At 37.8% G+C, this 144,179-nt stretch overlaps 5 protein-coding genes across 6 annotated transcripts; 4 read left to right on the top strand and 1 right to left on the bottom strand.

Annotated features, from left to right (window-relative positions):
• Positions 1–7,825: 7,825 nt before the first annotated feature.
• On the top strand, positions 7,826–11,704 carry zbtb8b (zinc finger and BTB domain containing 8B). Its single transcript, XM_084131068.1, has 4 exons — positions 7,826–7,934; positions 8,998–10,049; positions 10,130–10,287; positions 10,841–11,704. The coding sequence occupies exons 2-4, from the start codon at positions 9,026–9,028 to the stop codon at positions 11,144–11,146; spliced, it is 1,488 nt and encodes a 495-aa protein (XP_083987194.1). The 5' UTR covers positions 7,826–7,934; positions 8,998–9,025; the 3' UTR covers positions 11,147–11,704.
• Positions 11,705–11,992: 288 nt separating this feature from the next.
• LOC311093570 (tissue alpha-L-fucosidase-like) lies at positions 11,993–17,031 on the top strand. The gene is made up of 8 exons (XM_084131069.1): positions 11,993–12,574; positions 14,291–14,425; positions 14,587–14,724; positions 14,915–15,020; positions 15,111–15,311; positions 15,481–15,671; positions 16,080–16,182; positions 16,280–17,031. The coding sequence occupies exons 1-8, from the start codon at positions 12,216–12,218 to the stop codon at positions 16,409–16,411; spliced, it is 1,365 nt and encodes a 454-aa protein (XP_083987195.1). The 5' UTR covers positions 11,993–12,215; the 3' UTR covers positions 16,412–17,031.
• A 403-nt stretch (positions 17,032–17,434) lies between these two features.
• On the top strand, positions 17,435–21,702 carry LOC311094276 (tissue alpha-L-fucosidase-like). Its single transcript, XM_084132111.1, has 8 exons — positions 17,435–17,949; positions 18,029–18,163; positions 19,473–19,610; positions 19,789–19,894; positions 19,985–20,185; positions 20,355–20,545; positions 21,019–21,121; positions 21,220–21,702. The coding sequence occupies exons 1-8, from the start codon at positions 17,597–17,599 to the stop codon at positions 21,349–21,351; spliced, it is 1,359 nt and encodes a 452-aa protein (XP_083988237.1). The 5' UTR covers positions 17,435–17,596; the 3' UTR covers positions 21,352–21,702.
• A 1,688-nt stretch (positions 21,703–23,390) lies between these two features.
• gmpr (guanosine monophosphate reductase) lies at positions 23,391–36,812 on the top strand. Its single transcript, XM_084131536.1, has 9 exons — positions 23,391–23,814; positions 29,686–29,805; positions 30,040–30,123; positions 33,012–33,185; positions 33,294–33,375; positions 33,457–33,563; positions 34,833–34,875; positions 35,320–35,479; positions 35,639–36,812. The coding sequence occupies exons 1-9, from the start codon at positions 23,728–23,730 to the stop codon at positions 35,817–35,819; spliced, it is 1,038 nt and encodes a 345-aa protein (XP_083987662.1). The 5' UTR covers positions 23,391–23,727; the 3' UTR covers positions 35,820–36,812.
• A 7,209-nt stretch (positions 36,813–44,021) lies between these two features.
• On the bottom strand, positions 44,022–140,263 carry atxn1a (ataxin 1a). Of its 2 annotated transcripts, XM_084131534.1 has the most exons (5): positions 140,099–140,263; positions 110,933–111,126; positions 74,612–74,712; positions 48,227–50,322; positions 44,022–47,071 (listed from the first exon to the last, which is right to left on the bottom strand). In XM_084131534.1, the coding sequence occupies exons 4-5, from the start codon at positions 50,018–50,020 to the stop codon at positions 46,511–46,513; spliced, it is 2,355 nt and encodes a 784-aa protein (XP_083987660.1). In that variant the 5' UTR covers positions 50,021–50,322; positions 74,612–74,712; positions 110,933–111,126; positions 140,099–140,263; the 3' UTR covers positions 44,022–46,510. The 2 variants fall into 2 exon arrangements, with proteins under 2 accessions (XP_083987660.1, XP_083987661.1); XM_084131535.1 differs by lacking the exons at positions 74,612–74,712; positions 110,933–111,126; positions 140,099–140,263 and adding an exon at positions 57,436–57,675.
• Between the last annotated feature and the right edge of the window lie 3,916 nt (positions 140,264–144,179).

Here is a 144,179-nt window from a genome sequence, read left to right as displayed (position 1 = left end):
AGAGGAAGCAGAAAGGGCCCTTTGTGGCTAAGAGCGAGGTCCCTTTCAAGCTGTTTTCCCACAGCGCCGAGCCCCCGATAGCGGGCCTGACTGCGGTAACTCTCGCTGGTGCCGGTGCCCAGACGGGCCGGGTAGGCCTCACTAGGCCACAAGCAGCCATTGTCTGTCGCCACAGAAACCAGCGTCTTCATGTCAGACATGTTTTTCTGTTTGTTTTCTTTTTTTGTCTTTAATGTGGCCAGGGGAATGTTTCCTCCCCTTCTCCCCCCAACCCATCCACATTTCTTTCCCTTTTTTTCTTCTCCCTCCAAATGTTGTCCTCCTCCCTCTCGTTCTTGCTCCATCTCTCTTTATTCCTCCTAAAGATTGTCATTTGTAAAGCTCTTGAGCGGTAGGCAGGCCCTATCTTTGTCATGGTGTTGTGGCCTGCCTCTCTCATTTTTTTTATTTTTTTATCTTACTTTATGAGGTTTTGGCACAAGCTCATACTTTTTCTGACTTGAAAAAGGGGGGGAAAAACACTCAAAAACAACAAAACCTATCCCCAAAGAATTCAGTCGTTCCCACGCTAAGCCAATTTTCTCCTCTAGATTAAACAAGCTCCAACAACAGAAGGAAAAGGAGAAAGTGGAGAAAAGAGAGAAGATCTGGTTATGATTCGAGACTCTAAACTAAGAGAGGATGCCCCACAGACATCGAATGAGAAAAACAAATCTGTAAAAAAAGAGAAGTGTTTCTATTTTTAAGAGTCTAAAGAATGTCACTGTGTGCCATGACTCAAAGGATTTGCAGCTCCATGGTAATCAGTTCATTCTGACTGAGATCGTCAACCACATCACACGAACTACGCCATCTTTTATGAGCTGGGCAAGAGGAGGGGAAGAAACGAAAGTCAGAATAATTTATTTTGTGCTCGTAGCCAGTGCCACAGCATTGTTTTGGCAATGTTACTCTAAATGCTCTTCGGTATTCGCTTGCAACCACTGTTTATGTTAAAATGGATGTTTTATGTAGCTGAAATATCTTCTTGGTTTTGTGTTTAAATTTTCAAGTAATTTACAACTCGGAGGTGAATTCTCTAAACTTTTGCACACACAGTATTTCAGTGCAAAAACCTGCATCTTATTTACTTTACCTAACCCAAGGGTACATTTACATGACAATAATGTACTAAAAACATTTTTCACATACAGGCGACACCATTATAAAAATGATCCCGTTCACACTGATCCGTGAAAACTATTGAAAACGCTGTATTATGCATGGCCAGTAGTTGGAGATGTCACTTTGTAAAGAAACTACGCGGCTATAGACTGAACACGTAATAAGCATTCGCATGATGTCACCGGTTTCACAAATAAAATAAAATAAAAACTTGCACTTGAAACCCTTTTTCAAAAGTTTGCGTTTTAAGGTCCCCAAAACGTTGTTGTCGCGTAAATGAGAGGCCCAAACATATAAAAAGTACTAAGTTTTTAATTGAAAATGGTGTCGTGTAAACAGCCCCTTCTTTTACTCGCAATCTAGTTAAAACTATGCTAAATTAGCTGAAATTTGAAACGTTTTGGCGAATTGGGGCTTATTCTTATTATATCTCATTTGTACATTTTCTACAATCATGCTTACTTCTTCTTCTAAAAATGGTGTCAATTCAAATCACATTGAATAAATTCATATGAAATCCTCACTTCGTAAAATTGGCAGGACCAAGAGTATTAACATTAATTTACATTGCAAACTTTTCTATATAACAGACTCATTATTCACAAAAATATTTGTCTGCCGCAATGAACATTGTGCTATTAACGCCTATGGAAAGACCATGCTTAACCATTGCTTGGTCAACCAGCTTCATCAGAGAGACAGACTCACAAGTTAAATTTGCAGCTAGACCAACACTTACAATCATAAAACAGCCTGGAAGCTTGTATTTTTAACAGGATTAGGAGATCCTTTTAAATCATATTCTAAATCAAAATTTTAGCATTTTTTTATGTCAATAACAGTTGCATTTTTTATGACATTTATCAATTTAAATTTAATAAATAAATGTAATAACTATGAGGTATATTGGCCCATGTATAAATGATGTGTTAACAAAACTTGGAATTGGATAGATTTTATAATAAAGAATGTGAATGTATCATGCGTTTTGATTTTACCTTTTGAAGTTGCTTCTAAAGCTAAAAAAAATTACCAAAACACGTGGACATTTATCTGAGATGTATGGTCCTAATACTTTGCATTGGAAAACCTGTCATAGCATTCCAAAGAGAGCTAAGTTTAGCTTTCCAAGAAGAAGAGGATTATGTGTTCAGGACAGGAGGTGTTGTTGAAAGGATGGGCTAATGTTAAATTACGCCTGACATAATCAGCTAGAGATTCTAACTGAGAGCTAGCGCTAGTTGTTCAGTTTGGGACTGATGAACAGCCAATCACAAACCAAACCACAACAATATTTATCTGAGTATAGTTGATTACTGGAATGGCTTATTTGGTAGCTTATTCAATATGTGCATGTCGTGCATATCTGTTTACTTTATAAAGGGGTGGTTGATTATGATTTCACTTTACAGTGTGTAATGTTGCTGTTTGAGCATAAACAACATCTGCAAAGTTACAACGCTCAAAGTTCAAAGCAAAGGAAGATATTTGCTTTTAAAGAAATCGTTTTTTAAGGACTACAACAAACCTAACCCTAAAATTTACATAAAAGTTAGGCTACATACGCAGTCCATGTTGAGAAGAGGAAGAGTTATTGTAATCGAGCACATTTGTGAGTCTGCTAAAGTACAGTACATAACACACATGCAATAGCATGTCACTCTGTAGACATCTTACAACAGTTCCCACATGAGCGATTTTATAGATTATCATGAGAGAATATGCTAATTGAAGATAGTTAACTCCACATCAGCAACATAAATTCATCAACTAACCACTCAGAAACGTCCTGTTGCAGTCTACATGTTGCCACTTATCCAGTTTAAACATAAAATGCAGAAAAGTGCTTGTCTGTGTGAGGTAATCGGAGCTGCTAACATACACGAGCTCTTGAAGCTCCGCCCTCTGTGCGGGGAGCAGCAGCTCATTTGCATTTAAAGGGACACACAAAACAACACGTTTTTACTGACCCTCAAAAAGGGACAGTTTTAACATGCTGTAAAAAATTATCTTGAGCTAAAACTTCACATACACACTCTGGGGACAACAGATACTTATATTACATATTGTAAAAAGGGGCATTATACCACCCCTTTAATGTCAGAATAAACAGACCATTTCAAATCCACTGTCAACTGAGAAAAACAGACAGTTTCAAAAGTTAATGTATGCACAGTTATCAGAGTCTTGATGTAGCCTACATGTAAACTCAATTTAAATGGCTTTAGTCTGCCTTGTAGTTCAGGATTAGCTCAGCATGTAGTTTGGTCTTAGTTTCAGTGTTTGGTGAGTGTTGGAGAGCTGTCAGTCTGTGGTCAGCCTGGATGATATTGAGGGCTGCAGGCCTCCAGCTCTGTCCACCACGCTGCTATGTTTGAACTTAATTACAACCAGTCGGCCCTGTCATTACAGCCCGGAGCAGCCGAGCGACGGCCGGCCTGTAGGTAGTGGCGGCAGAATCCCAAACAACAGCGTGCAGTCACACACTCTCTTGGGCAGAGCATACACACATTGGGATGGACACAGACGTATCCAAACCACACAGACACAAACAGAAACACAGATGCAAGCGAAGACCATTGTCACGCACTCCACATCAACACAAACTAAATCCTTGCCTTTCAGCAGACAGATTATCATGCATTCATAAATCATAAAATAATCATTCTCTATCAAAGCTGTTTCAATGACAGAACTGTGGTGTAATTAACAGAATAGTTGAACCAGAAATTAAAATCATGTTATATATTTATATATTACAATTTGTTTTTAAATGTTTTTTGTTGGAACACAAAATAAGAATTTTTGATGATTTTTTGTACACACACACACACACACACACACACACACACACACACACACACACACACACACTTTTAGATTACTTTTGACCTAACTATGTGTTTGTAAGCTTCCAAAAAGCATGCATACTTAACTTTCTGAACGTATAAACATATAGGCTTAATGAAAAACATAAAAGATGGAAAAGATTAATTGGGGAAAATCAATAAATTATGAATAAATTATTACTGCCATCGTGTAAATAATGTAATCATGAAAAAGTTAATATAATCTGATTATGAGCAATTTACAACATAATCTAATCTAATTACAAGTACTAAATTTTTGGAATCTGATTACATATAATCAGTTACTACACACACACACCCACACACACACATAATATTATTATTACAGTTTTAAAATAACTGTTTATATATTATCTATTTTAAAATGTAATTTGTTCCTGTGAATAAATATTTAAAATAATAATTAATAATAGAATAAATATACATAATGAAAATTTAATTTGTTTTTGGCTGAACTATTCCTTAAATAAACAGAGGAATGAGAAGGAAGGCAATGAGTGCTGCAGATCTACAAAGCTCTGCTTGTGGCCGGAAGCGTGTGGTTGTAGCGACAGCAATTATTACTCTCCTTTGCCTCAAATAAAATGATAATAAAAAGGCTGACATGTTTAATTCTGGCAGTCGCCGGCCTGGGAGAGAAAGAGAAGACGCGCAGGGCACAATGAGACATCGTCTCTGAATGACACAAGGACATTAAATTGTAATTACAGAGAGACGAGATTTCCTTTCTGACCACAGAGGAGAGTGGTGTCTTCAGACTGCAGAGGGGCGCCGGTCCTATTAAGGCCCCCAAAATTGGTATCATTTCACCAAGACCCCCAACTACACCCCCCATCTGATGTCTAGATCCTCCAGACACTTTGTGGTGTATTATGACCGTTCCACCTCAAACAAACACACCCACCTACCCGCCCACAACACGCACGCACACAAAAGAGACAGTCAAGGCTCTGTGTCAGATCTTGTGATCAGTGTGCGAGGGGTCTGCGCTGGTGCCTCAAAACAAATTCCTCACATTCTGCGATAATTCAAACGTTTCACGGCGCAGTTTTTGCGTCCATGAGAGGCAGAGCTCGGGAATGGAAAATGCCACCATGTCATGGCAATCTCTCCCCATTGTCTCTCTCTTTAATCAGAGCTCTTCTGTGGCTCTAAATATCCCAGTGGTGTGCATCTACGCCTGGGAAAAAGCAGCTCTTTGCCCCGCTCAGTCCCAAAACACGCCATCGCACCCGCACTGTCTGTCTCCTCGCATATGATGACAGGAAAATTTTCACTTGCATTCTTCAATCTTAATGTGTAGGAGCACCTTAGGAGATCTGAGAATGGCAAAACACAAAGGTCCACCATATTTATGACACATCCAAAAGTGGTGAATCAAAGCACTTATTTTGGCTCTTTTATAGGGGGGGAGTGCTCCATCTTGAAGCAGGAGCATCAGCATTTGATTTAGGGGAGTTTTAAGTTTGCAGGATTCAGACAACACTCTGGTTTGTATATAGGAATTATAAGGATGAATAGAGTTTAAAGCCTTACAGCAGACACAGATTATACTGTACATGTCATAATATAATAAATGTGTTTCACTGACAGAACTGAGGCATGGTTAATGGAATAGTTTACCCTGAAAAGAAAATATCATTATTATATTTTATAGTATATTATTAGATTGTTCAAAACCCATATGCTATTATTTTTTAATAGACCCCAAAAGAAAATACATTTTAAGAATTTTTGTTGTCATATAACAGTAGTTCATTGCAGTCACTGGCCAGGAAATGTCATACTCCATATATATAGTAATGCAATATTATAAAAAGTTATACAAATTTAAAATAACAGTTTCTTCAATCTTAATGTAAGAGCACCCTATAGGATATCTGAAAACGTCAAAAACAAAAGTCCCCAGCCATATTTATGAAAATTTTTTGGTTCTTTTGGGGGGAACACTCCATTTTGAAAACAAGAGCATCAGCATTTGATTTCGGCGTATAGTTTCAAGTTTACAGGGTTCAGGGACAACTCTCTAGCTTGTATAGGAATTATAAGGATGAATAGAGTTTTATGAGGTGCTATAAATTTCATTTTCAAAAGAGGGTGTATGGCGGCTTATGTCCACTCGCCTACCCTGCGGTTTACAGGGGCCACCATGAAGCCTTTGTGTTCTGTGGGTTTACCATGGGAAAATTCTGCAAACAAATAACTCACCCGGTGACCCATCAGTGTTAAAAATCACTTTCGAGCGCTGTGGATTGTGATGCATGGGTGCGGTGCAGCCTGCAGGAACTGCATGTTTGTTTTATCTCGATCCAAATGTTAAAAAACAGCTATTTTCAGGCTAAAGAGAGCAAATAAACACACATTCCATTGCAGACAATGAGGGTAGGCACATGCTCTGACATGAGCTGGCAGTACGGGCATGTTAGGATTTGGGCATTGTGAAGACATCAGTCCTCACTCAGAGCAGGATCTATTTCAGAGCACATGTGAGTTTGTCATCTTGTCTCACAATGGTGGTCGACCACTATGCTGAAAAATAAACTACTTCTCATGAATGTGCTGTTCATCACCCTGTCAGCTGTGTAACAGTGCTGTAAATTAGCACTTGTTGAATCTTTTGACAATACCAACTGTTTCAGGGATTTTGCTCCCTCGTCTGGTGATAGTGGTAACTGCACTTTCTTCATTGCCCCTTTTTCATAGTAGCTATCCACCTTATTTTTAAAGGGATAGTTCACCTAAAAATGTATTTTATTTACTCACCTCTCATGTTGATCCAAACCTGTTTGAGTTTATATCTTCAGTTGATCACAAAAGAAGATATATTAAAGAATGTTGACTGCACCCATTGACTATTTTCCATATTTTCCATTGCGGTCAGGTTAGGCGACGAAGGTAATCACTTGAATGATGATTGACTGACTGATATCACAAACAACTCCAACCAGAAATTTTTAGCCCAGTAAATTGACACGCGTCAGGTCTGAGAGTGAAAGAGAAGGCAGGAAAATATAGCTAAGCTAAGTGATTACTAAATATTTTTACCCATGTTTCATCCACCAAATTATAAATTCTTCCTGTGAAATGATGAAGAAAGTAACCTTAAAGGAGAAGTTCACTTTTAAAATGAAAATTCTGTCATCATATACTCACCCTCCTGTTGTTTCAAAGCTGTATGAATTTCTTTCTTCTGCTGAACAGAAAGGAAGATATTTAGAAGAATGTCAGTAACCAGACAGTTTTTGGGTCCCATTGACTTCCATAGTAGGAAAAAAATATACTATGGAAGTCAATGGGACCCAAAAACTGTCTGGTTACTGATATTCTTCTAAATATCTTCCTTTCTGTTCAGCAGAAGAAAGAAATTCATACAGGTGTGAAACAACATGAGGGTGAGTATATGATGACAGAATTTTCATTTTAAAAGTGAACTTCTCCTTTAAGCTTAAGAGTTAGGCCTAATGCCCAAAAATTAATTTATCTATTTAATTTAATTTAAATTAATGATAAATTAACGGACTCTCTATTTCAATATATTTGAATGAAGTAATGAGTCATGACGACAAAAAATAAAAATAAATAAAGAAATACTATAATCAGCATGGCATATGGGAATGACTCCATAACGGAGCTACAAACTATCTCTCTTTCAGTTCGTCAGTCCTCTCTTCGGTTGTACAGTCTAAATCAGAGTGCTTTTAGAGTGTAAATAAGTGGCTGACACCCAAAGTAGTGCACTGCACTATATAGGGGATAGGGGGCGTTTTCGGGGTTACTCTGCCTTACTCCGCCCGCTACTATGGCAGCGACAGGAAGTATAACGTAGAAATCAGGAAGCAGCTCGTCAGGGAGACATTTTTAAAAGACCATCATGAACAAAAACAAAACATACACTTGAATGTAAGTATTAAAAAAAATCACTATTGTCTAAAATTCAGTTTTTAGCATCAAAGATATAATTTCTTTTTTACATACTTGTTGTTCCGTGTGCACGCACGGATTGCTTCCCATATTTCGGTTATTACTCCATTGCTGTAAAACACAACATATGGTAAAATAGCATTTTGTTATTCGTGAATTATAACCATTTATGTGTAGCACGAGCTCGATTTGGTCAATTTTTGATATTATTGTGACAGTGATTCGATTGTCTGTTTAAATATCCTACCTTAAATATCTCACCTTATGGTGAATTGTGCATTGATTTAACAGTGTGACCATGTTATGATAGTCAATATGCATTTCATTCTAGTTGATTAGTTTCGTTGTTCAGTGGTCAAAATATCAGTGAAATCTTACTAAAAATTATCTATGAATTTAAAACGGGGACAATCTGGTTTTTTTTGTTTGTTATTTATTTATTTTATAATAATAATAAAAAAAATCCATATACAATTATTATGATGTTTGCAGCTTAACCTAGCCTAACCTAACGTAACTGGTTGTACAAAAATCACACTATAAAAATTATTATAGTAACCATTACATATAGCAAGCAGTATACACACACACACACAAAGCATTAAGAAATATTAAGAAAATTACTTAAATGCGTAACAAAAATAAATATGATTATGTATTAATTTAACTGTGAATATACCTTTTTACCTTATAAGATGTTATTTTGTGCTTTGTGCTTTTTGGAAATAGGTCTTTAATTGGGCTTATCATTTTATATTTTAGGCTCAAAGCACTAATTATGTGCTTTTTGCAAATTTAATTGTTGCAAGTGTTAGTAGACTTTAGTTAATGATTATTATTTTATTTTTTTTATTATTATTAATATCATGATTTACTTCCACTCAACTAGTTTAGATGTGTGTCAAAAAACGGGGACGTCTCGTCATCCTATTTTATCTGTTAGTGAAGCTTATAAGAGTTTGAGAATATGCAATTATTTCATAGGATATCTTTCTCATGATCATTGATTCATTGATTTATTTTTTAACTTCCACCCTGCCAGAGAAACGAATGGCTGTCCTACGGTGAATATGGAGGTTCCTTCCTATCTGTCCAGGCTCTTGACTGAGCTGAACGAACAGCGTAAGAGGGACTTCTTCTGTGACTGCAGCATCATAGTAGAGGGACGTGTTTTCAAAGCACATCGTAATATTCTCTTCGCCAGCAGTGGTTATTTTCGGGCTTTGCTGGTGCATTACCTGAAAGACAATGGCCAGCGACACAGCACGGCCTCTCTGGACATCGTCACAGCCGAGGCGTTCTCCTTCATCCTGGACTTTTTGTATTCGGGTCACCTGGACCTGCGCAGCGAAAATGTCATTGAAATAATGTCAGCTGCGAGCTACCTGCAGATGACTGATGTGGTGAACTTTTGTAAGGGCTACATTAAATCATCCCTGGAGATCTGTAACAGGGAGAGGGAGAGACACAAGGACCGGGAGGGTTTGGATCATAGTGCAACCCCAGTTTCAGTCACCAGTGTCCCTGTGGCATCCACTTCCGAAGCCGACCAAAGGACCTGTCAGGTCACCGAAGCCCTCAGCCCTGATGATGCCCCAACGGCTGCTATCTGCACACCGGCAGCCACCAGTAGTAAAGACTCAGAAAGCGAAAACTCTCAAGGAGCATTTCTCAACCATCATCCCATGAATGCTCCACTGAAGGTCAGTCCAGGCCCGGATTTAGTCAACTCATCCACCCCAGGTCTGCTTCTGGGGTTGGTGCACCCCAAAATAGAGTATGACCCTGATGAAGAGGGCGAATCTTCACGGGAATCCAAAGAAACGACTCTTTATCAAGGCCCAAATCACGATGGAGAGAGAACAGGTAACACTAGCCCGGCTCCAAGCACTGAGCGCTCCTCCGTATCATTTGCTAACTGTCCTATGAAGCAGTTTCCAGACGTGCTGTACAGAGGGGGGATGAACCCTAACCGGGATGAACACTATTCCCAGAGTTTGGGGTACGTTGGGTTCGGCCGTGGTGATGATGTACTTGGTCCTGCGGTCCCCTGTGGGATGGAGATTCAGAATGACTGGTATGGGGATGATCCAGGTGAGGGATGCTGGATAAAACTGCTACAGTAACACAATCATTTTTGATTTGTGTCGTAATTTATATGTGTGTTTACACAGGGAGACTACACAAATGTCCGTTCTGCCCATACACAGCCAAACAGAAGGGCATTTTGAAAAGGCACATTCGCTGCCACACAGGAGAAAGGCCGTATCCTTGTGAGGTGTGCGGCAAACGCTTCACACGACAAGAACATCTTCGCACTCATGCAATTTCTGTAAGTCTTCATAAGTCCTGAGGAATATTTGAATGTGTAGCTATAGAGCTGCCAAAGATTGCTTAAAAGTATTGCACACAGTTAACCCATTTGTCGAATTTGCTATAAATCTGTTTCATTTTGTTCTAAAGACTGGCCAGAGTAAGAACATGAGCAGGTGTCAATATTAAATGCACACAGTAATCCTATTACTGAACTCTCGTTTATTTACTAAATTACAGGGTGACATTTTATACATACACTAGCATTCAACAGGTTTGAATCACTCAGAAAATGTCATGCTTCATGCTTTTAATAGAAATTGAAATTAAGTTAATTTTTCACAATACACATTGTTTCAAAGCAGCTTCAATCATGTTCATCATTTCTTTATATCTTCATGCCTATAGTTGCATTTAGCAGATTAGAGCTGAATGATAAAATGCGTTTATACAAATGCACTACATTAAAAACACATGCAAATTCAAGCCAGTTCAAATTGAGGTGGATTGTGATCAATTATTTTATCGATTTATGTATCAGTATATTTAAATCTATATTTTTTGTTTTGAAGGTCCATCGCTCCACATGGCCCATTGTTTGCAAAGGCTGTCGTCGAGTGTTCTCAGGCATTGTGTCCCAGGGAATGAAGCGTTTTGGACTTTGCGATGGCTGCACCTTTGTTACTACAACTAATGAGGATCCCTCCTCCATGAACCTCGGCATTCAGTCTGAAGCTATGGAGAGGGGTGCTAGAGACTCTGATTGGCCCATGTTTATAGTGGAAGGGGATGAAGCGGAGGCGAGTGCTAGACAGGATGATAAGCAGAATGTTGCAAAGCAGCTTGGGGAGAATGGCATGGTAGGTTCATTGCCATAGTTGCACTTGTTTACCAAAAAAAAAAAAAAAAAGGACTTTGTGAAGTACACACAGTAATAGGCTGAGGCAGGGTGTGACCAACATTCTACTGGTAACAAACTACCGGTTTAGTCGCTTTCTTTAATATATTTTTGTGGATTAGAAAAGACGGTTAATTATTTGGTGAAATTAAAAGATGAATTTGTATTCAAAACATTACACAGCTGGGAAGGCTTTGAAACATTATGTTTGGGTTTAGTACAAATCTACAGTAGCTAATTGTGGATTATGAACATATTTTGCTGTATGACAATGAGGGCACAACAGATTTGAATGTGTTGTGGCAGTTGTGTGAATAAATATTTTATGCTTTAAAGTGATCTGCTTTAAACACTTTTCAGGGACTGTTTCAGTGGTCTTGTCAATTCACTTGTTTTATTAGATAATTACTTTTGTTATTTGCCAAGAAGTTATGAAAGTCAAAATGGTTGTTTTTTTATTACATTTTGTTTTTGTGAAAGCAATTAAAATATCTTCTTTATAAAAAAAAAAAAAACATTTACAGTGTATTGATCAGTACTGATGGGAAGTTGGGAACCCTTTTCTTTTTACTAGTGTAGTCTGATTCCTGAGCAGATGACTCTTATTAGCCTGTTTATTTTAGTGAATCAAAAATATACAAAATCTTATAAAAACATAAGAATCGGGAACAGCTGTTAATTGTGCTCCCCATCCCCATAGATATAGAATAGTCAGGGATCTTTTCTTCAATCCACTTATGAGAGTTATGGCAAGTTGGCCGGACCAATATGGCGGCGCTGTTGACGTACGATCCAGCGGCCAATGAGGCGTGTATGTATTTTGCGTGTGCCCAAACTGCCCATTTTGCAGGCAAGTCATGGGTTTTGTCTCATGGCTTTTATCTCATGTGTAATGTCATATGATAAACCAGGAAATAGAAACTGGTTGTTCGGGTTTTTGGTTAAGGGACACACATAACCAATATGAAGTGTTAAGGGAAATCTTTCTAGTGCAGAAATTCACTTTTACTGATCTCAGTAAACGCGCGCGCTCACGTCTGTGATCAATCATGCAGGTGAGTGTGAGTCTGAGTCAGATATCGCTGGTTCTTTGTCTTCTATCATGCGCCTCATCAATCGGTGCTCGATATACACCAGACTGGGCCAGTCTGGACTCCAGACCTCTGCCTGAATGGTACGATGAGGTGAAGTTCGGGATCTTTGTTCATTGGGGGGTGTTTTCAGTACCCGCGTTCGGCAGCGAATGGTTCTGGTGGAACTGGCAAGGCGCTCACGAATCTAATTATGTCCAGTTCATGATTAAAAACTACCCCCCTGGATTCAGCTACACGGACTTCGCACCTGATTTCCACGCGCAGTTTTTTGATCCTGACGAGTGGGCTGATATCTTCGAAGCTTCAGGAGCAAAGTATGTAACTTACTTACGATATCAGGGTGTCCGCGCGGTAGTAAAAAGAATCTACCAAAATTAAGGCCCTTGAAAGGTAGTAAAAGGTAACAAACGCAATTTGACCTGGTAGTAAATTTTTCATCACCACCTCAATATGAGTTTCCATTTTTTTGCTTAATATTTGTGTCTCCATATTTTAACTTCATCTAGCATAATTTAAAAATATATATGGTGCTAACAACAGGACCTGACGGGCTCGACATTAACGCTTGTCCGCTTGTCTGGGACAAGTGGATTTTTTGAAGGGACAGTTAAGTAAAAGAGAATTTTCCTTGCCCGACCGGACAAGTAGCCTGATTAAAAGTCAATAACAAAAAAAATAACTAGGGAATCACTAAAATGAGAGAATTATTCTGATTGTATCATTATTGCAAGTTGAGATCGATAGTGGATAAGTATTAGGCTACTGACGGTAACAAGGTTGCACTGTTGAGGCTCGCGCAGCCTCTCGAGGAGAAGTCCAAACAAATTTAAACTCAGTTAACAACATACTGCCAGTGCCACAATTCAAAATGTGTTTTAATATTTTTAACATATGATACAGTTTAGCAACCTCACACGACGAGTGCACGGCGAGTGTTTTCCTGAATACCATCACGACTTAAAATGTGACATTGCTTTCATACAACAGTTCAAATTAAGTCAAATTACATTTTAGACACAATATTGACTGTTTTTGTTCTGTTTCAGCCGCGAAAATAGTTCCAAATAAAGATCACAGCAGAACCGTATCGCATCTCACAGCAACACTTAACCGTGTTTTCATTACTGAATGATTCAGCGTTTTGAACGAATTGGCTGAGTCAAAGATTCAATGTCCCATTCATAAACATGTCTCATTCTTGAATGAATCAGTTGTTTGAACGAATCGTTTGAATGAATGACTCAATGACTCGCTCATTAAGACGGTCGCCTGCCGCCTCCTACTGGCGGTTTACTTTCATGTTTACAAGTATCATTCTTTCCAACGTTTCTTATTTGTATATTCAAAAATATTTAAAACATCTCATATTCATAAAATTATATAATGCAGTTGTAAATTTCCAGTGTAAATTATTTAATTTGATCAGCCCTACCTAGGGTAACAACAGCCCTATATTATCTTATTAGGCTATTCCAATTTAATCTATTGATACAATTTAAAACTAATGATAAAGCATACATTTAATAAGATTTGGGGGGTGGGGGTGGCACCATATCTGATATGACAATATGCAGATTTAAATATATCAGAGCTGATTGAACACAGATGAGGATATTTCTTCAGAATAAATTATATTTACAGCACACACACACACCAAAAAAATTCCGGACAAGCAACTTTTTTACTCGGACAAGTGAATGACAGATTTACTTGTCCAAAGGACAAGCACATGAAAAGGCTTAATGTCGAGCCCTGAGTGAGTCGGAGTTGATAGCAATGACAAAGTGCCAAGGTTATTATTCACCTTATTAGGGCTAAGGGCTATGGTTAGAATAACTCAAGGGCTAGGGTTAAGATAAGGACAACTGAAACTCAACTCGACACTACAAAAAAAACATAATTGACAATGACAATACTTAATGATCACAATTAAACATTAGTGTACCTAATATGTATGATGGGTGTGACAGTGTCATACTTATACCTTATAGTAAGTAGTGCTTTGCTATTTTGTTTTTCATTATTTTCAGATATGTGGTGCTCACATCAAAACACCACGAAGGCTTCACAAATTGGGGGTCCCCATATTCCTGGAATTGGAATTCTGTTGATAATGGACCTCACAGGGATCTTGTTGGAGATTTGGGCAATGCAATAAGAAAGAGGTATTGTGTAGATAATTGCAACAAATGCTACAGCATATCTTTTTATATATACATATTTATTTATCCATACATTTTCAATGAACCGTTTCTTTTTTCCTTGGCAATAACTGTGCAAGTGTATTATCCCTAATTTAATAAAGTAACTTTTCCATTTTTATTAGATCTCTGCATTATGGACTCTACAGCTCTCTGTATGAATGGTTCAATCCCCTCTATCTGAGTGACAAGGAAGCTGGTTTCAAGACTCAGGATTTTGTTGCAAAAAAAGCTATGCCAGAACTCATCAATCTTGTCAACAGGTACATTTGCATCAGTCATGTGATGATACAGGCTGGAGAGGGAAGAACAATTGTTTATGACATAAGCCTGATTGTTATGTTGTATTTGTCTGTGTAAAGATAAACTTTTACAGCCTACATATTGTATATGATTTTACATTTATGAATCCGTTCATTGGTGATTTTTTTTTTTTTTTTTTTTACATCTCAGGTACAAGCCAGACTTGATTTGGTCAGATGGGGACTGGGAAGCACCTGACACTTATTGGAACTCTACAGAATTCCTCGCCTGGCTCTACAACGACAGTCCGGTCAAAGTGAGATCATCGCTTCATCCCATTCTTATTTTAGAACTGTCTCAAATTGTAATTCTGATCATAATGACTGCATTATTGTGCTCCTTACAGGATGTGGTGGTGACCAATGACAGATGGGGGAAAGGCTGTTACTGTAAACATGGAGGTTATTTCAACTGTGCTGACAAGTTCACTCCTGGACAGCTGCCCAATCACAAGTGGGAGAAATGTCAGTCAGTGGACACAATATCATGGGGGTATCGCCGAAATATGAAACTAACCGAACTGATGGATCTGCCATCCATCATAAAGGTGCGATGTGTTGCTATTGAGCAAGAGTGCGTCCCTCAGATGATATTACTAGATTCCTGCATTAAAAATAATGTATATGAATGAAACATGGACAGAAAATTGTATGAAAGTTCATGTGGTGTCTAATGAGTCAAGTAAGTTTTTAACCTTTCATATGTTGTGACCGCAGGACCTGGTCTACACCGTGGCCTTAGGGGGGAATTACCTGTTGAATGTGGGACCCACAGCAGACGGCGTGATCGCACCTGTCTTTGAGGAGCGTCTCAGAGGAATTGGAGCTTGGCTGAAGATCAACGGTGAAGCAATCTATGGAACTAAACCTTGGAGAGCTCAGGCTGAGAATGCCACTGTTCTTACCTGGTGAGTTGATGTTTTTAAACTTCCTCTTATCTTTATATTCCTCACAGTTCCCTTGAAAAACTTTCAGAAGCTCCAGCTGTGAACTTATTCTCACTTAATTAATATTCATGAGCTAAGCAGATATGGTTTATATTGTGTGGCCCTTGCTCCTCAGTTTTCATCATTCCAACGCTCCAGATGGAAGGCTGTAGATGTCAAATATTTTCAGGGCAAATGTTTGTGTTGACATGTCAGTAAACCGATCATATGATTGTCATAAAAGATTTGAATTCTTCTTGGTCTATATAAATAGCCTGGATTTTTTTGATTGAGTCAACTATAGTCTTTTCCTTCTCTCACTGTTTCTGGAATGTTGGTTTGGACTTAATTAGTCCACTCATTATTTTTCTAATTTTCCTTCAATTCCAGGTATACTTCAAAAAACACTAGCACTGTGTATGCGATCTTCACCTCCAATCCCATGCAAAACACCTTTCAGCTTTCTATGCCCAAAACCTCCGACAGCACAGTGGTAAATATTTATGAATTCATTAGAGTTTAGGAACAAAATTATTATTATTATTTTTTTTGTAAGACATCAATGAATTATCTGTTGCATCTCTGTTCAGGTGACTTTGTTGGGGAATCCTGAGCCTTTGAAATGGGCTCCTCTGAAATCAACAGGACTGATAATTCTCCTGCCTGATCTGCCTTTCTCACCCGCTGAAGCCTGGACACTCAAGCTGGACGGGGTGGCCTGAAGCCTTTAAACTTTTAAAAAAGATTTTAATGACATTTGTTTAAGGAAGTTTTGTATAAATTCGTTTTTTTTATTTTTTTATCATAGACTAATTGATATGATTGCTTAATAAAAAATGACCAACTGAATGACACGCCAAAACCAAATGTCATTTTTAATTTAACAATCTTATAGCATTGCATATTAGATACCTTGGAACCCAGGGCTAAAATGGAAACACAATTTCAACTGATGCTAGTGTCATTTTATTATTTGCCCTAAATAAACAGACTTCTAGTGAAGGGAAGAATCTTTGTAATAGACAAAGAGGGTGAGGCAGGGTGTGCCTAATGTTCTACTGGTAACTAACTACCAGTTTAATCACTTTTCCTTTAAATTATTTGTGCAATAGAAATGATTATTTGGAAATTAATTATTTGTTGGAATTAAAAGGTTAATTTTTATTGGAAATATTAGACAGCTGGGGAAGTTGTGTAATGTTATGTTTAGGGTTTTGTATACATTTGCAGTGGCTTATTATGGATTATGTTTGAATAAATGTTTGTATATTTTAAAGTACACTTTTTAGGGACCATGTCAATGGTCTTGTGTATTAAATTAATAAATTAACTGTTATGAGTATGTCTCGTCATGAACCTACATGCTGAGCTTAACTTTTTTAGGTTGCAAGAAAAGGTGGAACAGTTAGCCTATATTTATTTAGGCTATTGTAGACCTACATTATTTGTAGACTAGCCTATAAACATTAGTTTTGCTATTTATCAAGAAGTTGTTCAAGTCATATTTCTTATTTTTTTCATTTTGTCTTTTAAAAGGCAATTAAATATTTTGTTTTATAATATTAAAGGTGGTAAAACTGGCATTACCCTTTTACAAAAGGAACAGAGTGCCAGGGATCAGTTCAAACGGGAAGCGAAAGCTTTTTCTTTCACCAGAATATACCGATTCCCGTTCCCGAACAAACGTTAAACTCATTTGGTTCCCCATCCTTTGTTACGAGTCGTTAGAAGGGAAGTCATGTGTTGTAGTCACATGATGGCATAATGGTTAACCAGGAAGAAAATACAAGCTGGTTGTTTGGGTCTGCATTATGCTGAATCGTAAGTTAAGTCGGCAGAAATCTCTAATGCGGAAATGTGTGCATACTGACATTCATACATTAGTGTGTGTCTGTAAGTGATCAATCATGCAAGTGAGTCTGAGTCAGATATCGCTGGTTCTTTGTCTTCTATCATGCGCCTCATCAATCGGTGCTCGATATACACCAGACTGGGCCAGTCTGGACTCCAGACCTCTGCCTGAATGGTACGATGAGGTGAAGTTCGGGATCTTTGTTCATTGGGGGGTGTTTTCAGTGCCCGCGTTCGGCAGCGAGTGGTTCTGGTGGAACTGGAAAGGCGCACATGAGCCTGAATATATCCTGTTCATGATTAAAAACTACCCCCCTGGATTCAGCTACACGGAATTCGCACCTGATTTCCACGCGCAGTTTTTTGATCCTGACGAGTGGGCTGATATCTTCGAAGCTTCAGGAGCAAAGTAGGTACTTACTATATGCGTTAGCAGCATGCTTCATGTTTGTGGTTTACGTATTTATAATTTAGTTTTTCATCCTCAGATATGTGGTCCTCACATCGAAACACCACGAAGGCTTCACAAATTGGGGGTCCCCAAATTCCTGGAATTGGAATTCTATTGATAATGGACCTCACAGGGATCTTGTTGGAGATTTGGGCAATGCAATAAGAAAGAGGTAGCTATGTGTTCTTTTAGAGACTTGTAACAAATGCTACATGTCTTTCCAACGCGGAAATAAGCTGTGTTCTGCAAATATTTTCATCAGGGGGAACCATTACAAAACATATATCTATATGCATACTCTAGTAGATAGACCTCATCTTAGAACATTATATTTTTCAGCAACAGAGATGTCTTCTTTTACTGTTGTTCTTTGTAGAAATTAAAGAATCATAAAAATCACATTTAACTGAGTATGAATACAACAGAAAAATAAGTGAAATTGTTTTTGACTCCTCTTTACAGAAACAACATAGCTAAGGAAACCCTTCCTTGAACATATAATAAAGTCATAAATGTCGATTTATTATTTTAAACTGAGTTTCTTTTACTTTGTTTGGAATTACATATTTATTGACAAATACATTAAATATTCTTTTTTTAAATGCATTTCGCCCCAAAATATTAATTCACCATAGATCACCTGAATAGCTGAAAATGTCTGTAACAAAAATTTTACCTTTGTTAAACTAGTCCAGGGATGGGCAACTTCGGTCCTGGAGGGCCACTGTCTTACAGAGTTTAGCTTCAACCCTAATCAAACACACCTGAACAAGCTAATCAAGGTCCTCAGGATTACTAGAAAATTACAGGCAGGTGATTTTTTTCAGGGTTGGAGCTAAACTCTGTAGGACAGTAGCCCTCCAGGACTGAAGTTGCCCATCCCTGAACTAGTCTATCTTAAAAAATAGACAGATACATAGTTTGAGTGCATAAGGAAATTTAATATAATATAATTCGCAGTGCTTCATGGAACTGTGACGCTCTTGCAGAATCTTGGGTAATGTAGTTTTTCACCAATAATCTGTTAAATGTGATTATTTAAAAAAAAAAAATTGAAATAATGGAGGCAGGTGGCTTCAACAAAGGCATATAGCATCGCCTTGTAGTAGCTTGCAGTAGGTCTGTCTTTAAAGGTTACAAGTTATCAATAAAAATCTATTCCTCTATGGAGAAAATGAATGGGATGTTTATTTCCGGAACCCAGCAGTTGCACTCTAGATGAATTACTAGAATAATAACAAAGTGAAGTAAGCGGTAAAACAATGTGTTTATGACTACGATAATACATTAAAATAATATGATATCAAAAACGAGTTTACAACATCAAGTTGACTGCTTGTACAACTTCAGCTGACACATTCAAATTAAAAATGGTTGTGACTGCTCTTATGTTAAAAATGAGGTGGATATCTCAGTATGTTTTTTTTGAGAACATTTTCTTTTCTAAATTTTAACCAAAAATGTTCAATTTGTTGTATTAGATCTCTGCATTATGGACTCTACAGCTCTCTGTATGAATGGTTCAATCCCCTCTATCTGAGTGACAAGGAAGCTGGTTTCAAGACTCAGGATTTTGTTGCAAAAAAAGTTATGCCAGAACTCATCAATCTTGTCAACAGGTACATTTGCATCAGTCATGTGATGATACAGGCTGGAGAGGAAAGAACAATTGTTTATGACATAAGCCTGATTGTTATGTTGTATTTGTCTGTGTAAAGATAAACCTTTACAGCCTACATATTGTCTATGGTTTTACATTTTTGAATCCATTCATTGGTGATGTTTTTAACATCTCAGGTACAAGCCAGACTTGATTTGGTCAGATGGGGACTGGGAAGCACCTGACACTTATTGGAACTCTACAGAATTCCTCACCTGGCTCTACAACGACAGTCCGGTCAAAGTGAGATCATCACTTCATCCCATTCTTATTTTAGAAATGTCTCAAATTGTAATTCTGATCATAATGACTGCATTATTGTGCTCCTTACAGGATGTGGTGGTGACCAATGACAGATGGGGGAAAGGCTGTGACTGTAAACATGGAGGTTATTTCAACTGTGCTGACAAGTTCACTCCTGGACAGCTGCCCAATCACAAGTGGGAGAAATGTCAGTCAGTGGACACAAAATCATGGGGGTATCGCCGAAATATGAAACTAACCGAACTGATGGATCTGCCATCCATCATAAAGGTGCGATGTGTTGCTATTGAGCAAGAGTGCTTCCCTCAGATGATATTACTAGATTCCTGCATTAAAAATAATGTATATGAATGAAACATGGACAGAAAATTGTATGAAAGTTCATGTGGTGTCTAATGAGTCAAGTAAGTTTTTAACCTTTCATATGTTGTGACCGCAGGACCTGGTCTACACCGTGGCCTTAGGGGGGAATTACCTGTTGAATGTGGGACCCACAGCAGACGGCGTGATCGCACCTGTCTTTGAGGAGCGTCTCAGAGGAATTGGAGCTTGGCTGAAGATCAACGGTGAAGCAATCTATGGAACTAAACCTTGGAGAGCTCAGGCTGAGAATGCCACTGTTCTTACCTGGTGAGTTGATGTTTTTAAACTTCCTCTTATCTTTATATTCCTCACAGTTCCTTTGAAAAACTTTCAGAAGCTCCAGCTGTGAAAGCAGTGTCACCTAGAGACCTTTATCAGTATAACAGGAAGCATGTGAGAAAATTATAATTTAAGATTCGTAGGCCACTGCATAAAATTATTGCCAATTATAAGTGCCTCACCTAATTAAATTAATATTCATGAGCCAAGTTGATAGGGGTAGGTTGAAGTGAAATAGTTGAAATCTAGAGTGAACACAAACTTTTACCCTGAAATGTTGACATGTGACCGATCATTCTTGGTCTTTTTATAAGTAGCCTGGATTCCTCAACTCTAATTTTGCTTTCTTTTCTGCACGTTTCTGGAGTTTTAGTTGAATTATAGTTAGCCTGTGATATAGTTGCAATTAATAAAGCTTTCACAGCTTTAATATAATGTTTTATATTTTCCTTCAATTCCAGGTATACTTCAAAAAACACTAGCACTGTGTATGCGATCTTCACCTCCAATCCCATGCAAAACACCTTTCAGCTTTCTATGCCCAAAACCTCCGACAGCACAGTGGTAAATATTTATGAATTCATTAGAATTTAGAAATAAAATTGTTTTTTTTTGTTTCGTTGGCAAGACATCAATGAATTATCTGTTGCATCTCTGTTCAGGTGACTTTGTTGGGGAATCCTGAGCCTTTGAAATGGGCTCCTCTGAAATCAACAGGACTGATAATTCTCCTGCCTGATCTGCCTTTCTCACCCGCTGAAGCCTGGACACTCAAGCTGGACGGGGTGGCCTGAAGCCTTTAAAACAACTGTGGAGATTTTAATGAAATTGTCAGGGATGTGATTTTATATATATATTATACAGATTTCTGTATTTTCCTACTTGACAAGTATGAATCGTGTGAACCGCAAAATAGTCTTAATCATTAAACACTGCAAAATGCAGCGTTTTTTAAATACATTTATTACAGCCAGCACTAAATGAGAGTACAAATCGGCAATGGCAAGTATACAATATGAAACTGTTGTTGCGAATTATCAAATCTCACAGACTTAGATTCATTTATGTAAATATACAGTCGGATATTTCCTCCTTTTTTTGTCCACATGCCTGGTTTTTGTAATAAATTTGTTTTAAGAAAGTTTTTTATAAATCAAGTTTATTTTATTTATTGTAAAGATTGCTCAATTAAAATGACCAAGTGAAAGACGCATCAGAACCAAATGTCAGTTTCAAAGTTTTTTCATCATTGCATTTAATGGTTTATCATTGCATGTTACATACTGTACCTACATGTGGATAAAATTGAAACGCCATTTCAGTTGATGTTTGTGTTATTTTACAAAGCAAACTTAACTTACAAAAAATAGTCATATATACCATTTCAATTTTATACATTGTACATTTTATATGTTTTCTTTCAATTAGGACAGGTTTTGTATTTCTTTTTGGGACTGATTGATTATAGATCTTATTGATCTTAGCCTCATTGATCTGAGGATAAAGTTCATCTCTGTGTAAAGGAAAGCCTGTAATACTCAAAATTGTTTGTTTGTGCACATGAATGTGTGTGTGTGCGCGGTAGCGCAAGTGTGGATGTAACAACGCATGCACAGTTCTGAGGCCTTGATCTTTGCAAGCACTTATGTGATACATATGTAAACATGAACATACTCCCTGAACACTAATTCACTGTCAGCAGGCATATCACCTTATAGCCTAAGACTGGTTGCCCACTGAATTTAAGCATGGTTGAGCCTGGTTAGTTCCTGGATGGGAGACCTGGGTAATCTAGGTTGCTGCTGGAAGAGGTGTTAGTGAGGCCAGCAGGGGGTGCTCACCCTTTGGCCTGTGTGGGTCCTAACACCCCAGTATAGTGATGGGGACACTATACTGTAACAAGCACCATCCTTCGGATGAGACGTTAAACCGAGATCCTGACTCTCTGCGGTCATTAAAAAGCCCAGGATGTCCTTCCAAAAAAAGAGTAGGTAAGTGCTTTGAGTGCTAAGATAAGCACTATATAAATGTAACATTATTATTATTATTATTCATTTTCAATGGTGGGTCAGACTCATTTTTGACCAATATAAGCTCAGATCAATAAGACCTACAATCAGTCAGTTTAAAAAATAAATACAAAACCTGTCCTAATTGAAAGAAAACTTGACAAAGATATTTATTAGCTATTTTTTGTTGGCCGGTCATTTTTGACCTTGAACACCGCAAGTGTAAAAAGCGGGAAAGTAAGTTTTAGTCCAATGTGATAAAAAAAAAAAAAACATTTTTGGGGGTGAAAAAAAAAAAATCCATTCCAACATCCAGCATAAGGAATATAAAGCAGTGCTTGCAGTAACGAACAACATGCACTGAATAATGATATTATATACATACTAGAAATAATTAAATACAAAAAAAAAAAAAAAAAACAGTCAGGGATACACAATGAGCATACAATGTGCAATAATAAAGCTGTAGATATAGTGCATAGCAAGAAAATGATGTCAAAAACATTTAAATTAAAATTATTTTAATTATAGGCTATTTCATAAAGGAATTGCACATCTTAAATACAGTTACATGATTATATTTTTAGTGTACCATGTGTTTTATAGCAGCAATCTTTATTCTTTTTAAGTTCAAGGGTCACTTGCCCCTGATTTCTGTATTAGACAACATAAAAAAGTGAAGGACATGTAAAATGTATTTCATGTCCTTCCTCTACTACTACTCCATCTCCCCCCTCTCTCTCTTTCTCTCTCTCTCTTATTTCCCATGAGTCCAATCATTGATTCAGAGGAGCAATACCTCTGCTGGACAGCAGGAGCTCTGCACATACTGCAGTACTGAGCTGAGCTGCAGTGACTGCGCTTGTGTGTGTGTCAGACAGCCATAGGAAACACTTTTAGCACTGCTACTGCTTCTGCCACTCTAGACTGAATGCAGGCGGAGGGGGGAAATAGAGAGAGGAGAGAGAGGGAAGGAGAGAGCGTACAGGCCTTGCCAAATAAAGCCATGGGGGCCTGGGTAGTGACGGCCCTTTCTACACTATAAATACGCTGTTCTTCTGCCGGTTCGGGTTTGGTGCCTGGAGCTCTGGACCAGTGACTGCACCAGTGACTGCACCAGCCCGTCTCAGGAGATTCTCATCCGCTTTCAGGCCTGTCACTATGCCCCGGGTGGATGCTGACCTCAAACTGGACTTTAAAGATGTCCTTTTCAGACCAAAGAGGAGCAGTCTGAAGAGCAGGTCTGAGGTAAGAACATCTGCTTGCTGTCTCTTTTAAAAGAAATTTGTGCCACTGGCCTTGGTCTCGTTATACCTGAAAGACTCATTTAAACTGAGTACCAAGGGAGCTGCATGCTTGTTTGGGCAAAGAATGAAACTGAAAATTAGGATGACCTTGATGAAGTTCATCTGTTTTTCATGGGGCCCATGTTTAAGCTTCAGCCAGTGGCAGTTTATCAAGCTTGATCAGCAGACAGTGCTCCAGTATATGTTGGTTTCTCTTTATTTTGTGGTGTTGTGTCTTGAAACAAGTCCAGTGGTTTTCAGGGTCAACTGACCAGGCTAAGGAAAAGCAACCTGAGAGCTAGTGCTTTCAAAACATGTTGGCATGCTTCAGGACTATTTTTAAACATTAATAGAAGCAGATTCCACTGTGGTGTAACTCTTGGTCACACTATAGGTCCACCCAACGACACATAATGGGACCAAAACATATGATTATCTACATGGTTTGTATGCCTGTAATTCTTTCATATTTCTCCCAGACATTCTTTTTGTTCCAGTTAATGTGTAGCTTTCTTAGTTAAACAGCTGCTTTCAAAATCCACATGCTAATCTGTCAGGTTTACAACATTGATCATCTACTGTATATTCTGTTCATTTTTTCCTATTGGTGTCCTGGCTGATGAATTCAGAAGAGATTTTCACTGCAGGATGACGTAAAGTGCCGGTCAGATCTCTGCGGCTGGCTAATCTGATGGATGTCACTGTACGGGCAGGAACAGTGGTGTGATGATATACAGGCTCATTAAAATAGAAGAGCAGCTGAGGGTCTCTTTATAACCTGCAGTAATCTATCACTGACCTAGCCTTAAACATCAACAATAAACGAGAGGATCCCAATCTTATGCCTGGAATGTCCGTGAAATGTCTCTTCAAACAGGAGAATGGTGAATTTGTTCCCTACTGCACAAAAGCAGTTCAGTTAATAGCGGCAGGATGATTATTCATAGGGCAGTGTAGTGTGACTGATGTGACTGCAGCAGTTACTGGAACTAGAAATAACCAAGAACTGATTCAGAGAACCTGAGAACGTCTGTGCATGTGTGTGTGTGTGAGAGAGAGAGAACTTCTGTGCATATCAGTTTGCAATATATTTTTTCCGCAAGCAGACAAAACGTCTTAGTTACGTATGTAACCCTCGTTCCCTGAAGGAGGGAACGGAGACGTTACGTCAGTGGTTGACGAAATGGGGTTTCGCTAGAGAGCCCTATCACCTCCGAGTATTAGAAAACGAGCCAATGTTATGAAAATACCATGGGTCTGCGGAATTTGCATCACAAACTCCACCCCACTGCGTGGGTATAAAAGGAGCCGCGAGTGCAATCTCGCATTATGTTACCTGCTGAGGAGCCGAGACTGTGCGCCCTGGCCGTTTCAGCGGCACAGTGGTAGTGGCATGCGGACGTAACGTCTCTGTTCCCTCCTTCTGGGAACGAGGGTTACATACTTAACCGAGATGTTCCCTTTCAGTCAGTCACTATGAGTTACGTCAGTGACTGACGAAATGGGGGTCCCAATCTAATCTCATCACTGCAGCTGTCTTCCAGTGTCCTGCGCAAGCTACAGCTCCCTGTTGTGAGGCTAGCACGAGCGAAGGGCCAGGGTAACGCAAGAATACCAAGGTACACTGGATAGCATATCCCAGGTGGAATATGTAACACAGTACCTACCCGAGGGAAAGACACGTGCTCGGAGGAGACGTACCGTGGAAATACACACGTGGGGGTTGCCCAAGCGGGGAACCATGCACATGGAGGCACCTAGCCAGTCATGAGGGCTGACCAACCGGGCATGCACTCTGGTGACAGTATCAACAGTACAGGAGGAACTCAGGGTCTATGGAGAACTCATCTGAGTAAAATAGCGCTCGGATCCAGTCCGTGGAGTGGAATGGCGCAGCAAGCGATGTCACCGAGCAGGTCCTAGCTACTGGCCACTGTGAGCGAGTACACGAGAGGACACTGGCTCTACACGGAGATTGTAGAATCTTGCGAATGTGTTAGGTGTCGCCCAGCCTGCCGCTCTACAGATGTCTGTTAACAAGGCGCCATGCGCTAGCGCCCAGGAGGAAGCAACGCTCTGAGTGGAGTGTGCATTCACCCCTTGGGAGCATGACAGGCCGTGCACTTGGTAAGCCAAGACAATAGCGTCCACTATCCAGTGAGACAACCTCTGCTTGGAGAGAGCCTTTCCCTTCAGCTTCCCACCGAAACAGACAAAGAGCTGGTCTGAGGTTCTGAAACACCGCGTTCTGTCTACGTAAGCTCGAAGGGCGCGTATTGGACAGAGCAGTGCCAAGGCTGGGTCTGCCTCCTCCAAGGGCAGCGCTTGCAGGTTCACCACCTGATCCCTGAAGGGAGTGGTGGGAACCTTGGGCACATATCCAGGTCGGGGTCTCAAGATCACGTGAGAGTTAGCAGGCCCGAATTCCAGGCACGCTTCGTCAAAGGAAAATGCCTGCAAGTCCCCTACCGTCTTGACGGAGGCCAAAGCAACCAGGAGCGCCATCTTCAAAGAGAGGTACTTAAGCTCAACTGAGTGCAATGGCTCGAAGGGAGCTCTCTGCAGTGCAGACAGAACCACTGCAAGGTCCCAAGAGGGCATATGTGGGGAGCGGGGAGGATTTAACCTCCTTGCCCCTCTAAGGAACCTGAAGAGCAGGTCATGCTGTCCTACTGTCTTTGACTCCACAAGGTCGTGGTGCGCAGAGATCGCAGCCACATAAACCTTCAGGGTGGAAGGAGACAGCCTTAAGCACCTAAACACTGGGATGGCCATGTTCCCGCAATGAGAACTTGACTCATCCACGAGCGCTACCTGAGCGTGATTAAAGCCTAAACATGCGAGGCAGCGCTTGTGACCGTCAGCCGGATGGACCATGCGCCCAGAAACACACGGGCAAGACATCTTTAAAAAGACGTGCCCGTGCAGCTCTTTTAGAAAGAAAAAGCTCTTTTAGTAGTGCTGAAGCGCCCAGGGGAGAAACACGAGCCAAGTGCAAGCCACTGCACAGACCAGCAGCAGGATCGTGAATCCGCTGAAATGCGGCGTCACACCAACACCGACTGAAGAGCGCTCGCTGCTTTGAAGAAGGCGAAGGAGAAGCACATACACACTTCGGCTCCGAAGCAAAAACATAATGCGAGAGTGCACTCGTGGCTCCTTTTATACCCTCGCGGTGGGGCGGAGTTCGCGATGCAAATTCCGCAGACCCATGGTATTTTCATACCATTGGCTCGTTTTCTAATACTTGAAGGTGATAGGGCTCTCTAGCGAAAACCCATTTCGTCAGTCACTGACGTAACTCGTAGTGACTGACTGAAAGGGAATTATAAATGATTCAGCACAATTTCACTTAAGCCCACCACAGTCTCTCAGCTACATGAATGATATTAATCAGAATTTGGTCATATTCTGATTATATACTACCGTTAGCAAGTTTGGGGTTGGTAAGAATTTTTATGTTTTTTAAATAGGCTTCTTACACTCGCCAAGGCATATTGTGAAATATTATTACAATTTAAAGGAGACATATCATGCTTTTAAATTGTTCCTTTTTACATATAAATGATACATTTGTAGTCTATATAAAGCGGAACTGCAATGCTTGGGTCTGAATTCCTCATTATTATAGCTCCACAGGCCCCTTTTCTACCCCTTTTCTGATGTGCGTCTGAGAGCAACTCGTTTTGGTGCGGTCTCTTTAAATACAATTGAGACACTTCATACCCCGCCCCCTCTCCAGGTTGCAGAGGTTCAACTCCACCCCGTTCGGCCATTTTTGTAGTCTGATAGCAGAGATACGATTATCTAGCGGCACAGAAACTTTTTATTCACACGTTATTAACAAAATGTCAACAACGGAAGACTTGTCCAGCCAGCCTTACATGTTCGAGCCAGAGTCGGAGCAGGAGCGAGATGAAAATGAAGACAACGAACCTGTAGAACAACCTCTTCATATGGATGTATCGCAATGGTATGTTACTGTATTTACACATGAAACTTTGGTCTTCCGACCTTTTACCACCGTGTCGTTTTATTTTGATTAATATGTGCGAGGGAGAGAGAGCAAGACAGCGTCTAGTTTGGAGACGGTGAAGTCTTGTTTACACTTTCGCCTGGCTCTGAAGAGAGAGAGTGAGCGCGCGACCGGGTCTCTGCTCGTTCTTTCAGTTAAACATGCGCCACAAGCGCGGCAGTTCATCTACATTAGACGGTGTAATGAAGCGTGTGGGTTACTACATCCAACAACCGAACATTTTAACTTACCCTCTCGTAACTTCTGCATCCTTTAGCTTGGACTACAAAATTGCAGCGAGAAATAAAAATGGCGGATTGCTTGAAGTGTTGGGCCGGAAGTCAATGTCCTTATTTGGCAGTTCCGCTGCAAATACTGTGACGTAATAGTTCAAAAAACGTCATAGATAACAGAAAAATCGGAACAGGTTGAAAAATATGACCAAAACAGAATATAAAGATATCAACGAAGCACCTGAAGAGAATAATTTAATCTTTTCTGTACTTCTAAACACTCCAAATATACAACAAAATGCATTTAAGGGCTAAAAAAGGGGCTAAAAATTTAGCATGATATGTCCCCTTTAAATTAACTTTTTTCTATTTTAATATATTTTTTAATCTTTCGTATTTTCCAGAAAGTCGCACCGGGTCAAATTTGCATTGTTGAGATTGCAATTTTTATATGATAAAATTGGATATAAATTTTAATAATAATAATAATAATAAACAGATAAGTTGCATCGGTGTGTCACATTTTATTATTACATTCAGAAATAAAGTAAAATACCATAACATACAATAAAAACTTTTACAAACATTATAAACACCTAAACATTTAGTTCCCCTTGTTACATTGAATTCTGTGACCAATCAAGTTCTTTTTTTTTCATTGAAATTGCAAAAAAAAACTAATAACAACAACAACAGTGTTATATCTTGTCAATCAGTAGAGCAATCTCAAGCATTGGCATATACGCATATTAATGCACATGTAAATGTCAAGTAAACATATTTACCTAATTGACATGGTCAGAGGTCAATATTCCATTTTAATAATACAGCTTGAATATGACTAATCTAATAAAAATTAATCTGAATATTGGGTAATATAACACCTTATTCAGAATATCCTTTGAACATTAACATTTATCTGAACGTGCAAACAAAGGTAAATCTGGGTGTATTATATACAGACAATTGTATCAGGCTATTGAAGAAACACATTTTTGGATGTTTTTCAACAAAACAGCAGATATAATGGCAAACGCAGAATTAAAATAATAACAGCAAATCTTCTGCTTATTGGTTCTTCATACCAGTTATCAGATGCTTAAAAATACCACAAAAAATGTTTTTTGTTTAGGAAAAAAATACAGTAATATCCATTGAATGTGCATGTCTTTATTCTGAATGTGCTGACTACATGTGAATGAATAATTCAATGGCTGTGGAGCATGGATCTTAATCAGAAAAACTATGCAAAATATAGGCTATACTGTGTGCAATATGACTGCTTGCCTCACTCTTGTGTAATGTATCAATATGTTTTGTTTAAAATCTCAAACTAGAACAGACGGATACTCCTGTTTTTATTCAGAGAAAGCATTTGACATCCACCAGACAGGGAGAATGACTCCAGCTCAGTTGTTACAGTTAGATGGGTCTAAATATCTTTCAGTTGTAATATATATTGAGTTCATGCTTGAATGGGTTACAGGGACTGGAGAACAGGATATAGGAACACAGGATGTTCGGGTTGATTGATAAAATGAGGCTCTTCAGACGCCGGTCACATGTACTGTTTTTGTTCTTGAAGGTTGACCTGCAGAGGACCTTCACATTCCGGAACTCAAAGCAGACATACAATGGAATCCCGATCATCGCTGCTAACATGGACACCACCGGCACTTTTGAGATGGCACAGGTGCTCAGCAAGGTGAGTGCTTCTTTAAACAAAGCACACTAACGGAAGAAACACAGCACCTGCGTCTGAAATATAACCCAAGAAAAGCTTTGTTTTACTATGTTTTATCTCTGTGATTTATCACTGAAACATAATTAGCTGTGTCCTGTTTCCATGCACTGGGATCAAGAGGCTCTTATATTTCTGTCTGTCTCTGAGCCAGACACTTTGCTGGTCTCTCAGACATCTCTCTGCTCTGTCTTTCAGCACACTCTCTTCACAGCCATCCAGAAGCACTACTCCCTGGAGGAGTGGAAGACTTTTGCTGCCAGTCATCCAGAGTGCCTTGAGGTGAATGGACAAAAATGTTTTTCTTGCCTCGCTTAATCAAAAGCAGTTTAATTAAAAGGTATAGTCTATCAACTGCCTAACAATCACATTGATTTATATAGCTCGTTTTACAATACAGATTGTTTCAAAGCAGCGTTACAGTGATTAATGCAACAAAGATTGTTTTGGCTGTACAGCAGCTCTAGTCATTGTCTAGCTTAAAAATAAAAGTTTTTTATTGATTAATTTCCATTGAGGAAAATCATTAGTTGTTAACTTAGCAGACATGACACTGTTTTCAACTGAAAACAGAAAACTTTTAATGGTTTCAAAGTGCAAGTTTTTGAAAACGGGGTTTGAAAGTGATACCGTTATCATCTCCGTGTAAACGTCAAAAACTTGAATCTGTGAAAACGGCGATGGCATGCACATGCGTATTAAGTGTTTATTCTATAGGAATGCACATTTGAATGCGATTGTGCACAGGCGTGTAGTCTTTCTTCACAAAGCGACATTGCCAATTACTTGTCTGGCATGCATAATACAGCGTTTTTAGTTGTTTCCGCGGATCCGTGTGAACGGAAATCATTTTGATAACATTTTTATCTGTACAGAGGAAAAACGTTTTTCGTGAAAAAAAAACTTTTGTCATGTCGACAAAACACTAAGAACCAAGAACACCCTGGAAAGGCCTGGCATCCCCCAGGTATTATCCTCAGATCACCCTAGTAACGCAAAAGCAGCAATTAGCCAAAATACCCAAGCAACTAGCCACGACATTCGAGCAACAGAAGCAACCACCTAGCAACAGAGGTGTAAAGTCCAGGGGTCAGAAAGTCAAAGTCATGCCATATGTTTATTCCACCCATGAACTCAGCCAGCTGATTTCACTAATTAGTTCTATCTCCTGGCTGAAAAACCGTGCTAATTAGCAAATCCAGGTGAATCCAGGCCTAGCAGAAACAGAAAACAGTAGAAACCATAACAAGGCATATTCTTTCAGACTTCAAATCTGTCTATAATAACCTCAACAGACTAACACTATGGACGCTTCGCTTAATATAAACTCACTGTGAGAAAAAAAGTCAGAATTGGAGATATAAACTCGAAATTGCGAGGGGGTAAAAAGCAATTGGCAGTTTTAATGTCAGAATTGTGAAACTGTTAATTGTGAGTTTATATCTCACAATTCTGAGGGGGGAAAAGTCATCAAAAAAAGAGTGGCGGAAACAACCTTCCATATTAACACACATGTAACTTTTAGCACATTTAGCTTTCTAGATGGAAACTTTCTTTTTTCTCCACAAAGTTCCTGAAGTGAATCAATGAAGCCGGGTCATCGGATGCCCATTTTCCACAAGTTTTTTGATTTTATAGGGTCTTAATGTAAAGTTTGTTACATACTTTGATTAAAATTCCTCAATGGTTGTGTAAAACAACACCCTTTTTACCTCCTCAAAAACAGCTCTGTTCACAGCGACCCATTTCGGTGCATGTCTCTTTAAACGTACAGTATGGCATTTTTCGCCACTAGGGGTCGCTAACCTATTTACAATAACAAAGGCGTAGATTGATGACGCAACATTTGCTAAGAATTATGGATCTTGTTGTCAACGTCAAGCCGACCGATCTAATAATGTTTATGGATGACTGAATACATCGATGCTTTTATCATGACTGTGATATGAAGCAGTTCAGGATTGCTAAGAGACAGCTATCAGCTCCACACGCGACGCGAGTCCCGCGGATATAAAAGGAATATGGACATTTCATTCTACCGAACTACACGCGAGTGCAGAATTACTACTCACAGGTCAGTTTATTAGACAAATTAAACTTGTCAGGTAACGCAGCGCTGTTTCACTTGGTCTAACATTACACTAGCACACTAAACTGCATTTGAATGTGTTGAAATGTATGTGTTGTCTGTCTGTATGAGACTAGCAGTAAACTAGATCAACATTAGAATAACATACAGATCATATTCTGACATTTTATCATTGTTGAACTATAAAACATTGATTAGTTTTATGTAAATGTGCTCACCTGTTTAATAAAGTACATGTAGGAGCGGTCGAAGTCTCGGACGTGGAGCTCTCGTTTATATACTGTCTATGGGAGCTCTCGGCATCTCGAAAACACCGCGCTGATATTGATTCTCGTTTTAGTTCTCCTTTTTTTATCCAAAGTCTGCTTGCTATGGTCCATAATGTTTGAACGAAACAACAACAGCGTGCAGATAGACATTGCGAACTACAAAGTTGTCTGCGTCAGTCGCTTTGGTTACTATCAGACGGCTCTGGTTCATAGCTCTGGTTGCCATGGCAGCACGAGCGAAACCAGGGACAACGCGGATATGACGGCATTGGCGGCGACAAAATGGAAATAAAGAAATGGGACGTTTCTCGAATTAAATTACAAATTTCTCCTGGTTTGAAAGTTGTTGGAAACAGTCGGGATAATGTAAGTACACAACTAAAAAAAATATATAACATAGATATAGTGATTTTTGCTATTTTTAAAGCAAAAAAAGTTACATATTGTGCCTTTAAATGATAATGAGCAACTGCTCACCCCACCCCTCTCGTCCGTGGGGCATGTCAACACAAGACACGTAAAGTGCTGCCTTGGCAGACAGTATCCAAATGGCTGAGGGCGGAAATATGCTAATACGGGATAGTTTGTCAGTGGTCGTGGGCGGAGCATGAGCAATATGACATCATATTGCTCAGAAAATCCAAACGGCTTGATTATTGAGTGTTTAGGCTTTTTGAGAATAAAAAAAAAAAGGAGTGAATGGATTTTTTTTCATTGTATGGGGGTTGTGTCCACACACTGCAAAGACCATGTAAACACCATATAAAAGTGAATTTTGTATCCGCTGAGCATATCTACCGTCTCGTCCTCAGCATGTCGCGGCCAGCTCAGGCAGTGGAGTGGCGGATCTGGAAAAACTGTCCAGCATCCTGGAGGCCATTCCTCTCATCCAGTACATCTGCCTGGACGTGGCCAATGGCTACTCAGAACACTTTGTGGAGTTTGTCAAAAAAGTTCGGGAAAAGTTTCCAAAGCACACCATCATGGTGAGATTTTTGCCTAAACATAATTTAACAAGCATCATAAGTATAGGCTATCTATTTGTGTTTGTTGAACAACAAATGTCATATAACAAAAGGATCCTGGTCATTTAGGCAGGAAATGTGGTGACAGGAGAGATGGTGGAGGAACTCATTCTGTCTGGAGCTGATATAATTAAAGTGGGCATTGGGCCAGGTAATCGTCCTTCATATTAAACAGCATTCCTTGCAGTATCTGGAGCATCTTAATGATGTTTGACAACACTGTGATCTTTAGGTTCTGTGTGCACCACACGCATTAAGACCGGTGTGGGTTATCCTCAACTGAGTGCTGTTATTGAGTGTGCTGACTCGGCCCATGGACTGAAAGGACACATAATATCTGTGAGTCTCTTTAAATTAAATCTTTAGTTTTTAAATCTATTAATACCATCCTTTAATGCAAGGCATAGATTGGTAGTTGGGAACCCACATACAAGTGACATCACATTACCACAAGAGGGCAGCATCCTCAATTCTATTCCAGTGTTTCCCTACCATGTCAGTTTTATTAGCCCCATCAGAAAGGCTCAACGCGTCATGTGACCTTTTTTTTTCTTTTTTTTTTGGCCAACCTGGAAGTTGGCATCACCCTGGTTTCCTGGACAAAAACTCAAACAGCTAAAATTCCATTAGCTTTTGGATTATTGCATAAAATCAACAAAAGTTTATGATTCTTACACATTTTGCTCATCAAGATAAATTTCACAAATGAACACAACTTTTATGAATTTTGAAACCTAGATAAAATTACCATAAGTAAAAAGCTAAACGTATAGACTATGGTCGCATGACTTCAACATCACCATCTCTTTCAGTGTTTAAGGCTGTAAAAGCAGGGGTATTACTGATGTATTTTTATGTTGTAGAATAAATTGTGAAAGTATCTTGATATTGTGTTAACCACAGACATTATTTTAGACATTTAACCAAAAACTCATTTAAAAACGCATTGACTTTGATGATGGAACCTGAAATGTTAAAATGCTAACTCATTTGCGAGTTTTGGCATTGCAAAAATATGGCACCCCTGCAGCATGCTATTATAATTATTTTTATAAACACTTTTTAAGTAGTTTCTTTTCTTCCTTTAATGAGACACATAAGCTTGTTGAGACAGTTCTAGTTGAAACTAACAGTGAATTTATTTATAAATAAAATCCAGTTAAATAGCAATTTCTGTTTTATAGGTTTGACACAGTAAAATCAAAATTCATTCCAAGTAGCCCAAAGCAACTTTGGATTCAAATAAAATATTTGATCAACTCATGCATTTTTGGAAACTGAATAACTGGGAATAGACCTTTGCGTCGCTAGTGCCACACTTTACCATTTGAGCTAAAGACCTTAGTCAGGGTAGCGCCAAGATTCATTTTTGACAGGAATGAAAGCGACGCTCTTGAAAGTTGTGAGTTGGCAAAATTAAGTGATCTATGACCTTTGTACAGTGCATGCCATTGTAAAGACTTTAAGTCTATCCCTCAAAGCTTTCATCTGCTTTAAATTCAATATGGTGTCTAACCAGAATAAGGTCTATACGAATGCTTTTCAAATGTGCTGTAGCCTACTTTATATGACCATATAGGAGTTTGTAAAGCTTTCTTTTTTCTCTAGGATGGAGGCTGCAGTTGCCCCGGGGATGTTGCCAAAGCTTTTGGTGAGCAGTGATGAGTGGTTTCATGTTTCAAACACCAAACAATAAAAGCATAATTTTACTGTTTTTGTACTATTATAAAAGTTATTATATTCACACCCATTATATTCAGGCCCATTCACACCACGGACGATAATGATATAGTTTTAAAAATCATTCTAAAGAATAGCATAGTCCACACCACAACTATAACGATAACCACACAGAGGAACGATATTGTTGGAATCAATTTCACAATATTTTTTTCTTCCCAGCTATTTAATGATAAAACATTGATAGCCAATCAGACTCCATCTTGCTTTAGGGAGCTCAGGAATTTAAAGCAGGAGACGACATTATGTTATCGTGCGTTGTGTGGATGCTAATATTATTGTTATAGTTATCTTTATAGTTATTGTTCTTGGTGTGAACGGGCCTTTAATCTATCTAATAATACATTTTCATTAGGCGCTGGGGCAGATTTTGTCATGCTGGGAGGAATGTTAGCGGGACATGATCAATGTGCTGGTGAAGTCATTGAGAAAGACGGCAAGAAGTTCAAGATGTTCTATGGGATGAGCTCGGACACAGCCATGAAGAAGTACGTCGGAGGGGTAGCAGAGTACAGGTGAGGATGTTTTCATACATTATATAGGGCATATTTATGCCAATTCATTTTGGGGTTTAAGTGCATTTGTGGCATTAAGGATGTGTGGCACCAGAGCTACATAAATAACTGTGATACTGCAGGTCATCTTATGTGTACATCTGTTTATGTGATTTCAAGGGCATCAGAGGGCAGGACGGTCCAGGTGGCCTACAAAGGTGATGTGGAAAACACCATCAGGGACATCATGGGTGGTTTGCGGTCCACATGCACATATGTAGGAGCTGCCAAACTCAAAGAACTGAGCCGCAGGACGACCTTCATCAGAGTCACACAGCAGTCTAGCCAAATGTTCACCTAGTCCCACAGGTTAAAAAAACTTGCACTCACAAATACATTTTCACCATTACTAGGTAAGGAATAGTTCAGCTGCTAATGAAAATTCTGTCATCATTCTATCAATTTGAATTTTGGGTGAAATGAGCAGCATAATTCTACCATAAAGAGGAGAGGAAAGACATTCATGAACATATTTCCCTCTGTCTTCCAGTTTTCTGTGCTCCATAGATACTCAGGAACCTTGCTGTATAAAATCTTTTTGGAAAACCAATGTTGTAGCATGGCTCAGTTTTGTTCATTTACAACCTTTAAGTTCTTTAAAGTATGCAATGGGGTTGCATCTGTACGAGAGGGTGAATAATGAAAACATCTAATAAGTCTCTAGACAGGAAAATACTAGAGTGATATGATTCATTCTTTGTAACTATGCAACCCATTCTCTCCCTATAGTATAGCAACTGAAAGAAATGCATGCTAGTGAAGAATTTACACACCAGCAGATGATCTTCTCTGCCACTTTATGCTCGCTCCTGTGTGTTGTGCCCTAAGTTTGAGTCGATTTGTGCAGAGATTGGTGCATTGTGTACTGTTGTGAACTATTTCTGCTGGCCTGCTTCCTTTGTGATTGTACAATGGGTGTGGTGGGATGTCATATCAGACCAGAGGAATGTGAAAACTTCTGCACCTCATTTCTTCAACATGCCTTGTGCAGTTTAGATGAGGTAGAAAATACTGGATTAAGGAGGAATAACTGGAGGAATAAACATCTGAATGAAAACTGTGTCCTAAATACCTTTCCATTTTTGTTAAATTATGTGATCAAATATGTTATTGTGGAATATTGACTGGCTGACTGTACATACTTATATATTATCTTCATGCTTCCGTTAAGAAAAAAAAAGTCTATATAGAAAATTTGCCCATCATGGGATAATTTTATGTATTTAGTTTTAATTAATTTGAATTTGATTAAAGCTTATGAATTAAACAGCTCATAAACATACTTTATCACTAGAAAAAAAATAGAAATAACCAGTTTAAGGTACAGTAGGTAACCTTTGGACCTCTAGCGGTTAAAAAAACAAAACTGCATGCATTTTGCGGAAGAACATTGTTTTGGTTGTGCTTCGGCCCTGTGTGACTGTGTGGATGAATATGGTTCTTTGTCCTATTGCATAAAACACTCACTACTGGGCGTAAGAGAAATAACCAGTGTAGATGGAAAGGATTTCAGGCTGACTAGCTGAAGAGTTACTGTAGCTTTACCCATTAACAGACACGGTACTTCCTTGAAAATAAATTACAGCACACACAGCGCTACAACCATAATGAAATTACCCTTCACAATAGATAATGCTTCATAATTAACTCTGTTAGAGAGCTACTTATGGCAGTTTATTGGTTCAATAAAATACCTTACTCACCTGTTGAGTAATAAAAACACCATCTCCACGTCGCTTTTACAACATTTCAAATCCCGAGCTGCCATGATAGCAGAAGTATTTTCACCATTAATTTTCCCCATAGGCATTTTTAAAGTTTTTGTAAAGAGTCATAAGCCATGAACTAAATTAACCAGCAATGAGGTGATTCACAAAAATCACAACATTTGATTTTAAAGCAATAAAAAAGAAGGTTCAAGACTGTGTATTTGACGGCTTTAATAAGGGAAACTATACAATCCCATGACGCATTGTGAATGCCATGATCATGTTATGATTAAAAACAATGGATAAATATAAAACTATTGATTTAAAGATGCTCATTGTGTAGAAACAACATAATTTAAGTTTATTGCAAAATATGTGAATTTTGCACGCAAATCTTTTTCTTATGCACTATTCTATGACGTTTTGTATAAATAGTGCGAGTAGCGTGTTCACACTGAAAATTCCAAATAGAAAAAGTACACTTTAAATACCCGGATGATGCACTTAACCGAATTGTGGAACGTCGGACACTTCATGCAGCTTTGATTACGTAGTGGAGGGGGAGGGGCTATTAGACTCAGATGTTGAATGACAAAATAACCTTATAAAATTCATATACTACACTGAGTAGTATAAGTGCACAGTGTATAGAGTGTCATTTGGGACGCAACTTGACCATCACATCATTTGCAGTGCTTCATGTGAGTGATTGGTGAAGATTTCTCAGAAGAATCATGGGTAATTCCACTGATGAACATGATTATTTAAAAAATAAGTTGAAATAAAGCAGACTAATGGCTTCAGCAAAAGCATATATCATCGATTAACAACTTTGAGGCTCACAATAGCTGTCTTAAATGATTAATAAATTGTTAAAAATAGCCTATGGAGAAAAATAATGTGATTTGGAGCCTACTTCCAGAACCCGACTGTGGCACTCTATTAGGAACTCAAGCAAATCCCATTGGCTCAAAATGTGCATTCAATAATTAATAACAATTAACAATAATGAGATTTCAACGTCAGCACTCATGTCCTAGTAGAGCTCGTATTACAACTTGTAAGCTGGGAATTTTTTGAGAGCTCCTACTTGTACCTGACCACTGAAGATTCATTTAGGAGTTGATAGTGTTGCTATAGAAATGCATAATTCCCAGCCAGAGCTCAGAAAAGAACATCATGTGTTGTCATCTCGAAATTACGGTAATTACGACATGGCGTGAGCCCAGCTACAGACCCGATTTCTCACGATACTGGTTTCTGTTGATATACAGGTATTCATCTTTGCCATTGAAATAGCCTACCTGACCGCTTATTTCAGTGATCGACCAATCAGAATCGAGCATTCCAAAAAGACGCGAAATGATTTTTGATACATTCCTTACAGGGTTCTGTACCTGGGAGAGTCTTCATCACACACAGATGACATTTCATGTTTTTTTTCCATTAAATGTGTATATTCAGACTTTTATAATCAACTTACCTTCTTTTCAGACTACTGTACTGTGGCTGAAACTACATGGTAACACAAAGACAGACAAGCAGACAGAGCTGAATCAGTTTGGGCTCATTGTGCCAGCCATTGCGGTTTCCCACACAGTCAAGTGTGGGTTTGTCGTGTCTGATAAGATCTCAATGTCTTCCATCTAGACTTTTTCAAATGAATGATCCAGCGAATACTCATGGCCGCCACCTCCGCCAACACCCACACTCCATTGACTAGGTGCGCTGGAGTCAAAGAAGCCTGTGGAATACCTGCAATTGTTTGAGAGTGTGTGTTCATGTCTGTCGGCAAAATAAGCCCACTCTATCTGACAAAAGCACCTTTAAAACCCCGTTCTCACAAATCACAAACTCCAAAAAGGGTGCAGTTTGCAATTGGCACTGTAATTTTTATTAGTACGTGTATACTGCAACAATAAACTTGTACTGGTATACAGACAATTTCTTTTTTTTAAACAAATTTGTTCACAACCTGAATCAAATATTGTTTTGTTGTTCAGAATAATGAAATAAGTTCTAACTAGAAAACCGGCAAGCACCATCAAAGAAAGGGACCAAAAAAATCCAAGAAACAACGTGAGTGTATCCTACAAATAGACACACCACAATTAGAAAATAGAATTTCAATTCATTTTTTTTTTATATTAGTTTTCTTTCTTAAAAAAGCTAGTGCAAGTACAATATTTTACACAACTTACAGAGTATGCACGCATATGGAAATAAAATGAACCAAAAGAGCAAAAACAAATTAACTTTCACAATTATTTCCTACCTAGGGCTTTATATATAGATTTTTTTTTTTTTACATATATTTTCCTTTATAAGTAAGGTGCAAAACACAACTTCCTGTCCCAACAACCATCGCTTGCTACTGGCCAGAATCCTCAAATACAATTCCAAGAAAATAAAACCTCAGGATTGGATGTGACATTCAATTTTTCAACTTTAACAGTCTCGCTCAACATTTCTGCATGGTGTCTAACATACTATAGGTCCAGTAAATCCACAGCACTGAAACTATGGAGAAAACAACAACACTGACAATATGGCAACCTACTGTACCTCCACTGAGTCAATGTTTTTTGAACAGTAGGCAGAGGTCCAATCCGGAGGTTTTATGATCGTGGATCATTCTGCCCAATGGCAAGTGAAAAAAGAAACTAGAAAAAGCTTCCATTTCCCTTCCAATGGAAGACTTCAAATCTCTTTATGACATGACCCGCAACACCTTTAGTCCAGCAAACATGGGGTATTACTGCTATATCTGAACCCACTCCTTCCTGAGGAATGACCAATGGCTTCCTGTTTCACGAAACACATCTTAACATTTCAATCTCAAAAAGTGAAAACAAACAGAGGGAAAAAAAAATTAGAGGTGGCTGGACATGCGTGCACATTTAATGATAACCGAACTCTGTTCTTATTAAGCATTCATTGGCAAGAAATCCAGAATTACAAAATGACCTTTTTTCTTGAAGATATGTATAGTTGTACAAATTCTGAAGGATAAATACACGTTTACGAGGCTGTTGATTGCTATGCGTGAAGGTGACGTTGTGTATGTGAAAACAGCATCTGTACACGAGTCGGTTCCGGCCTGTGATGGTCAAAACGTCCCTGGCGTTTATTCTCAGTGGTTAACCATGGTTGAGAGTCCAGTTCAACCCAACAGTGACAAATACTCCTGAAGATTCAACATGAGTCTCATTCCTGCACTCTGGTCAGGCCTGGCCAGATGAGGGTAACAGAACACAGGATGTACCTCTCTCTGAGGAAGCGTTTGTCAGTTTACCGGCTCACCAAAACGACGTGAGAGACGAGGGCCGGGCATTCCTCCTTTTTTAAGGAGTGTGCACTGCTTTAGCATTGATATAGCTGAATGATCATATGTCAATTATAGCATTAACAATAAGACTAGTTACAATACCCATATCAAGCAGCCCATACATCAGGGTGAAACAAAACCATAACGTGGGCTTGTAGAAGATTCTCAGCCTGAGGTTATTAATCCAGCTGTTTGGACAATTGACAAGATGTCAAACAACAGTCAAGTTGAACAGAGAAATCCTGACTGATTTTACAACTAATTTCAAAGAAAAGCAAACTCAAAATAAAGTTGTTTTTCAATGAGAGCCACAATAAAAGAAAAACTTTTGATTTATTTTTCAAAACTGCTGAAACTCGCAATCCAACATTCATCTTTTTTGTCATTTGTGCCAGAGTAATGAAAGTAAAAACAAGGAAAAGTCAGCGGTGCTCCTCTTATGAGAGAGAGAGAGAAAGAGAGAGAGAGAGAGAGAGAGAGAGAGAGCCGTCACAGAGTCGCTCTTAAAAACATTCATTAAAACACTTTCTCTTGTCTCCTACCATGATAAAAGAGTGCTACAGAGGAGACCGAAGCAAAAGTACAAAGTCCAAAGTACATGAAGCAAGGTCAAATATAGAACCAACATAAAAATAAAACAAAACAGAACGATGGTGTTCGAGCACACATCAGTACAACAAAAAGTAAAGTCATCTCAGGTTCGTAGAGGACCATTCAAATGTTATTTCAACTCTCTGTCCTCGTCGTCTCAACCCGTTGGACCCAGGAACGGGCCGAGACGGAGGGAATTCGTATTGGAGGGGAGAAACTGCGATGACACCATAGTCTCACCCTATCTTCCTCAGGATTAGAAAGTGCTGAAACAGTATTATCAAGTCTATCTATTCTATAAATGACAAAAATGTGCATTTTGTTTTCGTTTGTTTCTATAAAAGTGGTCCCCACTTTGATGAGGTCGATGAATCATTTCTCAGTCTTTTTTTTTCAGTATCTTGCATGTGTGAGGATCTGGGCTTGTGACGTCAGAAGGACAACAGGCAGACGGACAGATAGCTTGTGATGCGGACAAACAGGACTGATACAGACGCTTTCACGGAGACGGACAGAGTGTTTTAGGAAGGCCTCATATGGTGTAGAGACATTGTGGGAAACCAAAGCACAGGGCCAATGAAATGACTTATTCTGGTTACAGCAGTTTAACACACACAAGAATATATATATGAATATATATATATATATATATATATATATATATATATATATATATATGCACATATGTGTATCTTTACATGTACAAAAACCTTTCAAAGGTCACACAACCTCCTCGACACACACATTCACACCTCTTTCCCATCCCTGAGTAAGCCCAAGGAAAGATTTTGACCTTTATCAGAAAAGCAAATGATGTTGTAATGTCAGACACAGCAAACTCACCCCTCTGCCAAAGTAAATGAAATGTGCAACATTTGCCGTATTTACTCACAAATAGCAAAATAAAATAATAAAACCCAAAGAAGGTTACAAAGAATACAATTTGTGGGAGAAGGTGTATGGGTTACACTTTATTTTACAGTACGTGTACTTACAGTGTACTTACCCAAAAAGTACATGGGTTAACGTTAGGTTTAGGGGTAGGTTCAGAGTTATAACCCAGTTGCTGTAATTGCTATAATAAGTACACAGTATGTACATGCGTAACAGGACTGTTAAATAAAGTGCTACTGGAGTACGAGTGGAAACCACAGAAACAGTGCTACATGCAGATGGCACAAACTGTTACGCGTGAAACATGTCAAGCTTAAACAGAAGAAGAGTTTAGAACATCACCAGTGGGGTTTGAGTTTCATGTGACATTGATGCTAAAAAAATAGGTGTCAAAACAGCAGCCACCACTTTTAATGTTCTCTTATTTCTCTTGTCTCTCAGTACTGGAGGTCATAAGAGACTATCATTATCAGCACAATAAACCACCAGCTGTACCATGTGCATCTTTTATTCTCTTTGTTTGTGATGACCATTAAATGTGATGGCACAGAACATCTGTGATGTTTCATTCATTCAGGACATCGCACGTCAAGCATATTTAATTCATTTGCAGTTGGACTTATTCCTCAATATCAGATAAACAAACAACATGGATGTTCAAATTAATGTTGAAAAGTCTTTAAGTTAGAAGTCCAAATGCAAACAAATAACATACTTGGAACTGAACACATACACTTGCTTGTCTCTTGGTCGATAACAACTGATACTTAAAAGTCAACATGAATCAAAATCGAACCTATTTACTTCCTCAATGCTCATTCCAGGTCTCATTGTGAGCAATTCATCTGTGCATGGTACTTCAAAGAATTACCACTTAATATCACTTAATGGATAATCTTAACCAATTAGCTATTTAGGTATTATTTTAGCAAACTAGTACTAAGTCTGACTGCATTCTGGTATGAAAAGCCAACTTTTCTTGATTTCTTATTTAACTCTGGAATACATCACATTATTGAAGCAAAATGGGTTGAAATGTCAATTCACATTGAATTCAATAGGTATCGTAGGTGAGTTACATTACAAGTAAATTACAGTCATAATTGACCCCCCCAAAAAAACTAATTTCGACAGGCTAGGCAATATGAAACTCCATCACAAATACTGTCAAGGTTCTATGGCTATGAATGAGAGAGAGACAGATTAAAAAGAAGAGAAAAGAAAAGAACGTTCTTCAACTATAGCGGGTGTGCCGGGTGAGAAAGAGGTCGCACGTACATGCCAGGCAACAGAAGGTAGCTAACGGTTGCGGTTGGGTAAACATACTCTGAGAGAGGCGTACTGGTTCTGTATGGGCACCTGAAGAGCATCTGGAGGTCACTATCGATTAGGGGTTAAGACGGCTAGGAGGGGACAGACTCTGTCACTGCATATTAATTTACATTTCTCCCTGAAGTTACTGAGGGCTGGCTGTGCAAACCGCAAATAAACCTAAAGAGGATAAAAGACAGATTGCTGAGGTCGAACAGAAGATCTGGCATTGATGTCCGGTTCTCAGTTTTTTTTTGGTTCAGCACTAGAGACTAGGGGTTATTGCTACGTGCTTTTGTTCGGAATGCTTCTCGTGTACGTGGAACCGCACTGTGCAACCAGAAGGAGGCAGACTGTAAAATGATCGAAGCAGTGAGCAACATCGAAACACTGATCATTACATGAAGAGAAGGACAACAGTGAAAGATAAGAAAACCCAAACAAATGCAAGACCGATTCGCCATTGACAGTCATGTTCTTGGAGTGGTTCAATGGACAAACAATATCACATCTTATTTCTAGCTTTTGGCCCAAAATAAACAATGAAAATATCAAGTTTGATTGGTTGAAGCAGATACATCCACACATACAATCTAAGTAAAACTAAAACACGCACATTACAAGGGGACAGAGATGCCATGTCAAAATGGAAAAAAGAAAAAATGCACGATTGTGGTGTTGATCTGAGAAACCCTGTTTTATTATAAAAAAATAAAGCATTTTCAAATTGTATATGGGGTGCACTCACCCACCCTCCACCATTCATTAAATCCATCCGTCCATCGATGCATCTTTTATTTTCTAACCCTTCTTCCTGCCAGATCTTCACCAACCCAAGCTAACTTGAGTCTGGCCGCTCGAATGACGAGGTTTGCAGGCTACAAGCTATGACATCATCCACCCCTACAGAGCGAACGCCTTGACAAAGCACCGTGCACAATCCTGCTTTCATGTGTTTGTGTGTAATTCAAACCCCCCTTAAAAGGGACTTCCTTGTTTTCCTAATGAAAATTAACCAAACAGACCTGCAAACCAAGCAAACATGTCAAGAAACTGCTACATTTTAGTAAAAATTGGGTTTTCGGCCCTGTCCTGTGCTGGCAGAAAACAAAATAAATCATGTTACTATCTCTCCAGATGTGCAAATTGCAATATTCTTTTAAGTAGAACTTAAATATCTATTTATAATATGTGTGGTATGTACACACACACACACACACACACACGCACACACAAACACTCACGCACACTCACACAAATATTCTACAGATCACTAAAATTACTACATGACTGTTTTCACATACGTTCGATGAGTCTTGGGGGACGGGACTAAAAACGTGCTCATGTAGTCTTACGCTCTCATACAGTAAGATAGATATAGCATTTGCAGCTCTATACATGTTAATGTACAAAAAAATACATGACATATTTCAACATGATTGAAAATTACCGTAACCGTGTACATGTGTATAAGCCCGTGTGCAGCTGCACACAAACTCGCATGCGTGCACGACCACATACATTGCTAACAAACAGGTATATGACACCCTTCGATCCTCCAAAGATTTCTGTAGCCAGAGTTTCTCACTTTCACGTCAACTCTCATATCTCTTGTGAATATATAAACAGTCTCTGTATTTATTTCCATCTGCATTCACACTTTCATATGACTCTTTTTGCTTTAAATGACTTAAATGGCAGTTGTTTAAAGGGCCACAGCCTCTTGTGCCCGTCTTTACTCAAGCCGTCAGCTTGCTTCAGATGGCTAAGCCAATCAGACGCAATGAAAAAAGTGCTACCTTTAAAGCAGTCCTCTAGGGGACAAAATCTCATCGTTTGCTCTTTCATCAACAGTTACATTCATCCTTTCACAGCGACCCTTGTGAGCAAATCACCTTCCCACAGAGTGCCACACAACATCAAATTCATGATACGGCATACAGTACGGTGTTCATGTTAAAAGATCAACAGAAAATAGTAGTAGCAGTAATAATAATAATAGTAATAATTAATATAATAATCATCATCATTTGACTCAGTTGACTATCAGCTAGTGAGCATGACAGGTGTTAACTAAGTGCTTCAGGACAACACTCATCTCATCCTCCTCAGACAACTTTCGCTCTCTTTCTTTCGAAATAATCTACTTTCTTTTGTTTGAACAAAAAACAGGTGAGACTGCACTAAAAACAAGGGACTACTCACCACTGTTTGTATGCATCGAGAAAGAACCCATCCTGTTTCTACGTAAAAAATTACCCCTGATTGCAAGGTTTACACATTCATCACAAAAAAAAAAAACAAGAAAAATCTACCCATCAAGGTATGATGGGAGGGTTTGAAAAGTGAGACAGAAAATTAAAACATGCAAAACTACAAAAATAGTTAAATAAAAGGTTAGACAGTTGGATATATAAAAATAGACTCGTCCATCTTCCCTGTTTAAAATTATAGTTTCGTCTTTCAATGGGGCAACTGTCCCCGCTCAATGACATCATCTCTCTTGGCCGGTACCATAGTATTTGGAAACCTCTTCTTGCATTTCAATAAATGTTAATATAATCTATGCTAGTCTAACTGCACTGATGCTGCTGCTCTATATTGTTAGGATTGATTTGGATAGTCTCTTTTAGTCACAGTTAAACAAGATGGCTGACATCATGTAAACTCCTGCAACCAGTGGAGGAGTGATTTCCGTTCTGCCACCATTAGCAATTTGTATTCACACCAGTTGTTCATCTTCCCTTACTAACATTTTCAGGTTAACTCAGCAGGTGAATGTTTAAATTGCCACTAGGTGTAGTTGAACCAAGTTTGTCTTAGGACATCATAGGTAAGAGACTAGAGAGACTTAGCCTTGTTAGCTGTGACTGATTGTATATACTGAAGCCTTCAGGATATCATGCAGTGCTCAGTTGTCTCATTACCTTCTCACCTTGTACTACATCTGCCCTGAATTTGACCAATCAAATAAATTGCACCAATTGTTTGTGTAATATTGAATACATCTATTACAATGTTAGAAGTGATCATGTACACACTCAGTCAATTTAGCCTTTAAGTATAGTAATCTGGATAGAAAATCAAATCAGAACTAAAAAAAAAAAAAACATTCTGAGGGCAAATTTTGCTTTTAAAATCTGACAGTCCAATATGTGTTCACTTGCCAATATTTGATCTGCCTTCGATACTGATTTTAACCTCTTGAGGGATGAAGGAAGGCTTGGGGAACGTTAAAGGGGGCTCTCCTTCAGGATTTTCTACTTTGCAGCCCTCAGGGGCTGACCACCTCCTTTTACGGCCTGTGGGTTTACCACCGGACTCTGATTCAGTGAGCGGTGGTGCTTTGCAGATGTCTCTTTCGCTAAACCTCAGTTCTCCATTCTCTCTATTGCCTTGACCGCCTCCACCTCCCTGATCTACACATTGCCCAAGTCCATTTTCCTGTTCTGAGTGCCGAACACCTCCACGTGTGCCGCTTGAGAGTGCTTTGGGTGGTTTAAGGGGTGGACCAAGGGTAGGCGCATCCAAGACTTGCCCCTGGCTCTTCTTAATGGAGCCGTTCCTCAGGTTTTTCAGGGTGAGGGAGATGCAGACGTCACCCACTGAAAGCTTGGTGCATGGCAACTCGAGCAGCTGGCTAGTCCGTTCTGGACAACAGGATGACCAGCCCTGGCCGAACACAAAGAAAGGATACTCTACTAGAACCTCCACGCTGACCTGCAAGAAAACAAAGGGAGGCAAAAAAGAGGAAATGGAATTCACACAGTAGAAGTCATGCACAAATGCCTGATGATATGAATGAATGCCTTTGCTAAATAGCATCTGTTAATCAGAGCCTCTCAAACTGACAGACTTTAGAACTGCTTTTGAGTGGGTGGCCCCATCTCAACTCCCAGACAAACGAAGCAGATTTTTCATACAGCCTACTCACAGCACAACAGAAGGAAGCAGAAATAAGGAATGACTCAATTCTGTCAGTGAATCCCACACAAACTAAACAAAGATGCCATGGGGACAGCCAGGGGAGGGATTATGGAACAGGGAGATGATTTCAGCTGCCAAATTACCCCACATCTAGTTACACTGATTGAGTGCAGGTGGAGTTCATATAGGAGGACATTCACACACTCAAAGCATATAAAAAATAAACTTAATGACTATCATATGGTTATTCAAACAGATGATAAAAATACATGAAAGATGTAATAAAGTAAAGAATCCAAGTAAAGAATCCCTGGGCATTTGTAAAAGGCGTAAAGATTTTTTCCCAGTGAGCACTGTTAAATATGAAATTAAATTAGCCATCTTTGGATATCATCTGCATATTATAAAAATCTCTTTAAGGGGCAAAATATATTGGCATATAGTTCCACTGAAACTCCCCCTCTTAAGACAGCAGGATTTAAATGACTGTGATTCACTTCTGATAACATTAAAAAATGCACTTTATATACCTAATAATAAACATTCCATAAAAATATACAGTATAAACATACTTGTGAGCATTTGAAAAATCATTGCAATAGTAATTTAGCAAAAAACAACCTGTGCTATCTGTTCATAGGGGTGGGCAACATAAGCAAAAATATATATTCTAGAAAACATTTATTTTGATTACAATATAATTACATAGGGGCTTAGCCAATAATCAATTTCATTACATTATTTTTTCTAATAAATTATTTTACTACCATGTGCCGGCGGTTCTGTACAATGATCTTATAAAAATGTATATAATTTGACAAATTTCTACTGTTATTTCTACTGATACAGTATATTGCCCACCCTTATCCTTGTATATATGGGAAATAGATGCTCAGGTTTGTCATCAAACATTTCTAGCAACTGTAAAGCAAAAATGTATTACCCCACCTGTGAGCGATGTTCTCCTACAGCAAACTGTATAATAGCGAAGTTAGTTGTATGACTGCTGTCGATACGCTCTACAGTGCTGGAGTCAATCTTCAGCTCATTGCTGATCTCAGCACTCTGAATGAAATCCTCCGTCTTCAGGTCCTCCACCCGCTTTAGTTCCCCATCTGCCAACTGGATGATGGAGCCCTTTGTGAAGTAAGGGGGCAGGGAAGGGGCTGAGGGTGGTGGTGGAGTCGTCAGCAGGCTGGCAGGGGCTGGAACCACAGGCAGATGCAGCTGGGCTTGAACCACAGCTGGGGCAGAGTGGGAATATAGGGCCGGAGGTTCAAAATTCTCCACTTTGGGGGCCGTTGAGGTGACGAAAGCATGGGGCAGTGCCGCAGACAAGTGCGTTGTGGTTGATGTAGCAGTATCGGTTCCACTTACTGGGATGATGACCGGCTGAGTTCCAGGGATGACCAGGTGCTGGGGTAGGCTGGTGTGGTAGCTGAGAGGTTGTTGGTGCCCTGTGCCGGCAATGTAACCAATGATGGGCTGCTGGGTGGAGTAGAAATTGGTGGAGGGGAGGCCCAGGGACAGTGACTCTGTGGTGTTATGCGTGGTCTGGATAACTGCATGGGGAGACAGTGTGGTAACTGCTCCCTTCAGATTGTCCACAGGTGGAGGGGGAGGAGGAAATGGAAGGGAGGCAGAGGAGGAAGAACTGCGGGACACAGGTTTGCCTGCACAAATCCCTCCTTTTTCAGTGTGGGATGCTGGGGGAGGCAGCTTGTCCAGTGAACCTCCGGGATCAGCAACACTGGAGCTATGACTGTTTGGAACCAGCACCAACGAGGTCCGCATGGCTGTACTGTCCTGCGCATATTCAGCAGGTAGCACCACATGCCGAGCCTCATAGTGACGTGGGCTCTGCTGCTGGTGAATGTGGTGCTGATGGGAGGAGGAACCCCCTTTGGCAGTGCTGCCCTGCTTCCCTGCACTGGACTCGGGAGATGGACCAAAGCGTCTGTCCTTTTCCAGCTCTCCGTTCAGCACCACCCTGGACCTTGTCTCCTCTCTCTTGGGTAAAAGTCCATCTGTGTACTGAACTAAGACCTGCGAGGGGCCACTGAGGGGGAGCGTGTGGTGAGGGTGTAAGTGTAGAGGCAAGTGAGCATGGGGTGATGGAGCAGTCCGAGGGGATACGCTTAGAGGAGAACCAGCAATGTGGACGTATTGGGTGGAGTGGGCTGAAGAGGTGTTGTCAGTTGTGACCAGGCCTGAACGGCCCAAATTATGGTGATGGTCAATTTTGGATGCTGGAGAAATGGAGGTGCTGGCATAAACCTCACGTTGTGTGGTAGTGGTGGCAGCCGAATGGGGAACTAGTGGAGAGATGTAGCCAGCATATGGTGCAGTATACGGAGAGCTGATGAAATGCAGATTATGAGGCAGGGGTGTGTACTGGATGGTGCCAGTAGGCTGAGAGAGGGGTGACGTGTACACTGCAGGTATTGTGGTCACTGTAGGTAGAGCTCTGGTTGAGTGCGTGGATGAGGAAGGAACGCTTTCAGCCATGGCTGACAATGGTTTGTATTGAGGCCCCTCAGGTTCTGCGGAGGTGCTGATGTGCTGCCGCCCTCTGTCATGTCCGCTTGCCAGACTGGCAAGCCAGGCCAGGTTCCCCCCACGCTGGCTATCACTTGCAGGCGCCATCACCATAGGCCTAACCTCTGAGGGCAGAGTGCTTGCTGGGATTTCACGCTTCTTTGGAGGCAGGCATTCATTGCTCCGCTCCTGGTTTGACTTCATGGTGTCTGAGAATCTTATACCACACTTCCCCCTGTCTTTTCTGGCTCTTTTCCGCTCCCTCTTGGTCTCAGCTTGTCTTGCTAACAGAGTGTGCCCTCTCACTGATTGGCTCGAAGCGAGGATGGGGATGGGGTAAAGAGGAGAGTGGTGGTGAGAGGGGAAATGTCCTGTGCCTAAGGTTGGATGGACACAGATTTCAGTCTTAAGCAATGGAAGTCACACCTGCTGTGGGAGAGCGGTCCATGCAATTCATGTGGAATCATTTCCCTCTGAGAGCGAGTCTCCAGGACAGCAGGAAGAACCTGAAAAATAACCAAGGCATTATTAAGGTTATTTCTGTTTTAAGACAGGCCTATTTAAACTCTGTCAAGACACTTTAAAGTAAAAAGCTAGTTAAGTGCATTCAACAGCTTTTAAAAATATCCCTATACATGTGAGTATGCATCAGTATCTTATGGAAAACACTCATAGTGTGTGTGTTTGGAGTATGTAAGTGTAGGGCAAGATGGAACACACAGTGCGAGCATCACTGATAATGAACCGGCACTGCACTCAGGGCCTATTTGAAACCAGCAACACATTCACCACCATGCAACACACAATCACAAATTAGACTGGAAGCTCATCTACTAGGCTATACTGTGAAAATGTGATATAAACGTCCTACAGTTTAAATGGAATAGCATTCGTAACCCATTTTACTTCCGTAATGAGTCATTTTTCTAAAAAAGGATATTCAAAGAGAAAAAAAGTGCAAGCAGGGACTATTTTATCTATCACGAATTTACTGAATTGTGAAAAGTGGGTGTTTATATGGCATTATGGAGATGGATTTGAATTGACAAATGACTTGCTTTCAGTATTAAATGACTACATTAACCAACAGCCCACATTTCTTAGGTGACATCAAACAAAAGAGACGAACATTTCAGAGACGAAGCAAGTCACATATTGATGCAAGATTACAAACAGAAATGTTTTTTCTTTGGAATAACATGCACTAATGAATTAATGAATGCATACATAAAAACTTTCTAATTGGATTGATTTGATGTTAACTTTAAGAGCTCTCCATCAAAGTAGGAAGCCAGTCCCCTTTTCGTCTCCCTCCCACTCCAGAGAGTATGGGGATACACGTGACGAAGCAGTGATGTTGTGCAGTGTTATGGCTTGTTTGACATTTCTCCCTGAGCTCTACTGATTGGACCCATTCAGCTGCGTCTGTTGTCCAGAACTGGTGGGAGGGTGGTTTTGCATGATAAACAGGCCCTGATGATTTAACAAGTGTCGCAGTGCTATAAAAGAGCAGGCGGATCTTCTGTGAGGGAAACCTACCATTTAAGCCGGTCTGTATAGTGGCTTCCTTTTTTGTGTGTATGCAACACTTACACAAAAGTAACTAAATGTCCCATAGTATTACTATGATGTTTTAGATATGTACAATGCTAGCATCATGTTTTTTGGACACACAAGTATCTATGGTTTACTGGACATGACACCACGCTAATACTGTACTATGGTAGCAGTATAGTATTCTTGGATGTATCTTGGAGTAACAGGTATCAGATGGTAGTATCATAGTATATGCAAGTACCATGGTAATACTATATGATGCACTGTACCATGGTGTTGCACAATACTATGTTTGTTTAGACATGGCAATGTATTCTATGAAGTATGTAGCATGAAGAACCAGATAAATGACGTGGTATATGAATATGGTGATCATTTAGAACCATGATGTATATCAAATTACCATGGTATTACCATCCGATACCATCACTATATCACTGAAGTGTGCCTGTCAAACTCCATTTCCTCAGACAATGTTTTAAAATTGGACAAAATAAGAAATATATATTTTTGTTCAAAGTTTATGTTTGGGTTCACAAAGTTCATGCCATCACTTAAAGCAGACACAACAGCCCTCAGCTGATTACAAACAGCAGGAGCATGTCCTCTCTGTTTGCTCTTAAGTCAAAGTAGTGTAGAAAGGTTACACAACAGCTGAACATCATTGATTGACGCTATTGACATTGAGGAGGGTGTTTATTCTCAGCACTCTCTCAATCAGTGTTTTCTACCTCTTTTTTCTACTTTTCACCCACATCCAGTTACACTCTCATTCCTTCCCTTTGGCACATATATCTTTTCATCTCTCTTTGCACCACCCCCAACCTCTCTTGTAAGTCTTTTTCCTTTACCATAATTTGCATCAGACAAGGGCAATCAAGCGTGTTAATAACCCAATTATCATAATCATTTTAATTAATGATTTAAGTAATCATGCATGGTAGATGACAATATTATCCAGATGGTATTATAACTTACTCTAAAGGCAATTCTAAAGGTTTAAACTGGTCTCTGCCAGGTCCTTGAACGCTTGTGGAGAACTAAAATCTTTATGATGAGATTATATTTGAAAACTGATTAAAATGGTAATCAGTGATTCATTGTTCCCAGTTTGATGTACGATACATCTCGGTTTAGTCTCTGTCTGAAAGAGCATATGATATGATATATGCTTCCCATGAATTAAAGCACAACCAAAGACACTCTTCTGCATTTGAATTTGTGTACTTATCAGCCACATATATAAAAAATAAAATCAATATGGTGTGAAAACCTTGGGGGAAAAATAAGTAGCAGAGAACTATGAGCTGGACGGCTCTTTTCATGTATAACTGCAATAGGTAACAAGAAAGTTCCCTATGGTTAAATTGTACTTGTTTGTTTATTTACTAGTTTAAACATCTCAGTACATTTTTGTGGTTGTTGTTAGCATGTCATAGGTCAAAGAACATGCAGGTAAATGGACAATGCCACCATGGCACGTGTGGAATGTACACTTCCAAGAATGTATTGATGACTAAGTACAAAGCATGACTGGAACTAAGACTATGTCCAAACTATGGAAGTCAATGGGGTCAGGTTACGGACATTCTTCAAAATATCTTATTTGTGTTCAGCAGAACAAAATAAACTCATACAGGTTTGGAACAACTTGAGGGTGAGTAAATGATGACAGCATTTTCTTTTTTAGGGGGGTGAACTATCCCTTCAATAAATATTTAGATATATTTATCAAAATGACACTAATAAAAATAGCAAACATGCGCAGCAAAATTACTAAAACTTTAACTAAAATTTAAATTAATACAGAGGTTGGAGCCATAGCCTTGTGAGTATCCTTAATATCAACCTGATTTTGAGTCCCAGCTCAACCTCAGGTCGATAATTTCTCATTCAAAAAACTGTAACAAAACAAAAATAATACAACAAAATACAAGCTCAAATATTGTAGAAATCACAGAGCTTTTCAAAGAAATCTCAGAAATTTTTATAACTATTAGCTGTTGTTTTTATCATCTCATATTAGCCTATATTATTGTGAAAATACATTGAGTATTCCTAATTCTAAAAATGTTTTTGTCACACTGCAAGACTATTTAAATGAACAGCAAAAAAGCAAAAAGGTGTTTAAAAAAATTCATTAAAAATACATTTACATAAATAATCTAACAATATTATGTATTTTTTATAAATAATTTTTAAAAAGAAATGTATGTATCATTATATAATATACAGAGTATATACATATAAAATATATATAACATAATAATAAATTAATATACATTTATAATTCATTAAATTTTAACCTAAGTCTGACAAAAAGTTAATGGAAAAGTTATTTGCCAAGTTCAAGTCCCAACTTGGTTAATTTCTGATCCTGTTTCGCTCTCTCCTCTCCTGTCACTATCCACTCGACTTCACCCATCCAATAAAGGCAAAACATATAACTCAAAACTTTGAATGAGAAAATAATTGACAGTATAAAAACAAAACAATCATAACTAAATATCAAATCAAATCATTTAAACTCTGTCCAGCACCAACCCCAGGGACTAGAAAAAAGTTTCAGATGGAACAAAAACATAATAAAACTCAGTCTGTCAAACTGACAGATAATATTATAGGTATCAACCTCTATGGACAACTGTGACTGTGGCTGCATGCTACATGCTCGTAGTATGTACTAAATAGGGATGTTTAGTACATACTACGAAAGCATGCAGCCACTATATTACAAAGAAAAGCAGAGCATAAGAGAAAGAAGGCAACAGTACGAGAGAGAGAGGGAGGGCGTAGTATATTCTCAACTCAAATGACTGCAGCTTACACATTTCTATAATGAATGTCTGATACTGTAGGGAGCCAGTTAGGATTAATGACACTGATGCAAATGGCTGGTATTTTGTGTACACACACACACACACACACACACACACACACACTCACTCACTCACAAACAAGCCTCAGTGTGTCGCTGTGGTATCCCGGGGAAAGCCAAGTCCTAATCTTTCACAGTTGGGTCCTCTCAGCCCTGCCTGCTTATCCCTCAGGATTAAACCCAACACACACACACACACACACACGCACACACACACACACGCACGCACACACACACACACACACACACACACACACACACACACACACACACACACACACACACACACACACACACACACACACACACACACACACACACACACACACACACAGAGTCAGTCAGTCATATTTATAGAGCACATTTAAAACCAACAGCTGTTGGCCAAAGTGCTGTACAAAGTGTAAACAGGTATCCTAATGAGTAAACATAAAATACAGAAATAAACAATACACTGCAATTTATACCACTAGGTCCACTTATGACCATACGCAACAGTAAATAAGTGGGTTTTAAGCAAAGATTTAAAATCAATGTATGTTGGTGCAGTCTTTATGTAAGATGGCAGATTGTTCCAAAGCTGTGGAGCGGCCACTGAAAAGGCATGATCTCCTTTCAATTTTAAACGTGTCCTTGGAACAGTCAGCTGTAGACTACTGGTTGACCTAAGTTTTCTAAAAGCATTATGATGGGATGAAAGGAGATCAGAGATGTATGGAGGAGCCAGTCCATGCAATCCCTTATAAGCAAACAATAGTGTTTTGAACTCAATACGAATGTTGAGTAATGTTGGAAGCCAATGGAGAGAGAACAACACTGGCACACACACACACACACACATACACACACACACACACACACACACACAAACACACACACACACACACACACAGCAGGGAGGGAGCAAGCAATCTACTGACCTACATTAGCGAGAACACTATGCTACACCTACACACACACACACACACACACACACTTGAAAAATAGCAAGCACATAGCAACAGGAGACCAGCACAGTGGCTCATTCAAAAACTCATTAACACACACACATGACGCACACACTCAGACACACACCTCCACTGCTTCCTAACTGTAAACTAAAGCGTAGTGAGAGTTGAGAGAGAGAGAGAGAGAGAGAGAGAGAAAGAAAGAGAGAAAGAAAGAGAGAAAGAGAGAGACTGCAGTATAAAAGCCTTGTCAGCTGGATCTTGCTGAGCGCACAAGGAACAGAACAGTATCAGATGACCTGAAACCTAAACTTATTGTCCTCCATCAGCCCTGGCAACACTATGAATCACGTCCCCGGGGCCTCAGAGCCACGGAGAACCGCGGGGACAAATCAGAGACATTAATCAAAGACATTCACTATGAATCTAACACAGACATGAATGAGAAGAAGCATGGGCTCTCCGAATGCATTTCTCTCCATAAAAACCCACTCGCACCGCAATAATGCAGCACAACATGTCATCCACTGAGATCTGTGGGCTCCATTAGTGGGTCAATGGGAGATGACCGTGAGGATGACCAGGTTTAAGTCAATATAACCTCAGCATTATTGACAAGAATGCAACTCTGTGCACACAGCCAAATGCATTGATTTAAAATGCAAAAACTTGGAAACAACTATCACAATAAAAATAAAACCATGGAAGGCAATATATAATGTATTACATTTATTTTTATACTGTGCGTGTCATGCTATACAGTAGTAACTAAAATTATTTCAAACATAATTTTTCAATATTCTTGTATAATTATTAACCATGATTTTTATCACGTCATATTAATTGAGACACTACATGAAATATTAGAGTATTTCTAAAAACTGATATATCTGCAGAAAAACAGAGTTTTACATTTTAGCGTAAAAACCAATTTTCTGAAAGGACCTTATCCGACATTACCTTTAAACACAACATATTAACACAGTATTCATTGGGGCCTATTCTTACAGACTTTTTATTTACAAACTTAAAATTATAAATATAATATATATGCTTACATATATATATATATTTTTTATATAATTTTAAAAATAAGTCATATAAAGACAGAATAAAAATATATAATATAGATATGTATACTTAAAAATGTATATCTACATACTTATAATATATAAGAACTTATTATATAGATATAAATATAAACGATATATACTTATAACAATAAATAATACAATTATGTAAATAAACATAAATTAATTTACATTTATAATTTAATACATTTTAGCCTAAAATCTGAAAAAATTTAAGTCTACTTCTTAAACCAAAAGTGACAGCAGTCTCAAAACCTCTAGTGAACTTATTACTTCATAGCTACTGATAAATAACAATAGCATAAAATAACAGTTTAGAATGCATCTAAGATGCTCAAACGTGCTGTCTAGGCAAGTGGCTCACTAGCATTTAAGACACAACCTTACTGTACTGTAGATCTTTCCACACTTTTCTGAGGCGCTTTCCCTTTAAAAGGTGGGCAGATACTCACAAACTGTCCCAGTGCCTGATCTCTACAATGAACAGCACAGAAATGCATAGAGCGAGTGAAACGGAGACAGGTTGTAAAGTAGAAACGACGTAAGGAAAGAAGAAACAGAACACTCTCAGGAGAGAGAGAGAGAGAGAGCTTTGTAGCTGCATGAAGAAGTGCAGCTGAATGACTTGCACTTTCATGTCCAGAGATACTCATAAAGAACATGAATCCTAAAGACAAGACAGAGAAAGAGAGAAACTGTACAAGAACTCACTAACGTTTCTGTGCCTTATGAACCTTCACAGTTCGATCACTAACGCTCAACCACTTCATCAATACAAAACCAGAGAACTTGAATTACAGTAGACTGCATATCTTTTGGCATTATCATCAATCGCGTAAAGAGTTTTGGAGTCTTAACTCTAGCAATATGCACATATTACACATAGTTTGTTTTGCTTTTTTGCTTTAAAAAGCAGCTTAATGCGCCAATGTGTTGACTACTAATTATTTGAATCCATTTTATAAGTTCAACAAAGCAAGGGTCTTTTTAAGTACCACCTGAAAGCTGCGGTAATACCCTTGGCTACAGTTGAGAAACACACTATAACTATAACAGAGAAGTGCTGGACACAAATAGACATGCACAATCTCTAACATACATGCATTTGAGTAAAACACATTGTAGTGGGAGTGTGTAAAAGCTTACCTTGTTGTTCAGAGAGGCCATTTGAGTCGCTCTCTCAGTCTCTCCCTTGTTCCCACAGGAGCCACACAGACACAAAGACACCCTGACACCTTACGGCGGTACAACGGTGTGGCCGGCGTGAACAATGGCCCTTCCTGCTCTAAGTCATGGCTGTGGACAGACACTGCCCCCTGCCCCTCCGGGCCCCGTGTGTCACACAGGAGCGCTGAGCTCTGAGCCCTGCCTGCAGCACTCAAACGTGCGTTATGCAAGGCCAAGCCAGGCCATCAGTTCTCCCCTCTCACTCGCTCGCTCACTCGCTCAGCTCCTCCCATTCCTCACCTCACTGCGCACCATCAACTTCATCAGGTATTCATTCAAAAAAGACACATGCCAGCTGGCAGCGTGCCCAGACTACACTGCTAAAGAAAGAGAGAGCGAAATAATGAAAGAGAGGCAGAATGAGGGAGGAGATCAGGGAGAGAGGGAGGGATGTACAGAAAGACGGAGGAGGGAGGCGAGGGAACGAGAGTACGAGGGAAATCGAGAGAGGGGGAGAGAGCGATTGAGATTAAACCAGAGAGAGATGAAGAGATACTAGGCGGTTTCTTCTGCACTTCTATGTCCCTGAGCAGTTGATTATTATTCAAACTAACAGATTTTCTTTTTGCTAAGCGAAGATCACATTAAATCTGGAAACTTTTCAAATGCCTTTTTTATGTTGCTATAGATTTAAATCAAATCAAATCAAATCAAGTATATTTGTATAGCGCTTTTCACAATACAGATTGTATCAAAGCAGCTTCACAGTATTAAATTAAAATAAAATAATACAACAAGGTTTGTTTCTAGTGGAATTTATTGATTGATAGAATAAAATTAAATATCCCCAAAATATCCCCAACTGATTTAATTGCTTTACTCTTTTTAATTCATCACAACATTTCACAAAATCTATTATGAAATGACCTAAAGAGTAAAACCAGCACTAAGCATTACTACTGTAAATGCTTTAGTTTAGGGTCGGTAATATTTTTTAAATGTTTTTGAAAGAAGTCTCTCATGTTCACCAAGGCAGCATTACTTTGATAAAAAAAAAAAACAGAAAAAAAAAAACAGTATTCATCCTGTGATGGCAAAGCTGAAATTTCAGCTGATTTGTTGCTCAAGAAACATTTCTTATTATGTCAATGTTAAAAAAAAAAGTTGTGCAGCTTTAGCCTGGAAATCCAGACCTAAATCTAAAAGATTAATGGTCTGGCGTCGACTAATGAAAATCGCCCAGCTCGAGGGGCGGCACCAAGCATGCATTTGAAAATCTCACTGCACGCAACTGGATAACACTACAACCAATCACAACAATAAACCCCACACGCTTAGCTTCCAGCGGAGCTAACTGGTAGATTATACTCTTACCGTATCCGGTCGGCAAAACAGCAAAAACGTCCTTCTTGCAAAGGAACGATTCGAGCGGCGTCTTCTGTTCCTGTTTTAGATAAAAAGCCAACTCTAACTCGTTCATTGTAGCGGCCAAAGCCGTTTCAAACAACTGGTATTCATCCATAGCCATCTTGCAATGTTTACTAATGACTTCGACGTCACAGCGCTGTCGTCATCTGTTTAGCTCGCCTCTGGCCCGCCTATATCAGATAACCCGATGTGATTGGTGCAGCTCAGATCGAGGGGCATATTTAATGAGCATCATTACTCGACGCCAGAGTAACTCGCTGAGCAAATTCAACTTGTGCTCTCGCGAGAACTCTGGATTACCAGGGTAGTGCAGCTTAGTATTGTTGTGGAAACTGATATACATTAAATTGAAACATTATACATGTCTTTACGGAAACTTTTGATGAATTTAACGCATCCTTGCAGAATAAAAGTGTTAATACTTTATATACTTTAATACCAAAAACACAAAAAATAAAATAAATAAAATATAATACTCAAATTACAACTGTGGCATCATACTTGTTGACCAAGGACATAACAATGTCAGTAAATAAAGCACAAAACATCAAAAACATTTTGGTTACACTTTAATTGTTACAGTGTAATTATACATTAAAGTATACCGAGTAATATTAATTTACAACGTACTAACTATAGGGTAAGGATCAGGGTTTGGTTAGGGTTAATTGCATACTGTTATATTACAACAGCAACATGTAACGTGTAACAAAGACACTAAAATAAAGTGTTACCAATGTTTTTTTATTTATTTATTGTGCATCATTTCTAGTCAAACTGAGTGTCATTTTAACTGTGCTATTTAGGATACAAACAATATGAAATTAGCCTTGGCAAGACTAATCTACAATTTTAATGCAAAAATGTCTCAAATGTCATTTTCAGCACCATCACAGAATGATGTCAAACACAATACATCATTATCAAAAGTGTATTAAGGGGGTTTATTTTCTAAAAGTGCTTCATAGCTGAAGAAACAGGCCTAAAGACAGACTAGTCTCCCTTACATGTGCAGTATGCACTCCCACACATGGCAGAAGAGCACACACAAACACAAACCCACACACACTTCCACAGAGAGTCAAGGCATTCCCAGGATTAGAAGCTCATTTCAGGTGAGCTCAATGAAAGCACAAGGGCATTTTGACGCTTATCCCATACAGCAACATCTCATCTAATTGGAGGTCTCTGAACCTCTTAGTTTCTGCACCATTTAAAAATCATATGCCATATAAATACTAGAGAGAACTGTTGCAGTTCTACTAACTCACCAGCAGGTGGTGCTAGAGACAGCAACGTCTCAGATTCATTGCTAAAGGCTAGTTTGTTTAGCTGACCTAGTTAGCTATGCAGTTTTGATAAATATATATTCTGCTCATTGGTTGTGAGGTGGTGCGGTAAGAGCGGACAACAGAAATGTCTCCCACAAAGGAAAAACGAGATTCACTCTTAAAAATAAAGGCTCGTTATTGGCATTGATGATTCCAAGAATTCCTTTGAATGTTCCATTGCACAAAAGGCTCTTTATAGAGGAAAAAGGTTCTTCAGATTATTAAAATGTTCTTTACATTAAAAAAAATATAAAAAAAAGTTATTTTGAACTTTGGTTCTTTTATTGTTCTTTTATTTTATAACTCCTCTTTTGGAACCTTTATTTTTAAGTGTTGAAAAAGAGGATGACAGCCAGGGTTATTCAAATTAATTAACAAAAAACATTTTAAAAAATCTGTTACTTGATATTAAATAAATGTTAAATGAAAAAAGATATTTACTTGTTATATTTTAGGTTTAACTTAATGTACAAAAATGACAAATTAAAAAAAAAAAATATAAAAACTATATAGACAATTTAAAAAACTAATGAAAATGATAAACAGAAGTAATTATTAAAACTTTAAGATCAAAATGAAAAAGGAAAATATATAAAAAACAAAAATAATTTAACAATACTATGACAGTATCTCAAATGATGCTAAAATAACACCAGTGAAAGCTCAAACTTCCTCTGTTTACGCTCACATTATTTAAGAAAACAAAGTACAGCTTAGCTAAAGTTCTCTACCATGCCTAGAAGGAACATGCAGACATTTTCTGCATTTCCCACACTGATTTTAGTGGAAAGTCCGCGGATGTATGTGGTATGGATTTAAATGTGGTAAAATGTGTTTAATGAAGTACTAGACTATTATTGCTAGCTGAAAACATCCTCAAAATAACCAAAATATGGAATAAAGTACACAGAAGGGGTGCTCAGAACTTTGTGAATGATGCTCGCTGAAGTTCTCCGTGCGCAGACTCCATGTGGGCCTGCCGACGAGTCAATTTAACGCACGACCGAACGCGTCCCTATGGGCCGTGTTATGGAAAGCATGAGGCAGTCAGAGGTTGTCAGTGCTTTGAGCTCGGGCTCGGTCATTAATGTGAATCAATCTGAAGCGCAGCGCATGACGGGCACGCAAGGAGTTCCCTTGTTAGGCAAGGGAGTGTGTGCTGTTTACAGAACTGCAGTCATCAAAACAAGCGGCACGGGAAGGTTTGCCTGTTGCTGTGGCAACAAATTAGCTATGCTCACCATTTCTGAGCCTTTGGGGTAATTCAATTAGTTTTCGTGTGTTTACTCTGAGAGACTCGCGTGCAGTCACCTGAGAGATTGATAAATGGACGGGGGGGGGGGGGGGGGGGGGGGGGGGGGGGGAGAAACAAAGAGATACAGACAAGAGATTATGAGGACAGACAGAAGTAGAGTAGGATAAAAAGGCTGCAACTGCTAACTACCTGATAACATAATATCCCCTTAAATTATTTTTGCAGGAGATGAAGCTCTTTACAGCGGAGAACATCTTTCTCCTCTCTACAGATTGCAGTCATTAAGTAGGAGAAAAAGAGTCCCAATTTAAAGTCCCCATGAAATCAGAAATGAGGTTTTTGGGCTTTTAGTATGAATATCTTAGCCTTAAGGTTATCTATAAGATAGTGTGCTCCAAAACAGTGACAAAATTTGCATTTAGAAGATGCAAGCACTCAAAACTTAAAGTCTCTCACTTCCGCTAATATGGATAAACGATTTTGATGACATCACTTTGCACTTCACTTTGCTGCTAATCAGATTTACGCTATAGACACTGAAGCTGCGGCTGAAATCAGTCACTTGTTCACACGATTAAAACAACACTATATACTATACACTAAACACTATATAGGGAATAGGAAAGGATTCAGACAGTGTAAATATGCTTTCTATTGGGGTGAATGAAGTCTGATTTCGAATGAAGTTAGTTTCACACGAGCCGCCGCACAGAGATAACAGAGAGTACCACAAAATGTATCGGAACAGCTTTATTTCTTTGGAATCCTGTCATGCAAGTCATAAATTGTGATATATTGCACATTATTCAAGAAAGACTTTCAGTTCTTAAAGACTGTGAAACTGAAATGCTTAGCAACTGACAACCAATCATAAACTAAGCGATGCTTGTCTCGTTAATTATGCATGAGCTTTGTACAGTTGCAGAAACACTTCCTGCTTTTAGTTCCGGCATCTGAGGGAAGTTAAAGGTCCCATTCCATGGATTATTTTTATTATTTTATCATGTTTCCAGGGGTACCCTTATAATGTTAGTATGTTTTTTAGATCAAAAATTGTTATAATTTAGAAATAAAAGGCATATTTCCTAGCCTGATTTCATTCCCTGGTTTGAACACTCTGTTTGAAGGGGCGTGTCTGCTGTGAGACTTCAGTGTAAACGCCCTCTGCTGTGATTGGCTGACATGCTTGCATATGAAATATCTGGCATTACATGTGGAACTATCTGGAAAACTTTTACTATTACAGCTATTATACGTTTTTACTATTACAACTATCGGGATTAACGAATCGTGAGAAGTTTTTTAAGTATTTAGATCTATTTCAATCACATAAAAAATTGCAGTGAGTGTTGAGCAGATGACAGCCTGTTGATCGCGTGAAAAAAGATCTTATCATTGCAACGCAGTTTCTGCACTCACTAATGATTTCACCAATGCAAACATGAGGCATATAAATACAGTAAGAGCTTCGTTGTGCAGTGTAACAGCGTCATTTATTTCATAACGAGTTTTGGCAAGTGTCCAGATAAACTCGCGCTGTGTGATTGATTGACAGCTTGGACGATTGGAAAGGGATTGTTCTTTGATCGCTTTCTGTATATTAATCACAGTTTAAGTAAGATTATTTTCATCCTACTAAGAGAAACGATGTTAAGTTGATCGCTACTTCCATATTAAATCACTACTTACCGCTTGCTGGAATATAGTTGAAATTGCCCCCTTCGTCAGTATGAAACGCTGAGAGAAGCCTGCTTGATATTATCCCAGGTTAGAAAAACAGTCCGTGGTGAAATGGACAGAGCAAACTAACAACTTCGAATTAAACTTTTGCGGTATCCGATTATAGATAAACATCAACCGTCTGTTGACATTTCGCCATCAATACGCCTGTGTTCCTGTGGGCGGAGGTTAGTCTAAACACGGTTCTGGTGATGTCACTAATGAAGGAAGTAGAGGGGTGTAGTCCAATCGAGCCGTTTTTTGTAGTCAACTTCTGTTAAATAAAATATCTCGCTTGGCATTGAACTTTGAGCGTTATAATTTTACAGATATTATTTATACTCTAACAACAACATTACACACTAACTAAACTTTGAAACATGGAATCGCATGCAACGGGACCTTTAAAAGGGTCGAATACAACAGTGCTGGCAAATGTGTAACTGGAGAGATACAGAATGATATTATATTAATTTTAAGATGACCAGAGCGAGCATTATTGTGCTGTACTTCTCCAATCAATGTAATCAAAGCAATATAATATAATATAATATAATATAATTAATATCCACTATTATTCAAAAGTTTAGGGTCAGTAAGATTTGTTTTAAAGATGTTTTTAAATAATAATTAATAATGTACTAATTCAAATTCATAAAAATTTAATTTAAGACATTTTATTTCAAATAAATTCTGCTTTTAAAACCTTCTATTCATATTCAGCAGCACAACTGTTTTCAACATTGATAATAATAATAAATGTTTCTTGAGCAGCAAATCAGCATATTAGAATGTGATAATTCAGCTTTACCATCACAGGAATAAATAACATTTTAAAATATATACAAATAGAAAACTTATTTTAAATTGTAATCATATTTCATAATATTACTGTTTTTACTGTAGCTTTGATCAAATAAATTCAGCCTTGGTGAACATGAGACTTCTTTCTAAAACATAAAAACAACCTCACAGACCCCAAACTTTAATAATATAATATAATAATATATATATATTTTAGATTAATAAATTAAAGTGTAAAAAGCCTGATAGTTTCAACAGTGAAAGCATGATCACAGGTTGCATCTGGTCTTGAAATCATCCAACCTAATGGCTCTAACATGGTGGACGCCCAGACTATCACAGGCACATCTATTTTAAACTCTAACAGTTTCTTTTATCAAATTACTTGGAAACCCGAGTTAAAATCATATCCAAGTACAACACTGTTTTATCCTTGACACATGCTGCTCATCACAGTATGTATAAATAAACCTAAATAAAAAAAACAAATTCAAACAGCAATATGCACATACAAAGTTTTTTTTTATGCATGCTTCTATAAATAGTTATAGTTCTGTTTGCCTAATGCACAAAATGATTGGTTTCGTATCCCACTGAATGCTCAGGTGTGATGCACTCTTGCCATCTGCCAAGGAATTAGTTCATTCTGTGTGAATCTGACGGAGCAGTGATTTAAAAATCCACTCAAATCTTCACAGGAAAGCTCTGCACCATTCAGTGGAATGTAACCACCTCTCATAGCCAGATGCGTCCTTTTACATGCACACACACTGAATGCTTTCATACTGATATGCATTTTCACAAGCAGACCTGAATAGCAGCAAGCCTTTGATCGCACCTGCACGAGAGAGAATGGCTGTGACTCCCTCCGACTGTCTGCTGTTCAGCTGTGGCTTCCCTCTCTCTGCTTCAGTGTCACTGTGAACTCCAGAGACGTGTCGCCAAGGAGACACATCAAAAGCTCTATACATATGCAGAATGCGCACCCACGCATACATATGTGCATGAAAGAGGTCTCCCGCACAAGACTCCCAGCATGCACATTGCATAGAGTACTATATTACTTTTAAAGGCATAGTTCAATTAAAAAAGAAAAGAAAATTCTGTCATTACTTGCACTCATGTTGTTCCAAACCTGTGTGACTTACTTTCTTCAGTGGAACACAAAGGTACAAGGAGATATTTTGAAGAATGTCCTGGCTGCTCTTTTCCATATTATGAAAGTGAATGGGGCTGTCAGAATGTTGCAGCATAAAAGTTTCATTAAAAAAAACAGTCACGTGACTTTGTAATACTTTTGTAATACTAAAAACAGTCCACATGACTTTGTAATACTTTTCATTTGAGTCTCATTTTGCAGTTTGACATTCCCAGTCCCCAGGTGAATTGTTCCTTTAACCCAGTTCCAACAACCAACCACTTCTGTGATCATGTGGAACATTCTCCCTTGCTTGTATCACCGTCATCTGGCACTAACAACCCAACAATGACTCATTAGCTGGGTGAATAGACAGATTGGCACAGAGAGAGCAGCGCTACAGTCATACCCAGCATGCCCAGCAGCATTACAGAGTGGAGCATTAACCCCATACTGAGCCCTGAGGGGAGAGGAATGACTGCAGATTAACTTTATGTGCTTTTAACGTAAGAGCCCACAGCAAAATGTGAAGGCCGAATGCTGAGCTAACACCAGTGAGACTGCAACACTTCAGTCAGAACGAAAGTATTCAACTCTTCCGTTTGCTTGAGTGTGGGTTACCAAAATAATCTTAACAATCTCAGACTTTTAAATGGTGAGTGCGTATAATTTCATTATACTTTTATAAAAAAAAATTAAATGCCAATTTTAATATAAAAATCTGATTTGATAGCTAGTCATTGTTTTAAAATTGGTTTTGAAGTTTACAAAAATGACAATTGAATTAATTACACAATCAAATTACACAAAAATATGAGAGAGAAAAAAACAGGAAACTATAGGCTATAGATATAATTAGTCAAAATGTATCATGCAATTCTTCATGTTTTGATACAACAAATATATGTATGATCGTGTTATAATAAAAATAAAAAACGTCCTAAAGTATAGTAAATTCTTCTTTCTGTCATTCCCCTTTAAATCGAATTCAATTAAATTGTTAAATTCTGAATTTTGTCCTAACCTTGTTGGTGTGTTCAGTTCTATGTTCCTGAATGCTCCCTCCAGCACAGAGAGGCCTCATTCTCTCTTTCTGATAAGGGAATGCAACTGTAGCCGAACAGAAACTCATGTTCATTCTCTCTCAAGTCTGAGGGTGTAACTATAAATGATAAATGAGAGTGAGGGAGGTCTCTGAGGTCGGCCCAGTCAGTGAACAAAAATACTCACACACACACACACACACACACACACACACACACACACACACACATATTATTTATATATATATATATATATATAGGCTATAGTTATATATTGATAGCCTTGTACATGAATGACATCTATGATGACTGTTTTAATTAGCGTGTCCGATCGGAGGTGCACATTGCCATGGTGCTTGTGTCATTCTGAAATAATACTAGCACTGAATGACCTCTAAATCTGAGTCACAGAAATGAATAGCTCTCCTCTCTCCACAGAGACAGCTCTACAGAGCCAAAGCTTCAATTGAGTTCGAAAAGTGGAGATTAGATGCACATAATTGCAGACGTATGCCGGAATCTGGTTTCGACCTGAAATCGATTTCATGCGTGTGTTTGTCCTCAGCGCAAACAGTTGCCGGTGCCTCTGTGTCTTGTCCGCCGCTACCGCTCGATGTGTCCTTCTCGCCTTCACTCCATTCACAAGCAATCCTAAATCCGCCACTATGCAAAGTGTGTATCAGTGTGTGTGTGATGGATTACAGAGAGGCAAAGCACTGCTAAACCCCTCTATTACTCGATAATCCCACAGGAGTGTGTACACACGCTCACTAAGAACATGCAGACGTACTGACAAATACAGGCTAAAGATACACACGCTTGTGACAAATAAAAGGCAGAACAACACACACGCTCAGAGGAGACTGGGTTCAAGCAGTTTAATGGGTCAAGTCTCAAACTAGCACCAAAATATTTTAAAAGACACTTTAAAGCAATTACACAATCACTAGTAATACATATAAATTAATCGAAGCAAAGCTTACGTTTATAAGTATACTATTATGATTATTATTAAATATTATGAGCGCCATATTACAAGCTGCTTATGAGCTCCTATCAATAAAAAAAAAATCCAGCAATATATTTTTATCATTAAATATTTTATTCTTATAATACAGTTTTTCAATAATTTTTTTAGAAGTGATTACAACTATTCAAATGTTAAAAATAATGTTAAAAAATGAATGATTATTATTAGGTATTATCAGCAGTACATTATTTTTAACATTAGGTATTGTGATTGTGATTATGTGCAGTATATTATGATTAGTTACAATTCATTATTATGATCGGCATATTAAAAAGCATTCATTTGAAAAATTCTGAATTTTTTTTAATCATAAAATGTAATAAAATCTCTTTTTAAAAAATTGTAAATGGACATTTTGAATGCTTAAAAATAACATTAGAAAATCATGATTATTATTAGGTATTATGAGCAGCATATTATGATTAGTATTAGGTATTATGAGCAGCATATTACAATCAGCTTATTAGCTATGAATTGAAAGAAAAATGCAACTGCATGAAATTAGCTTCTAAAATTACTTGAAAATAGAAAATAATGAAAAATACAAACTAGTGGTCTCAGACTTCTGGAAACAGTATAAAAGAATACATTTTAGTAATAAAATTATTATTTAACCAAACAATAAATAAACATAATTAGTGTGTGTCCATAGCACTGTAAGAGCTCTCTGCTTCAGTGCACCGCCACTCACCGTCCTTTTGCATAAAAGACCACCGACCCATGTAGCAGCATGCAACACGCAGCCACAAACCTCAGAGCAACAGCCCATCATCACGACTGTACTGCTGAGAAAACCGACCCCTGCATACAAACTCACAGCTGCATCACGCCGAACCCGCAAAAGACAGAACATAAAAGTGGACCTCCACCAAACACACACAAACTTTGCACCAAAGCACAGCATGAGGCCCTGTTCAAAGCCATTCACACACTGTGAACCACGCAGAGAAGTCTTTATGTTCCTGAGAGAGCAGGGCCACAGGACTCAGGAGGAAGGCTCTTTGAATTGTGGCAAAATGGGACGACGTGATATTGTTTTTGTGTGGCCTTGTTTGGCTCTGCCGTGCTGGCCAAACTAAGACAGACTGAAGGGTTGGCTTGAGGACACTGCTGTGATCCATAACAATACTCACGTCTGCCCACACAGCACAGATTGGCTGATGTCCTGTACACATCATCAGGTCTGGGTCACAAAAATGTATTGGAAATGCTAATCTATGAATGTTACTGCATTAGATAACAACATACCATACCCAAATGACATCTCGAAAGAAATAATGCTAAAACTACATTTTGAGCCATCTTTTATTTTGTTTTATTTGTTTTATTCTGCTTTAAATAAAAGGTGCATATCTTAAACCGTATAGAATCAGCTTTAAAAAACATTCAAATCATTTAGTGGCAAATATATGTGATCATTTGAGGGATCGTTATTAGTTACATTTTGCAGCATTTTTTTATAAATGGCTACTATAGATCAAATTCGACCTTTTGTCATTGTACGCACTGACCTTATTTTTGTGAAACATTTTGCGTGTAAATTGTGCTTTAGGTATCTTTCTTCAAAACAAATGTCATTTAGTTTGACATTTTGGTACCACGTAAAAAAGAAAGAAATAATAATAATAATAAAAAAATATAGATTTTTTTTTTAAATAAAACAAGATTTAAAATAAATAAAATAAAATAAAATTACATAAGGGTCATCGGAAGCATAATTCAAATCCAAAACCAGTTCAAAACCATAACACATTGTGCTGTGATCTCTCTGTTCAGGCTAAACAGAGTGATATCTCCTATCCTGCGAACGCTCTCTTTAGCAGTCCTGTGATCATTCATTCATGACCAATTAAAGATTTAGATAACACTGAGGTAATAAATAGAGGGTGAGAAATAAGCATGACGGGCCAGCTCCCCACACAGACCACCTAAACCCGAAAACAGCACAATAGCCGATAGCATGAGAATCACACGGCCTGGTGCGAACGAGAAAGAGACTATAGTGATAAATACAGCCGCAATGAAAGACCCCTGACGGTGCTTTGAGTTTATGTACGAGCCAAACAAATATACACTCTTTTATTCTTGAAGCTCATAAAACACATTTCATGTTTTTTCTGTAAGCACCACCGACATTTTTTGCCATTTTGACCTTTGCTGTTGCTTAAACATGCCCTGTGATGAGGGTTACAAAGCAGAATATTGACGATTATTCATTGTGAGTAATCAGGAAGACAAAAATCCAGCGAATGTCAAACGTACACTCAATAAATCAGGATTGAGGCCGACCTGCAATAACACTTCTCAGAATTAAACTTCACATTCATAGCTTGGCTCTCCTTGACCCTGTTTTCAAAGGACAAGGATTTTTAATATAACCTCTATGAACCTGCATGTTTCTATCCTAACAAAGTTGTTGGTTTTACACAGAGAATGAGTTTGTAATGCAATTCATGCAACTTGACGCCACATATGAATTGTATGTCTTCTGCGTCGAGCTCGACGCAGAAGACATACAATTCATATGTGGCGTCAAGTTGCATGAATTGCATTACAAACTCAAACGCCACCAAATCCCTAGCCTGTTGGGAGCTTGTTTGGAGGTATATAATTGTTTCCAAGAATAAGCTGCAGTCAAAAATCATCCAGGCTGGTAACAAGTAACTAAAGAGTTTGAAGATAATATCAGCATTTTTTTTCAAGAGTGATGGAATGTTAATCCTTGTAAAAAAAAATATTTGTGAATGCATGCACTTAATTCACACTGACGTCTAGATTTTCAGCAGTAACAGTCTGACCTCTTGACCCAGTCTGTCAGACATAAGAACTCTGCCACCTGAGAATAAGAGCAACAGTTGTTTGGTTTCAGGCACAGCTTAAATGAACCACTTTGGTGATTAAAAAGGCAAAAGCAAACATTTGTGCTCTTGAGTCCCTAAAGGCCATTCAGTGTAAGAGGTTGTTTGGATAAAGGATAAATGTGTGAATGTGTGTGTATTTAGAATGAATGTATTATTAGAGCGAGCATTAGTGCATTGTTGAGTATCAAAGTAATTTTTAAGGGAAGTCCACTTCCAGTCCAGTTCACTCTGCAGTCATATTCGTAACACCCCCAGGTAGTTAATTCTAACCATAACTGAACAGCTCCTATGCTTAAATAAGTTAAGACTAATTAAATAATTCTAAATGATCAAAATCTCAAAACTAAAAAAAGATAATTTTACAAGTGAATTTAAGCATCACTCAATTATAATGTACAGTATGAAAAATGGATATTAATTTTGAGATTACTAAATAATGAAACAAAATTTATTTACATTTATTACCTCTTGAAAAATATTTATTTTAAGTGAGCGTTAGATGAGAGCATAGCTAATCTAAATGTAAAAGAGGAAATAATAAGCATGAACAATTAAATATCTAATATTGGCCATAACAATAAAAATAAAATATATGGAGGATTATTTGATAAATTAAAAAAATAAATGTATGTATTTATAAACTCATGGGGACCAAAAATATGTCCCACAAGGTCAAAGATTTCTGTTATTGCCATTTTTGTGGGGACATTTTGTCCTCATAGCGTAGGGAACAACACACACACACACACACACACACACACACACATACAGAGAGAGAGAGAGAGACCAGTTTGAAAAATCCAGTGTCTAAATAAAGTACAAGATATGACCTTGACTACATAAACTACACCTGCAAGACAAACTCTGCAGTCAAAATAGCCCCTATTAAGACCAATAATTATTTTATTTATTTTTAGGTCTAAATGAATATTTTTAGGTCAGAAACAAGTAACTGCTACTCAAAAATTTGTAATACCGCCATATTGTCACAGCCAGCTGGTCATCCCTGCTGATTCCCACCTCTAGGTCAAAGGTCAAATGAGTTCTGGTAAGTTAATATCACAGCGTTTCAGAGAGCTGGATGTTTATTCCTCTACCGTTCTTTCAATGTTCCAGAACCTTTGACTTCCAAGCGGCTCCAGCGAATGAGGGCCAGTGTGCTGAAAGACATGTTTATGCCAGCAGTGGACGAATCATTCTGAAAGTTGAGCCATTCAAAACTCTTTAAAAGAATGAAAATAGATGTTTGATACATGTCTGCATGTGAATGTTTGAAAAAAAAGAATCTAAAAGCGTGCAAACAGGTGCGAACGGGCACGTCTATGTGGATAGTGTTTATGCTAGTAATTTATTTATTCTCCCTCTTTCTAGAAAGCGCTCCGCTGAGATCACAGTGTGAAAGGACACAGTTTTAAGTGCTGAGGGGGAGAGGGATTCAGGCACAATGGAATGCCACCACTACTCCTGCCAAGAACACTTTTCCCATGCGCCCAAGAGCCAAGACTTCCCCCAACAGCCAAGAATAGCACTGCTGTCCTCACCAAACTCTCACTCTCACACACACACACACACACACACACACACACACACACACACACACACACACACACACTAAGCAAGCATAAGGTTGGGTTCTGCAGCACCCAAACTTCCAATGAGTCATGTGTGCAGGACACACACCTGACAAAAAATTAAAAAATTTGTTAAGATACACTCCAAACGTGTTTGTGGAACACAAAAGAAGACATTTTGAAAGATGTCCCAGTGTATTTTGTCTTCCCAATGAAAGTCAATGGGGTCCAAACACTCTTAAAGAGGTCATATTATGCCCTTTTGCAAAGTCATGATTTTGTTCTTGGGGTCTACTAGTATAGGTTTTCATGCTTGGATGTTCAAAATGTTCATATTTTTCCACATATGTGCTCTGATTGGCCGGCTGCACCAGTGTGTTGTGATTGGTCAACCGTTTCGAGTGTGTTTCGGAAATGTCACGCCCCTTACCATAACCATGAGTTTCAACATATTACTAATGCAACTCAACCAGGCATCGCCCCCTTTATTGCGCATGTCTTGGGTGGGAATTATTTATAAATGAGGAATATTGTAATGTATTCCGTTTAAGAAAACGTTTAATGATATGAAAGCTTTAGATTAAGTTCTGTCAGGAAGACTCAATTACTCCGTCACTTATTACCTTCATTACTATCCAATCACGTCTTTATACTTTTCGTATAAAAGATCGGTACTTACGCATGTTTGAGTTCGCAGATGCCGACGCGACAACAACCTCCACCCTCCCCACCACCACCAGGATGGTCCTGTCCTTACCTCCCAGGGGGGTCGGCTGCGCCCCTGCCTTCGTCTTCAGGCAGGAGATGCAGATCCGCTACCCTCAGATTACGAACTATGGACGGGGCGGGGCCTACGCCAAAGAACTTTATAATAATGCTTGCTGAGCTGTCAATAAATGTATGCTTCGTTACATCATTTTATCTCCCGAGTCTTTCTGGTAGAAGTAAAGAACCAGTATAAATAGTACAAATAACCTTCTTTAGGTTCCGTGGATGCTATGGTAGCTTCTTCATGGTAGCTTACTATAGATGCCGAAAAAGGACCTTTATTTTTAAGAGTGAAGAGAACACAGAAATTTGAAATCAAATAAGGTTGAGTAAATGATGACAGCATTGACTATCCCTTTAATGTTTTCACAAGCACATCGCACTTTGATCTTGCAGATCCTCCACCTTTCTATAATGACATCACACTATATAAATGGACTCTGATGCATTCCAATGTGCTCTCAGCATCAATTTGTCGTCCATTTCTCTAGGCTATTTTTTTTTTTTTTTAAATGTCTTTTGAGAAGAAACCAACAGGAAAAACACATTGCCGAACTCAACCTTTGCCATATTAACACTTGACGGAAGATTAGGACGTTCAGAAAGCATTAGGAAGCGCAGGGTAAAAAACAGCAGTGTGAGTGTGATGAATTGTATGCTTCACAATGCGCACTAAGAGGCCAGTGACCTTTAACAGGATGAGAGCTTTTACTCTAAAAGCCCACAATTGGTTAAAGGAGCCATGGCATAGTAGAACTATCTGAGATGAAAAACTGAGCGAGACAGACATAGAAAAGAGAGCCTCAGCTCATGAAGTACTAATTTTCATTCGTCTCTGTTAATTACCCTCAAAATGAGCTTCTCAAGCATTTTAACAGGCCTGTCCGCGAGCAAGCACTGCCTGTCTGGCCATTTGTCTCTCGTATTCTGATTTTCTGAGTAGTCATGCGCTGATATATTGGCCAGGCTTATTAATCGGCTCATATTTGGCCATTTTGAGATTATAACTGCGTCTGTGTGGCTGATTAATTTTGGCAGTTGCCTTTGTGTCAGTTTAAGTATGGTCTATGATTAATAGACATTTTTTATGCAACAATTTTACATTTTGTCTAATTTAATACATCTTTTAATGAATTCTATAATAAGCATATCAATTTAAGTGAAAAACTGAACTGAAAAATAAACATGAAGAATCCTTTACATTGTATAATAACTTTGTTTAAAAAAATTATAAAAAATTCTCAAACCTTCTACATGGTAGTTTACTTCTGAATGTTGGCCAGAATCTGATATATGCACTTCAAATTTAGTCTCTCTCTACATTTTTTAAAACACAAAATAATACTAATAATTGTAAAATTAATAAAATATACAAAATCTATAAAAAATAATTGCATAATATATGTGTAATATATATATATGTAATTTCTAATATACTTTTAGAATTCAAATGATAATAATTTTAAAATAAAGTCTATATACATAAACACAAATATTATACAGAAACAGCACTACCACATTTAAAAAACGACATTTTTGCACTACAATGTATATTCTACCAACAGGGGGCGTTATGGGATTCATTCACAAATCTACCTAAAATCTGGGTTTGTGACCATAAACAACAGAACAGAAATTTCTGATCGACATCAGGCATGTAATGCTCTTGAATTAGATTAGACCACGCCTACACTCTTGAGAACATGGGCCTGTTCACACACATCTCACATGAACGTGTATTATTTTCTAATGAGACTGACGTCTCTGAACCCGCTGCACGTGCACATGCCAGTGTGTGAGCATGCTACAGTAAACCTGCGTGTTACAGTACGCCTGCGACCGACCACGCTTCAAGCATGAATCATTAAAGCTGTGTTGTCCCAAGCGGTTTGCGCTAGCTAGTTTTTTCCTGGAGGTGTTTTACGTGAAAGCCCAGCTTTCAGCCCCAGTTGTGTTGTTTGGTAAACAGCTCTGTTGCTAGGCAGACCTGTATTATTGCTCCACCAATCAGGGCCTGTATTGCCGAGTGAATAGGACACAGCTTAAGCAAGAGTTATTTTTACAATTGCTCTCCAGATAATGCCCCTGCACAAGTAGTAAAATGCAAAATTAAAGGTCATGGCTATCAAAAGGTACACGTATGTGTGTGTGTGTGTGTGTGTGTGTGTGTGTGTGTGTGTGTGTGTGTGTGTGTCCTGTAGTCATACCTCATTCAGTCGCCTCCAGTGTTTTAGTGAGTGTTGTGGCCCATTGAAGTTGTTACAATCCCAACACGATTTGTAGTCTCAGTGCAGGCCTCCAGCAAAGCCTACGGACACACACACACACACAATTACTCAGTAATACAGAGCTAGCAGCCTATACACAGTCACCAACAGGACACATTCCTACCCTTGAATTTCCGTCCTGTCTTGAGGCCGTGAACTAAGCGATGAGCGAACATGATCCACGTACAGATGCACTCAGGTGCATTTACTCTAGTAGTCACACTCATACTACTGCAACTCTGTCATCTTGCAGCTCCACTCCCTTCAGACGCTCACAACACAGAACGGACCGCTATGGAAACCCGAGTAACAAGACAACACAAAGGCGGAGGTGTGGGTGTACAGTGAGTGTGCTCTTAAAATAAAGACGGTCCTCATTAGAGCTGCTCTCAGATCAGAGTTGAGCTCAGAGGATCTGCTGCTTGACTTTGTTTGGTTTCTTTCAGTAACCACCTGCGGTATTCCATAAGGCATAAAACGGGAATGACATCACATCCCTCAACTCCCAGAAGCACAGATCTTAGATCAGTATTCAGGAGTAGGACTCCACAGCACAGATTGCAGATAGCAGCGAGGAAGCCGTGTATCATTCATCTCTGGGGCATTACGTGAGAAATAAACTGTTGTCTTTAGAGGTTTAGATAGCGGCAATCTATTTCCAAGCGACATACCCTCTGCTTATGTAGCATTTGTGTTGCAACTAGGGATGTGCAAAAATATTTTTAAAAGTTGACTGGTCAACTAATCTTTCGTAACTGGGAGCCCTGTATAAAAAGGCAGATTTTAGGTTCACTTGAGCCTTATTTGCAGCGATTCATAGCAATAAAAAAAATCCAGAAAAAAATACTCTAATGAATGGAAGAGAACTTGGACTATTTTCAACTTGATACGACATATTAAAAATACTACGCTTGTGGCAGGATGCTTAAAAAATGATGACGCAATGGGTAAAGATATCAGTCTGCATGTGTGTGGTTGTAGCAGAGGCACTCCATAAAAAATAAAATGAGAGTTTTGTGGCTTTTAATCCATGTCGTAGCTTTGAGACCATTTTTATGGTAGTCACTCCTGAACGCTGACCAAAATCACTTCTAGCAGATATATGCATTTCACTTGTCTTTCACTTCACCTTTACACCAAAAACAACAACAACAACAACAATACATATAAATGTAATTAATTAAATAAAAAATTAAATATAAAAATAAAATAATTTAAATAAAAATATTATTATATTAAATATATTACTATTTTTATATTTTTATTGACACACACACAAATATATATAAATATATATAAACATTTTTAAATAAATTGACATTATTTATATTATTAATAACAAAAATACATATATATATATAATTATTAATAATACAAATAATGACAATTTATTTTCAAAATATATAAGAATTTAAATAAATTCTTGATTAATTTGTATTAATAATTCATTAATATCTAATTAAAAAAATTATATAATTATATAATATAATTCTTAATATGCCTTCAACAGATATATGAATTTCAAATTCAGTCTCTCCACTTTTATACCAAAAAAAAAATATATATATAATAATAATTAATAATATATACATATAAAAATATTAAAAAATATTAATATATAATTTTCATATCTGTTACCCATCCCCTAGTTGCAACAAGGAAGCAGGTTTTATGGCATGAGTTGTGATACAAGAGGTCATGGTTCATGTCAATGTCAATGCCATTTCATGCTTTCTTTGCAGTGATTAACAAGTATACACTTCTGCCATATCGTCCAATTCTGCAGATTAATTATCCTCTGTGCTTCTTTGGCAACATTGTATTTTGGCAGGCGTGCTGATAAAGCATCATTGATGAGAGAGATAGAGTGAGAGAGAGACCAGACAGATGGTCGCAGCGGGTGGGTGCAGTAAAACTTGTGACAACAGCCATTAGTGCTACCGGAGTCTGAGACCGAGGAGAGATAGTGGGATGTGTGAACATGTGAACGAGGGAGAGAACGAGTGAAAAACCTGAACGCAACAGAGGAGAAAATGAAGACACAAGTGCTTTAGACAGTCAATACAACATCATATCTAGACATACAGACCATGCTTTGCTTTGACTCCCAGTTTCCTATGTGCTTGAGAAGCTTAAAACCTATTTACATTCTTAAAGGGGTGGTATAATGCCCTTTTCACAAGATGTAAAATAAATCTCTGATGTCCCCAGAGTGTGTATGTGAAGTTTTAGCTCAAAATACCCTGCAGATATTTTTATATAGCATGTTAAAATTGTCACTTTTTGAGGATTAGCAAAAACGCACCGTTTTGTGTCTGGTCCTTTTAAATACAAATGAGCTGCTGCTCCCGGCACAGAGGGCGGAGCTTCAAGAGTATGTGTTAGCAGCTCCAATTACCTCACACAGACACACACACACTAAAATGTCTTTTATGTTTAAACCGGAGTCAGACAAAGATGGAGAGACTCAAGAAAAGGTGACAACACATAGAATGCAACAGGACGTCTCTGAATGGTTAGTTGATGAATTTATGTTGCTAATGTGGAGTTAACTATCTTCAATTAGCATATTCTCTCATGATAATCTATAAATCGCTCATATACTGTAGGAACTATTGTGAGATGCACACAGAGTGACTTTCTATTGCATGTGAAAAGACGGATGCTACAGTTTGAGCTGACTCACAAATGTGCTCGACTACAACAAAACTTCCTCTTCTCAACATGGACTGCGTGTTCCCGGGGGAGGGGTTTATGTAAATTTTTGGGTTATTGATGTCACTAACCCGGGAGGAATGTCGTGTAGTCCCTACCAGCCGTTTGTTGTAGTCCTTAAAAAACGATTTCTGTAAAAGCAAATATCTCCTTTTGCTTTGAACATTTGAGCGTTGTAACTTTGCAGATGTTGTTTATGCTCAAACAGCAACATTACACACTAACTAAAGTTAGAAAAATGAAATCATAATCAACCACCCCTTTAATAAATATAGTATGTGGTCTTAGAATAACATGCACTGATTCATCAGTTCATGTTATTCTAAAAAGATAAATGTTTGACAACTGTATGTTCAGAACAGCATGCTACCATAATGCTGTACACAGAATGGCAACTTTCTATTATGCATGGAAAATTCAGATTACTTACTAAATTTCCCAAAATGTATAGTATACAACAGCACACTGCATGCAATAGTATATCCAAAAACGCAATGCACTTTCATTTACAGTGTGAAGACCGTAATATTAACTTGTTTGAATATTATTCAAATGATTTCTGATGTAACAATGTAACATTATTATTTGAAATGTTTATTGTTGCAAAATGTTTTCACAGTTAAAAAAATAAAAAAAAGTTGCATGGGTAGAGAAAATAATGTTAACCAATAAAATCAAGAAAATAAATATAAAACAACTAAATATTCCAGAAATATTTCACATTACAGAAGTTAAATGCTTCCGAATGTTGACTCACGTTGTCCTTGAGGGTAATAGAAAAGCAGCCCAACAACGTGAATTAATCATCGTGAGAAATCTCAATGGTCCAAAATCGCACTCTACAAAGCTGTGTAATAAACATCAAATATGTTCTGAGTCTGACTGTGACTGTGTGGCGTCACACATTTCCACAGACAAATTGTTGATGGAATTTTGTCGTGTTTTGCAGATTTTTGTGGTGGAATTAACCTGTTGTAGTACTCACTAAAACACACTGTTTAAAAGAGGATTTAGCTGCTGATTAATTGTCAACACCAACACACTACATTAAACATACTGTAGATTCTACCGCTTGAATCTCCTACCTCAAAATGTCCACAACTCAGATGAGCTTCAGAGCGCTGCTACAACCACAGCGTGAATGATCAATCTAACCTAGAGTGATGAGGACATCTGTGTTACTACAGTGAGAAAATGATTACACCAAGCGCTGTTCATCAATAGGTAACCAAGCATGATACTATTTCCATTGAATCTATTTTGAATTTCCAGAAATCTGAGGTTAAAACTAAATCTTGTGGCTGCATGCTTACTGTATATCTGAAGTATTTAGCCTTTTTAGCATGTGAAAAAGACACCCGTAAACACAGTTACTGACACTTTAATGCCTTTTTCTTCTTTCAAGTGTCATGTGGTTGTGGCTGTGGCCACAAGTCATAAACAGCAATAGGGTAATTCTTGCAAGCTCAGTCTTTCAGTCATCGTCATTTAAACGTTTCCCTGAATGTCACTTCCCCTGAAGTTCCTATCAGCTCTAGGAGGCCAATGTTTTGGGTAAACAAGGGTAAACAGCAGGGTCACTAAGGGTCAGTGTTTAAGGTGACATGTATGTACAGTATGAGAAAAATGCTTTTAAAAACAAGATGGTGCACTTTTACTTGCAGGCTCAAAGGACCCCTTTGGATTGGTTTACCGTGTAATTTCAACAGTACCATTTTCCACGTGTCCTCCATAAAGTGTTTCAGACGTGGCAGATGGACAAACATGCTGGAATGACTGAGACTGTTCAAATTTATAACCAAACCTAAAACAATATAGATATATAGGAAGTGACACTAAGCGGAAACTAATTTCTTCAATTCCACATCTTTTGCCACAAGCAGAATTTAAATGAAATCGCCTTATCTTTTCCGTTTTCACTGTTTCTCTGTTATCACTATCTTTGTCAGAACCTGATAAGGGATCAGATCACATCAGCAGGGATTCTCTTCTCTGTAAAGACTTGCTGTTAGCTCTTAACTAACAGTGCATTTCAGCAGCGGGTCTAAACATTAAACTTTAACAAGCAACTCATATTGGACCATTTGAGCTACAGGTATAAATGAAACCTCAAATCATGTGGCTTGCTGAAGATAGATGAACATTACTGATCAGACTTTTGAAGGTGAAGGTTTTTCACCTGGTGGATAATAAAATTGTTGGAAAATGTACCTATAGATTTACATTGACCTGTGGGTGGCATAGGACTTTTGACTTTGACTCCGTCTATGATTTTTGCACTCAAGCAAACATAGCAAATATAGTTATTCATACCTACAGTTTTGCAGGAATCGCTGTTGTTTAAGGGGTTCAAAATGAAACTGTCTTGATGTCACATTCATAATGGAAAGGGTCAGCACATTTTCTAATGCTGCTTTGCCCTCAGACTCAAAAGCCCTTAATGTTACATGGGAAATGTCATATCAGACTGGAGGAAAATGATTAATTCAGACACATCTTAGATATCTAATATTGCCAGCACTGCAACTTGTTTGAGCATGCAAGCACTCACGCATACACAAACAGGATCCCTTTTCCCTGTACCTGTTTGTGGTTCCTAAAACAAGTAGGTCTTCTCAGATTCTGCTCCACAAAGTTCATTTTAGAGTAGTGTAGTGTACGTGTGTGATACACAACAGTACAGAGTGTAATGTTTCTATGTGCAGACATAGGACAAGCAGTAAGCCAATACCATCCTTGCAGCAAAGCTTGGTTAGCAGGGAAGGAGACAGAAAACAGAAAGAGAAGAAGAGTTAAGGACAGAGAGAATGATGGGGGATGATAGATCAAGAGGTTACAGGAAGGTTTAGGGGCCCGAGGCCTTTAATTGCCTGATTCCCTTCTTCCATGTACCTTCCTGTAACTTGGCCGGACCACATCTGTGTGAGCAGGGAACAGAATTAACTTTTTGCTACAGCTACCAATAGTGGGTTAATTTAGAAAATGTAATATTTCACATTTCACATCAGAAATAGTCACCATGTAAAATAAACAAAGTTAAAACTTTAAAACTTATGTTATATTTTTGACTCGGATATAAGTGAGTCATGAAATATGATTCACTTACAGTATAATCAGTTTGGAATGATTCTTAAAGGGTTAGTTCACACAAAAATTAAAAGATTGTCATCATTTACTCACCCTTACGTTGTTCCAAATCTGTATGAATTTCTTTCTTCTGTTAAACACAAAAGAAGATATTTTGAAGAATTTTGGTAACCAAACAGTTTACAGTAGCCATTGACTTCCACAGTATTTTGTTTTTCTACTATGGAACTCAATGGCTACTGGTTACCAACATTCTTCAAAATATCTTCTTTTTAGTTCAACAGCAGAAATAAACTCATACAGGTTTGGAACAACATAAGGGTGAGTAAATAATGACAGATTTTTCATTTTGGGGTGAACTATCCCTTTAAGTAGACTGTTTGTATGACTTGTAACACTGAACTGATAATTCAAACGGATTTGAAATGACATGAGGGTGAGTAAATGATGACAGAATCTTAATTGTAGCATAATCTGTTACTAAAAACCTGTGTATTTATTCTAAAATGCATTGAACATGTTTAATCAGACCTATTAGATAATACAAAGTTATTTTAAATGTCAAATCAAGCATTCAAACATAATGATGCATGAATGCCTCATACCGCTGTCATAAGGTGCACCATATGTTTTGCACATGGAGTAATCATGGTGCTTTTCTTCTACAGATGGAAGTGTCATGGCCGACACCATCTCTTTTCTCACTGGACAGAGAGGAAACAAGATGGAGTGCCTCAAAGGAATTCAGCAGCAGGTGTGTGTGTGCATTAGGAGGACAGCAAGTTGAAAGCCTTTCTTCTTTCAACCTCCGGAATCCAGCACACACACACACACACACACACACACACAGTCGTGTGGTGAGCATGCTCAGTAGCTTGCTTCATTCAAGGTCAGTGCTGAGAGGCAGGTGATGACATCATTACTACAGCAGCTCTGTTATTTCACCGATCAATAGAGAAGCAGAAATGAGTTCATCTGAGCTAAGGCCAGATGGCTGGAGCCACCCAATGAGAATCCGCTCCTCAAACACACACACACACACACACACACACACACACACACACACGCAAGCACCGGCAAAGTGAGGCATCTACACTCAAAGCAACAGGAAATTCCCCTATATACGACATAGCACACACACACACACACACACACACACACACACACACACACACACACACACACACACACACACACACACACACACACACACACACACTGAAACGTATCTAACCAGGTTAGGCATCTCCAGCATTTAAGGCGTGTGGCTGCGTTTGTAATGATGAGAAATGACTTTACACAGGCTCTGTGTGGAGGGATGCTCCCTGTTTCCACAGCAATGTTACAGTCTATTCATTCCACCATTTAACATAATGAGACAGGACTAGTTTATTCAGCCAGGGAAAAAGCAATATTTATACACGAAACAAGCGTAGCAAACCAGTGACTCATACTAGAGGACGGATGTCTCGGTATAATATTAATGGAGGAAAGCTTTGGCGTATACACTCTAATATTATCAAAAAATGTACCTTACAGCTCTGGGAGTCTGTGTTTTAGTATAACATATTATGGGTGCCAAATGCAAAAGAAAGTGTGTTACAGAAAAATAATCTTTTAATAAATAAGTTTTTATAAAGGAGCCATTACAGGGAGACTTTCACAGAAATATGCTAAATTATGAATGCCAATATTAAGTAAACATCAATCTAATCTGTTTTTAAAGAATGAAAATTTATAGACTTAACACCATGAACAATTTGCATATAATCTAAATGTCAAGCTTATGATTTATATTTGGATTTTTAATTTAATATTGATAAAAAATTGTATTCATTTAATGTTTCATATTTCAGACGAATATTTAAACTTACACTACAGTTCAAAAGGTTTGGTCTGTAAGATATTTATTTGAAAAGTGAAATTTATATATATATATATATATATATATATATATATATATATATATATATATATATATATATATAATAGATGTATATAGACACACACACACACACACATAAATATATATATATATATATATATGCATACCGTATTTGTAAATGTATTATTTCAAATAAATGCTGTTCTTTCGAACTTTCGAATTTATCAATGACTCCTTAAAATAATGTATCAGTGTTTAAAATACTAAGCAGCAAAACTGTTTTCAACATTGATAATAATAATAAATGATTCTTGAGCAGCAAATCAGCATATTAGAATGATGTGACACTGAAAACTGGAGTAATGATGCTGAAAATTCAGCTTTGCCATCACAGTAATAAATTACTTTTAAAACATTAAAATTTGAAATAGTTACTTAAAATTGTAATAATATTTCACAACATTACTGTCTTTTTACTCTATTTTTATAAATAAATGCAGCCCTGTTGAGCATAAGAGACTTCTTACCAACCTTACCAAAATCTTACCAATCCAAAACGTTTGAACGGTAGTGTAATTTAAGATTATGATTTATATGAATAGATATTTTTAAATTATTCATTTATTTTTAAATTACTAAAGCATAAATCTAGGTTAAAATGAAAAATAAATCAGGCCTTTTTTTTCTTTTTTTTTACCAGGGTGGCCGAACATTGATACCTCAGCTGTAGATATAGTCACAAATAAATCATGGCAAGCGTAATCGTGTCATTGACAATCACAAAGCCTGTCACTCAACCAACAATCACCATTCAATACCTCCCTTTTGTGTGAAACTACTGGAGAGGTACAACAGGAGAAGTGGATATCTCTTCCCCCCCCACACACACACACACACACAAACTCATTTACAACTGCCTAAAAAGCCACTCAAAATCTCAAAAGCTCCTGGTCACACTCAAAGTAGTAAAACTCAATCGGTGACAGGTTCATTCAGGGCCGTCTTTGGGTCATTGTGAGGGACTGATGGAGAGATAGCTTTGTGCTTCCTGCATTTCTCCTGCTGTGCTCAGCTGGGACAAACGCAGCAGTAAGTGGATAGTGTGAGGGCAGGTACTTCTCTCAGGTTACCGTGTCGTACCCCAGGCTGACCTCATTCCTTTTAACTTCTCTCTTTCTCTGTCTGTCTCTCTTTCTCAGTGCTGAGGGCATCATAGGCGCTCCTTTTCTCTGACAACCTGACTGACATCATTGTCATCCCATCATGTCAACGTGTGTGTGTGCTCTTGTTTGGCACCGTGGTTCTTATTCTGTCAAGGATTTGTTTACCATCTTCAGGAAACAAAATATTTGAAAGCTATTTTCAATAACAAAGGAATAGTAAAGGAATAGGAACCTACAAAATGTGTGACATGGCTCTGAATATCTCGATATAGTAAAAGACAAGCAAAAATGTGGAGAAAAAATCCATCAGTGAAGGCCAGTGTTGTTATCGTTAACTGCGACTAAAACTATTACAAATATTTTTCGTTAATTGAAATAAATCTGATAAATCTGAAAACTAAGATTAAGAAGTACTAAAGTAAATAAAACTGAAGAAAAAAAATGTCATTAAAAAAGCTGAATAGAAATATTTAAAAGAAACTAAAAGACAAAATCATGTAACAAAATAACTAAAAAACACTCAAATAAAAATTGTATTTACAATTTTTTTTAAACAACTACAGTACGATAAAATGCAGTGTTATTTCAACAATTTATCCTATACTAACATGCATAATAAAAAAAAGTTTATTTTTATTCATTATTTTTATTTCATGCATCCAGTGAGTCTTAATCACTGCACGAGTGTAAAAAGATGCTGACGACATACTACATTCTTTTATCTTGAGTTTTAATTTGAAAAGTTTGCGCTTTTAAAGAAATGTTTGGCACTAGATGGTTCAGACACACAAGAGCTTTCTGACTTGCTATTGCTACTTACTGTTAAAACATGTAGTCGGCTTGGCGCAGAACATGAACAAATATATAAAAGCAGAATTCAAGGCGTGCTCGGGTCTATTTATCTGCAGTAAGAGAGGACAAGCAAATTAATCAAGCACCAAAGCAAACACACTACATATGCGTAGGCTTTTACTTTAAAGCACCCTCAAGCAACCCCCTGCAATCAAGCCTTATACAAGCTCAGAGACAGCAAAGAACATCATGTCTAAGAAAAAGAATCAAAGCTACAGATGTACAAAGGCAGATGGATAGATACAACAGTGAAAAGGGAGTATATAAAAGAGAAAGAGCGTGAGAGACAAGAACATGGGAGAAAGATGGGAGAGTTTATTTATGCAGATCTTCAGACGTTCAAAGCCCCTGATGACTCCTGGGAGCCGGCTAAAAGTGTGTATAGGACCGCCGCTTCTTCAGCCCCCTACTGTGAGACAAGCCTGAAAGTGAACCAAACTAGCTTTGTGCTAGTTCATGCATTCATGCATAATTGATAGTATATAGAATATTAGGGATATGCAGAATTATTTAAATTCTCCTCGTAACTCCTTGTAGATAGATTATGTAAAGAACAGTAAATTCAAAGGGAAGATAATGTATAGAGATAGCCTACTGCATTTATTTTCATTCACATATAAACAAGAGGCTGATGCAGTGCTGTTTTTAGACACCAGATGGCACTGTATTTCACCTTAAAGTGATTTAATGGGGAAACTAGAACAGTTCTGGAATCAGTGTACACAAGTATTACACTGTATCACTCTCATCTGCAGTCAGTCCTCAATGGGAGTGTCTCGGAATGATGAAGTGAAATCTCAGGATTTGCACAACATAATTACATGTATGTGTATATGACACAGTGGAAATCACCGTGGGAAGAACCTGAGGTATAATAATTGTATGTGGTCAGGCTACCATATGGTCTCATTTTGCGTTTGAAAAGCAGTGCGTTTGAGCCTGACAACAGGCTGTAAAACACCTTTCTGTGGCAATGTGTCCTAACCAAGTTGTCGGTCCACACTGAGAGCGAAAAAGCCGTGTGATGTGGCACAATAAAAACCTCAGAACGTATTTGATGTTTGTAGTTGTGTGGAGCAGGATTTGGTATAATTAGTTAAAAAATAGGCTGTTCAAGTTAATATAAAGTTATGTATATTTTATATGCAATATTATCAATATTGACTGTTTTTGCTCTATTCTATCAATGAAAATAGTTCCAAACAGTCAGAGTAGAACAGTTGATCTCTGATTAACACAGTGGTGTTTCGTTCCTGAATTATTCAGCGTTTTTGAATGAATCGGGTGAGTCAATGATTCAATGACCCATTCATAAAGACATTAATTTGCTTTGTTCCTGAATGTATCATGAAGACAGTGAGTTGCCACCATCTACTGGCAGTTTTAGTTACAAATTTAAAGTATAACTTAATTTCTTCAAACATTATCTATATTCAATATATTTCATATTCAAAACACTAATCTCATAATATATGCAATTGTAACTGCAGTAGAAATGCATTCATGGCATCTCTGAGCTGCAATGAACTGTGTACTGTAAATACATCTAAATGCCACTTCAGTTCCACCTCTGCAATGCAAAATGTGTTTTTTTATATAATGATTTAATTTGAATGGTAAAAGTCCTATAGCCTCATCTGATTATAATTGCATTATTGAATATATTAAAGAATTTACATGAAAGGGGACATCTAAAAAAAAAGATTAGAAAAGTATAAAGGTAAAAAAAAAAAAAATCAAAGAGGGCAAATATCTCCTCATAATGGAAACGTTTCAGTCATTGCTTATAGGTTTAGGATTATTTTAAGTTTTTATCTGGCTTTACAGAATCCTGCAAAGTTTCCTCCTTTTCTGTGTTATAGAAATGTCCACCCAAATTAATCCATATACCACTGCGTGAGAGAATGAAAATGTTCTGTCATTGAGTGTACATCGGTTATTACAGTGCATTATGGGATTGAATGAGTCCACTCGATAATGTCCTATATAGTTTTGTGCACCACTACAAATGGCTGTTCCCATAAAATAGTGCACTATTTAAATGTGCAGTAAGTGATTTTTGAAAAACAGTTGAAAGTGGATCAGACAGAGCCAATCAGCAGTAGGGGTGAGGGGTGTACACTCATGATGGAGCAGAAGAGAGAATGAGCGAGAGGGAGACTGTAGAAAGAGAGATGGCTGAGAGACATTACAAAAGAGAAAAGGTCAGAGGAACATCACTGGAAAAAAATGGTTATGATCAGGCAAGAGCTTTAGGACCCGCGTTAATATTAGAAAAGCTTTCTAAGGCTGGAGAGACATAAGTGGGAAGGCTTATGTGGGAGGTTATGACATAAGTGGGAAGTTTTATTTTGCTTCGCTTCTGCTGATAAAGAGACATCCAGTCTTGCATTGTGTGTTTGTGGATTTTGGGGGTGGAGCAATGAAGGGAGGGGTGTGTTTGTTTGGGTTGATTTCAAATATCAACAGTGTTCTACAATAATTCTCAGAAATCGCTTACTGCACCTTTAAGTGTATAGAGGGTGATTCCAGACACAGTGCAAGAGACTGACAAAATCATGCCGCTCACATGCTTGGATCCAGCTGTATGATTTAAAGTGGGACCCTCCCACCCTGTACAGCCATCTGTACAAAAACCTTCATGCCTGATTTGGAAATGCTGTAACATGAAGTTCTACACTTTCTGCAATGGCAAACGCAGTTTGTATGCAAATGTTTTGAAGTGGGTGGGTATGTGGGTGGTTTCTTGAGATCACTACAATATGGTAAACAGCACAAAACCTGATTAAACACCTCCAGGTCATGAAGTGAGCGTAAAAATGAGAAGAAGAAAAGAGAGAAGGTAAACTCAAATGAGGGGGAACCCCGGCGCAAGAGGCTACAGGTTTAGAAAAGCAGCTTTTAAACAGAGCGTGATTAAAATATGACATTTCTTCAAGTATTTTTAGGGCATCCCACAGCCTGTCACTGTGAGGAGAACAAACTAGCAGGCGTGCAAAGCTTACATTACACTTACGCTATGCTTTTCAAAATCTCATCCATTATTTGAGAGATTCCCGTAATGACATATCTTGCCTTATTGCCTTTCTGTTCCTAAAAACTCTCCTCCTCATCTTCAAAGCCTTTCTATCATATAGTAGAGTGAGAGAGTCTCTATTCTGAGCAAACTGCACACAACACAAAATCTGTGCAAGAGGACGTCATAAGCCCCCGTTTAACTGGGTTACATGTCGCTTTGAGCATTCGCATACATGAACTCCAAATCGCCCTTTCAAATGCCCTGAAGTGTGCATGTTTGAACGAGAACGTGTCGTGAGTGTCGCTTTAAGAGCGACGTGGTGTTTATTGAGGCAACCACACACTGCGAGTCTATTTATAACCTCTGTCTTTGAGGTCTCCATTACATTTGCATGGGAACCGTGCACACACACTTCCCTCGCATCTCATTTACATATGCCGTGTGGTTTTCCTGCTGTGGGTAACCATTCCGCTGGCTTTGGATATGTGTCTATGCATGCATTTGAGCAAACATGTTTGCGTGTTATGTGGCAGTCACTATTGCATTAGTAGTCCTAACTCACATGCTGCCCTTGTGAACATCAGGTACAAAAAAAAATTAACTGTGATTTTTCTACCCATAAAAAAAAAGAAGAAAAAAAAAGACCTATGTCGTACTAACATATATTTATAAAGTAAAAAATAAAATAATTGAGTTAAATGAAAAAAATACAATAACAAATTAAAAATAGAAACAAAAATGACCTATGTTCTTTTCTCATGTTTATATAATAAAATAAATTAAAATGATAAAAACATGTAAAAATATGAATGAAAAAAAAAAGAATTAAATTAAAATGCAAAATAATACAAAATTAAGAAAATTATCTATGTGCTCAGGTATAAATAATTATATATATAATTAAGTTAAATAAAAGCATATGTATAGAAGGGATGTGACAGCGACAATTGATCACGCAAACGGTAATATTTATACAGTTAAGTGCAAGATGTGCAGCGCAAATCTGCCATATACATATAATATTATAATGAGAACACTATAGAATTCCCTATTGTGAATTCTTTGTGCTTTAGTTGCACGTTTTAGCGTGTTGTTACAGGAAGAGTGCATTCACAACGAGCAGCACGTAACTTACTTCAAGTTAAGTTGCATTTGTGTCCTTTTGTGCAGATACAAGTTGTAATGTTCCATTTATTTTGTGTATAAAGGATATCTGATTAATAGGATGTGTCTGAATCTCATAGGATGTGTCATATAGAACGGGCTATAGTATACCGGTGTTCATTCACTCTTCAGCTTCACCTCATGCAGCTATTCCTTTAGATCTAGCAGTTAATAATAATTTATTAATCTAGCAGTTATTTTCTAGTCATATTTTTATATTTTGTTCGTCATATTTTCATGTCATAATTTTATTTGTCAACATTCATTTTCGTAACTGTTTTAAGTAAAATATTTTCACTATCGCCATGACGGAAACGCCCCACCCCGCCCCCCTGCACAAGCCCCGCCCCCCTGCACAAGCCCCGCCCCGAGTACTCGAGAACTTGTTTTTGAGACCTATCAGTACTCGAAATTAAAAATTGACAAAAATGTCCATCCCTAGAAGGTACCCTTACCCTATGCAACACCAGAAATCGCTGCCACTCTTGGAGACTATGCCTATATCGCCCACGCCCATGTTTCTTGTACTACTGTAGCCACAATTGCTACAACAGTGTGAAGTAGTGCATGTGAGTGTTTGTCAGTCAGAAGGCTGTGCTTTCATTTCTCGTTACTACAGTGTGTACGTGCGTGTGGTTTAGAAGGGCGGTGTGTACTCCAGCAAAGACAGCCACATGAGTGTTTATGATGAGTCACTGCCTGAAACAGCAGGGGGGATTACTTACACTCACTACACAAGCGTGTGAAAGCGAGCATGTGTGTATACATGTGTGAGAGTATTACGGCGGTGTGCAGAATCTGCATGAGTATCAGTGGCCATGTTTAAGTAAAAGAGGCCAGATCTGTACCCTTTCCACGCGTATCGGGTAAATGCAGTCTTGAGAGAGCCGTTGTGTTGCAGATCCCAGGCAGGTGATCGAATAAAGCAATGTAAAACTGCAGCCAAGCACAGTAACACCAGATACACTCACTGAGGAGCGACACGGAAACTCCTCCTACTCCTATACACTTCTCTCTGCGCTTGTTCACCGAGCTGCTGTTCTCAAACTATATCAGTGGTGTTCTAAAATGAGGATAATATATTAAAAGTAAATTCATGTCCCAGTTACACTTAATGTTGTCACACTTCCCTGGTTAAATAAACATCACATAAAAAAAGTGATGATTTATAAGTTATATTATTAAAATAATAACTAACTGCGGTAACAATTTAATATATTTTATTTGTGAACTGATGTTCAGCTGTTCTTTTTAATAGTCAACTTATTTACATTAGTCATCAAACTCGGCAAACACTAGTCACAGACATGAAGATGTACCTTTAGTAGGGGTGTAACAATATATCGTGTCACAATATATCGCAATACAAAAATGCAACAATATGTATCGTGGATAGTGACAATATGTATCATGGATAGTTCACCCAAAATAAAATTACCCTGTGAGAAAAAATTTAAGTTTTCAGAGTCAGTACTACATTAAACTACAATATATTATGTTGAATATAATGTATAATAATGGGGGAATATTAGTGGGTCCTGATAATGCTTATGTAATAAGTCTTATGTTACCAGTAAAAAGTGGCCTACATTATTTTAAATATATCTAGCCAGTGACAGAGTGCAAGCATATTCATCTAAAATAATTCTGGATTTTCAGGTTCAGAATCATGAATATATTTATTCTGGTGTCACCATTGTCCAAGCCTATTCATTTACACCCACAATGTTATATCAAATTTAGCATTTAATCAACAGTACATTTTTTCTTAACCTTTTATTATGTCTTGGAGTATCGCAATAATATCGTATTGTGAGTTCAGTATCGTGATATGTATCGAATCGTGAAATTAGGGTATCGTTACACCCCTAACCTTTAGGGTAGGTTTACATGACAACGATATGCTTAAAATGGAAAAGTTTTTCCTTTGAGTTTTGAACACCATTGTCAAAACGATCCACATTCACACGGATCCGCGAAAACAACAAAAAAACGCTGTGTTCTGCTGCCAGGCCATTAGAAGGCGATGAAACACTATAGATTGAATACACACGTCATCATTTTCAGAGATTTGCATTTTTGTTGTTTACACGGAGACAGTTTTAAAAAACATCCACTTGGAAACCCGTTTTCAAAAGTTTGCGTTTTCAGCCACTCAAAACGCAGTTGTCGTGTAAATGAATCGTATTTATATATAATAAAGGAAATTTGGGAAACTGTGCTTCATGAGAGAGGGCGGGTGCTAAGTCTTGTTTTTCACACACATATAACAACATGATAGCAACCACAAAGAACACACTAGCAACTGCAAAGCAACATGCTAACAACCACTGAGAACACTTTCACTTCTGCATAGCAACATGCTAACAACCAGTCAGGATTATTGTTCTGAGAATTATTATAATATACAAATATGTTAGGTGAGGTTAATTTTATAAATATGTTTCTCATGTTCGTCCACACTAAGGAGCCTCTGTCACAGGCTTTAATTCAGGCACAATGTAGAGGTCATTAGCGGTGATAGCCACTGACGTGGGCTGATCCTTCCGCTCAATGCTATTTGCAATCCAATCAACCTTGACTAGAAGCCCAGCTGGTTTTACAGCTCTTTCCGTGGGCAGCGAATCACGGCAGCCTTACAGCTCGCTCGTCCAATTTACAACCATCGATGACCCTTTGCATTTAGCATGCTTAGCATTTCTGCCAGACCAAGAAGAAAGCAGGAGAAACCGAATGGTTTCACAAACTTAAGTCAACCGCACATGTGCCCTTTCATGCACTTTATCCCCAACATAGGTACATTCACAGACAAGAACAGATGCTTACTAAGTAGCGTGCACACTCATATTCACTCACACAAGCAGACGCAGCTGAAAAGGATTTTCCGATACACTGCAAAAAAATCCTATTCTTAATCAGTGTCTTGTTTTCCAGGAAATATATCTCATCAGTATTGAAACAAGATCATTTTACTTGAGAGGTAAGATTTTAAAATAAATTTTCCTTTTCGATCTGATATAAGTACGATCAATAAATCAATATTGTTGATCAATTCTATTACTCTATACCTTTAGTAAATGGATTTTTTTTTTCAGAAGTTAAAATGAGTAATAATAACCATCAGACATATTTGAAAACCACAATATTTCACATTTAAAACAGCCCAATTGGCAAATTATCAGATTTATTTTTTGTTTGCCCCTGACTAACCATTATAGAAACCTTTTAACTTAGCAAACATCACACAAACACATCATAGCAAAAGACACATTGCCGTTATTCAGAGTGGAAAAACTCCAGATGTCGTTTGCCTGTTTTTCTGTCATTTCTGTCTTTTCTCTATCCATTCTGTTTGAATGAGTGCTTGTGACTGTCTGTTGCTGTCTATCATTTGTTGTCAACATTTCTGCACATTTCTGTTCTAATCTTTCAGAACTATATGCTAATAAACATTTTGTTCACTTCAACGCTTATAATATGTATTCATTTTTAAGCAAAATAAAATCACAAGTTAAAAGTTAAATCATTAAAAATAAGTGATTAGAAGAAATATTCAATTATTATGTTTACGTGAAACCAAGTAATACGCAATAGGATTGAATAGCTTTCATGTAAACACCTCAGTCCATCTGACTGAGCTTGATCTGAATGAAATTGAGTTATAAGAGGTGGTGGATACCTAATATAATCTGATCAATAGGGAAAAAAAATAAGCATGTAAACACCTGACTCTTTTCTAACTTCGATTCAGAAGTACTGTACCTTGCACACATGTGTAGTGCCACGAAGCGTATATTCTACATCTACATAAGATCAATTTCGATTAAAACACCCACACGATCTTATTCCTAAATGACAATAATACGGCTATGTCTACTAAACCTTTGACAAGTATGATCACAGCAGAACATTCAAATCTTGGCACTACCGCTGAAAATTAGTGCATGTAAACATACCTAATGATAACAATGAAACTAATAATTATTGTTCTAATATTTTTTTGGTATATTTATTATACTATCATTATAGTATAATATTACAATTTAATGAATACTATAATTAAATATTTTAAAAAGTATTTCTAGATTTTATTTCTTACTTTCTAACAGTCATGTTTTACAGTTCACAACATATACGAACATCTCTCAAGAATCCTGCTAAAAATGGCAAGTTTTGGTTACAGGCTTTATTAAAACAACGTAGGAAATGTATTTTGATTTACAGTCATTTGATAGGTCTTCACTGCACACACTAATGTCCCAGTGGGATCACCAGTTAAACGGCTCTAAATGGGCAGTATGGAGATCCGTGCAGGGTGCGGGGGCCGACATTTGTGGCAGATTAGGGCTATCCACAGTTTGACAAACAGCTTTCTACACAACGCACCAATCATGGCTTTTTATCCCATTTTGGGCATGAGGAAGAAGGGCACTAGAGAGGCAGCAAATTACATGTGTCATTATTAATGGACCAGCGCTTGTGATAATGCATCAACATTAAGGCCCACACATTCCACACACACAGCTTACTCTCTCCCCACAGCTGTCTGCACCTCTCAGCAGGGCTTTTAGTTCTCAATCAATCAAATCCACTACCTCTTACACAATCATGAAGACGCATGCACACACAGATGCACGCGGCAACACGTATATAAGATGCTCAAATCAAGACACTCTAGAACAAGTCTGACATTCTCACAGTCATTAAACACACTAGCTTGCACACACACAAATGCCATGACGATAAGTGTAGCAGAAGGTCCAAAATAACAATAAATTGCCAAACTCCCACGTTCTTTAATTGAAACCTGCTTGCTTCGCTCTGTTGCGCTGCACAAGTCTGGACGGGAAGTATTTGAAATCAAGAGAGCCAAAAACAAGAACTGAAACATAATTCCTGTGGAAAAATATCCATCCATGCCACTGCTTTCAGAAGAATTTCCATAAAGTGAGCTTCCATATTGTGCTTTAATACACACCAGTGAGCTGTGGAAGAAAGGAATTGCCATCTCTATAGCTCATGAGAACGATGAGGTCAGATTATACATCTAAAATTTTAAATATGTTTTTAATTTAATGTTAATTTTTTTTTTATATATTTATTTATTTATTTATAAATATCCTTCAGTTTTTGGGGAGTCACACCACATGACATTTTACAACCTGAACTAGCATTGCCTTTCAAAAAAAGGTCAAACAGACATGTTGACCTTGACACACACACACACACACTATGATATCATTTCCTGTTTTATATATATTTTTTCTGTACATTAGTTAAACCACATATCCTTAAATTGGCAGACCATTTTTCCTCCATTTTCTTAAATATAAAAAAAAAAAGATTAATTAGCAGTGAAGCAAAAAATAAATATAGACATAATTAAAAATGTAGGTTCAAATATATAAATAGAAATACTAATAAAAAAAATATGCCAATAAAGCCTCATTAAAATAAAAGATTTTAATAAGACTTTTTTATTCATTACAATGTCAGGACAGTTACATTATCCTGACAATTTTGACTTTATAAACCCTAAAGACATCAAAATGATTTTAATATCAATATTATGCATATAGAAGAGCAAAAACACTGTCAATGCTGGCACTTTATAATTATTCCCACATAATTCCCATGATATGCTTTACCAGGGTTTTTCCTGGCTCAAAACGAGGCGGAGGTGGTAAAGTCCTGATCATGTATTTTAATAGTAAGATAATTACTATACCAACATATAGCATCATATAGCCTACTGTGTTTTCCACAGTATTTTTGTGGGTGGAGTTTGGTACCTCTAGGGGGGTCCGGGGGCGGCCGCCTTGTAATTCTCTATGCAGGAAAAACCCTGGCTTTACTACACACCAGTGTACAGAAAACGGAAGTGCCATCCCCATACCTCATGAGAAGAGCAGAAAAGCATTACTACTAGGAAGTTGGTCTGTTTTGGTCAGTGCATAATGTTTGTGACCACAGTTTATCTGTTTATACACTAGTCATATGATAGTGAATACAGTCCAGTTGAGTGGGAGTTTAAGTGCCACTTCACCACACCATCAGGCAGAGAGAGAGAGAGAGAGAGAGAGAGAGAGAGAGAGAGAGAGAGAGAGAGAGAGAGTGTGTGGTCTGGCTTTGAGATTTGCTGCCCAGATGGGTCTCTTGTTTTCAACAAAGTGTTAAACAGAAACATACCAACTAAAACAAATGGGAACTCCCCCACACATCCATTAAAACACACTATAGGCACACTAACATGTCTCATCCATATATTACATGATATATTACATCATATATGCACTGATGGCGATTCATTGCTGTTGAAGTGATCACTCCCATCTTCTCATTAATGATAAGTGCCCTTGTCCTACGTGCAAGACGAGGAGGTTTCTTCAGCTCTCAGGCTCACTCTCACCTAATCAATGTGTTCTGCTTCTTTACGGCTCCTACAGTGTCTACTGCAAATCATCCTGATCCATTTATCTGTGTCTCAGTCTGTAAGAATATCGAGATCAGGATGTGGTCTTGAGGTGATCTACCATGCAGTGTGATCGATGAATCGATTAAGAGATGTGTCAGTGGGTATGCAGTCTCTATGTGTTTCACAGGAAAAGTGTAGTGTGGGTTGGGAATCAAGAATCGTACTTGTTCAGAATTGGTTTTGGATATTACAAAACACAGAGCCAAGTGTTTTTGTGATACTTGGTTCTGTTAACAGTTTTTGAACATGTATTAATCAACGCGGAAGAAATACCTTAACAAAATTCCTGCAGAGATACGAACAACATGAAGTTTGGGGTCTGGATTGAATGTGAGGATAGAGAAATAAAAATAAATTGACAAAACATTTTTCCATTGTGTAAACATACAGGACAACCAGTGTATACCTTTTCACAAACGAGTGATTCTTTTGAGCTGGTTTTATTAAATGATTCAAAATGACTCACAAATGAGTCTTGAACTCTAAAACGGCTTACGCACTGAATTCACTCTATTTTAACAATTTTAGCAGTAAAATACACTCAATAGACGACATTGCTCTTCTGTGCGCCATCCAGCGCTTCACACTGCAGTCCAGGAGGTGGCTGAAGCCCTGATATAAAAACATATATCATAATATGGTATGGTATTATTGTAACGTGTAGTTTAGTATCATTGTTAATTTATGTTCTGTTTCCCATTGATTACTCTCCCTTGTATTTAAGTCCTCAGTGTGCATTTTGAGTTTACGTGGTTGTTGTCTAAGTTCCTGTTTTTCCTAAGTACTGATATTAATGACTGGTCTTGTGAATCCTTTATATTGCACAATATAATCCACAATATATTGAAATTTTACATATTTGTACTTAAAACAAATGTGCAAATCGCAAATTTGACACACTTTAAGTTTTTACTTTTTGTATCACATATCACATTATTTAACAAGTTGTCTGATGCAAACCCTTCATTATGTACTGTGGTGTATCCGTGTTTGAACCAATCACTCTTTCCCATTATCCATAGATTCTAAGGGGCCATATGGCTCAGTTTCCTCTAGTTGTTCATTACGGTACACACAACACTAAGGTTGGTGTAATTATGGGTGCTTATATAGCAGCACTTCTTACACTGACAACCTCAGGGCAGATACAGAACAAGCCCTCAAGCTTTTCACTGTTGCCCTATGGAATTGTGGGAGATGATAAACCCCAGATAAACCACAACCTTGACTAAAATCAGACCTAGACTCAAAAGTGCATGAGAAGAGCAGAAAGCGAGAAAGAGAAATACATTTCCTATATACGTTCAGACTGTAATGTGCAACCCGAGGTCGAGAAATAACATCTTTGTATGTGCTCCACATCTAATGGGTGTACGCGCAAGTTCCTTTCACATGACTCATATCAGGGCTTCAATGAACCTTCCAACAGGCACCGCTTTGACCTCAACACGAAAAGACAATGCTACAGAAGGCCGATTTTATTAACTCCATTCTCTGACTTTCTGTCATGCATTAATACTAAAATTGTTTACAAGCTGATAATTATCTTCCTATTTTGTTATAAATAAATATAGAAAATTCTATAATATTTTGTCTAAAACTAAAATCAATTGTTTTAAATGCTCAAATAAAAAAGTGATTTAAGGAATCACAACAATGTACAGTATGAAAATTGATATACATTTTGATATTTGCTAAATATTACATTTAACAGTGTTATAAACTTATTAGTGTCTTTAAAGATTAACTTTAGATGACAGCAAAGGTAATCTAAATGTAAAAATAGAGGAAATGAGTATGCACAATTAAACATCCAATATTGATCAATGCAAAACATTTTTAAAAACCTCTAATATCGTCCAATTACTGATGTGGTATAATACTCTGTATATATCGTTCATTGCAACTTTTTGCCTCACCTTTATTTACTTTACTCACCAAAACCAAGTGTTGACATGAAGGTGCCTAAAATCATCTATTAATAAACCTAAAAGCTCCATTTCCCATAGCAAGTCTTCACTTCGAGTCAGGGATCACCAGGTGTTGCATCACACTTTCATAGCCCTGATTAGAAGTGTGGAGGGGTCTATTAAAAACATGCTACTCCTTCATTTTCATCACCTCTCATGGCATAAGATATGCTCTGAGTTGAGATGGAGCTGTAAAAAGGCGTACAGAAATGCACAGACTAAAAAAGTAACATAAAAATGGCAAGAACCCTGTCAAAGAGATTTCACAATCACCCCCTCCCTACAGGCTTTCCCATTTCCCACCTCTTCTCAGCCTCATCGCATGCTTTTCAGCGAACCCTCGAGCCTATACGGAAAATAACACAGCAGCCTCCATCGAAGCTGTGAACTCGAAACTGTGAGCTTGTATTTTTAGGTCTAAAGTAACAGCTCTTCAAACACAGATCTCACGCCGATGCAGAAGGAAAGATTATAACTGTACAGACAATGGATACAGCATGTGACATTCACAGTCGAATCAATAACGTAATGCACTGAACAGACTCTGTAACAACATCACTGTACTCCATCAAAATTCTCCAATGAGCAGACTAAATGAGGACATCCATCATTTTCCAGCACTCCTCGTCCAGGCCTGTTTCTTGTCACTTGAGTACGGATCGGCTCCTCCTGGACCTTGATACTGTATATACTCTTAAAAATAAAGGTTTTTTATTAGCATTGATGGTTCCACTAAGAACCTTTAATATCCACAGAAACTTTTCATTGCACAAAAGGTTCTTTATAGTGGGAAAAAGAAGAAAATGATTCTTTCAAGAACTGTTCTTTAGGGAACAAAAAATGTTTCTTCTATGGCATCGCTGTTAAAACCCCATTTTGGAACCTTTATTTTTAAGAGTACACACACTGAATGCATATCACATGCTCACACGTACAGTCAAACAGGAAATGAATCAATCGGCTGTCCCAGACTCTTTGGTCATTCAACATGTGTTTAATGATTAGCATATGGACCAGGACCATGAGAACAGAGCCCAGGCCACATATTTTAAACAGCACTGGGGGTCTTTTATTACTGACTCAATGCCTAGACCACATGCTCATGAAAGAAGCAGTGACCTATCAGAGCGTCCAGTGTGAATTCCCCGCATCAGCCTGTCTGTGAAATTAGGCTGTGCAATCTTTCATACTGCTGCAGTTTGTTTCCTCACCAGTCATATCAAGAATACCTTGATACAAAACGAAACCTATACAGTATGATAAAGTCAGTCAAAGTGCAACAAAATTTGCAACCTATAATATTTCCATGATGTTACATATGTCGAAGTGAAAAAATATATAGCTTGTGCATCCTACATCAGCAGTTCTCAACCTTTTTGAGGCCAACACCCACAATGTCCAACACATTGTTCAGAGATGCAATATGCAGGTAAAAATATTTCTTCTGGTACTTCTGATGTAATGATGATAAAGCTGCTGCATGCTAAAAGCACTGTTTTGAAACAGAAACTTGGGAGTCTGTCATGATCTGTGTCATTAGTTGTCATGGACATTCATTAAACCATCACACCTCTTCGTTATTTAGTCACCATCACTGTTTTTTTGCATCTTTATCATCATCCTCTGACCTAAACCGTGACAGAGTGTCTATTTATAAAATATTAAGATTAAATAAAATAAAATAATAAATTCAATTAAATTAAATATGTATAATAATTAATTACAATTCATTTTGTGATTAAGTTACAAGAATTGTATGTTCTTCATTAAAATCTGGGGAAAAAAAACAATACATATTATTATTATATAAATAAATTATATAAAAAATAATTATGATTAAGATTAAGATATATTCCTCGTGAAATTATTTTAATATAACTTATATTAAATAATACTGTAATAATATAATAATAATTATAAAAATAATAAAATTGGAAGTTGTCTGAAGCCTCGTAGTTGAGAACCACTGGCCTAGATGAGATCAGACAAGCAAAATTGTTTCTGATTGGTCGGTACACAGTTTGTGTTGAGTGTGTTGATTGGTCATCAAACATGTTTTGAACACTTGGACTAACATGCACCAGTGAATTGTATGAAACAGAAAGACCAGAGGACCAGAAGCGTCCACTAAAATAAACAGGGTAAAAAAAAAATTGGATTTCACGATGACTTTAAGCTTCTGAAAATAGCAACAGCATGACTTGAAATAGGCAGCTATTAAAAAATATAGCAACGTTTTCTCATGCGCATGCCTTGTTCTGTACATCATATCAAATATCTTAAAGCTGGCCACTACTATAAATTGCCTTTATGACATTATAGCATCACTGGGCACAGCGACATGTCATTTGACCCGAGTTTAGTGTCCTGATAGCCATAGCCCTAATTAAAGGATCTCGGAAATGGGCGATGCTCAAAAAAAAGTAAAAAAAAGCACATTGATAGATTAAAAAAACAAATGAGAGAAAAGTGATGTAGGGGTGAGAGACATTTGATGGATTGGTCATCAGTTGTTTGGTTGCTATCCTAACCCTATCCATCTTGCACCCTCTATTAGTGTACGGGTTCCTACAACATTCACGTCAGTCGTGCCGCTACCAGGGCATCAATTCAATTACAACACACAGCACTGGCACTGCAATCTGCCCAGTGACCATGGAGACGAGGAGAGCGTAAAATAACAACACTGCTCTCATAAGTCTCACTGTTCAAATGGTAGTGCCACTGCCACTCAACTCAGTTCTTAAATAGAAGCTCCATTTCTTATCCATTCAGGTCTACTAAACCCCCCATTGGTCCTTCTGAAGGGTTAAAATGGACTTGAACTGGGAGGTTACATCAGCAAGCTTTGATTCCGATGGTGTGAGGTGAGAATCTTTCATGCTGGCATGCCGAAAGATGGCCTGGTCCATTTTTAAATGTAAAACCGATGTAGGCAGCGGCTGGCTCATTTGTCACCTGCCTTATCAGTGACAGCAGCCTACCCCCTGTGCTAGCCAAGGCTGTCAGGAGAGAAACCTGAGGAAAAGCCACCCAAAGCAACCGGAGGATATAGGATGAATACCGACTTCGCCCCCTCTTCACACCCTTGTATTGGTCCGAGGCTCCAATCAGTGCCTATCACTGTCGGGTGAAGAAATGTGTGTTTTGAGGGCTCAGGAAACCTCCAAACAAGCATGACAATAAGGAGAAATGCATAGATGGACGCAAGGATGGATATGGTAGCAGAGTTGGTGGGCGTCTATTTTCTGTGGTGGTTATGAATTTATGGACACATTTAATAAAAAAAATCTTACACTGTCTCTTAACAACCAGATAACCAGCTGTCACCTTATTTTGCAACTGGCCTAACAATTTTATCAATGTTGAAACAGTTCAATATGTTTAATATTTTTGTGTTACTGACCCCAAACCTTTGCATGGTACAGTATTATAATAATATATATATATATATATATATATATATATACACAGCATCATATATATGTATATGTACAATTATTCATGTGTTCAAAATTTTTTCATAGATTTGATCATAGAACATCAAACACGTTCTGATTGGCTGAGATTGTGTCGCTTAGCATTTTTGCTGCAAACTTGTCATACTCTGAAATCCCTTTTTTTAAAGAAAAAGACATTCTGAAATCCTTTTCTTGCTGCGATTTCCTTTTGCCTGTCTTATTTCTTTCCACCGTCACGTCACAATCACGGTATGTAGTTCAAACATTCAAAGCAAATACATACAGTGAAAAGAATAAATGCCTTTACTTGCTGATCACATAAAGCTCTGCTAGACTGAAAAGACGTTCCTGCACACAATGCGATGTATTGTATGTAAGCGTGCAGGTTCAAGTGCGAACTCACACACAGACACGCCGTCACACCTACAAACCCCATGCTCTCACTCACTAAACAAGTTTTCACTCACTCAGAGTTGTGAGTGAAGTGAAACACCTAAGAGAATGTGAGAGTGAGAGAAAGAGAGAGAGAATGACAACCACACCTCACTCATCATATTCATCTAGACGGAGAGAACCATCGGAACGACTAGAGGAACATTTCCACCACCCGTATTAGTATTAAAGTATTAACTTTGCGAAACCATTCCAGCCCGGGTCTCTATATGTGGGTGAGTTATGAGAGAAGGCCCAGGCAAGGACAAGGGAACTGGCCAGGCATTTTAATTATTCAGAGTCAGCGCTCATTTACAGAAGAATGGCTGCTTCGACTAAGCTCCGAGCCTGACATATGACTCACATAAAGGATTTAGCAAAGACCGACTGGAAGTACATCCATGCTAATTGAAATGTATTTCTATTAGCAGAATGATATAGTGTCTGTGATATGCACTAGAACCTTCATTTAGGGCAGGGCGGTGTTTACACTACATAGTTGAACGATGAGCGCTTGCAGTAGCATAGTGAACATGCCTAATGTGCAAATCACAAGAAACACTTTTATGGTGCTATGAGATCACTGTTTATGTGATTTTAGTATAAATTCTATGACTATGTTTATAAAGTAATACTAGCACACTGCTTTATACATACTGTGCAGTATATGGCAGAATACACTTACGTCTTTTAGCAGTCTGATCAAATAATGATATTGAAATCAACATGGATATTTCTTCTGGTTATTCATCACATTTCACATGGAAGAGCAAGTACAAGTGCAATTTTTTTTAAATAAATAAAAAAATACACTAAAATATTTGTTGATGCATCACATAAAATAGTGTTCATGTTACAGAACACCCAAAATGTCTTGTGTCACTTGTGTTGATTGGTCCGTAGTGTATAGTTGTGTCTGTGTTCTGGTTGCTGATTGGTCAGTATAGTTTGTAGCAAGTGTATTGACTGCTCAGTAATTTGGTCATAGTGTGTTGACTTGTGTTGGGTTTACATTCATTCATAGTCAATGCCTATAATGAGTTGTGAGTGCTGTGTGTTTTTACTGGAAGGAGACTCTGAGTCACTGTCTTTGCTCTGATGTGACATTACTTCTCTGATCACGTTCTGGTTTTGTCTATAGTACTCACTCACACACATACACATACACACTCACGCACACACACATGCATATCTCTCTGGATCCCACTGCTAACATGCTCTAAAAATATCTGCATCAGAAGCTCTCCTTGCTGTGTGTGTGTGTGTGTGTGTGTGTGTGTGTGTGTGTGTGTGTGTGTGTGTGTGTGTGTGTGTGTGTGTGTGTGTGTTGGGATGAATCATTCAACCAGAGACAGCTACTCAACTGGTCCCTCGCTCTCTGTCTCTGTGAATGTGAAAGAAATAGAGAGAAACAAGGGAACGGAGAAAGAGAATTAAAGAGGGCATGATTTTCCAAGAATGGACTACTGAATACATGCTCTAACAATTCCAACCAAAGGCTTCCATCCAAGGAGGCAGTGACTGCTCAAAATATGACTGAGAAAAATACTGACAGTATAGAAAATAGAGCAAAACAAATATTACAAGATAAAAGTGTATGTTTTCCAAGGATTTGTTGACTAATGGTCTCAAAAGAAAGTGACTATGAATAATTGCCTAATAATAGGGGTTATGCGAAGCGCCCAGCGTTCGAACCGGAAAACAGGTCTAAGCATTTCCGCTTTTCACTTCCGTACACATCTGTAGCGGTAGGTGATCTCTGAGGTAACTTAATTTTCGCTTATTTTAATAAAATTCTTATTTCTGATCAAACTTCAGTGTATTTGTTTTAATTAAAATGTCACGAATGTTGAAATATCAGAAAAGGGAACATCCGAACAGCAGTTTTTGTTGTGTGCTGATCTGCTCTGTGTCGGGGAAAATTAAGAGAGTCATAGTTAACGTTACTCCTACCGTTTACCCGAGCTTCATTGAATTTCTTCACTTTGACATTCAGAGCACTAGGCAGAAATCACATCGCGTCAACACCCGCCGCAGGCCTTCACGATACTTTGTATTAATTAAACAGTCGGATTCCCCTGGTTCCCGGAGAGCCCGCCTCGGCGCCTGGCGAGACCAGTGACCCGCCCCCCCGAGGGAGCCCGCCGAATGGCAGGGGAAAGGGACCGAGCACACCCGGCCACACCAAGACCTCGGACGGGAACGGGAAGGGGCGCCGCGGGTCAATAATACATAATTGAAGGTTTGACCAGCATAAACACACAGGACATCGTAGTAATTATACTGTTGGTACTATAAACCCATCGCTAAAATGCAGTCTTCATTTGATTATTTTAATCGTCTGTGAGCAAAAATAAAAGGCTATTACTGATAGCATACAAGTATAGTTACTATAAGTATGGCATAGGCTACTTATAGTTACCTAAAGCTATATCATGTGCCATTAGCAAAAGCTACATATACTACATAGCCTACCTTCATAATTATGAATAAATGAGGAGGCGTAAAACTTAAACCCCTTGCCTTGCAGAGTACTCGGGGCTCTGGACGTCACTTTGACATGACTTAAGTTTGTCAGTGTAAACAGAAAAAAAAAATATTATTGGTTGCTTGTTAATATAATAAGGTAAATGGGGTTTCATATGGCTGGGGATTTCAAACATTTAGATACAAATGAACCCTCAAATGAGATTAATATTTTCAATATTCTACATTTTATAAAGACCCTTTTATACGGGATGAGAAGAATTCTAAGTATGGTATTATCAAGACAATTGTGTGCTACATTACCGTATATATAAGGCTTTTTGTTCTTCATTTTACTAAATTCAAAGAAGAGATTAAAATATTATCTGACAAATATTTACTTTGTACTTAATACAGTGATTTCTCTCTTTTCTACCCAATATTTATTAATGTTAGATTTACTTCTATAGCACAAATACTGTTCTGGTATATTAATTTTAATAGAGAATAGTACCTTACTAAACCAAGGTTACAACAAGGAAGACAAGGTTACCAATTAAAATAAAGATTACTTAATTAAAAAATAGATATTTTTTTCTACAAAAATGCGTTTCAGTTTTAATTTCTTACTGTTCAAAACTAATGCTGTCAATAGAATTAAATGATTGTGAATGCTGTCATGATTTCTGATGTCTTTAAAGGGGTCATATAATGCAATTTAATGTTTTCCTTTTCCTTTAGTGTGTAATCTGTTAGTGCATTTATACGATCTGCAAAGTAACAGAGCTCATAGTCTCCCACAAAGGGATTTATTCTATCTAACAGGGAACCCTGATCCAGACCTGCCTAAAACACCTTAATCCAAATCCAAATTACCTCCTCAAACCTCCACATCACAATGTGAAAAATTGGCATAATGATATTATGCCGACTCGAACTGATACGGTAAAAACCGACAACATTATTATTAACTGTGTGTTCACAAATGCTTGAAAAGCTAAAGCTCGAGATTATAGTAAGGGGCGTTACATTTCCAACACACGCTTGAGGTGTTTGGCCAATCACAATGCACTGGGTCAGCTAGCCAATCAGAGCACTCTGAGCTGGAAAGAGGAGCTTTTAGACTGGGAATAGAGGAGCAACAATAATGCACAGTATGTGAAAAATTATGTTTATAATTTTTAAAATTAGATTAATCAAAATTAGATTGTTTTTTTGTTTACTTGTTTTTTTTTTTTTTACATTATTTTTCCCCACAGAACTCCGTTTGAAAAAACCTGCCATGCATGAGTTTAATAAACATCAAATGTAAATGTAAATATCATTTGCTAACATTTATCCTCAGAGGGGATATGAATTCATGAATTTATTTCAAAAGTCATGGATCACATGCAAATGAGCGTTTCTGAGTGTCGCTGCATGTTTTGTACGTGTTGATTAAACACTGCTGTGCAATGTTTGCATTTTCACGAGGGTGTGACAGATACGAGCATGCTAAGGTTTGCATTCCAAGAATTGCACTTCCTGTCAGTCAAATGAATCAAGTTTCACTCTGGATAACAATAAAGAGAACGCAGGAAAGAGAAGTGAGGAGAACGTGAGTGAGAGCAAAAGGGCATGAGCTAAACAAAGTAGCGATTGCCAGAAAAATAGAGACATTAATCTGTCCTCTTCCTCCGAGCATCCATCAAATCCGGCAGGACCCGTCAATCACAAAGACCTCAAGCATCTTGCAACACATTATGGAAGCTGCCTGTCCTGTGAAAAAACATTCAAGCTCACACACACACTGCCTACGATAAACTCATCACCTCCCCTGCCTTGCACCTTATCTGCCACATGTCTTTCTCTCGCAGCTTCAGAGCGCAGAAGGACCTGGCATGTCCCTGCCGAAGGCTTCCCTTTAATTCTTCCTCAAAATCTCACATGAAGAATGACTCATCTCTCCCAGTCTCGGTGAAAGACTTGATCTGTTCTCTTCTTTCTGGCTTCTTAGTGGCCAGTGTCCCTGAACCAGACAAAACAACCTGCAGGAATGTATCAGAACAACTACGTTTTATTTATATGAATATCTTATTGTCCACTAGTATCCCATTTATCTCAATAGTTACGCAGGACCACCGAAAGTGCAAGATTTCTCGCACAAATATGATGAAATTTTAAAGAATGCACTGGTTGTTTTTTCTCCCTTGCAGTTGCACAGTACTGGGAATGAACAATACAGATGCAAAAGCTCTAATAAGCATAAATGTGTTATATCCATTTTCTGAAGACATTTGTGGCTGGATCAGATTGAAATTTAAGCAGAAATATAAGTTGTCATTGGCAAATTTTCATCTCCAGTGAGTCTTTAATTGCTGAAACTTCAGACGGTGAGTTTGGTTTTGTGAACTGGATCAACTGGACTCCTCAAAAAGATCTGACTGATCTTAAAGAATGATAAATTTTTTTACTTCTCATCAACAGGCCAGGGAAAACTTCAAGTGGACTTAAATTTCAGTCTGTTTGACAGATAAAGCATCATAAAGCTACTTTTTGAAATATTGAAGCGCCAGTCCTCATTCATCATGATTGCATGGAAAAGAGTTACCAGGAAGCTCTTCAAAACTTCACCTTTTGTGTTCTACAGATGAAAGTTATAGGAGCCAAAACAGAGCCAATCAAAACATATTGGTCCAACGTCTTGCTTGACATTCCAGTGTGGGTGAGGCTACCTAGCGAATAAAACGGTCATTGTGAGGCCATCAAAACGTCACGACGCGTGGAAAGAATCTATGCAAACTGAAATAGCCACAAAAAGGTTTGGTTGTAGTTAAAGCGGATATGTAAAAAGAGTAGACAAGGATACATAGTCGTCACTGATATCATAATGTAACGGCATAAAATAATAATGCTAATATGTGGATTTGCAAGGTGGGGAAGATAAGGATGTTTCAATTGTTTTGTTTCATTATCTGGCTGAATAAAGTGTGAGAAAGAAGCACCCGTTTGATAATAACTTCTATGAAAAACAGCAGTTCCTTTGAACTCATTGTTCGTGAGACATCCGTCCTGCGGCTGACCTTTCCTCTTAGTCTTTATCAGGGAGGCCATGAGGGAAATGACAGCGCTTCAGTACGTCCAGCGAGTTTCATAGCAGTGATGATTTTTTAATTTTCTTCATGTCTTTTTCATGTGACATTGACCTCCTATGACCAGCAATCCTGTTCATTCACAATATAATTTCATATAACGCCTACAAGGATTATTTTACCATTGTAAACATATTGTTATTCCTTTTTGAAATTGAAATCGCTGTTGAATGTAAACAGATTACGAAACTATTCTTCCCCAGTCGCCCTTTAATCGATGCAATTTCTCTGCAGAGGAGAAATTATCTCCCAATAAGCCGAAGATATTAAAGATCATTATGCGACGCTTTCTGTACACAGTAACTCTATAGATACTAAAGTGGCTGCATTGTTGTGCAGTTTGTGCCGAGGGCTGTGGAGAGGACAGACGCGGAGCTTGTCTTATCGGCACAAAGACTCACTTCAGGATGGACTAACTGGAAACGGGCCAATCGATGGAGTTCTGCCTTGAGCTTGTGGACAATAACACAGCTGAAAAATAACTCCAGCCCTCCCTTTTCTCAGTCTTTTCCAAAATATCGTTGCTGTAAACAATGGTGATGTAATGAGTTATTTTGTCACTCATTCGAAGTGGAAATTGTAAACATTCATCTATGAGAACAGAGATATGACTTTCATAATATGAGATGTAAAAATAGCGTGATAAGTCATCTCTTGGTAACAGCATTATGGTCACCGTGTTCAGATACAGTAAACAGGGGGCGCTCAATGCTGTAATAAAGACATGAACAGTCCCTTTGCGGCGGAAGAACCTTTCTGCTTGGTACACTACAAGCTTTTGGTAATTACCAGAGTGCCATTGAGCATATTAATAAATTCATGAGCTCTGACTCAGGTAATTAACTCATTGTTTAGTAATTAGAGATCAGGAGAGAGAGAAAGAGAATGAAAGACAGAGAATGAGAAGAACATTAGTTGGAGATTAAAAAAATCAGGATATATAATTAAGGATGAGAGGATGAGAACAACAACAAAAGGAATAAGGGATGTCAAAAGTACCAAAGTCAATACTAACATCCTGCAAAAAAAAAAAAAAAACCGTAAAAGTAAAATATAGAAAACTTTATTTTAATTATACATACACTAAAAATAAATAATAATGATTTCTATTTCAAATAAATGCTGTTCTTTTAAACGTCCTATTCATCAAAGAATCCTCATGGTTTCCACCAAATCAGCATATTATAATGATTTCTGAAGGATCAGGTGACACTGAAGACTTGAGTAAAGACTGCTGAAAATTCAGCTTTGCCATTATAGGAATCAATTAAATTTTACATAATATCAAAATATTAAACTTTGTAATAATGTCACAATATTACAGTTTTTTTATCAAATAAATATATCCTGAGCATGTTTTCAAAATCATTGAACAATCATTTCATTTTATTTGTTAATATTAGTATATAATATGCAGTCTTATAATATATAATATTATATATAATATATAATATTTATATAATATTTTTTATTGCGAAAAACCCCAAAAGGACCTTGACTGTACATTATCCAGTTTTAAACAATGGTATAAACCAAATAAATGGGAATTAAATATTGATTTGAGTTTAATTTATTTTATTATGTGAGAAATAAGTGAATGTGGAGTGAAACAAGAGACACAACATGCACAGTTACGTAGCAAATCAATTTAGTGGTCATTATTCAAGTACATTTAACCACAAAAGGCCAATTTTACACACTCTACTTACTTGGGGCTAAAATTATCTCCACACACATTTCTCGCTCACATATTCTGGTACTCAGTGGAACTAAAATAGTCAATTACATGTTCAAATTTTACTTTCGACTTGGTACCGAAGTACCAGTACTTTTGACATTCCTACTGCAGACTGATAAAAAAAAGGTTAAGAGGACACCGAATGAAGGGGAAAGAGAGAATGAGTGGATTTACATTTTGACCAATGAGGGGGGACAGGAGTAGAAAATGAGGGAGTGTGAAATGACACCAGAGGCAGAGTGAGATTCCTGTCAGAACTCAAAGCTGAACAGACACTCCTGACGGGTTTATCCACGCACCGCTGGGCCTGACTACAGCTCAACCAGCATCAGATCCCGTCCCCACAGACACGCTACACGCAAACACACAGCCAATCCCACAGAAACGTCATCTTGCATCACATATCACATTCAGTCTATATGTGCACTAACACGCTATGACAGACTGGAAGCTTCTTCCTTTCCAAACAGAAGCTCGTAGTCAGGATGGGAAGTGAAATTAGTTCCACAACAGAAGCTAAATTATTTCCACTGTCAGCTTTTGGAGGACGAAGATCAAACCTTTGATGAGGAAAAGGTGGGCCTAAATGTTTAATAACGTGACTACCACATTTCTACACTCACTGTGGCAATTTAAGGTAGGGTAGGCATTTTTCGGAGAGGCTAGCAATAGCGAGCCAACTTATATTTCCAAAGCCACGCCTCCTCAAAACAACATGAACTAACAAAGCAGAGAGCAAACAAAAGCATTAAACTACCTCATGTCTCAAAGCACATAACGTTACAATAATAATGAACACAAACAACATAAAGAACACTGACCTGTACCACCTGATTGCTGCAGATTCATTTTGCCGTTGATAAGTGTTCGAGTCAAGAACCGCTTCCAAAAATGACGTGTATACATATAAATACATTTAGACCACTTAACTTAGTGATTTCTATCAGGATGTAAAGAGATTTTCAACCAGCATAACAAAAAATGTTTCTGGAACAAATCACCTACCTTGCCTTTAATTGAAATAAAACCTTGGCTTGGAGTGATTCATTGGAAAGACTGCAATTGTTTTTGATTTTTAATTAAATAAATATATGCACAGCGTGTTAGTGAAGAACAGCTCTGTGATCAGTAGTAAATGCTACTCCATCTCTGAAAGCACTGCGAGTTTGAGTCACTTATAACGTTCATTTGAAAAAGCAAACATCTTCCTAAACTTGTAATATGAAGCATTTATAAACCTGTTGTCTAACAAAAGGCATTTAATAACATTTTTACTCCAAACTCACTTCATAACGTCAGTCGAGTGTTTGAAATAACTCCCTTTTGTGGGCTGAAAAAAGCTGTCTCCAAAATGTCTCCAAAAAAAACGTCTCATCGTCCATTTTTTGTCTCATTGTCTTTTTTTTCTTTTTTTTTCTCCATTCAATGAAAGTCAATGAGGTCAAGTATTGCTTCTGAAAATATCTCATTTTGTGTTCCACAGAAGAAAGTCATAGGGGTTTGGAATGACATGAAGGGGAATAAATCTTTTATTTTGGGGGGGAAATATCCCTCTAAGATGGAAATAAACATGAAGGCATAGACTGTGAAAATCAGTGAACAAAAAGACAACAAAACACTATGTGATCACAACAAAAGACTGGAGGTAGAAACAAATGGCAAACAATTGAGAGGACTTTGAAAAAGAGGAAGTCAAGAGTTGAGTCAGCAAGTGAGAGAGAGATAACAAGTAAATGATCAATGTGTAGAGAAAGAAGAAGAGAAACATAGACACTTAATACATTTCCACGCAGCTGCGTGATGAGGCTGACCTCACGTCAACTGTCTTTACACACAAACACTACTGAAAAAAGGACTGAAAATATTCCAATTTTTTTCCAGTAATCACATCTGACAGAAAATCCTACAGTACAGGCAGAAGAAAACACAAAAGTCTAGAGATGAACCTGTCGAACAGCCATAAATCGGAAACGTTTTTTAGTTTTATTTCGGCCAATCTCTATTGCGGACTCGCACACAGACTGCATTGCAAACATTTCCCGAAAATGTAATTGTGTGGAAATTTTACGAAGTCTGTAAAAAGGACTTTAACACAGGCCAGAGATGGGACACGCAGAAGACGGATGCAAAGAATGCTGCTTTGTGTATCAAAGAAACCGTTGTTCCATAAGCGCCACCTACTGTCAGAAAGTGAATTTGCAGCTTCATTCAGTCCGTCTGCTGTTTTTGTTTTGTGCGGGTGTCTTGTGTAACATAATTTCACAAATCTAAAGTCAGACCATTCTGTTTTTGCTTAAAATCTTGTACTTGTAAAATTATACAATCTAATTCAAAACAAAAACAACTGCTCATGCTTCATGTGTGTAGGATCATCTTAGTTTGAGATGCCTCCAATTTCAAATGGCTACAGATATTTTTTGTTTAAGATCAGTGTGGCCTGTTAAAGAGCAAATAAACAACAAAAAAATTTGCTTAAAAAATAAATTAAAAAAAATCGGCAACTGGTATCAGAATCGCAATCACAAAAACGGAATCAGCCATGAAAAATCATGATAGGTACATCACTACACAAGTCTCTCTTTCATAAGAGGTCTATTACGAGTACATGTGTTTTGAAGTTGGAGGTAAATAAGCTTGACCTAAGAAAGTATGAGTCTTGTGCACAACCCAATCTAGAAACGTTCAAGTAAACTGCTGTCTTACCCAATCGGGAGGATACAGGTGAATCTTGAGCAGGTAGAATGTTCCGATGTTCAATCGGAGAGAAGGGTCCAGCTGAAAGCACTGTGATGGGGACGAGTAAATCTCTCCTCCTGCTGTCCGAGGGGACGGCTCGTGATTCCCACTCTGTCTGTCCACGTCTGCGTCTGTCTGGCTCCAACTACCCTCACCATTCCCTGCCACATTCAAAGACAAAGAGTGTTATGCTATATTACATTATATTGTACTGCTAGACTGTAAATTTGATCATGATTGGGACTACTGTTTTGACCAATCAACATCCAGAACTGAAACTGTGTTTTATAAATTGGCTTTAATTGGATACATTATTTTAGAAATCTATTAAATATGTAGATATACATTTATATCTATCATTTATTAAAACAAATGTGTTCTGAAATCCTCTTGCAATGCTACTGTCACTCCTCTTGAATATGTAACCAAGGTAACAAGAGACTAGTTGAGAATGTACTTTAAATAGTTTCAGCCATATGATCCAGTGAGACTTTAGGTTTGGGATTTACTTTACTATCAGACTAAAACCATCCATCGAAAATAAAAAAGATTAACTAAGGATGGATGGATGGATGCTTTATTAATCCTGAAGGTTATGCGAGGCATCCAGCAGCTTATTCAACAAAAAGACACTAGTACACACAATATCATATACAACAAATATAATTGATAATTACAATCCATATATTTTTTTAAAGAAATTATTACTTTTTCAGCAAGGATGCATTAAACTGATCAAAAGTGACAGTAGAGACATATATAGTTACAAAAGATTTCTATTTCACATAAATACCATTTTTTTTTACCTTCTTTTCATAAAAGTATACTGAAAAAAAGTCTCCACTAAAATATTAAGCAGTACAACTGTTCTCAACATTAATAATAATAATAAATGTTTCTTGAGCACTAAATCAGCATATTATAATGATTTCTGAAGGATCATGTGACACTGAAGACCGCAGTAAAGACTGCTCAAAATGTATCTTTGCCAACACTGGAATAAATTACATTTTTTTTAAAAGGTATTTTAAAATAATAATAAATAATTCTTACAATTACTGAAGAAGAAAAAAGTAACATTGCATATAATACATTATATTTATTAAATTACGATACATTTATCTGATTTCATTCCAATAATACAGTCGTTCATCGGTAAATGTACATTCCTCTGAGTAAAGCAATTTTTTTAGCCATAATGTTTTTTTTTTCTAAAACTGCCTGACCTCTCTGTCCAGTTTAATGGTTCATTCCAGGACTGAGCGGTATGAGGAAAAGCTGTTTAATCAGAATCACTCTCCGGGTCTCTGAAGCTCCTTGGGGAGACCGCATTCACAAAACAAACATTGGACACTATTTATAGATGCCTGTCGACATGGCAACCACTCTTTGTTTGTTTGAATCAGAAACTATTTCTCCTTTTTTCCCCTCAAATGTTTCGCTTCTTGCTTCAAAGCAGACGCTGAGACTTAAGACGCTCAGTTGTCTCATTTTGCTCTGGTATGTTTCTCCAAAACAAGAGGCAGGGTGGAGGGTATGCTCTGGCAGGACGATACGAGTCCTTTTGTGCGTTTGTGTACAAGCCTGTGATCTTAAATATTGCTGTGTCAAATCTATTCTGAATAAACCACAAGTTAATCTTGTTTAGATGCCATCACCTATGGCAACAAGGGTGGCACATACAGTATTTATGCATGTAAAGGAGTCACAAGCTGTTTACATCAGTCTAAACCAGATTGGTTGAAATTTTATTTGAAAAACTGCAGGTCAGTTTTACATCTGATTGAAAAAACAACCCGTTGAGTAAAACAAACCCTGGTGCGAGTTTTTTGTACAGTACATTAAGGTCACGGATCTGGCAGAACTGAAAACACAATTCATTTAAATTAATTTTTTCCATAGAGAAATTGATTTTTAACACACATAATAAACCTTTCAAGACTCTGAATGACTTCTCACTCCTATAAAAGCATTGCAACTGACATAACAGTACCTGTACAATCTCAAACAACTTATGTATTTCAATAATTTGCAATAACCTTCAATTATATTGTGGTCTATATGGCATAATTAGTAGTTCACTCCCTCGATGATGTGGTACATGGTTTAGAACTTGTTATTAAAGCTTAATTTGAAATTCCTATGGAGAAAATGAATGGGGAAAATCATTCTTGATAAGGTAGGCAGCCTCTGATGTGCTCTATTGATAAGTTTTACTCTTTTTGTTGAGATCTTTACTGGAACCTTGAGTTCTGCTGCTACAACACTGAATAAAGACTAAACACAAATTTTGTGAATCAGACATGCATACAAACGGGTATACGTAGACACACGATTATACTCACATATAAACCATCACCCTTCCTTAGTCAGCAGCACTGAGTTTTGCTGAGTGTTCAAAAAGGCAGGAAAGAATATTAATATCTGTCTGATGCCCTGCCCACTGTTAGTCAGACACCTCCCACCTCTTTCTTCATAGGGATTACATACATTACACCACATTACAGGATATCTTGGCTTTATTAAGTTGCTATTCAGAGAACTATTTTAGTTAGTCATAATAATAGTACTAACAGTTAGTCATCTGATACGTCAAAACCTAATCACATCTCAGTCAAAATAAGATATAGGCTTACTGGCACTGGTAATTAGGAAGTGACTAATATATCTATCTATATCTATATCTATATCTATATCTATATCTATATACACATACACATCTATATATATACATACATACATATACATATAAATATACATATATATATATATATACACACACACACACACACACACATGCAATAATAACATTATTACGTACAAATTAACATTCGTTGTTCATAATTATGCAATTGTAATAATGTATTATGAACAAATATGAATTAACAATAAAAAATATATATTTATTAAAAAACTTTAACCTAGATAAATGCTATCTAGGATATCTAAATGCTAACATTAACCTTATACATTGTAAAAGAAAAAGTTATTTATTATTAGTTCATGATGCCTAATGCTTTAACTAATGTTAATGGGCTGAACTGTATAGCCTACTTTAAACTTATTAATCTGCTTAACTAGCCAAACTTTACAGATTAAAATAAGACCACTTTTTTTAATGGCAACCTATGATATTTAGAGTGAAATCACTTTTTTCAAAGAGTTAAATGCAGCTTTGAAACCATATGGCCATAAGCATTGTGACATTGTAATATTACCTTACCGTAACTTTTTCTCTCCTCGTCAGTAACAGTGTATTATTTTACATGTCAAACTGCATTTCTGCCTCTCTAGTATCTAACACTAAAAAAAGAGAATCTCCTCCTGCTTTCACAAAGAGCAGTCTCTGTTTCTGATTCCCAGAATTCAGCAGCTGAGAATGGCTGCAGGCTGCTGTTTCTCTCTCATCTATCTGACCAGTTACAGAACTGTAATGGGTAAATGGCAGCTGACCACAAACAGTCAAATTTGTATCACTTGAGATAATATTCAAGAGATAATATTATTCACATGCTGATAACAATGCTAAGTGAAATGTCTTGATAGTCAACTGTGTATTTTGTTGGACAAACTAAACCAAAACACAGTCATAGAGTCTTTTTTTTTTTTTTACAAATCCTGTTTCCTGTCTGTCTACTAGAATATGTATTTTCATCTGCTGCTGATTGACGCTTAAGTATACAACAGCATAAACTGCACTTCTGTCTCTCACAGCCATATTCTCATTTCTGGTAGAGAAATGGTTCACCCCAAAAAACAAACAAAAATGCTATAGGGTTATTACACATTACTCTGAAGTAGAAGAACACAATAACACAAAAAAGACAGACAGGAGCTTTAATCTCCCACTAACAAAATGACCTTCACCACTCATATTTCTACCGCTATGGTGTGTGAGAGAGTGTGTGTTCCAGAGGGCTTTCAGTCTTTAGAAAATTCATAATGTCATAAGTTCATCTGCCCATTCACATTAGCAGCTGTGTTTAGATTACTAAAGAAAAGGTTAAAAATGTCTTAACCTCAACTTTCCCTCTCTTTCACACACACGTTTGCTCCACTATATTAGTGAGGACATCTCATAGACTTTGATTGGTTTTATATCAGTATTTACATTTTCCATGGACTAACCCGACCTCTACCCTTACACATAAACCTCACAGAAACCCTTGCAGAACACTAGATTTAAATAGAAACATGATTTGGCCAATTTATAAGCCTTTTTAAAGAGGACATATTATGCTTTTTTACATTTTCAACTTTCTTTAGTGTGTAATGTTGCTGTTTGAGCATGAAAAAGTTCTGCAAAGTTACAAAGCACAAAGTCACTCCAAAGGGAGTTATTCTCCATATCAGTGCACATTGTTTCTGAACTCCCGAAACGCCTCCATTTTAGCCTTGAGTTTTCTTCTGCGAACATACACATCACAATAATATGAGTTGCATTAGTGGTGTGTTGAAACTCGCAGTTATGGTAAGGGACGTGACACTACCGAAACACACTTGAAGCGGTTGACCAATCACAACACACTGGTGCAGCCAGCCAATCAGACCACATTGCACTTTTCGGAAGGAGGGGTTTCATAGGGACTGGAACTAAACAGAGCACTACAAACAGACTGCGAAGAGTAAAATATGTGCAGTCTGGCCCAATCGTTGGTGTTCAACAGGTTTCACCATTACTGAGGACATTTTTGAATGGACATTTTGGACCTCACAAGCATCATCAAACCTGTACACACACACACAGTCGGTTTAATCACAAGTTTGCCTGTGTTCCTTTGTTCTCACCATAATCAGTTACCATGGATATTCATTTAATCATCACAGCTGTTCATTATTTAGTTCTTCAACATGTGTATAAGTTCCTCACCTTCACTCATTCTTTGTCCGGTATTGTTTGTGCATGGCACACTGTTTCGAGTTGTTGGCTTATGTTTAATAAAGACTGTCATTATTTGTACCTTCTTCTTCATCATTGTATTAAACCGTTATAGGCAGATGATACAACTGCAGCATGCGCTTATGATAAACAGAACAATATTGTACGTTGGTGTGGATGCTAATATAGTTATCGTTATTGTTATCATTTTTGGTGTAAATCGGCCTTTACTTCTTGCACCCCCTAGTATTAGTATTACCAATTATTATTATTCAGTCTTCAACATCAACAACACAAATATGTGAATTTACTCCTATTTAAAAATTATAGTTATAATTATTATTTTTGCCATCTTAATTATATGGTTAGTTCAGTTGTATTATTTGCATTAGCATTGTTTTTTTTTCTTGTCTCGGATGTCCGCAACCCCTATCAGAAAAGAATGTTTGCAAAAATGTTTTCTATGTCATGGCAAGCGCTCGTCAGAAATCACGTCACCAACTCTCACTGAAAATGAAAGACTTCGGGTTTCTGTCGCTACGAATCGCTGTCAATGTGAACGGCCCTTTAGAAACTACTGAATGAAGCTCCTGGCACACACACGCTGGGCTCAGCGGCAGTTACATAACCGTGAACACACACCCCTATCGGTCAGCTCAAAGTTCTTCTGCTCACTGCAGATGGCTGACCTCTGACCTGTCAGCGCGCAGCAGCCAGTCACGCAGCACACTGCTGACATGGATAATGAAAACACACACAAACACTCCACCCAGAACAAGCTCCATGACAATGACTTACTAGTGAACTGAATGGACTCTTGCTTCATATTAATAACAATGCGGCCCAAAGGGAGTATCTACAATCTAATCATTAAAGGGATTATTTATTATTTTATATATATACTGTCATCATTTATTCATACCTCATGTGGAACAATTAGATATTATAAATAATATCTAAAATATTAGAAATTAGATATTTTGAAGAATGTGCTAGCCTAGCTGCTGTATTACATAAAATTACTATTAGCATGTAAATGAATTTGTTTGTGTGAACTATACCTTTAAGTCCAGACATGAGACTGAGCCTTTAGTCACTTTATGACATGAACGTTGATAATCTGGCAGTTTAGTATTTGCTGTTCTGAACTTGCGTAATGTGTGTCCATGAAGTGTAAACACCATGTAGTTTTATTCAAGAGAACTTGGACTTGGTTATTTGTTTGGTGAAGATTTTTTTCCACTCAACAAAAATGGTTGAGAATCTCTAGCTTTTTAAACCAATCCACATTTTGATGGAAACTACAGGTAACAGAGGCATCGGTGATGAGGTTAAGACTGCAAATCCAAATGCATTATGAGACAAAGGGATTATGATTGGCTAAACCATCCCCACTGTCATCATATAAAGCATTTACCCCAGTACGTATATTTAAACAACATTACACACTATAGGGATAGACTAGTCTATTTTCTTTTCAAAAGCACAACACAGTTATTCATCCTTTCTACTATAAATTTATAGTGTAATCAAAGTTAATGTACTGAACATGTTTCTATAGCCCTGTTAAATTTGCCTACAACATTTGGGACATTTGACAAAACTGGATAACTTCATTAATCATAATTTTCTAATTATTTACCATTTTGCACGCATTTTCTGAAGTTAAAAAATAATGTATCAAACCAGTCTTAATAACTGATATGTTGGTTAGACACAAGGAAGCATGTTTCATTCATCATTCAGTATTAAGCAGCACATTTGAGCTTCAACAAGAGGATTGTTCTTGCGCATCAAGCCGGTTCAGTTGATCTTCTGTTTATGTTAGCTGATTAATGTTTATATGTGAATAATAGCCTAAATTCAATCTGTCCATCATATTAAGCGACCGAGTCTCTTCAGAAAATTTGGACTAAACCACTTAATTCATATGGATTAGTTTTATGATCCCTTTATTAATTTTTTGAAGCGCCAAAGTTTGTTGCGTAGCTGTCTATGGAAGGGACCGAAATCTCTCAGATTTCATTAAAAAGATCTTTATTTGCGTTCTGAAGATGAACGAAAGTCTTATGGGTTTGGAACGACATGGGGGTGAGTAATTAATGAAATAATTTGCATTTTTGGGTGAACTAACCCTTTAAGTACAGCCATTTCTTTGTAAGTAGTAGTAGTGCAATTAAAAATTGCTGGAGGCATACACACTTAGAAAAAAACGAAACAAAAAAAAAAACCACTTTGCCAACATCAACCTCTCCCACATACACACAAGACAGCATGCTCACACACACCAGGCCTCCGCTTCTCTAATTCACTTGCTATGTTGCTGCTGGTTTGTTTCACAACACTGTCACATCCAATGAGATTCTCTCTCTCTGTCCTGGCTTTCTGCCACTAAGTAAGAACGACACAGTAGAGACCCTCTCGCTGTCATTCAGACCAAACCCTCCCCACCATCAGCATTACTTATCAGCGTCTGGCCACTGTCAGCCCAGTCAAACACACTGAGCTCTTTACTACAGAGTAATTCCATGGGCAAATCCACAGAGGGTATAATGCAGGGATTAGAGCTGCAAGGCATTACAATCCAAAACACACACTTCAAACGCATCTCTATTCACCTGCCTTCACTCACTCACTCTCTCTCTCTCTTTCTCTCTCTCTCTCTACGCTCTTTCAATACACATGCTGCCCTAACAAAAACATACCCTGATGTTACCAGATGGTAATATTTTGACATATTCCATGACACTGAACGATTACCATATTAATATACTATAGTATTTACATGGCACACAAAGGTGCTTCAAATAATTACATGCCAATACCATTGCACCTTTGAGTCCAGTAAATCAAGATGGTTGATTTATGGTAGTGCCATGTCCAAAACGAAAAATGAATCATGTCAAAATGACAATGGTAAACAGCTAAAAAAAAAACAATAAAAAAAAAACAGACTAGTAGCCTATACCATGGTACAGGTCCAAAAACAATGGGGGTATAAAAAATTCAGTGTCATCATGGTAAATGTCAAACAAATCAATAGGGCTGGGCAAAAAAATCGATTTTTCGATTAATCGTTTTTTAAAATGTGGTCGATTCAAAATCGATTCTCAAACGCCAAGAATCGATTTTTTTCCATCTTTATTTATCTATTACCCACTGTTCATATAGGCTTGCAAACTCAATTTTATAGCTAATGCTGTGAGATTTTATGTTAGTTTTATCTAAATCATAAAATAACCTCAATTAGTGCTGCACGTTTAATCATATCGCAATCGCGATGTCAAGCCTATACGCAATTAGGCTATATGACGCAAAATGCTGCGATTTTGTATGAAATAAACAAATCTGGGCTTTTAACGCAATGCAGCATCTGTTAATTTTTTGTCATCCTTTGGCTAGTGTTACATGATCCCGCTCTTATTCATGCAAATGCTTTTAAACCATTCATACGCGACAAGACAAAATAGATCTCGCTGCCTGTGAATGTCCTGACTGTGACACAGAAAAACTTGCGATGATATCGTGCGTGCGCACAAGACAGCCCAGAATAGAGTTATCTTTCGCGCTTGAACGAACAATAAAACACACAATAATGCCAAAATGTCTTTTTGTTGAGTATTTTCATAACATAAGAGCAGTCTTATGATGAACGTGAAGAGTTATGACTCGTGAGAGAATGAGGCGCGTGTGAGATCCGCGTCTTTGTCAACAGCGGCTGGTCTTAAAGGGACAGTACACAGTAGCCACTAATTATCTCTGTCGTAAAAGTTAATCAAATAACAAAGGGAACAGAGAAAAACACTCACTGCTCTTGACTAAAGAACTTTTTTAACTTTGATTAGTCTATATATAATTTATAATTAATGCAGCACAGACTGTTTGATAACTTTATTCAATTTATGTATATGGCCTAGCTGTTAGACAGGAAGGGCACAGATAAAAATTATATGCAATGTTTTTATATGGGTTTATGTGAGGATTGTTAACCTGTTTGATCAAGACATGCGACTGTTCTGACTTGTCCAATTTTCAGCATCAATTTTTCATCTTGCATCAAAATCCTGTCTATTCATTGTATGCATTTGAAATATAGAGTTGGGTTCTGTTTTAATACCCAAGTGTACCTAAAATAAAAAGAGTTTAATATACAGGTTTGTGGCTCTTAATTTCTTTTTATTAATTAAACACTTGAAAACTTATGTTCACTTTTCTTTTCTTTTTCTTTTTTTAATAAATATAGGATTTGTATTAAATATTCATTGAGTCGAATCGAAATCTAATTCAGAATCGAAATCGAAAAATCGAATCGAGAATCGAAATCGAAAATCGAATCGAGAATCGAAATCGAATCGATTTGAGAGCTTGCGAATCGAAATCGAATCGAATTGTAACATCTGAATCGATACCCAGCCCTACAAATCAATGGTAACACCATGATAAAACAGTGGTGGCACCATGTCTCTAAAAAACAAGGTAATATCATGGTGCATGTAAAAATAAAACATGGTAATACCATGAAACATTTGTAAAAATACAATGTACTATCATTGCACTTATCTAAAAAACAAGGTAATTTCATGGTGCATGTAAGAACAAGGTAATAGCATGGTACATATAGGCTATATAAAAAAACAAGGTAATCCCATTGTACATGATAAAAAAAAACCTAGCGATAACATGGTACATCTATAAACAAGGTAAAACCACAGTACATGTCTAAAAACAAGGTAATACAATGATACATGTTAAAAAAAAACAAGGTAATATCATGGTGCATATGTAAAAAGGTACTGGCACTTATCTAAAACAAGGTAATACATGGTGCATGTAAAAACAAGGTTATATCATGGTACAGTAAATATCAAAAAAAAAAAAAAAAAAAAAAAGGAAATTCCATTTACATGACAAAAAACCTAGCAATAACATGGTGCATGTCTAAAAAACGGTAATATCATGATGCATTTGTAAAAATTCAAGGTAATACCATAGTGCATGTCTAAAAAAACAAGCTAATACCATGGTACATCTAAAAAAAACAAGGTAATAGCATGGTACAGTACAGTACATGTCAAAAATAAAAAGTTTTAATCCATTTAGACAAAATAGCTTACTCACTTAATAATGTTGGATAGCTAACAACAATTGATCTGATCCGGGGAGTTAAAAAAATATATAAAAGTGAACATATATTTAACGTTTCAGTACACATTATTTCATGTTATAAAAGTTATATACATCATACAACGATATTACTTACCTTTCACAATCAGGCTGCCGCTGATGTCCGTTGACTGTGACTGGACCGTTAATATTTGAACCATTGAAGCGCGAATGTATTAGGTTATAACTAAAAATAACCCAACGACGTAAACAAATGATCCAAAAATAAATAAATAAGATAACCCAACATATTGACCCAATATGCATAAACCAACGGTTGGGTTAGAAAAAAATAACCCATTTTTACTGTGTAGTAGGCTACAGCAACATAACATGAAAATAATTATAAGACAGAATTTTAATATGAGTGGAAAATGCCCCCCAAAAAGGTCTACATATATCATGGAACAGTACATGTTCAGAAATCAAAGTGACATCCTACTTTTTTGTAAGTGCAAGCTGTCTCAATACATCTCTCTTCTCTGCCCTCTTTCGCAGAGCATAAAGGATGAACACAAGCATGCGCTTTACGGAAATGGGGGCCTCCTCACAGAAATCCGTGAAAGCAGCACAAGCAGAGATGGAGTGAGAATGAAACACCACGAGCTCACTGATGATCCAGCAACGACAGTCAATCGCGTGACACCCCCGCCGCGCGTGTATGTGCGCACATGCGCTATAGGCCTGGCAGACAGTCAGCGGGGACCTGCCGATTCAATCCAAACCAACACAAGATTTCATGACTCTGACAGCACAACCTTTCAGCCTTCCCATGCTCCCCTACAAACGGTTTGTTAACATTACAGCCTTGGAATGGCCAGATAAAAGGTCGCAAAACCTTTCAGAAAAACTTTTTCTGTCACTTTCAATGAAGACTCTTACATAACAGGCAGCTCCACAGAAGTTAGCAACCCCTCAGTGAAACAGGAAACGAACGGTTTACTGCATAGGCCTACTGAACTGACCCTCAAAATCCTCGTTGACGGTCGGGTGTAGGACACATGATATGACTAATTCTGAAAACAAAACCTGTTTTACAAAGCGGAGCTGTTTTTCCAAAGAGCTACCCAGTGACCTGAGTATGCCCGTCATGTGACCCACCTTGTGATTTTTATCAGGAAGAGTATTTAAGACCTGCACGCCTGGGGTGAAAATGCTTGTTTGTTGTAAGATAGTTATTTTTATTTGTCTATATCAGGGTATCTGCAGGGTTTTTAACATAAAATGTACAGCTTTTTATGATCTTTAAACCCATTTAAGAAAGGGGAGTGTTATAATGAAATATGCGTCCTGCATAAAAAATAAAAAAAATGGGTTGTTTTTTGCATAGGTCTGACCAAAAACAGCAGAATGAAAATGCAAACTCACTCCCTAAGTCCCTGCCAGTAGGTCGTGCTTATGGAACAGTAGTAATAGTGGTTATACCCCAGTAAATAACCTGTAAACAAAGCAGCTGTATCTATTAGAATGAGGTGAAGAGTCTGCAGGTATGATATAAGCACCATTAAGAAAACATAGTCATAATTCATCAACAGTAAATCAATAAGCAATCGCTTGGCATAAATGCGTGGTAGGTTATTCATTGATTGCGAACTGCTCTGAAACCGCGAGCCTGTAGAACACGCGTAACTTTTTACTTTGAAACATGCAGCACTCTCTTTTAATAAAATCATATCCATTTCATTTAATAAAATGTTTAATAATCAATCACAATACACTATATCGCGATTCCTGTTTTACAGTGCCCAAATTTAAGACCTCTTGAAATGATAATTTAGACTTCTCTTATAACATTCAAGACACTTTATAGCCTTAACTGTGATAAAACATAATTTAAGACTTGACCCGTGGGGACCCTGCTAAATGATCACTATTCTGTAAAACTAGAGACAAAAAGTGTGCGTGTTTGTGTGTGTATAGCAGACACATCAGGGTCCCTCATTTCTTGTCTCTGCGGGTCTCTGTTTGCGATGACCCTGCTTATGTAATGAAGGATGCAGAGACACACACACACACTTACTCTAGAGAGCTTCTTGCTTCTGTTATTTAACCCACACTTGGTCTAAGGATATCTGCTAAGATCTGAAGCCTTCTGGTGTCCGGCCTATTATTATTATTATTCATTACTAAATAAATAAATACTGTAGTTCATAACCTTGTGGGTTGAAACGATTGTTTTATATGTTTGAAAGAAATCTCTTATGCTCACCAAGGCTGCATTTATTTGATCATTAAAAAATGTAATATTGTGAAATATTATTACAAAAGAAAAAAACTCTTTCTGTTTTAATATACATTTTAAAATGTAATTTATTTCTTTGATGGCAAAGCTGAATTTTCAGCACTTTCAGTGTCACGTGATCCTTTAGAAATTATTCTAATATCAACTCTTGCATTGTCAATACAAGATATTAACCAAAAATAACATCATAACATTTATTTCCATCAAGAGGTGAATACATTTTTGGTCAAGATATTGCATTGACAATGTAAGAGTCCAGCACTCCTCCAGCACATCCCAAAGACTTTCAATGAATTTAAGACTCAATTTCATGTGTGAAAATTATTCTTCATACTCCCTCCCAACCATTCTTTCACAATTTGAGCCTGATGAATCTTGACATTGTTATCCTGGAATATGGCCTTGATGTGTCTTCCTACATGGTAGTTTAAGAAATGAAAAGCTACACACTCCATCAATTAGGGCTAGAAGAACTGTTTCCAAGCATATAACATGCTAGAAACATAATAATCACTGCAATAATGATCCTTAAGCATTTGCTTATTTAAATCCAGACAGCGACTTTTTTAAGGCCGGGCAGTGTAGCCACAGAAGAAGAAATAAACATGAAGAATAAATTCACAACTCTGACGTTTTATTGGGAGAAAAAAAACCATATTTATGACCAATAATATATTTTGTCAATACAATCATCATGCGCAGGTGTGGTAAAAAGTTAATTTTAGGCCTTGTACATAACTCAATGAACTTTAACCTCATGGTAAACTGATATAAGACTCCTGAGAGGTACCATGGATCAGGGGATCCCACAGTTGAAGTTTCACCAATGACCCCACTAGTTTCCACACACCATATCGATTGCAGCTCAACGTTCAATCTCCAACCCACGCAATACGCTTACAGATTCAAATACAAGAACACAAGAGGCCCGAAATAGCTCTTCCCTGCACATACTCACCCTATATAAACCGCAGAGTACACACCCATTTCACACACAACATTACATAAAAGCGTGTAAAGGCATCTTACTCGCACGCACACAAAAACACAAGGTGACATACGCCCACACAAACATACATCTCCTTGACAGTCCATTCTGAAGATGAAAGACTGAAAGTGGGGCAGATGATGACAAGAAAAAATGAAAACGACTGCAGTGGTAGAAATAAAAAGACCCCCTCCTCCTCCTCCTCCCCCCATAAGAATAAATACACCAACACAGCTTCACTTCATTATACGGTCCCATTCAAATCCGCATCACCAGGGGGAACGGGCCAGTCAGCCCTGCAGAACCACAGAGAAGCACCGGGATAATTGATAAGTAATTGAGGGAAAGATCTGGGGTCTTTTAATTAACCATAAGAGAAGCTCTGCACAATTTTAAGTAATGGTTACCGAGAAGCCCTTAAGAAGAATTCCCAGATTAGACTGCAGTGCTTCATGTCTTTTCAACTGACCTATTTAATGGAAAAACTTTTTATCAGAAACAGAAATACTACCAGTACCATCTGACCCCTAGTGATTAGTTAAGATGATTAAACTGCAGTGAGAAAACTAAATAAACCAAGCGAGAGTGGAGAGCTGTCATCTATGGAAACAGAAATTAGTTTTTTGTGAGGGAACGCAAAATATTTTCGAGAAAACACAATAGAATTGACAATTTTTTTATATATATCGCCATGTTCCTTTAGGGGCCCTGTAGATTCTTGTTATTGTTGATTTTAAATTATATTTATGCAAAATAGTTTTTCAGTCAAAACTGTTCCAAATGCCTTAACAGTTGCCCAAAACACTAATTGTTTTAAAGAAAAGAAAAAAATTAAAAAAAATTAAATGCTCCACATTGCTCATATGAGAAGGAAGGGCTATGAAACGTAAACAGGAATAATTGTAAGAACTTATGCTACTTTAACACTGTTGTTTTCTATTGAATGGACATTGATGTTGAGTGCTATTCTTTGGATAACTATGGATAAATATATAGATTGATGATGTTGAGGATAGCTATCTAAAGTTATGTGTGCCTTGCCATGAAATGTGGTTCTTCTGAAAAATAGTGAGACTGAATGGGTTTTTTTACCACACCAAACAGAAAATCCTCTTTACCAAAAAAAAAAAAAAAAAATGAATACAGAATGCTTACTGAAGGGCTGATTTATCCTCTGAGATTTGGGAAATTAGAGTAACTATGGAAAGTTGGTGTAACAATGTGTAATTCCTTTACAATGTATTACAAAATCTGCCCTCAGGCTTAAGAGATTAAACACCACCACCGACGACAACAACAACAGCAAGTACACTCATGCTTTCTAAGCTAGAACAGGCAGGATTGTGAAATATTACTATTGACGGAACGATCACGAGCTACACTTGGCAAACAAGACTGAGAATTCAATGAAACCTGCTAATCTAGCAAAATCTGAGCAGTTAGAGCGAAGTCTACGGCACATCATCTGCCAACGTTTTTCACAGAGGAAACTATTTGGAAACTGTTACGTTCCCTTGTCTTTGGACTTGAAAGTTTGAAGGCTCGCCGGAGAATGGGAAAGAATGTCTTTGTGTTCAAAGTAGACTATCCTTGAAATTGCGAGTCTACCATATAATGTTTCTCTAAGGGTGGGTTCCTGTCAGAGAATGCAAAAAAAAAAAAAAAGTCTCTGAAGTTGTTCAAAGCCCAAAAAATACAGTGCTATTCTGTGTTCCACAACACACCCCATTACCCCGCTGTCTCTCTGTCACCGGCTGAGAGAAAACGGCAAAGCTCGGCTTGTGCTCTAATGTTGAGGTAACTAGTATGAATGTGTTGCTGAGAACAGGCGACATGAATCAAATCATTTCCCCAACAGGAAAAAGAAGAAGCCTCCAGCCCCTTTCTGGTATGCCTTTCCTGATGTAATCTCCAGAATAACACAAGCACGCACAGCGAGATGGCCTTCTTCTTCCCAACAATGACCCCGGCCACAGCGAACACTGACATCTGTTTATTAAGTTCATGGACACTCAAGGTCACATCATCTCAGTCAGCGTCAACTAGAAATCCTTGTAAGCTAGTCTCTGGGAGCTTGTTATGCATTACGTACAGACCTTTACATGAATCACAATTGCGATGAACGTGGGAACGTGCCAGACCGGCTTGGTTTAGTAGCATTTACCATGATATGCGTGGTTGGTGCTACACTCAGTCATACCAGACCATCTCCATGCATTTATCAATTGCACACGCTGAAGGTTGAACTAAAAGGTTGGTAATTGGCTAGTGATGCACCAAAATTTCAGCAAAAGAAAACATTTAGCTGAAGATTAATTTTCAGTTTTCCTGCAGTGACGTTTAATTAGCGCTTCTCCAATGGTGCATTTTGACGAGGTGTCAGTGTCTATTTCGTGCAACAATATAGATAAGCTACAACAGGTTAACATGTCAGCTTTGTGGATGCAAGGGCTGGGTATATTGAAAGAAACAGTACAACTGATGTGTATCATGTCTCATGTAATTGTTCCATCAGTGTTTCAATTGCATTAAAACGTCAATAAAACAGCTTGTAAACAATATGTTACACACGTTGGCTCAGGAAAGCCATTCAATGACCATAAACATGTTAGTTAGCTAGAAAAAGGAGAGGAGCATTTTGCTAAATATGTGCACTATATTACATGTATAACAAACTTTATTTTTCAGTTTCATGAAAATAAAAACATTTCAGTGCATCACTAGTGCTGGCATGTAATGTTACATTAACTAAGTGGATCCAGGACTTTTTAAAATAATTTATTTCAGTAAGTTTATTTTATTTAAAGTAATAAAAGTTGTTTGATGGTTTTAGTTCTAGCTAACTATAATAACCCTGGTGCTGATTCCTTGCAGGCTTTGAACATGCCCCTATGGACGCTTGTTTCCGCCACAGAATAAAAAATAAAAAAGGTAATTGCAACTTTTTATCTCACAAATCTGACTTTTTATCTGACTTTAGAATTGCGTGATATAAAGTTGCAATTGTGTATTATAAAGTCAGAATCGCATGATATAAACTCGCAATTCTGGGAAAAAAAAAATTTTACTAAGAATTGGACTTACTCGCAATTACGAGTTTATATCTCACAATTCTGAGAAAAGAATTCAGAATTGCGAGATATGAAGTCGCAATTGCGTGTTATAAAGTCAGAAGTCAGATTTTAAAAAGTCAGATTTATATAAAAAGTCGCAATTATCTTTTAAAATGTTTTATTCTGTGGTGGAAACAAGCTTCAATATGTCCTAACCACCACTGAAGAAGAGAGATTTATCAAGAAATATTTTCTGTTATTAGATGGTCTTTTCTCATGAAATGGATATTGTCTGCATTCAGCCAGATGAAGAAGAGAACTCGCCCTGTGCCCTTCCCTTGCGCCTGCTCTCCTTCTCACCTCCAACTGTGAAGGGTAAATAAATAGCAATTCCGGACGTGACATGAAATGTTTAACAGAACCAGTGCCAAGGCTGTAGTATCTATTTTGCATACCACACCTCTCTCCCTAAAAAAACAACCCTTCAGACACAAACAAAAAGCCCTCAAAACTGATCAATCATTCGTTTTGCTGTGGATATGATGTGTTTTGTTTCATGTATGGGAAAATTCTCTTTTACCGTTCCAGCTAAACCATTGACTTTATTTATATGGATTTCTATGATGCCCTTAAAATGCATGCTGGGACGAGCAGACCTCTTTAAACCTGCATTAAGAATCAAGTGTGGATCTGCAGATGTCACAGACAGCTAACATTTCAGGAACAAGACCCATCGATAGCAGAACATCCTCATGCCGTGTACTACAGTGACCCCTTTTCCATGTGCTTTCTGAGATGGCGGTTTCGGTTGGGTAACCATCACAAGAGGAGTACAGTAAACAAACAGATATCTGGACTTCCCGTGCAGTAGCTTATGGTAAAAATTCTCAGTCACTGCTGACACCTGGGATACCGCTTTACACGGTGGCCTTCAGATTAACCTCATTCATCTGTGTCAGGCCTCATCAGTCCACTGCCTGCTGCTCATTCAACCTGCAAACCTCCCCATCCCAAAGCTGCTTCAGCACGCTGACAGCTGTTGACTCTGTGCAAGAGACGGCCTATTTAGCAAGAACCTTCACATTTATCATTAACAGGCTTTTTAGCTAAGATATAAGCCACTAGATTTTATCATAAACATACATTTTGTATGCAAAATTGCAAAAGTTGCTAAGGTGTTATGATTGCTAGCCATTGCTTACTGTCAAAAGAGCCCACCCTCAAGTTTCAATTCTAGTGATTTTTAGGGATGAACGCCATATCAGTCGAGATTAGAGATATTTTAATTCATACATATGCATATTGGATATTCATCGGCCAGAATTGGATATTAAATTGTCCATGCTCATTTCCTCTATTTTACATTTAGATTACTTTTGCAGTCATCTTATGCTCACTTAAAATTAATCTTTAAAAACACGAATAATTTAAAGTTAAAGGGATGGTTCGGAGTAAAATCAACCTAGGGTCCTTTGCACCATGACCTCCAGAAGCCTTTTTTCCCTTGGTCGAACATTATGAAAGTTAGAGCTTATTTAGAGATATCAGCCGAATGGCTTAGTGCAGGAGCTAATGGATCTACGGATGTATCTCGTAAATTACCCCACTAATAATGCCCAGAATGGTACCAAACTTCTACAGTAGTACAAATAGGTTCTGTACTCATAAAACGAGGCATTGGAAAGTTTGTAAGTACATCAGGAGTTTATTCAAATAACACTACGCCTGATGGCTTATGCTACCGCTAACCCGGACGCCGAGGTCACTTCCGTTATTTGGGAAAAGCACGTAAAAGTCCTGGCAGAAAGCGATGCATAAGGATGTAGCCTAACGAAAAATTATTATTTTTTCCGAAGTGTTGACAACTTAGTGTTAACTAATAATTGTTGTAAACTGGTACTACCAACAAAATATTAGTGCATTCCTGGAAATGGGCGTCGTTACACTACATCCTTATGCATCGCTTTCTGCCAGGACTTTTACAGGCTTTTCCCAAATAACGGAAGTGACCTTGACGTCCGGGTTAGCGGTAGCATGAGCCATCAGGCGTAGTGTTATTTGAATGAACTCCTGATGTACTTACAAACTTACAGATAGGAACCTATTTGTACTACTGTAGAAGTCTGGTACCATTCTGTGCATTATTAGTGGGGTAATTTACGGGATACATCCTTGGATCCATTAGTGCCTGCACTAAGCCATACGGCTGATATCTCTAAATAAGCTCTAACTTTCATAATGTTCGACGAAGGGAAAAAAGGCTTCTGTTTGGCTCGAGGTCATGGTGCAAAGGACCCTAGGTTGATTTTACTCCGAACCACCCCTTTAAATGGAAACTTCAGAAAATTAGAATTTCAGCATATGCAACATTTAATATTATATATTAAGATTTAATTATAAAATAAATTATATATATTTAATATTATAGCATAAATAGACTATTTATAATGACAAAAAAACAACGATTTAGTAAATAAATATCCATTTTTCATTCAGTACATTATAATGTTGCAAAGCCTAAATTCACTTGTAGCATTTAACAATTTTATTTATTAACAAATTATTAACAAATAACTCTTTCATTTATTTAGACAAGATATTAAATAATTTTAATATCAGTGCAACACTATTGTTTTCCTGTTTTGCTCACTCAGAAAATGAATAACACACCTCTCATCAATAAACCACGTGATTTGAGGATAGCTAAAGTTTAGTTACTTAATATTCAGGCCTCTAACTTAAAAAAAAAAAAAAAATCACCACTAAAAACGTTAGCCAATGGAAAACAGACAGATTATCCTTTTATGATACAGCTAACAGTCATTAAATAATACTTATGAGATCTGTGATCTCCTACAAATGATTTGAGAGCTGTATAATGTTAATGAACACACTCAATTGTTCTCAGTGTGCCCACGTTGAGAATTTATGTTTTAAGTACCTCTGGCTGACTCAGACACACATTGTTGGAGGGATTGATGGAAAAAGAAGAAGAAAAAACAGAGCGGTAGAGATGCGAGAGGGAGGAATGCTTTTCTGGCTGACTCCTTTGAGAGTCTCTCTGGAAAGACTTTACGGGATTTAAAAAAGGGGAGCGTCTCTCCCTCCAAAGTTGGCGCGTCTCCACCGCTCCAGTGACATCATTTAAGAGGGGAAATGGGACGGAACTGGGATGGCCGTTTGCTTGTTTAATCTCAGCATGCAGTATTTTGCCTGGTTTTTCTCTGGTGCGTCTCCCCTTTGTCAAAACCACACTTTGTCTATTCAAGGCCAACGTTAACTTCAGGAAATTCCTTCAACGTACTGTAACTGCACTAAGTACAGCTTGTAGTGAAGTCCCTGCACCCTGCCCAAAAACTCTGCATTCTTTCCACAAAATTCACCAAGGTGAGTAGTTGCTAGGGACTTCACGTCACCTGAATAATACAACATGCATATTAAGGAAATACTCCATCATGCCAAACATAACAGTGGTAAGGGTGGATTTCGGTATTCCACGGATTGTTTGTATCCATGCAGTTTTCCTGTTATTGAATTCCTCTCTCGGTGCATATCCTCCTTTGTGCTGGAAGGATTCAATCCTGATACTCGCTGTGAGACCCATGATGCTTGGCAGGTCCCACTACATCCCTCTCACCTGGTAAGGTGGAGACATCTTCCGGTATATTCCCACCTCTGTGGGCCAATCCTTTGTGACAGCTGCGATAGTCCTTTCTTCCCTATTGTGACGTATACCTGAGTGAAATGGCTTCTCGAACAAGAAAAATGTAGGGCGGGACTTGATTTTGTCCATCAGGAACTGGTTTGCAATTGCTGTGATCTCGTGTGAGTGGCCGGTTGCCCCGTCATCGTGCCGGTAAACGCATCGTCAGAGAAGAGATGTCGTTGCAAGTGGGAGGACTTATATTGGTTAAAGATTACGAGAGCACATGAATTAAAAAAAATAATGATGTGCACGGAATAATCATTCATAATAAATATAGCAATATTCCATAAAAAAAATAAGAATTATCTATTTTGATATCATGTACTGTAAAAAAAAAAAAAGTTGCCGAATTATATTTTTAAGTACAATCAACTTGGATGTTTAAGTCATTTCAACATTTCAAAAAAAAGTTAAAGCAATGAATAAACATAAAGTATGTTGTCATAACTTTTTTTTTTTTTTTTTTTTTTACAGTGTGGTGACTCAGAAAATACTGAGAACTTTTCAAGAACTGCACCTAGGAACATTCATGTGAATTTCTTAATATTTTTCTTAAGAAATTTAGTGATTTCTTTCTCAAGAAGATTTTCGTGAATTCGTTCTTTATGGAATCCCCACCTTGCCTCCCCCACTATCTCTTCTGACAATCAAGCCGTCACTCCAAGGAAGTTTAATTTGTAATCCCGCCCTGTACTGCATGATATGTGAGGGCAGACAGAAGTATGCTTTGCTGCATACAAGAACATTGGTGGTCCTATTTATCTGCCTAGTTGCATCAGGAAGGATGGCATCTTGGCAACAGGAAAATTGGTCTTCATTTGTGTGTTCTCTGCTTCAGGGCTCATAACATGCTGGTCAAATGGTTCCAGCTGCCCTTTGTTTATGAACTATATGCAAAACAGTTCAAAACAAGCTAAATTTATTGCTGCTTCAAAATGTAATACATATCAGATGGAAAGGAAGAAGCAGAGATGAGATATTCAGCCACATAATGCTCTATTATTTAGTCATTTTCATACTAAAATAATTACTAGTGACATGAAACATGAGACTGACAGTATGGAGCCTAAAAATAGGTGGTCAATTTTTCCCTACCAAGTTCCTCATTACAAATAAGGCAATTCTAGTTCCAAACTACATAGTGAATGCCATTAAAAATGAATGAAGGCCAACTGCTGGGATAAAAAGGTTGAGAGACATGAATGTACACTAACACTGCACAGACGTCTAGCTTTGTGCAGAACCTCAATAACAGACTGATGTAGGCCTATAATTTTTGCAATACATGTTGAGAATGAGGCTTTTAGACTAATTTTTCTCATAAATTCTCAGAACCATCATCCTCTTGCACATTGATGAACTGCAGTGCATAACAGACAACTGAGAAACATTAAAGAGATGGTTCCCCCATAAATGAAAGTTTCATCATTGACATCTTCAAAATTTCTTTATCACTTATTCACCTTTGTGTTGCTCCAAACCAGTATGACTTTAACGAAACACAAAACGATATTTTTAGCATGATGCTAAAGCTGCTTTTCCCCACTCAATGAAAGTAAATGGTGAGTACTATTGTAAAGGACGATTTTTGGTCAATAAGGACATAACTTTCAATCTGTTCACCACACTCAGCTTCAAATGACTTGCAAAATAGTGGAAGAGTTATTTATGATGCTTTTATCATCCCTTTTTCTTTTTTTCTTCTTTTTTTTACTTGCCAGCTCTTTGTCAAGACACATTTAAAGAGAGCTTCACAATACGTATTGTTTCAAAGCAGATTTATAGAAAATCAAGATGTTAACGTTTATGATATCTTAATATGATTTATCTTCACACAGCCAAGATTTGCTATAGTACATATTGCTTTACATGAGATATACTATAGAGCAAATCTCGACTGTGTGATACTTTTGTGTGATACTTTTGTGAAAAAAGGTACAAAAGCTGTCACTGGGACATGCAGTACCCTTCAAAAGGGTTCTAATATGTACCATTTAGGTACTAATATGTACACGTTTGGTACCAATATGTACATGTTTGTATGGAAAAGATTAGCATGAATATTCTGCTAAACATCTACTTTTCTGTTCCACTGAAGAAAGAAAGTCATACAAGTTTGGGACTATAAAGATGAATAAATGAGGGCTGAATTTTGGACTAGGCCTATCCCTTTAAGGAGGCTTCAAACGAGGGTTCTGCTTAAGGATTTCTCAAACAGGCCTTTTCCATGACAAGCTTAAAGCGGATTTTCTACGTGTTCTAAACCGGCTGCACATGAGCGTGAAGCTTTGCTGTTCTTTGTTGCTTTCATGGTGAAAGAGTGGCATCAATAGTGGCTCTACTGTCTGGATATGCCCAGAGGGAGCACCAAGCACACAGATATCCGCACCAGAGGAGAATACCGGCCCATATGAGGGGTCATCGATCCCAACACTGACATAGAGCCGCTACACTCACGCTCTGCCATTCAGAACTTCAGCTATCGATTCATTCGGAGCCAATCTTCACTACAATGTCTCAGATCAGCTGATGCTGCCTTGAAGTGCCTTCACATGCAGCTGGTAAGCTGCTACTTCCAAAGAATTTAAGCTGGAAACAAAATACAGAAGTAGACAAAACCAAACAACTAAATAGACCTGATAAGCTTCTATTTATGGTGTTTCAGCGTCTCAGAGTGACTTGATTCATTTACTGTGAATCATGAGCTGTACACGTGTGAAGTTGACATAATGCCACACTTCACTCTGAAACCATCGGTGTATATATTTGTTTGCTGGCCAACCACCAAAATAAAAGCTTGATGGTGGTTTAATGGTAATGCTGAAATTAGGATGTAAATATTAGTTAGAGAGTGTATTATGAAATACCTTTTTTATATATAATATTTTATGTTGTATCACAATAGTATTATTGCAATATATTTTTATATTTTGTTTAATATTTTTATTTAATAAAAATCATATTTTATAGTCATAATGTCAAAACAGTGGGAATGTGGAAACTCAAGTGGAAACTTATTGTTCAACTTATGGATACTGAAATAGGTTTAAGTTGGATCTTATGAAGAGGACATCAACATTTTTTAAGTTTTTAACCAATCCAAAATGTTCAACCAAAACAAAACTCTCACTCACAAACAGTCTTCAGAGTAAAAAGTAATTTCAGCTTTTTAAAATTATTTTATTTTGTATGCAACACAATCACCCCAATCATTCTAGAATAATGAATTATTTGCAAATAGAGCTATTCAAGTCATCTGGTGAAAATTCGGTATTTTTTTTATTTGGCAATATAGCCTATATTGCAGAAGAAAAAAAATCAAATTTTTCCAATATCATGCAGCCTTACTTGAATCTATACTGAAGCGTTGCATTCCACCAACTTTGATGTTTAACAACCCAGGTATCACTTTGCTTGCCTTGATCATTCATGTGCTTTTAACTCAAAATCATAATATTTCTGACTCGTTAAGGCGAGTCCTATTAAATAGGACTTTAAAGACTTAAAAATGACTCCTGGCCATCCAGAAACCACATACACATAAGTTAATCTCCAAGCAGTAGAGCCTGGATATGATTTCTGAAGGCTTGCATGTGATTTATTCATGCAAGTGCTTTATTTTTAACTATATGCTTCTAGATGGATGAAAAGATTAATTGATGAACCTGAAACGCCACACTTTGACAAAAAGAATAAGAGGACCTAAATAAAAAAATTTTTTAAATTACATAACATCCACTGAACAATGAACAGTTTCAAGCACGTTCACGTTTATCCCATTGTTTAGCTGAAAAAGAAAAAGCTTCAATTCAGGCTATACATAAAGCCATCACGGGGAGTCTAGAGGAAGACGAGCAGCCCGCACGCTGACATCCACTCATTGGAGAAAGGAATGTTTTTCATCTCGATATAAAAAAAAAAGCTCTTGAGCGCTTCAGTACAAAAGCAGGTTGGGGATGTGTACTGCGCCCATGGAGGGAGTGCAAATGAATAGAGCTGAGAGATGAAAGAAAAGGGCTATAAAGGTCTGGAAACAGAATTGCTCAATCGATCCCATTCCCCTCCCATTCCTCGCCTCCTTCTCCCCACCTCACACTCTCTCTCTGCTGTGAGACTTTGACACGGTGAAAGGACATTGAACTCCTGTAGACTCCGTTTAAACAGGGTACTAGCATCTAATCACAAGCCTACAGAGATAATAACAGGTGTAAATGGGGTCCAAAATGTTTTGTGATCAAATCTCTCACATCACATTCAGAAGTAGTCGAAAACGCACGTGACTACATGGCATTTGTAGCGTAAACTCTAATCCATTTTGAGGCGTCCAGGGAAGCAGTGAAGGACCGCCTACTCACCTGTCAATCAACCACTGCACTAAAACAAGAATTTTAAAGTCAACGTGAAAGGAAAATTCATGTTTTTGATCTTATTGTGAACAACTTGTCCATGCATGTTGCATTTTTTTAATAATTTTTTACCTTAATCACAATGTCATAAAAGGATCTTTGGGCGAAATTAGACTTTTCTCTGGTGACGTATGCAAGACTTGTCCAATAATTTCGTATACATAAACGATGTCCCTCTCTTACAATATGATGACATGTCAGTAACATCATACCTCAATGCTTTATGCTTGTCATATGACATAACATCAAGTTGTCACAACACCACTGAGGTTTGATGTTAATAATGTGATACCATAATTGAATATGGGTTCTGTATACATGTGTTGATCAATGATTTAATTTGATAGTGAATGGCTCCTAAAATATTCGTTTCCATTTTAAGCTCTTTGGAAATACATGTCTGTGACAACATTTCTGCAAAATGATTTTTCGTTGCCACCAACACTAAACTCTAAACCCTTTTATCATAACTCATGTTTCACAGGAGTGTTATCGAGCGCTCTGCATCGTAAGTGCAATGCTGTACCAGGTGAGCTACCGAGCAAGTTTACTAGTACATCGGAAAAGCCATTCATGTTGATCTGACTATGTGATGCAAACATCTAAATGAATTACTTTACAAATCATGCCCTATGGTTAAAGTGTTTTGAGGTCATAATAACATAACATTGTGCAAGGAACCATGTGAAAATGATTATTTATTAATCAATAATCATGATTTGTGTGAAAGAATATAAAGTTGTTGGTGTTTACTTCCTCTAGTGTTCATTTCAGCAGGAAACTGTAGTGAATTGCATGCAAAAATGTAGGTAGAGGCATGTATGTCCAATGAGCATAGGTTGAAAATGTACAAAATAGAAAAACTTAAATTAAACCACATGACTCATTTTAGCTTGAAACTTTTGGACCCCATTGACTTTCATTGTATGAAAAGCTGAAACATTATTTAAATAATGTCTCGTCCTTGAGACGTTAAACCGAGATCCTGACTCTCTATGGTCATTAAAAATCCCAGGATGTCCTTCGAAAAAAAGAGTAGGGGTTTAACCCTGGCATTCTGGCAAAATTTGCCCATTGGCCTCTATCCATCATGGCCTCCTAAATCATCCCCATATATACTGCTTGGCTTCATCACTCCGTCTCCTCTCCACCAATAAGCTGGTGTGTGGTGGGCGTTCTGGCACGATATGGCTGCCGTCTCATCATCCAGGTGGATGCTGCACATTGGTGGTGGTTGAGGAGATTCCCCTTTTTAATCCACCAGCACTTGCTAAGAAAAGCGCTATATAAATGTAACGAATTATAATTATTATTATAAGAATCATTTTTGGGTTCTGTAGAATAAAGATAATAAGAATGGGTGAACTATTCCTTTAAAAAAATGCAAAGCATTCTGCACAAACATCAATTGTGTGGCGAGATTAAAACTCAAAAGTATATATGGAACAAGCTGCCAGGTGTATACAGCAAAAGATGGTCAATTTGTGATCGAATAACCAAGACAGATTTCAATACCAGAGTCCATGAAATACTAGATTTAAGGGGCAGATTTTAAGGGACTACACTGTCCTCCCTCAGATTTCAATCACAGGAAAGCAGCTATAGGCAAGAAGGTTAGAGCTAAGAGAAAAACTTGGCGTAACATTATGCTGTGCCTTTTATGCTGCAGAACAATGCCACCCGAGTCTTGAGTTCATGCATGCATACCTGTGAGGGAGTGTACTTTAAAAGCTTGCCTGGATAGGTCTAACTTAAAACTAATTTCTCAGCAAAGGGTGAAACCAGGTTGACTTTAGGCTCCACCCCTCCGATGTGTAAACAAATTTCTTGTCCAGTTGGCTCTACTCACCATTTGACTAAATCTTTCCCTGTCAATCACAGTGGAATTAGGCAAGCAGTGTCTGCAGGTGGAGGTGTGTCCCTCCATAGTTCACTGGCACTCGAGTGTGACAAGTTAACCTTGCATGCATCTGTCACAATCTCAGTTGGGTTCATTGAACTCAACTCCACTGACACTGTAGTAGTTTGAACAGCGCAGCTACAAAGAAGAAATAAGAATGGGCACTTCATAAGTGGCAGGTGTGTGCGTAAAAAATGAACAAATGAGCAGACGCACTAGTGCAATTGTGATTAGGCCACTCTGTGTCTTAATTACTGCTCATTAGCATTTAAAAGTAAGTGGTAGTGGGGCCATTAAAAAGAGATTTGCTTACCGAGTTATAGCACTGAGCAATTCACCACCGCACAAATCCCTCTGAAAAAAATGCATTCACTGCATAATCAGAGCAGACAGCTTAGTCCCCAGGTTGCAAAGGGCAGCCCATACCGTTTGAAATGTATTACAACCACACAAAAAAGGGGAAACACTAATCCGCTCGCTCTCCAAAACAATGGGATTTTCATTAAAAGCACTAGGATTTCTTAATCATCCAAGAGCCATGGAAATGTACACTAATAATAAACCAAGCATGTGGCGGCAATACTCTGCAGAACACGGTGAAACTGCAGCACGGTGACCTTGCAAACAATCCACCTTATTTATTTGAACATGCTGGTCTTTCAACAAGAAATCAAGCGAGAATGTTTCGCTCTGTAAATTTCATTTCTCACTACGGCTGTCTTCTTTCTTTGCCTGTTTATGGCATGCGAATTCTAAAAGTGAATTAAATCTCTTCAAAAAAACTGAATCAAAAAGGAAGATGTTTTCTTTCTATTTAAACAGCCCTTTTTTGCTTCACTTTAGCTGCAAATGTCCTATAAGCTGTAAATCTGCACACAACTAAATCCAAAAATGTAAGCTACTGTATATACATTGCATAGAACAGAATAGAATAGATTAGAATATGCTGCATTTGTCCTATCAACAATGAACCATTGCATAATTAAGTCCATTCAAAAGCAAAAGCTCTACAGTACACATTGCATCATGGTATAGTATAGTATAGTATAGTATAGTATAGTATAGTATAGTATAGTATAGTGTAGTATAGTATGTGCATTAACTGCTGTAAACCTGTGCACAATTATCTACAAATGAAATTAATAAATTAAAAACTAAATAAATTAAAATGACATTTATACATTCCAGTATAGTAATAAATTATTTTTATTTAGTTTTCTCTCTACACTGATCATAAAGTTGTGTGAGGGGTATATGTCTATATAAAATGTGTAGTCATGCCTTCAATCGCTAGGCTCAGTAAATGTTGTTATATATGTAGCCTATGTTTTATTGTTTTTAGTAATAAGTTAAGCACTTTAGGCAACAATATTGCTATTAAATGTGCTATATTTAAATAAATAAAAGTTGAAGTATAGTTTAGAATACAGTGCAATAAAGTATAGTAGTATAATATAAGCAACTGTACCATGAGCCATTAACCTATGAGCCACAATCAGCTCAAAAGTCAAAACAATGTGTTAAAAAGTATAGTGCGGCATATCATAGTACCCTGCAGTATAAAGTGTAACATAACTGTCATATGACTTGTGCAATACATCGTTGCAAAGTAAACCTCATTCAAAATGGTTAAGGCTATTTGCACAATATAGTTTAGTACAGTGTAGCCTAGTATGGAACTGTTTGTAAAATGCACAAACTCAAGGCTACATGTCGCATAGTATATTAATAAACAGAACACACAGTACAGTATATTAGTATGTGACATCATGATACTGGCCCTAACGAAAGACTACTTAAGGCTGTCTTAACCAACTGTTTACATAATCAGAGCTAAATTGCACCGTTTATTTAGTAAAGCAACAAAACCCGGCAATGCATGTCGGTCACAATGCATCTAGCGCCCCATCAGCCCTGCCAACATGAAATATACACAGCAACAGCTCATTATATAACCAGCCGGGATGAACCGAGTGACATCACGACGGGATACACTCAATGGCTGCGTCTCCAAACCTAGTAAGGCTGCCTACCTAGACAGCAGTATTGGAGTCAATTCAAAACGCGCCAAACAAATCACACTGCGTTTTAGGAATCATACATTATGATGCCCGAAAACGACGCGTATTGAAACACAGCCAGTTTATATTTAAAAAAAAAAAAAAAGTGACAGTGAAACGGAGACAAATGTTGTCGCATACTATTAAGGGCTTTTATCAATTTAAAAGACACTTGCATAAACCGCGTCGCCGAGGAATAAACAGTGCACAAGGGTTGAAATTGCAACTCTTACTAAAACTTCCGCGATTGTGTTTTCACATCAAAAGCCTATAGCTTCCAGCAAGTGTTGACTCAGCAGAAGTGCGCACGGATACAGTCAGTGACAGTGTCTTTAAAAAGTACAGCTGACTGATCATTAATCCACCGATAACTTGATGTTTAAGTCTATCAGGAGCGATGGAAGAAGGCGGGGTGGCGCAGTTACTCCAGCCCCGGCGAGAGCGCTCCCTGCTCGGGCTTACAGCTCGCAAGTAACCGCCCCGCTTCCCGTGCGCTACTTCAAAGTAGTTATATAATTTTTAATCGAGATGACAAACAGCACATCTTGTACGTCTCGCCCAGTCGATCGCAGACAGGATGACATAATAATTAGTGCAAATGTCACAGTAAATATTTTCAAGGGTTTTTAAATAAACGTCACATTCTGTTCCCCCTGCGTCTTTTAGTTCCCAGCCATTTTTCCCAAGCAAACCCAAAAGACAGTTTTGTGCTGGTAACATAAATGCACGGACTTACTGTACGGTCTAACGGGCAGGGAAGCGCGAGGCTCTCCGTGTTGCCAGGGCTCCGTGCGTTCTCGCGCACTACCGGTGGAATCGTCTCCCCTCCGCTCGTACAATGATGTCTGCTGCAGCCCGAGCTAATAGCTCTATCGCTCCGTGCCCCCACCTCCAGTGAGTGAGTGAGTGAGTGTGTTTGACGGAGGGAGTGAGTGTGTGGAGGCGTGCGTAAGAGTGTGTGTGAATGTGTAATCCAAATATGGAGCAGTTGGCCGGCCCAGTTAAAGAAGGGGTGGGAGGTTGTTCCATTAAAAAGTATAAGAAAAACATAATGACGTTTGTGGCTCCGTAAACAAATCGTGTTTTAGAATTTAAAAAAAAGTTTAAGGCTATAGGTTATTTAGTTTCTCTAATTTAAATGACAGAGCGGCGTTCAGCTGCTATTTAGTACAACAATACTGGGAAGTTGCACTAAATGTTCAATTCGCTCAGAACAGGGAAAGGGAAATTGAAACGGAGTGGAGCTGAAGACGAGCGATTACAGAACGCTATGAGCCATGAATCTGTCACTCCGCTCCACTCATTTAAAGTGATCCAGACCGGCCTTTAGCCTGTACTTTAATAGGCAAACTCAGCTTGACTGTGTGGCATCTTTTCAACTTTGCCAGCGATAGTTCTTTGAAGACATGTACAAAATGGACGATTTTTGTCTGAAATGTAAGTTACTCACTTTTAATTTCTTAATTATATTACTTATTAATGAAAGCAATATAACAAAAATATCACAAATAGCAGCATGTCAGTAGTTACCCTTGGCCTTGTATTATAAATAACTGAATTATCTGCATGATTTTCCCTCCAAACCAGTTCAGCCCAAACCTGCAGCCGAATTCATCAAGAAAAGTTCAGAATTCATGGATTCAGTTCAGCCTTCAGAAATATCATGGCTGGATCCGATCACAACTGTAATATGCTATCTATTAGAATGTGCTAAATTCGGCATGAAATGTAAGTTGTGATATCATTTTCTTCTTAGGGTTAGGCTTTAGTGTTGGGTAGGCAATCATCACTGGGTTTGACATGACCAATGAAATCTTTAGAATCTGCTGTGGGGTGGGGGTTTGTGCTTAACTTCTTTGGGGGGGTCCGTATTATCCACTTATTTGAAAAGCGCAAGTAAGCTATTTCCTGTGAATATGCAAGACTTCTGATTCATTAGCAGCTATAGGTAAATACTTAGAAGAATAATGAAGTGCAGTAAACGATAAAACTATTTTGTGGATAAAAAACACAAACCAGTGTGTTTTAATTACGATAATAAATTAAAATAATATGATAACAAATACCAGTTTACAACATCAAGAGACTAAATAACAGTAAAAATAACTTGAAGCAGCTGACACTGGAAGCCTTGTGCATGTTCAATTTAAAATGGCCGAGCCTGTACTCGTGTAAATAGTCATATTAAACTAATTTTCTGTTCTGCTTGAGTAGAACATTCTGTTTCAACATGTAGGATTATTGTTAATTGTGCTAAGACATACCCGTTTAAGTAACAATGGTAGTCTATAATATTTTCTTTGAATATTTACTCTTGCAATTTAAAACCCATTATGGAGGTGAATAGAATTAGACTAAATGTTAAACGCATGCACTCACACACTGACACATTGTGGTCAGTGTTTGGGAAGGGACTTTCCAGAAGAGTTTGCGCCTGTGTTTCTATGGAGACTATAACATAGCCATCCACCACCCTGGAATACATCAGCATATCTGCACTATTATTTAAGAGTTTCAGCACAGCATTTGGTCAAGAAGTTTTACATGTTCAAAACCTGTAAATACAACATTTGAGAACATTGCCAGAACAACCAGATTTTTAGGAATTACATCAGTCCTCAACACTCAAAAACACTCAACACTCAAAAAGAGTGGGATAGATAACTTAGACATATCATAAGTAAAAAAATAAATAATATGATTTTCTTTATTCTGTGAAACACAAAAGGTACATTTCTGAAGAATACGATGACTGCTCTTTTCAGTATAATGAAAATGAACTGGGTTTATCGATTCCCAAAATGACAAAAAAGCAGTATTACAATAGAACAAAAATTATTTTGTGAGAGGAACAGACTGAAGTTTAAGTGGTTATTTACTGATAATCGTCTCCACTGAAGCACTGAAATGAACTGGAAAAATGGTGCATTATCACAAAATGACATTGGTTCTTATGCATCTCGTCACCAAACATTACTGATGTAGTGTCTAATGAGCTACAGAGAGGTGAATAACTTAAACTTACAGTAAATTTGTTTGTCACACAAATAACCTTCAAAATACTTGGCACGAGTTGCATTCTGACAGCCCCTTGTCACTTCTATTAATAAGTAAATAATGACATCTTTATTTTATGAGAATCTAAGTGGCAGAAAACTGATAAATACTGTAAAATACTGCCGATCTCAAAGGCCCTGTCTTAAATTAATCCCTAAGCCTTCCTCTGAGTTCGCACTTTCGTGACGTAATGGCACTTTGGGCCCTATTTTAACGATCTAAGCGCATGGTCTAAAGCGCACGGCGCGAGCGCACTTAGGGCGTGTCCAAATCCACTTTTGCTAGTTTAACGATGGAAATATGGTCGGCGCGCCCGACGTATGGTCTAAATAGGATAGTCCCTATTCTCTTAATGAGTAATGGGTGTGTTTTGGGCGTAACGTGCAATAAACCAATCAGAGTCTCATCTCACATTCCCTTTAAAAGCCAGTTGCGCTCGCACCATGGTGGATTCATTATTTACATGGCGGAATATGCGAACTCAGAACTTGTGCACGAGTATAAAGCGCGCGAGCAAACCATCTACGGGTGTTCTACAAAGTGTACGCGTGTTGTGGACCTGCCAACAGGTGCAAAAATATTGCGCCATTAACTTTAGACCAGCTCGCGAGCACCTTTCTGAAACCTAAAATGACAAACGGGTTAACAAACACATGCATGTGGCGGCCTATAAGTCCACAAGACCATAAGTGCATGAAGTGTGCCATTTGGGACAGGGCCAAAGACTGTTGCAAAGGATAAGAGTGTGAATGTGTATGTGTGCATGAGTGAGTGGCAAGCTCTCTGTGGATGGGCTATTGATCTTCTGTGAGGAGGGTACGTTTAGGCCAAAGCCATGTGGGCCTGCTGCTGTTTACACTTTGTGCCCTAATGATCAGCCACTACTTCTCCAACCCACATCCACATGCTAGACCACACAATCATACACCGCCTGTTAAAAAAACACATGCAGCATTATTCAATATGAAAATGAGGGATGTTAGCATTTTACTTTCTCTAAATACCGACAGACTGAGTTGTCTGTACCTGTTTTCGCACCACACCCAAGCACTGAGACTATCTGCCTGTCAAATCCACTGCACAGCATGCACAGCACTCCTTCTTCCCCTGGCATGTCAGATGTTCATCTGTATATCAGCCACACACTTTATGCCAGTCTTTACTCCGCTGGCAAGCACAGTCACGCTCGGTAGGTTGTATTCACTATGATGGAAGGACGTGTTGATTCCCATACCTTATTTCTGCTCTATTATCGCAGCCACAGATGTCTTAAAGTTGAATAGAGTTTGGGTTGTCTGAGGAAGAATGTGTGCAGATTATGGGAAATGGAAGAGGGTTGTTTCTGAATGGGTTTCATCAAGACGTCTGCCCTCTACTGGTCACAGAAAGAGGTTTATTGCCATGGAAGGTCTATAAAATGAGTGATTTCCTAACTGAACTGAAGCATTAAAAATATATATTGTGAAATGTGAGGGGTGGGTCAGTGAGAAATAAAAGTGTTTTAATAAAGAAAAGGAATAATCTATTTCGTAGAAATGTACTCTTTGTAGGTTTTGACGAATTATAACATATTTTCCTTAAATCTTTAATACACATGAGTGGACACATCTTAATTTTTTTTTCATTAAAAAATATATTAAGGTAAAAAAATTAAGCTTTTTTCAAGTATTTGAATATTAATATTTTCTAAGAAAAAATAATAAGAGATTATACCAAATATTTTCTTTTTCTCTTTGTTAAGATATCGGTTGTATCACTTT

The sequence above is a fragment of the Abramis brama genome (genome assembly GCF_963993115.1).
Source record: "Abramis brama genome assembly, chromosome: 12".
NCBI classification, from domain to species: Eukaryota; Metazoa; Chordata; class Actinopteri; order Cypriniformes; family Leuciscidae; genus Abramis; species Abramis brama.
Note: the sequence above shows the minus strand (reverse complement) of the source record. Positions and strands in the feature narration are given on the sequence as shown.

What these genes read in the sequence shown, in the direction of transcription:
- zbtb8b (XM_084131068.1), top strand. Translation starts at nt 9,026, where the DNA reads ATGGAGGTTCCTTCCTATCTGTCCAGGCTCTTGACTGAGCTGAACGAA. An exon ending in CTGGTATGGGGATGATCCAG is followed by an intron (nt 10,050 to 10,129) that starts GTGAGGGATGCT and finishes GTGTTTACACAG; the next exon opens with GGAGACTACACAAATGTCCG. An exon ending in TTCGCACTCATGCAATTTCT is followed by an intron (nt 10,288 to 10,840) that starts GTAAGTCTTCAT and finishes TTTGTTTTGAAG; the next exon opens with GTCCATCGCTCCACATGGCC.
- LOC311093570 (XM_084131069.1), top strand. Translation starts at nt 12,216, where the DNA reads ATGCAGGTGAGTGTGAGTCTGAGTCAGATATCGCTGGTTCTTTGTCTT. An exon ending in AATGCCACTGTTCTTACCTG is followed by an intron (nt 15,672 to 16,079) that starts GTGAGTTGATGT and finishes CTTCAATTCCAG; the next exon opens with GTATACTTCAAAAAACACTA. An exon ending in AAACCTCCGACAGCACAGTG is followed by an intron (nt 16,183 to 16,279) that starts GTAAATATTTAT and finishes ATCTCTGTTCAG; the next exon opens with GTGACTTTGTTGGGGAATCC.
- LOC311094276 (XM_084132111.1), top strand. Translation starts at nt 17,597, where the DNA reads ATGCAAGTGAGTCTGAGTCAGATATCGCTGGTTCTTTGTCTTCTATCA. An exon ending in ACAACGACAGTCCGGTCAAA is followed by an intron (nt 19,895 to 19,984) that starts GTGAGATCATCA and finishes TGCTCCTTACAG; the next exon opens with GATGTGGTGGTGACCAATGA. An exon ending in ATCTGCCATCCATCATAAAG is followed by an intron (nt 20,186 to 20,354) that starts GTGCGATGTGTT and finishes TTGTGACCGCAG; the next exon opens with GACCTGGTCTACACCGTGGC.
- gmpr (XM_084131536.1), top strand. Translation starts at nt 23,728, where the DNA reads ATGCCCCGGGTGGATGCTGACCTCAAACTGGACTTTAAAGATGTCCTT. An exon ending in GTCATCCAGAGTGCCTTGAG is followed by an intron (nt 30,124 to 33,011) that starts GTGAATGGACAA and finishes TCTCGTCCTCAG; the next exon opens with CATGTCGCGGCCAGCTCAGG. An exon ending in GGATGTTGCCAAAGCTTTTG is followed by an intron (nt 34,876 to 35,319) that starts GTGAGCAGTGAT and finishes CATTTTCATTAG; the next exon opens with GCGCTGGGGCAGATTTTGTC.
- atxn1a (XM_084131534.1), bottom strand. Translation starts at nt 50,020, where the DNA reads ATGAAGTCAAACCAGGAGCGGAGCAATGAATGCCTGCCTCCAAAGAAG. An exon ending in TAGGAGAACATCGCTCACAG is followed by an intron (nt 47,072 to 48,226) that starts GTGGGGTAATAC and finishes GTTTTCTTGCAG; the next exon opens with GTCAGCGTGGAGGTTCTAGT.